Below are 133,210 nucleotides of genomic sequence, written 5' to 3' on the forward strand. Positions count from 1 at the left end.
ACAGGAAAATCTTAATACTTTTCTGGGAAACTGCAGGTGAGACGCTAGGGAGTGGTGGGCGGGAGGCGGGTGCCGGCGGAGGAGGCCACGCTAGGAGGCAGCCAAGGCGGGGAGCGGCGCCCTCCGGGGTGGGACGACCTCTTCCCAAGGACGCCCGCCTCCCAGCTCACCCTCGCCGGGGCCTCGGCCCTCGGCGGGGCAGGACGCCAGAGAGGGAAGGCGGTGGGAACGAAGGATCCGCGGCGCCGATTGGCTGCCTGTGAGCACGGGGCGGGGAGCACGGAGGCTCCCGAGGACTAGCGAGCGGAAGGCCGCAGAAGCGCACTTCCGGTCTTTGTGGCTCGCCGCTCCGAGTCGGCGGCTTGCACCCTGGCCGCTGCTGGGCTTCGCGGTGAGGGACGCGGGCCCCGAGCGGAGGGAGGGCGGGGTGGGCGCGCGGCCCGGGCGGCGGGCGCGAGGTGAAGGAGCCCTGCGCCCCGGGCCTGCCCATCCCCGGGTCACGGCCCCTTGTCCGGGCGGCGTTTCCGAGCGTCCTGGGGAGCCAGAGGAGGCCAGCTCAAGCCCGTGCTTTCCAGCGGAAAGGGCAGTTGCACCCCCACCCTGTGACTTCGCAGATGCTGTAGTTTAACCGGGCTATAAAAATAGGCTAATGCGGCCGGGCTGGCTTAATAAGCCTAAATATTAACCTAAATATTCTAATCTCTAAAGTTTACTGTTAGGATCAAATTGTATTGATCTGCCCTGCTGTTTTAAAGGGCATACCCTCCTGTCAATAACCACACATCCTAGAATCAGGTCATGTGTGAGCTATATCACAAAATTTAACACATAATTATTTGTTGCCATATTTCACTCTAAAAAATGTTTACTGGGGCGCCTGGGTGGCTCAGTCGTTAAGCGTCTGCCTTCGGCTCAGGTCATGATCCCAGGGTGCTGGGATCGAGCCCCGCATCGGGAAGCCTGCTTCTCCCTCTCCCACTCCCCCTGCTTGTGCTCCTCCTCGCGCTCTCTTTCTGTTAAATAAATAAAATCTTCAAGGAAAAAAAATACTGTTCACTTCCCTGTATTCTAAGCTTGAGAACTGAGATTAACCTTTTTCCTGTTTTTGTGTTTCTATGATAACGGACATGTTTTTGAGCACACAGTAAGCATTTAACAAACACTTCTTGGATAATTTCTCTGTAGTTTCATTTACTTACAAGCTAAAAACCTTTGTATTCTTATGCCTGGCTCACGACAGAGCCCATGGTAACTGACTCAGTGCTTGTTGAAGAAATGCATTGAAAACTAAATTTGATCAAATAGCAATTATAAGAAAGGTGTTTTTATTTAAATCAACTCATTTAACATGAAGTTTTTAAAATATTACTCCCGCAAATGAAAATCAACATTATTTGCCATAGATGGAAGGTAACTAAAAATATTTTTTTATTATTTATTTAATTTTTATTTTTTATTTAATTTTATTTATTTATTTGACAGCGAGAGAGCGAGAAAGGGAACACAAGCAGGGGGCGTGTGAGAGGGAGAAGCAGGCTTCCCGTTGCGCAGGGAGCCCAATGCGACGCTCCATCCCAGGACCCTGGGATCATGACCTGAGCCGAAGGCAGACGCTTAACGACTCAGCCACCCAGACTCCCCTATTTATTTAATTTTTAAAGATGTTATTTATTTATTTGGTAGAGAGAGCACAAGCAGAGGGAGAGGGAGAAGCAGGCTTCCTGCTGAGCAGAGAGCCCAATGCCGGGCTCAATCCCAGGACTCTGGGATCATGACCTGAGCCGAAGGCAGATGCTTAACTGACTGAGCCACCCAGGCGCCCCTAAAAATAAATTTTTAAAAGCATTACTAAATCCTAGCTAGATACTATTGCCCTTAAGAAGTCTGAGGCTTATACTTAATTAAAAAGGGAGTTCTGCAAGTTTTACAGATAAATTAAAGACAGATTTTTTTCTCCTTGATACCATCAGGATTGAAAGAATTGAAAAGGAAATTTCTCATTATGTGATTCATGGTAATACTGCATTCTTTTGCTTCTAAAATAATTTATGCATTAGTGGCGGAAATTCTAAATGGGTGATAAATGGGGTGAATGATCTTTAGTTTGTCACTTGATTATTATTTTGGTTAGAGTCTCAAACTTGTTTCCTTTCAACACATTACTGGATGACCTTTATTATAAGTTCTTATAAGATTTTTTTTTTCACTGCTATAAGTTAACAGTGCTTTTCTATCTTTCAGGAAAGAAGAGATTACTCAAAGAAACTCTGAACATACTGTACCCAGTTGTAGTGAGCTTTTTGCTCCACTGTTTAGGTCAGAATGGCTGTGGAATCCAGAGCAGTTTCAACCTTGGTACCTCAGAGTCCTCAGGATCAAGAACTAATACTAGTGAAAGTAGAAGAAAGCCTTTCCTGGGGTCAGAAATGTAAGCAGAGTGGGAGCATCAGATCCTGCCAAGAACTGTTCCGCCAGCAGTTCAGAAAGTTTTGCTACCAGGAGACACCTGGGCCCCGGGAAGCTCTGGGCCGACTCCAGGAGCTTTGCCATCAGTGGCTCATGCCAGAGTTGCACACCAAGGAGCAGATCCTGGAGCTGCTGGTGCTGGAGCAGTTTCTGAGCATCCTGCCTGAGGAGCTGCAGATTTGGGTTCAGCAACATAGTCCAAAAAGCGGCGAGGAAGCTGTGACCCTGTTGGAGGATTTGGAGAGGGAATTTGATGATCCAGGGCAGCAGCAGGTGGGAACAGGGAGATGTGATATGTTGTGGGAAAAGAAATGTACAGACTGGAGCATGTGCGTCCTCATAGGAGTGGAATGGAAAATTTTCTCTACGGAACCACACCCTGCAGTGACTACTATGGCCATACCTATTTCTGTCCTTAACTAGTTCTTTTTTTCCCTGTCGCTCATCTTGGAGATGTCTTCGTTTCCTTCTTTGAAATTTTTACTAGGCATTTTCCCTGGGGGAGTTTTTCACAAAGCTAACCATCTTTTACTGATTTCAGGGACCAGCAGTACCATGGAAGGATTTGACAGGTCTTGGAACATCCCAAGAGTTAACAAACATCCAACTCCAGCCTTTAAAGACACAGCTGAAACCCTGGGAACCTTGCCTTTCCCCCCAAAATGGTAAGAAAGTAGAAATTCATCTGGGAACTGTTAGCAGGCCTCTGGTTTTGAGGATACAGAATTAATGGCATTTTACGAACATGCCACACGTGAGCCTCTCGCTTGTCTTACTCTAGACCAGAGGTGCCCACTTGCAGCTTTGTACTCAGCAACCCTCAGGAAGTGCAGTCAGCCCTTCGTGTTTCAGTTTCCCTGTCATCTCTTCACTTACTCCTTGATTGTATAACTTAATAGGGTGCTAACACATGCCTGGTACTGCGGTAGGCACTGGGTCTCTACCTTCAAGGAACTTTGACATCTAGATGGGGTGGTGGACAAGCAAAAGGGCAATGGCAATATAGTATGATAAATTACAGAATAAAAGTAGGCCCTAGGTACTAAGGGGACACATGAACACACCTAACCCAACCTTAGAGGTTCAAGGAGTACTTCTTGGAGGAGGAGACACCCAAACTAAGACACCTAAACTTTGAACTATGAGTAAGGAGAAAACCAGGTAAATCGGTGGGAGGAAGTGTCCCATCCTAAAGGGAAAAACTATTTTTCTACTCACAGCACTTCTGACACTGGATATGTGGGATTTTCCCTCACCTTAAGTAACACAAATTCTGAGCCTAATTGCCCAGAATTAGCAAAGATCCCACAGGTTAAAGTTTTGGTCCCACAAGAGTGCCTCCCTCCCTACCCCCCACTTCAGATGCCATTCACATGTAATGAATCCCCAGGTCACCCACACTTCTGTCCGATTTGGCTGCAAAGCTGACATTCCATAACCACCTCTTTAGGTTTCATAGTTTGCTGTAAGAGCTCACAGAACTCCAGGAAACGCCTTGCTTGTTCTTACCAGTTTATAAAGGACACAAGTGAATAGCCAGATGAAGAGGTACATAGAGCAAGATCCAGAAGGGTCCCAAGCACAGGAGCTTCTGTCCCCGTGAAGTTAGAGTTCACCACTGTTGTGGCACTTGGATGCATTCACCATCTTGGAAGCTCTCTGAACTCCTTTGGGTTCTGGGATCGAGCCCCGCATCAGGCTCTCTGCTCAGCAGGAGGCCTGCTTCTCCCTCTCCCACTCCCCCTGCTTGTGTTCCCTCTCTCGCTGTGTCTCTCTCTGTCAAATAAATAAAATCTTAAAAAAAAAAAAAAGCTTTGAATGTAAGTGAGGTTGTGTGAAGGAGAAGTGGAGGCAAGGAGCTTCATTTGAAACAGATGAGAAATTTGGTCTTATTTAAATGCTGGTGAACATGAGTCAGCAGAGAAAGAGGGTGAAAATACTAGGAAAAGAATAGTAGCTAATTGATCAAGTGAAGTTTCAGAGGAAGCAGGAAAGAATAAACCTCAAACTGTAGATGTAGGCCTTCATAATAGAAAGGAGGAGGGACCAGTATGGGCAATTAAAGAAAGATGTGTGTAGACCATGACCTCTTGTGGGGTAGAAGCCTCTGTTTTCTCCCACATGGAAAGTGGGTACTGAGAGTGACTAGAGAAATAAAACCGTCTGTTTTTGCTGTTATTTCAGATTGTGAGAACGGTGAATCAGTGACCAAGAAGGACATTTCAGGAGAAAAATCACAAGGACGTCCCCAGGAACCTTCATCTGGAGGAGTTAGTGAACACAACAGCGATTTAGAGTGGCAACAAGAAAGTGCTACGGGGGAGAAATTAAGAAGATACCCTTCCCAAGAGGGCAGTTTTAGTCAAGTAATCTTCACACACAAATCTCTGGGAAAGAGAGACCATCATGAGCCTCAAAGCAGCTTGATTCTAAGTACAAACTCTATAACTTATCAGAAAGTTCCTACAGAAGAGAGACCTTATAGATGTGATGTATGTGGGCACAGCTTCAAACAGCATTCCTCTCTAACACAACATCAGAGAATCCATACTGGAGAAAAGCCCTATAAATGTAACCAGTGTGGGAAGGCTTTTAGTTTGAGGTCCTACCTTATCATTCATCAGAGAATTCACAGTGGTGAGAAAGCATATGAATGTAGTGAATGTGGGAAAGCCTTCAATCAGAGCTCAGCCCTCATTAGACATCGCAAAATTCATACTGGGGAGAAAGCTTGTAAGTGTAATGAATGTGGCAAAGCATTCAGTCAAAGTTCGTATCTCATTATACATCAAAGAATTCACACTGGTGAGAAACCCTATGAGTGTAATGAGTGTGGGAAAACCTTTAGCCAAAGCTCAAAGCTTATTAGACACCAGCGAATTCATACAGGAGAGAGACCTTATGAATGTAATGAATGTGGAAAAGCTTTCAGGCAGAGTTCAGAGCTGATAACCCATCAGAGAATACATAGTGGAGAGAAACCCTATGAATGTAATGAGTGTGGAAAAGCTTTCAGTTTGAGCTCAAACCTCATCAGACATCAGAGAATTCATAGCGGAGAGGAACCTTATCAGTGTAATGAATGTGGCAAAACCTTCAAAAGGAGCTCAGCCCTTGTTCAGCATCAGAGAATCCATTCTGGGGATGAAGCTTACATATGTAACGAATGTGGGAAGGCTTTCAGGCACAGATCAGTCCTCATGCGCCACCAGAGGGTCCACACTGTAAAATAATATGTGAATACAATGAATGTTGTAAATATTTCGGTCAGATTTTTATCTTTTGTTAGTTGAAAGGGTTTACTTTGGAATAAGATTCCAGGCTGGTAGACTACGAGGTCTGGAGTCTTTCTGACTTAACTAAGCAGCACTTCCCAATGCTAATGCAAATTGTCCCTTGAAAGCTTTTCCTAGGACTAATCAGAACAGCAGATGGAAGAATCACTGCTTCCAGCTTTTCTCTTACCATTAGGAATACTCAGGAAATAAGAAAAATGGGAATATAACATTGAAACCTCATTTTCCATGAGAATGTCATGAAGGGGGTACAGCAACCCGGGCTGTCTCTGCATCTGATTGTCCACATGCCAGGTTTGGGATATGGTGTGGACAGTATGAGGGACATTTTGTCTCAGGAATACAAAATTTTACTGGCCAATTAAGAACAGTGACAGGGCAGCAAGACAGATAGGGAAACAGTTCATCGATAATGTGTTGAGCCCAGGGCAGTCCAGAAATGAGGTAGTGGAAAGAATACAAATTAATTTATCCAACAGTTATTTTTTGAGGGCCTGTGTTGTGTCAGGCACTAGGAATACAATGGGAAATAAGAATGTCTCTGCAGTTGAATGGGCAAGGCAAACCGGCATTATGGCATATCAGGGCTCTGAGACATTAAGGAGTACCTGACCCAACCTTGGATCAGGGGAAGTTTCTGAGAAAAATGAACTAAAGGGTGAACAGGAGTTAGCCAGGTAAGTAGGCAGGCCAGGGAACAATATTCCCAGTAGAGGAACAGACAAAGGTCAGGAAGAATGTCTGAGAAAAGGCCATTTTGTGTGGAGTATTCCTGTTGAGTTGCTTTTGAAGTGGAGTCCTGTCTGTAAGAGAAGCATGGATGTGGAGAAGCTTCTGTTATTAGACAAAATCAGGAGTTCTTGGACCACAGGGTAGAGCGGAGCTTTGTCTTGGTCTGGTGTGAGCTGGGGGAAAGGGTTAATAACTAGTTCCTTGCCTAGGCTCAGCTAGACCTTGTTGGGGGGGGGGGGGGTGCGGGGGGGGTGGTTAGAAAGAGCCCAGCCTAGCAGGTTAAGCACCTGTTAGAGTTCTGAATCTTCCTTTTCCTAAACAGAAGGACTCCTTTGGTTCTTGAGACTATCAGAGCTGTTGTCTGCTTCCTGCTCACTCACAAGGCTCTGGGTCAGAAGCTGCTCTGGCTACCACATTTGTTTCTGGGGCTGTACCCCCACAGTTCTAGAGCACTCCCTTGGGCTCGGGTGCTAAAAAATAATTTGTCAGTCGCTGGGTCTGTGACTTAATTCTCCAGGCGCCTCACATGTGTTCAGTTTTGCCTTTTATCAGCAGTATTTCACAGTCTTGTGAATTTTAAAGACCATGCTAAAGGGAAGTGGCAACAAAAAGTAACAGTCCTGGTCCATCAGAGACTACCCTCTTCTGAGGGACCCAGCAGGAAAAGTATCCCTAGACTGTGCTTCTCAATGCAATGCAGGAAGGGATATAGGTTAGTCAGCAACAGAAAAACCTGTTATTCAAAAATACCTAACAGGTCAGAGTTCTAACACCTTGCCAAAAATAGAAATCTATGGGAATCTAGAATCCTGAGCTTAGGAAAAGAGTTTTCATGAGGATAAGTAGAGAATGCGCTTGTTGGGACATACACAGATAAGCAGATACTAACCTTAAGAATGGCTCGTAGGCTGAATCCCTATGCTTGGGGAGAGAATGTGAAGAAAGGGGTAGGATAACAAAGTAACATGGTAAGAGCTATTCATATTCAGCTCTTCTATTTCCCAAGATAAAGACTCAAACTAAAAAGGGTAGGACAGTTGTTAAGTAGGAATTGATAACAACATATATTACAAAAGGGGAGATTCTTTATAGAGCGTTCTTAACATAACCATAAGAAACATACTAAATACTTTGCTGAGGGCTTTGTATATGTTTGTTGTTTCTCTGACAGCGCATATTTTGCAGATGAGGAAATGAAGGCTTAGGATCATGGCTTAGTCAATATCATATAGCTAAAAAGTGGTCAGGCCAGACTTTGAACCCAGGCAGTAGGAAAACAAAACCCTTCTGTGGAGCCACTTCTCGATAGTATCTCCCCGTGAAAAAGTCCCAGTAGAAAAAATTGTACTCAAGTAAGCAAATCACAAAAGAACAAATGCCAATGGGTGACAGACGGTCAGCCTTGCTAGAATTAAAAATGTGTATTAAAGCGAGAGTTGAGACAGCACTTTTTTTCCCCCTCATAAAACGAAGATTCAGGGAAGTTGGGACTCCAATGCTGCTGGTGAGCTGTGAATAGATAGGATCTCTGGCAATCAATACCAGAAGCCTTAAGCATTGCCTTTTGACTTTAAAATTCTACCTGAAAATGTATGCTTCAGAAAACATCATGAATGTATACAAAGTCTTAAAATGCTGTTAAAAAAGTGATGTTGATAGATGTCAAAAGAAATGACAGCATATCTTAAGTAAAAATAGAACATGTACAATATGACGCCATGTAAAAATATATTTATGCATTAAAAATCCTGGAAATAATGTAATCTCAGTGCTACACTGGCTATCTCTGGGTGATAAAATTGTAGGTGATTTAATTTTTTCTTGTAATTTTTCTTTTTTTTTCCTGAGACCAATTGCAAGTTTTTTTTCTTTTTTATTGTTATGTTAATCACCATACATTACATCATTAGTTTTTGATGTAGTGTTCCATGATTCATTGTTTGTGCATAACACCCAGTGCTCCATGCAGAACGTGCCCTCTTTAATACCCATCACCAGGCTAACCCATCCCCCCAACCCCCTCCCCTCTAGAACCCTCAGTTTGTTTTTCAGAGTCCATCGTCTCATGGTTCGTCTCCTCCTCCGACTTACTCCCCTTCATTCTTCCCCTCCTGCTATCTTCCTCTTTTTTTTTTCCCTAACATATGTTGCATTATTTGTTTCAGAGGTACAGATCTGTGATTCAACAGTCCTACACAATTCACAGCGCTCACCATAGCACATACCCTACCCAATGTCTATCACCCAGCCACCCCATCCCTCCCACCCCCCACCACTCCAGCAACCCTCAGTTTGTTTCCTGAGATTAGGAATTCCTCATATCAGTGAGGTCATATGATACATGTCTTTCTCTGATTGACTTATTTCACTCAGCATAACACCCTCCAGTTCCATCCACGTCGTTGCAAATGGCAAGATCTCATTCCTTTTGATGGCTACAGACACATGAAAAAGTGCTCAACATCACTCGGCATCAGGGAAATCCAAATCAAAACCTCAATGAGATACCACCTCACACCAGTCAGAATGGCTAAAATTAAGTCAGGAAACGACAGATGTTGGAGGGGTTGCGGAGAAAGGGGAACTCTCCTACACTGTTGGTGGGAGTGCAAGCTGTGCAACCCCTCTGGAAAACAGTATGGAGGTTCCTCAAAAAGTTGGAAATAGAGCTACCATACGATCCAGCAATTGCACTACTGGGTATTTACCCCAAAGATACAAATGTAGGGACCCGAAGGGGTACGTGCACCCCAGTGTTTATAGCAGCAATGTCCACAATAGCCAAACTGTGGAAAGAGCCAAGATGTCCATCAACAGATGAATGGATAAAGAAGATGTGGTATATATACACAATGGAATATTATGCAGCCATCTTGTGATTTTTCTGTCTTCCAAACTTTCCTACAATAAATACTTGTAACAGAGGAAAAAAGGTAAAAGGAGTGAGCGCCCAGGATAGTCAAGAAATACTAAGAAAAGCACATGCTTTCCGTAGCATCTCTGTCCCTCCCAAGTCCTAGGAAGTTATCTAACTTGTTAACTCTGACCCTCTGACCCATGCTTGTTAAGTGACAGTGGCAGACACAACCATCTCACACTAGTGTACAGAAAAGTCCTGCAAATTATCTCTGTGCAAATATAAGTTATTTGCATGATTTCTGTAGTTGAGGAAAGCAATAACCTTGAAGTACAGCCCTTTGTTCATCAGTGCTTTGTTCATCATGCTTTTCCATGAATTCTGCAGCCATAAGCAAGTCACCTTACAACTCCACCCTCAGTTTAAAGGAGCTGAAGTAGATGACATTTTATAGTTAAAGCTTCAACGTTCTTTGTGTTTATGAAAGAGCAGGCACCAATATAAGGTAGATGTCAGAGGTGATTTTATTTATTTATTTTTAAGATTTTACTTATTTGACAGACACAGCAAGAGAGGGAACACAAGCAGGGGGAGTGGGAGAGGGAGAAGCAGGCTCCCCGCTGAGCAGGGAGCCCGATGCGGGGCTCGATCCCAGGACCCTGGGATCATGACCTGAGCCGAAGGCAGACGCTTAACGACTGAGCCACCCAGGCGCCCTCAAAGGTGATTTTAAATAAGATGTGCAATTTAGGCAGGGTGCTTACTATCACTTTCCTACCTCTCGCCTTCTCCCTCCTCATTTCCTGCAATTAACTGTCCAGCTGGAGATTGGAAATTTAAGCAAATCTGACCTTGGTGTCTCCAAGCTCCCTTGTGAAATCCTTTGCTTCTCTTGCCCCATTAAGTGAATCCTCCAAGTAAGAGGGATTGCCAATTAGACTATTTCCCATGCAGAAGAAACTGACCTGGAGAGCATTTCTGCAAAGAAGGGTGAGCCCTGTGGGCAGACCCTGCTTTCTGATGGGTCAGAACCAGACATTGCTACTCAGTAACTATCATCTGCAGCTGTCTTGTTAACTGGTGCAAATGATCACAAATCTAAAGGGTCTTAGGGTTTTTCTGCACATGTTTCAATGAGGACCTGCTGAGAGAGGAGGGGAAGTCCATGGCAGTCTCAGGCTCTTGCTCCTGGGGGGTGGGGGGTGGGGGAGAAACACAATGTATATGTGTTTAAAGAGGCTATTCGTTCTCCTTCCCGTGATTTCTCAGCCAGCTGCCCCTAGATTTTGGGACTTCACCTGGTGAACTGTAGCCCAAGGGACTAGCTATGTTTCCAGACACCTGAACCAGGAAATAAAAGCCAAGCACACCCACTCTCTGATTTCTTGCCACAATTCCCTCCCTCTTTCTCCCAGCACACCTCCACTTGTGTTACTAGGCTCCCTATTCCTGAACAAAGCATTTCAAAGCAAAACTTAAGATTCAAATTTTATTATAATACATCTTGTATTACATTCTAATACTAAACAGTTTAAGTATATACTCAAAGTATAAATGTTAAAATCAGTTACTAAAAATGATTTACCAAACATGACTTTTACCAAAAAATACTAGGGTTGGGGAAAGAAAGAAAAAAATAATAGAACTGCAAAATATTAACAATGTTTTTGTGGGTGGTGGGATTGAGGGTGACTTCTACTTTCTCATTTTCTATATTACCAATATTTACAATTAATTCACAACCTGGAAAAAAACCTATTAAATAAAATTAAAAACATGAAATCATCCGATTGTCACCTAGAGGAAAAGGCAACTTCATCCATTTGAAGGGTCTCTCCAGAATTCCAACTGACCTCACTCAATGAAAATCCTCCAACCTATGGATACAGAGACTGCCCCCCCCCCACCGTCACACCCAACTTCACCTCCCCTATTACCCACAACAGCTTTGATCACCAGGTCTTCAAAAGAGACAGTATTCAGAAGGGAAATCAAACCTTCTCTTACATATGAATTGCCTTCAGCAATTAATGATGGGTTAATTAAAACTGCCGAAATAAAAATTAGCAGAGAAGTAGAGTTTTGAGTAATCTAAGGGGGTAATTCAATAAGTATTCATTGCCTTTAAGTAGCTTAGTATCTTCGAGCCTGACGATAAGAGGAGACAGGAAATGAGGAATAGTGGATCCTGGGAAGGCAGACCTCCCACTCCTGTGCTCCTGTCAGCTTCCCATTTCCTGAGCCCTAGGGTTATGGGACACCAACACTGTCCCTCTAGCCTCCAATACCTTTTCTTTCCTTTGTGTACCTACATGTCTTTTTCCATACGATGCACCAAAGTCTACCATCACACTAATTGTCCTGAGTCCCTCAAGGTCTCTTAAGTAACTCTGGATCTGGGATAGGCTATCCAACTCACTGATTATAAACAGGAAGTGAGGAACCAACACATGTCCTCGCTTCTGAACCAGAGTCTACATGAACAAATTCCTGCTGGAGGAGTCCTGATGAAGAGACATCTGTAGATCCTCTCTCCATGCCTTTGTATGTGCTATAACCTCTGTCTATAATGTTCTCTTCCCTCTTGCCTTGACTTGGCTTATACCCACCCTTTATCCCCCAAGAGATTTCATCACATCCAAGAAGCCTTTAGTGTCTTGTAGACCAGGTTAGATGGCCCTGCCACATATTTTGACAGAATCCTAGATTATTCTACTTATCACACTTTACTGTAATTACCTGCTAATAAGTATATATGTATCCCATTAGCCCTTAACTCTGGGAGGGCAATGGCTATGCCTGCCCCTGATGACTGTCACATAGCAGGTGCACAATAAACAGACCTCAATTGACCTCAGGAAGCTCAGGGCTGAGAAGAGAACTGGCAAGGGGGCAGAGTGAACTATAAACTGATCCAGAGCATAATTCGACATTTCACAACCTCATAATTGAACACTTCAGAGAACCAAGTGACTCTCAGCATATGCCTCCAACAGCCAAATGCATGCTGTTCTTGCTGGACAGAGATCCTTGCCATTGGAGGCACCACTTCTCAGTCCATCTTATAAGGAGTTCTTTCAGGATCTTTGCCCCAAACCTGGCTTTACTGTGAAAGTGCCCATTCAACACATCAACAACCATCTTTGTGTGGATCTCCTTGTACAGCAAGTACTGACTTAGACTGGAAGGACAGAAACTCTGCTCCTGGGAAACTTCCCACTTCGGTGGGAATCTCACCACCAAAGTAAATCCCTGGTATTACACAATTGTACAATCCTTACCCAAGAGTTAAACTCTGGTGTGAGTTCTCTGGTGCTGCATAAGGCCTGACCTGTGCCTAAATGTTTTCCTACATTTGCTACATTCATAAGGCTTCTCCCCAGTGTGGATTCTCTGGTGCTGTGTGAGGGCTGAGCTCTGATTGAAGGATTTTCCACATTCGTTACACTCATAAGGTTTTTCTCCAGTGTGAATTCTTTGATGTTCAATAAGGACAGAGCTTCTACCAAAAGCCTTACCACATTCAGTACACTCATAGCCTTTGTCTCCAGTGTGAATTTTCTTGTGCTGAATGAGGGCTGAGCTTCGGCTGAAGGCTTTCCCACATTCACCACATTCATAGGGTTTCTCTCCGGTGTGAATTCTCCGATGTCTAATGAGCTCTGAGCTGCCCCGGAAAGCTTTTCCACATTCACAACATTCATAGGGTTTTTCACCACTATGAATCCTCTGATGTCTAACAAGGTCCGAGCTCAAACTAAAAGCTTTGCCACACTCTTTACATGCATAAGGCCTCTCTCCAGTGTGAATTCTCTGATGTCTAATCAGCTTTGAGCTCTGGCAAAAGGCTTTCCCACAGTCCAAGCACTCGTAGACCTTTCCTCCCGCATGAACTCTCTGTCGTGTCAAGACATTTGAATTCACACTGAGAGTCCTTTCACTCTTGTTACATTCAAGGACACACTCTTCAGTGGAGATTTTCTTGTTGAAGGTTGCCAGACTAAGATGTCTTTCCTGGGAAGGGAGTGGACTCATTTTGCTCCTTGCAGCAGTTCCTTCTGGCTTCTCAAAGTTGTCCAGACCTCTGAAAGCTTCTTCAACTATCTGTCCTGAAGGAGTTTCCCCAGGGAGTCTTCCTGGGGATATCATGGCTGCTGATGCTACACATTCCATAATTTCTTGCTTTGTTGTTAATACTCTGTCAGCCGCCAGCTTGCCATCTAAAAATGTGAATAGAAATACTGGTGTCATTTGATCCCCATGTTGGAAGGAAGGAATCTATTATAACAGGAATTGAGAGTAACCCAAATGAAATAGATATTCACCTATTAGGAGGAAAACTCTTAAGAACTAGCTTCCCAATCTAGAATTTAGAGAAGTGGCCTGGGGTGGTGAGAGGTGGCACCCTCAGAGAGTAAGGGAGACGCAGCACTGGAGAGGAGAGATGGTGAGCAGGAAAAGACATCAGTTAGAGGAGATGGTGATAAATAGGAGGAGCAGTGAGAGACCAGGAAGCTAAGAGACAATCCTGGGTTAGAGGAGAAGATGCATTTTTTGATAATGAGGGAAAGGGAAAGAGATGATAGGGAGTGGTCAGGAGAAAAAAAGAGGTCTAAGAAACCTGAATAAGTGGTGCTCCTAGAAAAGAAGGAGAGCAGAATATATGACTAGGAAATGCTTTCAGGATTAGAATTGAGCAGAGTTACAGAAGCAGGAACTAGAATGCATTATGGCAATTGCAGGTTCTGGTAGGTTCTAAGTAGATAAACGATTATAAGCAAATAGAATAAGACACACAGAGCATAAGAAAAGGAGTATTGTGGTTTCCTGACTCATTTTGGGATCAGGTGGGAGTCTTATATGTTTACTATTTTATGTGCAAATGGTCAAAGGCAGATGGAAACGAGGCAGATGTGACCACCTGGAGCCAAACTTTGAACTCTCACAACCAGCCCCTCTAGTTTCTAGATTTTTAGTAACTCAGAAGGAGACTACGAGATGATGGCTGGGGAAACCTGAATTATTTTGAGGGGGTAAATCTGAAAAACTGTTCATTTACTTTCATCCTCCCAGAAGTCCTCTAAACTTGAATGCATTTTACAGATCAAGAAACGAAGGCTCAGAGAGGCAACATTACCTATGTAAGGCCATAGAATTCATAATTGGAAGAGCCAGGGTTCAGAGATGCTCAACATCAAGGCCTGAAGTTTTCCCCTAGGCCCCCTACCTGTTCAGGGACCTGTGTGGTCCAAAAACCTTTTTTTTTTTTTAAGATTTTATTTATTTATTCGACAGATAGAGAGACAGCATAAGCAGGCAGAGTGGCAGGCAGAGGGAGAGGGAGAAGCAGGCTCTCCGCTGAGCAGGGAGCCGGACGGGGGGCTCGATCCCAGGACCCTGGGATCATGACCTGAGCCGAAGGCAGCCGCTTAACCGACTGAGCCACCCAGGTGCCCCTGTCTAAAAAGCCTTTTAACTAGGGATGTGACTTTAATTCCACATTAACAAACATGCTTTTAGCCTTAATGTTATGTAGATGATGCTGCACCGCCTATCCAGATCTGCTTTATGAATATGGTGCCTCCTTCCCGCAGCTGCTCTGAGTGTTGGCTCCTAAAGCCACAGCTGCCCCCTCCTCTGGAGAGTTGCCCTGGCTGATGAGAACCATCTGGCCCAGGATGTTATTTACACCCTCACTGCCTCTCCCCCCGACTGCTTTAAGAAGGGCCAACTCAGCAGTGCCCGAGGGGGCGGGCAGGGATTAAGAGATTAGGCCAAGGCTAGGTTTTACCCAAGACCACATCATGGTTTGATCTCTTCCCTTCCTAACCTTGCTTCTCTCCTTTACAGATTTCTCCTGAAGAGCACGCCCTCCTTTAAATCACATGCACCCAAATCGCCATATCTCAGGCTCTTCTTCTGGTAAGATATACTGTTAGGCTAGTGAAGAACCTATGGGAAAATTAAAACCAAGGGTATAAGGTTGTAAAAATGACATGGTGACTCTTACAATCCTCGAAGGGTGGAACCCCCCAGGGATTTAAACCTCACAACCTAGGTGACAGATGTGAAATGTTCTACATTAATTCTTCAGAGGCAGGTCTAACCAAGACCCCTAAGGCTAAAGAGAAATGTGCACAATGAGATTTATCAGTTCACAACAGTAATGTACCACTGGGAGGGAACAAAAACATATGGATGACAACACGCAAAAGTTGTGAAATGAATCTATCGTATATTTTAAATTAATCAGATCCTCATTAGAGGTGGTTTTTTTTTTTTTTGATCCCTCTACTTCAAATGAATGTGGAGAAACTGAAGATGTCCAGAGATATGTGCTAAGATGACCAGAGAGATGTGACGCAGATGGAATCAGAGGCAGTGAGATGCTTAGTCCAGGAAGATGTGGTACTCTCTTACAGATTTGTGTCTTCCTTGGGTGCTCTGCCTCAGCCCTAAAGATTCCCTGCATCTGTTATTCCTGTATTCTTTAGTGTTGTTTCTTTCTTTACCACTTTGTAATCAACTCTATTACAGTCAATAATTCTTAATATTGAACTTCCCTGTTCAAGATATTATGTAGTTTCTGTTACTGATACATTATTCATCTCCATCTTAGGCACTGCCTTGCCAGTGGACCACAATATTAAAACAACAACAGTATATTGGTCTTTGAATATTATGGGTATTAGAGAATTTTATTAAAGACCTTAATTCTTAATCCAAAGTTAGAAATTATATTGGAATTTCAGATTCTAGGCATAGCCAATAGAAGAATATTTCAAGGCAAGGAGGGGGCCTTTCCACTATGCTTAATGACAGCCACAAGTGACTGTCATTAAGAAAACGTGCTATGCCACAGCTGACAGCCCTACCATTGTACTGAACCCCGAATGGACTGCAACTCCTCACCTCTCTCGTGGGAAGTCTGGGACTCCTGAGTCTCACTCTTGCACTGATTCTCCAAGGGCTGGAGCTGTATACTCAGAGACTTCAGTGCTCCTATGGATGTCATTTCCTTCCAGATCATTCCATGAGCTGTGTCCTAGGAGTAATCAAGTACCAGCACTATGATTCTGAGGATACAGAAGAAAAAAAAACCCTAGAACAAAGGGGCAAGACAGCTAGAGCCAGAAACTCATTCAGATGATTAGATAGAAAACAACAGGCCTAAAAGCCCTAGTGCCTTGACCCCAGTGGACAAATAATAACCCAAAAGACAAAAATTTTATAACTCTCTGATAGCTGCGACGTCAAGGTCACTCACAATGGCTTCCCCATTAACTTATAATTGGTAAAACAAGCAAACACATCACCTACTTCTTACCTGTTTCCTTGGCTCATCAAGCTCTTTCTCCAGCTCTTCCAACAGAATCACGGCTTCCTCTCCGTTCTCGGGCTGGTGCTCTCGCAGCCAGGCCTGCAGCTCCTCAGGCAGGATGCTCAGAAACTGCTCCAGCACAAGCAGCTCCAGGATCTGCTCCTTGGAGTTCACCTCTGGCCTCAGCCACTGATGGCAAAGCTCTCGGAGCCGGCTCAGGGCCTCCCGGGGCCCCGTGGAATCAGAGCAGCCAAACCGCCTGAAACGCTGGCGGAAGGTCTCTGGGCTGCAGGGGTCTCCCTGAAGGCCAAGGTCCTGCCCCCAAACATAATTCTCTTCTTCAACCTTCACAATTACAAATCCTTCTTGTTCTTTTGGAGCATGGTAGGCCAGGCCTGCAGCTTTTCCTGACATTCTGGGCAGAAAATGCTGCCCAGTTGAGTCAGGGAAGGAATGAAGTCTGTGTCTAAGAGATTCCTTCTGAATTCTGATTCTTCAGGGGACTCCTGAGAGGGACAATGCTAATGTTACACAGGGGGAAAATGTGCTTAGAACAAAAAGGCAGGTTTTCAAAGACCAATTGCCAGAGACTGTAGCACTGTAAAGAAAAGTGACTAAAAGGGAGCTTCCATATAAGCAATACATTAATAGATGATTCAGGATTTTTTCAAGATAGGAAATAGAAAATTTAAGAATCACAAAAATCAACTCAACTTTTAGAAATAATATTAGGGTCAACATCAGGGATAATAAATAATGCTTCTGGATCATGGAAAGCAGGAAAGACACTGTAGTATATTATTACTTCTCAGAATAATAATCACATTTTAGTGAGTACCTACTAGATGCCAACAGTAGCTGGATATTTATAATTTCCTTAATAATTCCAAAGGACAATCATAATTATACCTATTTCCAAATGAGGCTACTGAGATGTATAAGTTGACCAAAGATACACAGCCTGTAAGCAGCAGAACCAGACTCTGCAACAAGAGTATTGAGTTCTATAATGTCACGGGGTCTCCCTCAAAGGAATTTGCACTTAATAAACACCTACTATGAATGAAACCAGAGAGGGAGACAAACCATAGAAGACTCTTAATCTCAGGAAACAAACTGAGGGTTGCTGGAGTGGAGGGGGGTGGGAGGGATGGGGTAGCTGAGTGATGGACATTGGGGAGGGTATATGCTATGGTGAGCGCTGTGAATTGTGTAAGACTGTTGAATCACAGACCTGTACCCCTGAAACAAATAATACATTATATGTTAATTTAAAAAAACACCTACTATGGGCCGGGCACTTTACAAATACTATTTTATTGGGGCTTGACAATAATACTATGAGGTAAGTATTATCATCCCCATTTTACTGATGAGGAAACTGAGATTTTTAAAAGTTAATTTACCAGGGTGCCTGGGTGGCTCAGTCCTTAAGCATCTGCCTTTGGCTCAGGTCATGATCCCAGAGTCCTGGGATCGAGCCCCACATTGGACTCCCGGCTCCGCAGGAAGCCTGCTTCTCCCTCTCCCACTCCCCATGCTTGTGTTCCCTCTCTCGCTGTGACTCTCTCTGTCAAATAAATAAATAAAATGTTTAAAAAAAATAAAATAAATAAAGTTATTTTACCCATGGCCCCAACCTGGTAAATAGCAAACTCAAGACATGAACCTAGGGTTGCCCAATTCTAATGCACCTGTTTTTTATTACAGAATGGGTTAACCCAGGACCATCTTGGTTGATACTACATATTTTAAATGATGGTGAAAATGTTAGGAAAGTGTCATGGAGAATGGCCAGAGTGAATGTACAAAGAATTCTTGACTTTAAGTCACAGGTTCTAAGACAGTACCAAGAAAAGAGGAATGAATTCCTTCACCCATTATTTCAAAAAATACTCGAGCTATATGCTAGGCAGTTTACTGAACAGGATTCTCAGGATTAAAAGCTCTGTCCTCAAAGACTCCCTAGAATGGGAAAGTAAGAGGTAAACCGGCAAAGGCAGTGTGATAAACCCAAGGATAGAGGGACGGGCAAGGTAGCACAGAAAAGGACAACTAAGACCAGGGAGAGCTGCCTGCAGGGGGAGACCCGTCAGCAGAGTCTGATAAGAATGAGCCAGGTGAAGATGCCCAGTCAGGTCATTCAGGCAAAGACAACAGTGGGTAGATGTGGCCCATTGGGGGAGCTGCAGGTGGGTTAGGGAGGCCAGACTAGTGGTCGTCACCTCTGGCTCAGAATCAGCCATGGAGCATGGACCCCACAATAGACTTCCTGAGTCAGAATCTTTGTGGGGGAGACTTCAATTAGTGCCCCAAATGCTTCTGATATGAAGCCATGTTTAAAAACAAAACAAAATAAAACAAAAACGGGCCAGAGCCTGTGGCATAGTTCAGGAATAGTGAGAAAGGAGGCACCTACAGAGGGATAGTAGGCCAAGGGTCTGAAAGATTGTATTGCAGTTTGCATTTGAGCCACGGGAATGGCTGGACGGTCCGTCTGCCCACTCAGGAAGGGGTCTGTGGCAACCATTTGGGCGAGAAGGGCCTGAGCTATGGGAGCCAAAGATAAAGATGGGAGATTTGACAGGACTTAAGGGCACACTGGGTAAGGATTTGGAAGATGAGTTAAGGACAGGTTTTCGCCTAGTGCTGGTGACTTAAAGGATGGTGGAATCATTTCCTGAGTGATTTATGATAAAATTAGATCTATCTACAAAGCAGCATTTCCTGAACTGTGTTTTTGCCATACACACCTAAACACAGAGAAACTTGGGGATATTCTTCCTCTTAATTTTTTAGTATTTGAAAAATAATGAATAAATTTCTTTAGTTCTTATTTATGACAAATTGGCATTTAAGAAATCCCATAACAAAACATCTTCAGATCTATGCATTACTGTGTATATAGCATTTACCAAGCATCACATGGATCACATATCACATGGATATATGTGTGTTTTACTTAGTGATCACTGGTCTATGTCATGGATCTTGCCCTTTAATTTCAATGTTCGTGATACTAAATTTTTATTATAATATGCCTCACCAACTTATCTTCCATGGGTATGTGGCTGAAAGGAAGTCTTTCATCATAAAGCATTGTTTCTCTTCCTTCTTCCATCTTCTTCACAGGCCCACGCTCTTCTACATCAGAGTTCCATAGGTTAGCCCTTAAGTCTGGCACTGTCTTCACTGTCTTCCAGGCATCTCTACTCTGGACCCCTCATTTGAGCACCAGCCCTATTTACCCACTGTTCCTTATTCCCATAACGCCTCTTGAATTTCTCAAAAGGACCTCAAACAGCACATCCATGACCAATTGATGATTCCTCCCACTCCAATTCTGCTCCTCTCCCAGTGGTCCCTCTCAGGAAGGAGCAACATCCATCTGGCTGCACTTCTAGAAACCTGGAAGCATCCCTAACGCTTCTTTTCTGTATTTAATGCAAATTAAGTCCTACTGATTTTATTGCCTGTCTCCAGAATCTGCCCTTCCCCATCTCCCATCTCTGCCACCACTGTCTTCATCCCAGTAACCGCCCTGTCACACTATACATTAACAGTCTGCTCATACTGTAACCAGAGACCTTTTCAAATTGCAAATCTGACCCCGTTCCTCTGACCAGTTTTTTTTTTTTTTTAAGATTTTATTTATTTATTTGACAGAGAAAGACACAGTGAGAGAGGGAACACAAGCAAGGGGGATGCGGCAAAGGGAGAGGGAGAAGCAGGCTTTCCCGCTGAGCGGGGAGCCCGATGCGGGGCTCGATCCCAGGAGCCTGGCATCATGACCTGAGCCGAAGGCAGACGCTTAACGACTGAGCTACCCTGGCGCCCCCTCTGATCAGTTTTTATAAAGCAAATGCAGGGGAAAAACATCAGTCCTTAGCTAATCTCTTTGGTCGTACTTATCTCGTTTTACAGATGCCTGAGCTGTGCCCCAGCCTGAGTCAGACCCTTGGTTTCCTATTTGTAAAACATTCTGCAAGTGATTCTGATGTGCAGGCAGGGTTGGGTCGGTCAAGGAGTCGTAAGAGAATTATGTTCCTTTCTCTCAGAGCACTGCTCTCGTCAGTTTATATACTTTAGTGGGACTATTGGTTTAATACCTATCTTCTCCATGATTCAACTGTAAGTTACATCAACATTTTTGCTCACCATTTTCTATCACCCAATCCAATGCACAGCACAGAGTAGGTGCCATATATACATGAATGAATACCACTATAGTGCGGGGGGGGGACAGAGTTTCAGAGGCAGTGGTCAACACTATCAAATGCCTAATAAGGACTGAAAGATGTTTCCATGGCACTTCTCATACAGCAGAAAGATGACTTAGCTCACAGGAGGAACACCAGCTGTGGAGTCAAGTGCCCCAACAGTTTGAAATCATAGTGCAGCTTCTATCTTAATAGCTGTGTGACAGTAGTCACCAACCAAACATTCCATTTCCTCTCCTAAAAATGGAGTTAATACTTTCATTGCACTGTTATTAAAGGAACTGGAAGTAGTAAGACATCCAGAGTAGTGCTTAGGGTGTTAAGCATATCTTTTTATCCTGGTGTTTTGACATCTGGGCCTTGCTTACACTGTAGGGACTGTCCTTCCCAGGGCTAGCAGATTCCTAGAGATAATAAACTCACCTGCAAGTGTGCTTTTCTTTTTTTTTTAATTTTATTTACTTTTTGAGAGAGAGAGAGAGAATGACAGAGAGCATGAGAGAGGGGAGGGTCAGAGGGAGAAGCAGACTCCCCGCAGAGCAGGGAGCCTGATGCGGGACTCGATCCCGGAACTCCAGGATCATGACCTAAGCAGAAGGCAGTCGCTTAACCAACTGAGCCACCCGGGCGCCCCTGCAAGTGTGCTTTTCATATGCAAACCACCCAACCCAGAGCCCACACCGCACCACCTCCTGCCCTGGGCTTTTACATCCAGGGCCACCATTCCCCTGCCCTAATCACCCAGGGCCGGATGCCAGAAAATTAGGGACAAGCCAGAGAGCTTATCTATGCCTCCCAGAGCCCACTGAAACTATTTAAATTAGCCAATCCTAAACCTGTCGACCCTGCCTTCACCCAGTCCTTCCACAGAAACCACAATAAAGACTCCTACCCACTTTCCCCTCGCCTGGCCTCCTGACTGATCCTGTGATTTTGCCATGTGACCACGTGGGGCATGGCATGCCTCCTCCTCTTGGAAACTGTAAGTAACAAACTATTTTTTGAATGATCATCTCCTGATCTGTTGGCTTCACCATACCTAATAATAAAACTCATATTTTAAAACACTTGGCCCAGAAAAGGTTCTCAATGCATGGTAGATATGGCGCAAGGGAAAGGCAAATTCCACATCACAAGGCATGGGTTATAGAATAGGCTTTATTGGGGAAACTTACCAGCTAGGGGTCAGTAACATGAGCACAGGTCCTGTGATTCTTCCATTATCCCACAAAAGGGAATTCTGGAGAGAGGTGCTGCTGTTTCAGGGAAGAGCTCCGTCTACCTTCTTATAGCACAAATGTGAGAAAGCAGCCTTGTCAGTGGGGGCCATAGGTCAACTGCTTGGGACCAGAATTGTGTTTGCAAGTGTCAGTGTTTACAGAGTTGTCTAGGGAACCCATGTGGGGGGGCTGGAAGCACTAAGCTTAGATATGGCCCTTCCCTCTGGGAGGTGAGAGCCTGGTCCCAGCTAGCTCTTAGTCCAAGCAACCCAAGAACCTCCAGGGCACTTTTGGACAAAACTGCTTCCTGCAGTATAGCTGTTATTATGTGTCTGCATTGTTTGCTTACTTAATTGTAACAGAAAACTAGTTGAGCTTTTATTGTACAATTGAGCATGGTCTACCTGTTCATTTCATCTTTGCAGCACTTGATGGTCTAGGTTCTACTGTTTTACTGAACAGAAACTGGGAAGTTACATAATTTGTCTCAGGTCTCATGGTTTGGAAGTGATGGAGTCTGGACTGTTCTCAAACAAAATGGTCTGACTCCAGAGTCCATGCTCTTAGATATGTACTCTGCTGAAATGCCTTCCCCACCAAACCAATGGCCCTTTCGAGGAGATCCCGTGTTTTTCCACACATTTCTTTAACAATATTTACAAAATGCCTACTTTATGCAGGCACTGCGCTAGGCACTGAGCAAAGAGTTAGTGTCCCTGCCATTACATAACTTAAAAATTTAGTAGGGAGGCAGAGGTTAAATAGAAAGGACACATAATTACCTAACTTAGTCTTCATAAGAACTACAAAGGGGAAAGCAGAAAGGGCTATGAGGGTCGAACCTAGACTGGGAAGTCAAGACGAACAGCGGAGACCTGACTCAAGAGCGAGCTCGGGCCGCGTAAGAAGTGGGAGGAAAGACTGCCTCAATTCATCGCCGACTCCTCAGCCTGCGGCCTGGCACACAGGAGGCGCCCGGTAAGTGCTTGCGAAGTCAAAGGACGCTAGGGCGGTGGATGAGCAGGCAAACAGACAGACGCAGGAAGAAACGGACCGACTGCCGGACGGGCGGGCGGACGTAGGCGTCGAGGAGGGGCGGCCACCTGGTACAGCCGCAGGCGCTGCCTGTGGCAGGGACAGGCTAAGGCAAAGCGGCGGGGAGGGCTGAGGCCGGACGGGGGCGGTTTGGGAAGCACCCGGGGCCGCGCTGCCGGACCGCCTCACTCACCCTTCGCTCGGCCGGCTGCCGCACGGACTCCAGGAGGGAGCAGAACGGCCTCCGGCCGCGCGCGCCGGAAGTGCGGGCGGGCGCGTCCCTCTAGGAAGCCCGGAGGACTGCAGCTCTGTGGCCGGCGTGGGGCGCAGAGGCTTGGGAGGGGTGCGAGGCGGGGGGGAGTGTGTGTCCGGGTGGGACTTGGTGGGGACAGCCCCGATTCAAAATGGTTGACAGGCGACGGAAAGAGGAAAAAAGAAATATAGAGAGAGCGCGCGTCTGGTGTAAACCCAAGGAGATAAAAATAGAACCCTCCCTCTGTAAATTTGGGGAAGAGGAGGACATTCGTACACCACAAACACGCTGTCTTCAGTGACAGTTCTAGAAGCTAACGGGAGGAGTGCGTGGAGGTTGAGGGGAAGGGCCCGGCGCAGGCTTGGCGAGGGTGCAAGGCGGAGGATCGACCCTGCCGTCGTGGGCAAGGGCATGGAGGGCCGAAACCAAGCGGGACAGACTCAGAGTAATTTTCTCTCGTAGAAGGCGCTACTCAAGCTGAGTCTTGCCCAACGACTAAAATGATGACTTAGAGGAGAGGCCTGAGGGACAGCACAGCAATGGGAAGTTCAGGGCATGCTGAGGAATTAGCCCAGCATCTTTGTTGGCTGGAACCTAGGCTGAGGGATGCGGTGGGGTCAGGTTTGGAGTTTCAAATGCCAGGCTCGGGAATTAGAAATGCCTTTAGTAATCAGTGCAGGCCATTTACATGTGACATGGCAAGAACTGTACTTCGGGGCGGTGTCCAACATACTGTGTAGAGTGGATTAAAGGGCAAAACAGATAAGGAAAAGAGGACAGACGTTTAGAAACGTGAACTTAGGAGGATTTGGTCGTATCTGAAAATATGATTGAAGATGGAGAAGGGCATGACATCACCAAGGGAGATCTTATGGAAAATAAACAGGAAATTATAAAATGCCAATGTTTAGGGGGTGGGAAGAGCAAGAACAGATAGAGAAGAGAAGCTTCTTGGAGGAGGAAAGCCCAGATGGTTCAAACATCATAAAAGTGAAGAGGGTATCAGGAGAGAGAAGAGGGGATCAGCAGACGGGGCAGAGAAACGGAGGAGGCAAGAGCTAAGGTGATGCTGGAATTAAGGGGAGGGGTAGACGAAGAGCTTGAGAGATGTTACCTGTGGAATGTACTTGCCACGGGTTAAGAAGTATAAGATAAGACACTTAAAACAGGTGATAATTCCTTCTGAGAAATGCGATCCTGCGAGAAGGAAAAAGAAAGAACACTTGGCTGGACTAGGCAACAGGATTGAAAGGTTTTTGTTTTTTTAAAGATACTAGACACCTAATTATATTTGTAGGAAAAAAAGGTAAAATGTGAGTAGGAAGAAAAACTGAAGATAGAAGGAAAGAGGAATACACAGCTGATGGGGAGAGAATGAGACCAGATAGGTAGGTGGAGTTGTCTCAGAAAATAAAATGAAGCATTATAATAAAAAATGGTGCATTTTGGTCTGTGTTTTGATGCTGTGAATGCAGAACAGCCAAATAGTATTGGTTAGCAATGCTGATTTTACAAGTAAATAAATGCACATACTATTTTTTGAATTTTCACAAACTGAACATACTCATGTTACTAGCACTCAGATGAAGAAGGAGAACATTATGCCTCTTCAGAAGTCCCCCTTGTGCTCTCTTCAAGTCACCACCCTCCTCTAGCCCTGAAAGATAGCCACTACACTGAACTTTGAACATGATAGGTTGGTCTTGCCTCTTTTTGTACTGTATATAAATGGAATTCAATATGTATTCCTTTAAGTCAGGCTGAATTCAACATTGTGAAATCTGTTCATACACTGTACATTTTCATTTCTTTTTTTTAAAGATTTTATTTATTCGACAGAGAGAGATAGTGAGAGCAGGAACACAAGCAGGGGGAGTGGGAGAGGGAGAAGCAGGCTTCCCGCGGAGCAGGGAGCCTGAGGTAGGGCTCGATCCCAGGACCCTGGGATCATGACCTGAGTTGAAGGCAGATGCTTTAACGACTGAGCCACCCAGGCGCCTCTACATTTTCATTTCTAATAATGTTACATTGTATGATTATACCAATATTCATTCATTCTATTATTGATAAACATTATTGAAAGATATTTGAATCTCTAACCACATTGATTTATTTTTGGATATTAAACCAACTTACTAGGATAAATCCTATTGAGTCGTGGTATGTAATCCTTTTTTATATATCAAGTTAATTTTTAAAAATATTTTTTGTTATTTATTGGAGATAGACGCTGTGCACAAGCAGGGGGGAGGGGCAAAGGGAGAAGGAGAAGCCGGCTTGCTCCCAGGACCCTGAGATCCTGATCTGAGCCAAAAGCAGACGCTTAACTGACTGAGCTACCCAGGAGCCCCTATATTAATGAAGTTATTTTGCTAATATTTTATTGAGGACTTTTGTGTCTATATTGTTAAGAGATACTGGTCTGTAGCTTTCTTTTCCTGTGATGTCTTTGTCTGCTTTTTTTTTTTTGTTATGATTTTATTTATTCATTTGAGACAGAGAAATACAGAGAGAGAGAGAGAGAGAGCATGAGCAGGGGAGAGGCAGAGGGAGAAGGAGAAGCAGGCTCCCAGCTGAGCCAGGAGCCAGACGTGGGGCTCTATCTCAGGACTCTGGGATCATGACCTGAGTTGAAGGCAGACGCTCAACCAATGAGCCACCCAGGTGTTCTTGTCTGCTTTGGTATCAAAGTAATTACTGGCCCTTCTATTTTCTGGGAGAGATTGTGAAAGGCTGCTATTCTTTAACTGTTCAAAAGAATTTAGTAGTGAAGCCATCTGGGCCTGTGCTTTTGTTAGAAAATTTTTCATTACTAATTCAACTTCTTTACTTTTCATACCTTTATTCACATTTTCTATTTTTTTCAGTCCCTTTTTTTTTTAAAGATTGAATGTATGTATATATGTATTTATTTATTTATTTGTCAGGGATAGAGAGAGAGCACAAACAGGGGGAGCAGCAGGCAGAGGAAGAAGCAGGCTCCCCACTGAGCAAGGAGCCCAAGGCGGGACTCGATCCCAAGACCCTGGGATCATGACCTGAGCCAGAGGCAGACAGTTAACCAACTGAGCCACCCAGGCGTCCCTCAGTCACTTTTAGTAATTTGTATGTTTCAAGTAATTTGTCTATGACACTTATGTTGTATAATACATTGCATGAAGTTATTCATAGTGTTCCTTATATTCTTTTAAATTATTATAGCGTTGGTAGTGATGTCCCCTCTTCTCTGCTTTTATTAATCACTCTCTTTTTTTCTTGGTCAGCCTATTAAAGGTTTGTCGATTTTTGTTCATATTTTCAAAGAACAAAATTTTGGTTTCATTGCTATTTCTTTAGTGTTTACCTCTTTTCTACTTCATTCATCACTACTCTAATCATTATTACTCCTTTCCTTCTGCTTTTTTGTTGTTAAGTTTGCTGCCCATTTTCAGGCTTCTTAAGGTGGAAACTTAGGTTATTGATAAGAGATTTTCTTCTTGGATAGGCATTTTGAAGCTATAAAATTTCCTCTAAGCACTGCTTTGGTTGCATCTCATAAAATTGTGTATGTTGCATTTCATTTTCATTCAGTTTAAAATATTTTCTAATTTCCTTTGTGATTTCTTCTTTGAACCATAGGTTATTTAGATATGGGCTGTTTAACTTCCAAATATTTGTAGAGTTCCCAAATTATTACTCTGTGGCTCAATATGTTCCTTGGGCCAATGGAAGGTCCATCAGCCCCTCTCAGCTAAGGTGGCCCTGGTCTCCCAGCCCTTAAGTGGACCCGCCTACTGGGCGCCCCATTTCCTGCATGCAGAACCCTAGAAATCTGGCAAGCTTCCTTCATTTTGTCCTGTCTCTGTCCAATTCAGTCCAAGTTGGTAGTGTTTCTGGTGATATAACAACCATGTTGGTTGTCTGTGGATATCAAGGGGATCCACACAATTATATGCAGGGGTTCTTCTCAGATCCTTCCTGGATCACCCATTTCTACTTCTGGTTTCTGTTGAGATAGTTGGTTGGATGCATGAATCATACACCCAATCTCTTCACCAAAAGGTTGTCCAGCTACATTCATGGCCTTGTCTCCAGAGCAAGGATAGGCTGAAAAATTTTCCAAATTATCAAGTACTGATTCCTTTTCGCTTAATAGTGCCTTCCTCAATTTATCTCTTTCCTCCCATATTTTACTATAGTCAGCAAGGAAAAACCAGGCCACATTTTTCAAACTTTGCTTGGAAAGCTCCTCAGCTAAATGTCCAACTTCATCACTTACAAATTATTTTTCCACCCAATAGCAGAACATGATTCAGCCAATTTTCTGCTACTTTACAAGTATCGCCTTTTCTCCAGCTTCCAATGTTTTCCTCATTTCTGTCTGATACCTCACCAGTATATTTAATGCTCATTATTCCTAGCAAAATTCTGTTCATGACAATATATGTATTCTTTAAGATGACAGAGAAGGTTTCTACTGTCCTTTTCACTTCCTTCCAAGCCCTTGCCAGAGTCACCTTTAACATCCATATTTCTACCAACAATCTCTTCAAGGCAACCTAGGCATTTTCTATCATGAGCCTCAAAACCCTTCCAAATTCTAGTCATTACTCAACTCCAAAGCCACATCAGCATTTTTAGGTATTTTTAAAGCAGCACCTCACTTCTGGTACCACAGAGTGGCTTAATACAACAGAAATGTATTCTCTCACAGTTTGGAGGTTACAAATCCAAAATCAAGGTGCTGGCAGAACAGTGCTCTTTCTGAAGGCTCTGAGGTTCATGCCTGTCTCCTAACTTCCAGTAACTGCTGGCAATCTTTGGTGTTCTTTGCCTTGGAGATGCATCACTTTAATGACTGCCTCCACATTCATATGGTGTCCTCTCCTCTCTGTGAGTCTCCTTTGTGTCTGAATTGACCTCTTCTTATAAAGACACCAGTTGTTGGGTTAGGACCCACCTTAATCCAGCATGGTCTCATTTTAACTCGATTACATCTGCAAAGATCCTATTTCCAAAGTCACATTCACAGGTACCACAGGTTAGAACTTGAACATATCTTTTAGGAGGAACACAATTCAACCCACAACAATGTGTTAAGTACAGACCAAGAGTTGTTTAAACTGCTATGACTTGGTTTTGAAGTTGAAGACTTTTCAAAATGATGCCAATGACCTCATTGACTGAAAATAAAAGAAATGATCTGATTTGAATTCAACTCTAGAGGTCTTGGAGAATTCTGGTGTTTGGGATACAAGCCTACTCATCTCTGTCAAAGTGAACCTTAGGAACTGATAGTATTGGCCATTATTTCACCTTCTGAGTCTCAGTTTTCAGCACTTGTTCTGTTTTGGGTTTTTTGTTTTTTTTTAAGATTTTATTTATTTATTTATTTGAGAGAGAGAAAGAATGAGCATGAGCTAGAGAGAGAGAGAGAGAACACAAGCGGGGAGGAGGGGCAGAGGGAGAGGCAGACTCCCTGCTGAGCAGATCCCAGGACTCCAGGATCATGACCTGAGCTGAAGGCAGCAGCTTAATGGACTGAGCCACCCAGGCGCCCCAGCACTTGTTCTATTTTTAAAAAGTCACAGTCAATTGGACATGCATATTAATATTTCAAAGATGTTGGGTTGTCCATAATTTAGATGTACCATTCAAAATCAAACAGCAGCGGCCTATGTGTTAATATTTCTTTGATCAAAAAGGAATGTTAAATTTTTCATTTGGCTTCACAATTTGGATTTATTTGCCTTTTTTACCTGGACCTGGCGATTGAATTTTAGATTGAAATTCATTCTTTGTGAAGACTGATTATATAGTCTAACTATCAAGGGAAATTAATTTCTAATACAATATAATACATGATAAGCAATACAGGATAAGCAGTCGGTCTTTATGTCCAACTTTCTAAGGAAGAGGTCTGTAGTTTTTATCATATTCTCAAAGTAGTTGTATTACCCAAAAAAGATTAAGAACAACTGCTGTAGAATCTATGCCTAAATCAGACATATGTTAGTTTGGCCTAGTTTCCCCCAAGAGGAAATGGAATAGGAAATGGAAATCAGGTAGAATATTGGTGGGTGACCTATCAGTTTCATTCTTGAGACTCTCATATCATTTCCCATGCCTGGATTATCACTCCTGATCTCTCTGGAAACCTTTGAATTCCTTTTACCTTACTGAGAAGAACTTCTCCAGTGTCAGCTGGTGTGGACCACAGTTGGGTCTAGGGTTGTTTTGGTCGATTGATCAAACTGTTAGATTCCAAGCTGGCTTCTCAGCCTCAGAATGTAGTATCTTTGATAAGACTCCACAAAGCAACAAATCTAGCACAATCTGAAAAAAAGTTTGATTTCCTTGGTTAAATACTCAGAAAATCTATATTCACATCATCACTTCCAGGTAAAAAGTTAACAAAACCCTCACCTTTGTACGTAAGTATTAACCTTTGAATAAATTTCTCATTCTTTTTTACTGAACACCTGTTTAAAGTAGTATATCGGGGCACCTGGGTGGCTCAGTCGGTTAAGCATCTGCCTTCGGCTCAGGTCATGATCCCAGGGTCCTGGGATCCAGCCCCGCATCAGGCTCCTTCAGCGGGGAGCCTGCTTCTCCCTCTCCCTCTGCCTGCTTGTTGTGCTCTCTCTCTATCTCTCTCTGTGTCAAATACATAAATAAAATCTTAAAAAAAAATAGAGTAGTATATGAACTATGGCATTCTCATACACTGCTGGTGGGAATGAGAAATGGTTCAGCCACTCTGACAGTGTAGCAGTTTCTCAAAATGTTAAACATACAACTACCATGAAAGAGAAAAAAGTACATGTCCGTATAAAGTCTTGGACAACAATGTTCATAGCAGCTTTATAATAGTAAAAAACTGGAAATAACCCAAATTCCCATCAACTCGTGAGTGGATAAACAAATTGTGATACATATATAGCTAATGGAATATTATTCAGCAAAAAAAGCAATGGACTACTGATATACAACAGTGATACAGATAAATCTCAAAATAATAATGCTCAGTGAAAGAAGTCTGACCAAAAAAAGAGTACATTCTGTAAAATTCTATTTAAATATCTCTAAGACATGCAAACTAATCTATAGTTACACAAAGCAGAACAGTGGTTGGGAGCTGTGGGAAGAGAGGGAGGAGATTCAAAGGGTAGAAGAAAACTTCTGAGTTTGCGGATACGTTCATTATTTTGATTGTGGTGATGGTTTCACAACCATATACATATGACAAAACTTATCAAATTGTATACTCTAAATTATTGTATGTCTCTTAAATCACAGTGAAGCTGGGTTTTTTTGTTTTTTTTTGTTTTAAAGATTTTATTTTTATTTATTCATGAGAGACAGGAAGAGAGAGAGAGAGAGAGGCAGAGGGAGAAGCAGGCTCCGAAGGAGCAGGGAGCCCGATGCGGGACTCGATCCCAGGACTCTGGGATCATGACCTGAGCCGAAGGCAGACGCTTAACCATCTGAACCACCCAGGCGCCAGAAGCTGTTTTGTTTTTGTTTTTGTTTTAAAGTATCTGCACTCCATTCTTGGGAGGCTGGACCCAAACAAGTTCTTTACAGGAACATCAGAGTCTCACTCATACGTCCCTAAGATTTCATACATCAGAAGAGGGTCTTGGGCTGGGACAGAAAGCCCTCTACTTCTACCTCAACCATCATTTCAGCCAATCACCACTTTTTTAAACCTGTACCTCTTCCCAACATCTCATATGTCTCAATCATTCTCCTAACTCCCCCTGTACTTCCTAAGAAATTTCCAAGGACACAACAATAACCTTTCCTATTCCAATGTGCGTCCTGCTCCCCCAAATTTCAGGTCCTTCTTCTCATCCTGATCTTTTAGCCACATGAGGAATGTACTGGCAAGCAAACTGTTTAGTTTCTATTTTGTTTATTTCCGATCTTGTCTTTATTAATCTCATTACTTCTACTGGTTTTGAGTTTCGTTCGTTCTTTTTCTAGCTCCTTTAGGTGTAAGTTGGTTTATTTGAGATTCTTCTTGCTTCTTGAAGTGGGCCTGTATTGCTATAAATCTCCCTCTTAGAACAGCTTTTGCTGCATCCCAAAGATTTGGGGGCTGTTGTGTTTTCATTTTCATTTGTCTCCCTGTTGGTGTTTTGTTTTTTTTTTTAATTTCCTCTTAAGCAAGCTGTTTAGAAAGACCCCCTGCGGCCTTCCTTGATGGCAAAGTACATCAAAATCCAGCTTCCCAGCAACTCAGGAATTAATTGCTGAGGATTACTTATTTGTAGGGCAATGGTTCTCGAAGTGTGGTCCCAGAACCAACAGCAGCAGTACCCGTGAACCTGAGCTCCCACCCCAGACCTACTGAGTGGTAAACTCTAGGGGTGGGGCCCGGTAAAAAGTATTTTAACAAGGAGCCCAGGTGATTTGGAGGCACACCACTGTTCTGGGGGAAAAAACAGAAAGGACAGGAAGAAAGTTAGAATGGAAGCACACCAGCGAACATGAAGAGGAGGGGGAGTGGATTTAAAGAGAGAGAGACAATAAAGAACTCATTACGTAGTCAGAAAACCTACCCTGCCCCAAAGAGCTTTCCCGAAAGATGTTTCGACATTCACGTCAAGAACCGGCAGATAGTGCAGCAAGGGACCTGTCGCTGGCTGACCAGGTCGCTCGCTACAGCTGGGATGGGTCAGCTACGCGAAGGTCCAGGGGTTAAATCGCCGCAACCCTCCCCTTAACCCGCCGCCGCCGCCGCCCCCTCGCGCCTGCGCCCGGGCGCCCCGCCCCCGCCCCCCCTCCCCCGGCGCCATAGAGCTGAGCAATCCTCCCAGCTTCCTAGAGCGGACGCGGCGATGGCCGTTCCGCAGCTTGTGAGGCTCGACAGCGACCTGGAGGACACGTCGAGGTATGGGTGCTATCGAGTCACGGGAGCCCGGGGAACTAGGATGATCTCGCCTCCTGAGCTGCCTTGCGGCGCCGCCAGGAAACCCTGTGGGCTTTCTTGAGTCCATGGAGAGTCCCGGCCACCGGGGTCGCCCCCAGGCGCTGCTCCTGGGGAAGGTGGGTCCTTGGCCTAGCGCGCTTTGGGTACCGGTCAGCGCCTGCGCGGCCTTAGTTTCAGCGAATGAACACCAAAAACTTTGTGGGCATGTGGAATCAGGCAGGGGGATGCATCCGCGCAGATCAGCAGAGCGTGCCGGCAAAGAGCAACCTGAATGTGCGAGTGCTGGAAGGAGGGAAGGAGGGAAAGAAAGATAATGATGGTGACCAGTCGTGTCGGTTTGGTGTAGGAAAAGCAGCGAATACAGCGTTAACCGCTGAAACAAAATCTTATGCCCTTCCCAGCCTTATCATCCCAGTTACGTCCTTATTTCGGTAGCATTTACCCCCAATTATGTTTGAAGGTCTCTAGCCTTGGAATGGAGAATACATGCCCAAAAGGGTTAATGTCTGATCCTCATCACGAGGGAGGAAGCTTAATAAATTCTGTGAGAAAACCACTTGGAAATTAAATGAGATTTTGTTTTCTCCTCCACTTCTTTTATTATCTAGAGGATGTTTCTGGTGGTCTAGTCTCAGAAATTATATCTCCAGTCTCCACAATGATTCCCTTCCAAGCCCAGTGGTGCCCCGTTGCCTCCAGGTTTCAGACTCCTATGTGGACAAGAAAAGCTTACTAAGGAAATGGTAATTCTGCAGTTGCTCCCCGAGGTGCCAAGTGTCCAGTTACAGCCCATGGAGATCCACTTCAATTATGAATCTCAAGAACACCACCTTCTGTCAGGTGAGAAGCAGTGTATTATATCTTTCTTAGGGGGTACAGGTGGTGGGAGGTTTGTTACTGGTGCTATGTTACTGTCTTCCAGTGCTATTGGTATCCTTCGTTGCCAACCCCTCACTGTGTTAGGCAGTACCATCTCTGCTGCAAGCAGAGTCACCTAGCTTTATTGTGAATTCTGGCAATCAAATTCTCATGGAGTTCCCTCCTCTCCTTAAGGACCCAGTTACCCATTTTTTCTCATTATAATCACCTTATCACCAGTCTGTCAGTATTTGATATTTTCCCTTTAAAATCTTTTCAAGTCGTCTTTTTTCAGGTACTATAGGGGCATAGTTAAAAGTTTTGGAGTCTGACACTGGATTCAAATACTAGTTTTGTCATGTACTAGCGTCAGTAAATTACTTGCGTTTTGTTTTTAACGATTCTGTTACCTCATTTTATAAGTATATGATAACTCGTACCTTGGAGGTTATTTTGAGGATTGTGTCTATTACTCCATAATAAAGGACCCCAAAATTTAGTGAGGTAAAACATCAGACATTTTTATTTTTTATTTTATTTTTTTAAAGATTTTATTTATTTGACAGACACAGCGAGAGGGGGAGAGAGAGAAGCAGGCTTCCTGCTGAGCAGGGAACCCGATGTGGGGCTCGATCCCAGGACCCTGGGATCATGACCTGAGCCGAAGGCAGGCACTTAATGACTGAGCCACCCAGGAGCCCAACATCAGACATTTTTAAACCACGTTATTTTCTTATGGTTCTGTAGGTCCTCAGCTTGGACTGGGTTCTGCTGGCAGTTTTTCTCTTGGTTTTGTCTGAGATCATTCATGCAGTCATCTAGTGGCTCAACTAGGGCCAGGGTGTGAGTATCAGTCATATATGTCTGGCTGTTGGTGCTGGTTATGGCTTGGGTCATCCATCTGCAACAGTCCAGCCCAGACTTTTTCACAGGACAGCCAGTTTCCCATACAGAGAGAGGGCAAGCCTTGGGAAGCATAAGCACTTTTCTAACCTATGTTTGTGTTATATTGACCAAAACAAATCAACATGACCAGTTCCAGAGTCATTGTGGAAGAGAACTACACAAGGATATAGGTATTTGGAGATAGGATTCATTGGGGTCCATTACTACTATAACAAACACTACGAGCACTAATGATATTCCAGTATATAAAACTCTACACACAGAATAGACTGTTAGTAAGTTCTTTATAAATGGTAGCCACTGTTATTTTTAGTAAGATAATTTATTTTTTTTATTTTTTTAAGATTTTATTTATTTATTTGACAGAGAGAGACAGCGAGAGAGGGAACACAAGCAGGGAGAGTGGGAGAGAGAGAAGCAGGCTTCCTGCTGAACAGGGAGCCCGATGCGGGGCTGGATCCCAGGACCCTGGGATCATGACCTTAGCTGAAGGCAGACGCTTAACGACTGAGCCACCCAGGTGCCCCTAGTAAGATAATTTTAATCCCACCCTTGTTCAGGTGTTCCGCAGGGTCTCATTTCCACATCATATTTTGCTGTTTTCTGATTTTGGTCCTCCCGTTTGCTGCTATTTTGCCTGTGAAATTCACCTTCTATTGTCATTTTCTTTTACTCTAGATCTTCTGCCTCTTTATAGCTTTGAAGTGTCTTTATTTTATTTTGTTTCTCTCTTCTGTATTTAGAACTTGTCTTTGCTTAAGAATCTATTCTAAGGCATCTAGCTCTCATTTTTCCTGAGAATTACGTAGAATTGGGTCTCCTTTTTGCAGTTTTATATAAATTAATATACATATTGCATGTGTTTGTGTCTAATTAGAGTGTGTGTAAAAGAACATTTTGTTACTATAGAGTAATCTAATTATACTAAAGTACATTTATAAAATACAGAAAGACACAAAATGGGAATTTAAATAACCTACAACTCCACCATCTAGAGATAGTCACTAACATTAATGTATCCTTCAAATAATTTAATCAACTGTTCAACACTTGTTGATACATGTTTATTAGTTAATCAGATTATAACTTATTAATTATTGCTGACCATATAGGATGGTTAGTTATTGAGGGGTTGCTCTGTGCTGGGCACTGTTCTAAGTGCTGGGCATATAGCAGTGAACTGAACAGATAAGCCTTTGCCCTTAAGGAGCTTACACTCTGGTGGGGGAAACAGGAAATAAGTGAATATATGGTAGAGTATCAGATAGCGATAATCATTACGAAGGAAATAAACCAGGATGTATCAGTCAGGATTCTAGCAGGAAACAGATGGTTCGTTCAAATTGGATAATTCAAGGTTTCATGAAGAAGATGGGCAGGATTACAGAAATTAATAAGGGATAGAGTACAGCTTTGGGACAAAAAAATGATAAGCAGTTATTACCTTTAGGCCTAATGTTACAAAGGGAGAGACTGATTACTAGATCCTGGAGAGTATGGCTGTAGGGTAGAGCTGCCCAGTTGGAGCCATGGCCTTTGCTAAAAGAAACACAATTACTTCCAACTCCTGGCCCAGCAAGAAAGGAGTCGGGATGTAGAGTGAAGAACTCATCCCGGTTTCCCTGGGATTTAGCACTGAAAGTCCCATATCCCAAGAACCCCGTCTGTTTTGGACAAACCAGGATAGTTGGTCACTCTACAGTTCTCCTCCTTCTTTGGGCCAAATCTAATTGCAAGCCAGAGGACACAGAGTCCCAAGTGCTGTAGTCCAAAAACTAGTATCAACCTCTTGGAGCACAGAGCAACATGAACAGTAGATCTAGAAGGGCAAAAGGAGAATATCCCATTACAGTCCACCCCTTTTAACCTATAATATTTACTTTTGTCCTTTGTTTTGTTTATCATGTTCCCAACACATATCTTTTTCTTAAGCTCTTAAGCTACCATATCCTTGCAGGTTGACTTGTAATTAAATTCTATTTCACCTGAAACATGAAACTTCACTGCCACTGGTGCTCTTCATATAACGTAGTGAGGTAAAGAGGGGAAAGGCATAATTAACTTAAAACCACTGCTACAGTTCTTGCTATTCACACACTATCTACTTCCATCATCCATTCCATATTGCCTCTACCCTCTGCCAGAATCTCAGTGGCAGAGTTTTTTACTTAGTTTAGTAATGTAAACCTTTTTTCCTGGATGATCTGAGTCCTTGATGACCTTGTCTCTTCCATGTTATTTCAGCATACCATTGACTGGGCCTTTAGACATGAGAGAACTAGGAAGCACCCGCATTGAATCGTCTGAGTTCTACACCTACTGTTCTTTGCCTTTATTATGTAGCAGTGGCCAATTCCCCAGTAGCAGTTGGTATCAGTCATCCTAGCCAGTAGAGCAACCCTTTCTCTGCCTGTTGGTGCAGCAGCTTGAGGAACCCAAAATGGCCAGGAGACAGTCTCAGCTTCAGATTTAACAAAATCATGACTTTGTTCCATGGTAGAAGTATTTCTTCTTTGAGAACCAGAACCCCAAACCCACTAAGCCCAAGATTATGGGGATAGGAATTAAAAATAATATAGGGGCACCTGGGTGGCTCAGTTGGTTAAGCATCCAACTCTTTTTTTTTTTAAAGATTTTTATTTATTTATTTGAGAGAGAGAGAGCACATAAGAGGGGGGAGGGTCAGAGGGAGAAGCAGACTCCCTGCTGAGCAGGGAGCCTGATGCGGGACTCAATCCTGGGAGTCCAGGATCATGACCTGAGCTGAAGGCAGTCACTCAACCAACTGAGCCACCCAGGCCCACCCTAAGCATCCAACTCTTGATTTCAGCTCAGGTTATGATCTCAGGGTCAGGGGGTCGAGCCCCGGGTCAGACTCCCTGCTCAGTGGGGAGTCTGCTTGAGATTCTTTCCCTCTCCCCTGCCCCCACCCACATGTGCACACACGCTCATGTGCTCTCACTCTCTCTCAAATAAATAAATCTTTAAGAATATAATATAACATAATCCATAATGTAAATGGACTATTAGTTATATAGTAAAAAGAGACATTATTACTACTCCTCTCCCCTTGACTCGTATACCCATGTATTCTGGCCATAGAGAAGACAACACTGTTTATTGTCCTCTGGTTTAAGGCATATATTGCATCCTGTAGGACAGCACCCCAAACTTAGGGTGTTGTTGCCTGGCTGGTACTGTAACTGGGCCTTCAGTAAATCATTCCACTATTATTGAAATCCACTTAGGGCGCCTGGGTGGCTCAGTTGGTTAAGCGACTGCTTTCGGCTCAGGTCATGATCCTGGAGTCCCAGGATTGAGTCCCGCATCGGGCTTCCTGCTCGGCAGGGAGTCTGCTTCTCCCTCTGACCCTCTTCCCTCTCATGGTTTCTATCTCTCATTCTCTCTCTCTCAAATAAATAAATAAAATGTTTAAAAAAAAATGAAATCCACTTACTTCTGGATGATAGGACATGTGATAAGACCTGTGAATTACATGTGTGTGAGCTTATTGCTGTACTTCCTTCCCTGTAAAACTACTCCTTTGGAGGCATTATTGTATAGAATTACCATCATAATAAATACAGCATTCTCTTAGGTTAATGCACATTTGTATTTGGACTATATATTTAGTCCTTTGAAAACAGATTGTTGCCCTCTTCATGATAGAAGGGGCCAGGTATAATGAATCTGCCCCCTAGTTGTGGGCTAGTTCCTCTCCAGAAAACAGTACCAAATGAGGGGCTCAGTGTTGGTCCCAGCAATTGGCTGCATGCGTACATAGCTGTGATGATAGGCATATCAGCCTTGATAAGCAGATACCTATATTGTTGACCCCACACATAGCCTCCATTCCTGTTGCCATGACCACTTTATACATGAGTCCATTGGGCAAGCATTAGTAAAAAGGCTGATTGACATTCATAACATGGATCACCATGTCCATCTGATTGAGAGGCTTCTTTACAGTGGATTCCGTTTGGTTAGTATTCACATAGGACACAAATATATTCATTCTTTGCCCATCTTAGGAGGTCTATCATAATTTTCTTCTAGAGTCCTTATTTCTAGTCTTCCAAGTTTGTTCTTTGAGGTACCTAACTAATCAGATAACCCATTAGTCATTATCCATGAATCAATATAGATGTGTATCTTAGGCTCTGTTGCCTTCCATGAAAGTGGACAGCCAGGTGTATATCTGAAATTCTGCCTACTGGGAAGATTTGCCTTTACCAGTATGTTTCAGGTCACCTCAGAGTCAGGGTATAAGTAAAAGATTCATTTTCTGCTAGTGTCCACACACTGAGCAGACCCATCTATAAATCAGTTCTGTACTTTTTATTCCTCTGTTAACTGGTAAAAGGGCATTCCCATTAGTCCATGAATATCAGCTTATGGGGAAGGGATTAGTGGAGCAATAGGAAAAGGTATTATGGCAACCCACATCACTAGCACATGGAATTTATTTGTTTTCCACACTTGCTTTTATAATGGAATGCTGGTTTGTATGTCCAGTTTTATGATTTGATGGATCAAATAGCTAGTTCACAATGGTTAGCTTATAATAGTCATTTGGTGCTCTGTGGTCAAGCATTAAGTCTCTGTTAGTGCCCAAGAGCAAGCCAGTGTCTGTTTTTCACTTAGAAAATTGTTGGCAGAAGAGAGTATGGCCTTACTCCACTGACGTTCTCTTCTGGAGGCTTGCCAGAGGCTTAATACAGCATCCCTGACTCCTGCAGACACTTCTAACCATTGGTTATCCTGGTTAATAAAGTCATGTGACAGGACAGCTTGCATTGCAACCTGGACCTCTGCAAAGCCTTTTTTAAATTTTGAGTCTCACTCAAAGATAACAGTCTTACAAGTTATTAATATTGGTCATTTCAGCACATTCGACTGTGGTATCTGTTGTCTCAAAAATTCAGGGCTTACCAAGTATTGTGCCTTTCTGAGGTAGTAACAGTTGGTTAGAGATATAAGGGAAGTGAGACAACAAACCATATGACTATCTGAGAGAAGAGTGTTTCAGGCAGAGGGAATAGCAAATGCCAGAGGCCCTTTAATGTAGCAGGAGCAGAGTCAGTCAGGGGTAGACAGGAAATAGGGCTGGTGGTGGAATGAAATGAGAGCAGAGAGAGAAGGGACCAGATGGAACCTTCTAAGCCATAGTTAGGACACGGAATTTATTCCCAGTGTAATAGGAAACCACTGGAGCATTTTATGCATGATAATAACATATAAAGATAGCTCGGGGGATGCCTGGGTGGCTCAGTCGGGTTAAGCGTCTGCCTTTGGCTCAGGTCATGATTCCAGGGTCCTGGGATTGAGTCCTGCATCGGGCTCCTTGCTCAGCAGGGAGCCTGCTTCTCCCTCTGCCTGCCACTCCCCTGCTTGTGTGTGCTCATGCTCTATCCCTTTCTCTCTCTGTCTCTGACAAATGAGTAAATAAAATATTTTTTAAAAAAAGATCACTCTGTTTTAATGGAGAATAGGAGAAAGGTAAGTTAGCAAGAAGAAAACAAATGTTTTAAGAAGAGAGTAATCAACTATGTCAGATAAATACAGAATAAGATTGAGAATTGACTACTGGATTTGTCAAGGTAGAGCTTATTAGGGATTCTGATAAGTGCAGTTTTGGTGGAGTTAAGGAAATAAAAGCCTGGTTGCAGTGGGTTAAAAAGAGAATAGACTTAATATTGGTTAGCCTATAGGGCAATGTGAACTCATACACTCAACAGTAAGACCCAACAGTTCTGGTCCTAAGTTTATGTAACCTGGAGAAACACTTGCATATGTGCATAAAGATAAATGTACTAGCAGATTATGTGCATAAAGATAAATGTACTAGCAGATTGATATCAGCATTATTTGAAATAAAATGTTATTGTCCATTGAAAGAGAATGGGTAAATAAATTGTGTTATATGTCACACTATAGTGGTGAACATGAATAGACTGCAGTTACACACATGAATATAGATGAATCTTCCAAACACAATGTTGAGCAAAAAAAAAGCAGATCATAGAATATATGTGATATAATTCCATAAATGTATATAGTTCAAAAACATGCTCTATTTGCCTGCTAGGGTTGCCATAACAAAGTATCACAGATTGGGTGGCTTAAACAACACAAATTTATATTCTCAGTTCTGTGTATTGACTTTTGTCATCTGTGCTTTGCTTTCTTCTAGAAATTTTAGAGTTTTAGTTTTTATGGTTAGGTTTATATTACATTTCTAGTTAATTTTTGTGTATAGCATAAGGAAAGAGGCTTAATTTGTGTTATTGTTATATCCAGTTCTAACACTTTGTTGAAAAAAGACTGTCCTTTCACCATTGATTGTCTTGGCAACTTTGCTGATGGTCAGTTTTATGTATATGTTTGATCTATTTATGTACTCAGTCATATTTCATTAATATATAGCCTGTCCTTATGCAATCCCACACTACCTTGATTACTGTAGCCTTATAATAAAGCTTAAAATCTGGTAGTGTAACTTCTCCCAATTTTGTTCTTCTTTTTCAAAATTGTTTAGACTCTTCTGTGCCTTTCTACATAAAGTTTAGAATCAATTTGTCAATCTCTATGAAAAGGCCTGCTGAGGTTTTGATTGGGGTTGCATTGAACCTATAGAGAAGTTTAGGAAGAATTCCATCATCTTAACAATATTAAATCATCTTCTCCACAAGTGATGGCATATATTTCTGTTTATTAGTTCTTCTTTAACTTCTTTTAGCAGTGTTTTGTAGTTTTCGTTAATAAACATATTACACATATTTTGTTGAATTTATTTTTAAATATTTCATATTTGGTGTAATTAAAAAATATTTTTAATTTTAGGCTCTAGGGACGCCTCAGTGGCTCAGTGGTTAAGCTCCTGCCTTCGGCTCAGGTCATGATCCCAGGGTCCTGGAATCGAGTCCTGTGTGTTGGGCTCCTTGCTCAGCAGGGAGCCTGCTTCTCCCCCTGCTTGTGCTCTTTCTCTGTCTTTCTCTGACAAAAAAGAAAATTAGGCTCTAATTTTTCATGGCTAGTATACTGAAATACAGTTGGGTTTTGTATATTCTAATAAACTCATGTACAAGGTCTAAGAACTTTTTTGAGATACTTTAGAATTTTCTATATACATGATTGTGTAGTCTATAAGTGAAGACAGTTTGACTTTTTTCTTATTTGTATCTCTCATTTATTTTTCATGTCTTGTTGCATTGGCTAGTAATACTGAATAGAGTTTGTATAGTGTTGAATAGAAGTAGTAAGAGAGAGCATCCTTGTTTCGCTCCCTTGTTCCTAGGAGAAAAGCATTCAATGTTTAACCATTAAGTATGATGTTAGCTTTTGCTTTTTATAGGAGTAGTTAATTTACATATAACAGGGACGCCTGAGTGGCTCAGTAGGTTTAAGTGTCTGCCTTCAGCTCAGGTCATGATCCCAAGTCCTGCATTGGGCTCCTTATTCAGCGAGGAGTCTGCTTCTCCCTCTGCCTGCCGTTCCCCTTGCTTGTGTGCTCTCTCTCTTTCTCTGACAAATAAATAAAATCTTTAAAAAAAAATGTCATATAACATAGTTGATATTTGGATTTAAATGTACTGTCTTTGTATTTCTTTTTATTAATCCCATCTTTTGTTTCTTTTCTTTCTCCTTTAATCCCTAATTTTACATTATCAGTTTCTTTTGTTTTTCTATTTTTTTCTCTATTAGCTTATTTTTTATACACCCTTTTATTATTTAATCGTTACCTCGTAGCCTTTTTCAGATGTGATTCTGTGAGAAATTAAGCCCCAATGTTCTAAGGTATTACTTATAATTAATGTATTAATTTTTCTCCTGTACATCTATTGTAGCATTAGTTGTGTACCATCTTTGGGGAGAATTAAGAAAATGGTCATTCAGATCATTTTGTTTTATTCCCTTGTGGAACCCTGGTTGAAAAAGGCTGCCTAAGAAATTACAGCATATATGTTTGATTCATTACAGTTTATCTTAATTTGTTATCTCTAGGACAATTCAAAGATCTTACAATGTTTTGGTTCTATTTACCTCCATCCTCTTGTGCTATCTTTGCCATGTACTTTAATTCTCTCTCTATTGTAAACCCCATAAGACACTGATACTGCGTAAGTCAGTCAGTACACATGTAGATTTACCCATGTACTTTACTTTTTCCAGTGCCTTTGCCTCTGGCAAAGGGAAGAAGCCTCCAGCTGGAGGCATGAGATTTTTTTTCCTTTTGCCTTTGAAATTAATGTGTCATGTTTTCAGCTCTCTAGACCATTTGCAGTCTGACCATAGTATGCCTTTTATAGTAAATACCATTTAACAGTGAGCTGATAGTCAAGAATTTCAGCGGAGCCCCCATATTCCCTACCATCACAGGCATCTGGTATTATTAAGCATTGGAATGGCCTCCTCAAAACTCAACTCAGAAGAGATTTCTGATCCTACCTCCCTAACCTTTTCCTGGTTCATACACTTTGCTAAGGAAGTCTGGTTACTGAATATGGCTCTTCCTAAAATGGGATCATATTTTCTTAACCACTTCCTTGTAATAATCAGGACAAAAGAGTTGGGGGATTATATAGACCTATTTTTGAAAATTCAGGTTTCTGTCCTTACCATTCCTGGACATTGATACTTGTTTCTTTCTTTCCCCTAAAGTAGCCTCTGATCAGCCTGGTTGGTGGTCCTCCTAGTGACAGCCAGGCTCCCACTGCTTCCTCCTTCTCCCCTGTCCCTGAAGTACTCTTTCATATTGCTTACCTTACTTACGTTAATAAGTTGCTTGTGGATCGGCTTTAATTTAGTCTCACTTTCATGATTACTATGAGTAGGTTTCAGTATTCCCAGATCTCCTGTGACAAACATATACAGAACATACCTGATAAACTGCTTCAATAAATGATTATTATGATCCATTACTTATTGATTCTTCCCAATTGCTCTTTCAGAGGATAATTTTCAGTGTTTTGGAGCATTCTGATATTGTGACAGCATTTTATAAGTAAATACTGATCTCTTTCACCTCCAGCTTTCTTATGGTATGGAGAATACATTCCATTTGGATTTTTTATTATTCTAGATGGTGAGACTAAGACCAAGATTGGAGAGGTGACTTCAGAGGAGGAAATTACAACAAAAATTGAACCATTGCCTGAAGAGTCTGGCAACCCCAGAGATGATGTTCTCCAGGATTCTGAATGCAGAGGATTCTATGAATTGGGGGATAAATTAAATGAAAAGAATCAAAATCTCCTTAAAAGAAAACAGAATAACTGTGATGAATGTGGGCAAAGCTTTGCTTGGAGTACAGGCCTTATTAGGCACCGAAGAACCCATTGGGAGAAACCCTATGAATGTGATAAGTGTGGAAAGGCCTTTAGTGTGAGCTCAGCTCTGGTTCTGCATCAGAGAATTCATACAGGGGAGAAACCCTATCCTTGTACTTGGTGCATTAAAAGTTTCAGTCGGAGCTCAGACCTTATTAAACATCAAAGAGTCCACACTGGTGAAAAACCTTATAAATGTGATGAATGTGGGAAAGCCTTCAGTCAGAGTTCTGATCTCATTATCCATCAGAGAATCCATACAGGAGAAAAACCCTATCAATGCAGTCATTGTAGTAAAAGCTTTAGCCAGCGCTCAGACCTGGTTAAGCATCAGAGAATCCATACTGGAGAGAAGCCTTATACATGTAACCAGTGTAACAAGCATTTTAGTCAGAGTTCTGATGTTATAAAACATCAAAGAATCCACACTGGGGAGAAACCATATAAATGTGATGTGTGTGGAAAAGCCTTCAGTCAGAGCTCAGATCTCATTCTGCATCAGAGAATTCACACTGGGGAGAAACCATATCCATGTAATCAGTGTAGCAAAAGTTTCAGTCAGAACTCAGACCTTATTAAACATCGAAGGATCCACACTGGAGAGAAACCCTATAAATGTAATGAATGTGGTAAAGCTTTTAATCAGAGCTCAGTCCTTATTCTGCATCAGAGAATTCACACTGGAGAGAAACCCTATCCATGTAATCAGTGTAGCAAAACCTTCAGTAGACTTTCAGATCTCATGAATCATCAAAGAATTCACACTGGAGAGAAACCTTACCCATGTAGCCAGTGCAGTAAAATGTTTAGTCGAAGATCAGACCTTGTTAAACATAATAGAATTCATACAGGTGAGAAGCCCTATGAATGTGATGAGTGTGGGAAAACCTTTAGTCAGAGCTCAAATCTTATTCTCCATCAGAGAATCCACACTGGAGAGAAACCCTATCCATGTAGTGATTGTACTAAAAGTTTTAGTCGTCGTTCAGACCTCGTTAAACATCAAAGAATACACACTGGAGAGAAGCCGTATGCATGTAACCAGTGCAATAAAAGTTTCAGTCAAAGCTCAGACCTCACTAAACATCAGAGAGTGCACTCTGGGGAAAAACCCTATCATTGTGATCATTGTGAGAAAGCTTTCAGTCAGAGTTCTGACCTTATTCTTCATCAGAGAATTCACACTGGAGAAAAACCATACCCATGTACACGGTGCAGCAAAAGTTTCAGCCAGAACTCAGACCTTATCAAACACCAGAGAATCCACACTGGGGAAAAACCATATAAATGTCCTGAGTGTGGAAAGGCTTTCAGTCAGTGCTCAGCTCTTATCCTACATCAGAGGATCCACACTGGGGAAAAACCATATTCATGTGATCGGTGTGGCAAAAGCTTTAGTCGGCGCTCAGATCTCATTAACCATCAAAGAATCCACACTGGTGAAAAGCCATATAAATGTGATGCATGTGGGAAAGCCTTCAGCATATGCACTGAACTTACTGAACACCAGAGAATCCACACTGTGGAGAGACCCCACACGTGTGTTCAGTGCAGCAGAAGTTTTAGCCAGCTCTCTGATCTTATTAATCATGAGACAGTCCATTCTGGAGAAGACAGGCTAAGTGTGATGAATGTGGGAACACCTTTAGAGTATACACCAACTTTATTTCGTACCAGGGACACTATACCAGAAAAAAGTCTTAGGAATGCTATTGATGATTATGAAAAAGGTTTTAATCAGTGCTCAACTCTTGTGCTACATTAAAAAAACCACACACACTGGACAGAAAACATTAAGTTCTACAAAGAAAGTTCAACTGAGAGTTCAGACATTACTAAACTTAAGAAAAGTTCTGAAGAGGAGTCCTGTGACATTGGGAAAACTTTCAATATGAATAAAAGTATTAACCGAATGTCAGCAACAATGGAAAGAAATTTCTGTCTGCTATAAGGGAAAACAAGCCCCTGGTCTTTTATTCAAATATAATCCACAAGGGGAGAGTTTTATCATTTTAAGAAATCAAAAATAATATTGCAGAACCTTAGCAGGTATTGTAAAGATGTGATGGAGTGTGCAATCAGCTCAGAAGAAAATGTGTTAAGTGTTACTATCTCAAACCTTTAGTGAGCCCTAATTATCTATTGCATATCAGAAGTTACTTTAGAGATTGTAGGGAAAGCTTAAATCCCATATCTTAATTGGCATTCACTCATAATTGGCATGCCACTGACCTCCTGACAATGGAAGAGTCCTACCTGATGCTCACATTAGTTACCTGTCATTAAATTCCCTGTGTGTGAACATGCTATGCTATTCTGGTATTAATACTTATTAACTACATAACTCCAGTGCCCAGTTTTCTCAGAAAAAAATTTTTTTTCTTTGGCCTAGTTTTGGTTTTCCTAATGAGCACGAGTTTTCAGGTTCTTGCAATAGTCACAGCAAATATGGACTTAATGCTTTTGGTAATGCAGCCCATAGACTAGTGGTTTGAAATCACTTCTTCAATATTACCATTTAATCACAGTTCCTAAATATGTGAAACAATTTTTTTTTAAAAATTCCATATGTCAGTGTGAAGATTTCTCTAGAACTGTTTATCTTGTCATCTATAGATTGAACAAAAATGAGAGCCAAAGTAATGCCCACATGACTAATTTGTATACCATATTCTGTCTAAAAATAAAAAACATTGAATTTTTCAAGTGGCAACATCAGACTTTGGTTTGTTGATTTCTGATATACATATGATAATAGGCTACTATATGCAAAGTTTTCAGCTGAAAAATAGAAACTTTATTTTTTTTAAGATTTTATTTATTCATTTGACAGAAACACAGAGAGGGAACACAAGCAGAGAGAGTAGGAGAGGGAGAAGCAGGCTCCCCGCTGAGCAGGGAGCCTGATGTGGGGCTCGATCCCAGGACCCCGGGATCACGACCTGAGCCGAAGGCAGACGCTTAACGACTGAGCCACCCAGGCGACCCAATAGAAACTTTTTTAAAAATAAAAAATTCAAATTGTTTTTCTAGTATTAACCATTTGGTAAGATTCCACTACTATACTTTGAATATTCCCCATAATCATCCAGTTAATATATCACTTTAACACAGTTACTGTTATTTACTATGTGCAAGGCATTTTTTTTAGGTTTTGTAGTATACACAGAATATGTGAAGCATATGTGATAAAGCCTGATGTATACAGAAAACACATGTACAATCATAGAGGTAGACAAGATGCTTATAAGAGCTCAGGGGAAGTAGGGTTCAATTCTGATTGGAAAGAAAAAGTTTGGGAAGCTCCTGAGACGAGTTTTGAAGGATGGGATTAGAGACATAAGGGCAGGAAGGGAGTAGTCAGCAAAGGTACAGAAGCAAGGAAGTACAAGAAATGATGTGGAGTATGTGCTTAGTCTTTCATTCAGTACACATTCAGTGTCAGGCACTACTGAGCACTGCTCAGGGGGAGAGAAAGGGTTCCTGCCCTTACACTCCAGTGTTTTCGCAAATAATGACTAAAATGTACTTAAGAGAGTAAGAATAAGGTGGAAATAAAAATGAAGTAGGAGAAAAGATTGTTAAGGAGTATGATGCTAAACAAGCAGCACTTCAACTTTCTGGCATTTAGTATCATGTAATACAGAAAAGTACTAGTTATGATAGGATTGAGTTTCATATTTCTGCGTTTTGTTCTCAAGGTAATGGAAGGCCATTGAGGTCTTTGAACCAAGGAATGGCGTGATCATCTTAACTGCCTTCAGAAGAATAAAATTAAGTGGGGAAGGAACAGAAAGAAAAACTATTTTGGAAGCCTGGAAATAAAAGCCTGAGGGTCACAAGTAGAAGAGCTAAAAGGCATTGACATGACAGTAAGTTGAGAAGGGAGTAGGAAAAAAGTATAATTAATTAGCATCTGTTCTTTGGGGAATTTAAAAAGTGAAGAAATAGGATGATGAAATTTATATCTGAAGTTTACCCCTCTCTCCTTAGGATAAATTTTATTATTTTTTAAGATTTTATTTATTTATTTGACAGAGACACAGCGAGAGAGGGAACACAAGCAGGGGGAGTGGGAGAGGGAGAAGCAGGCTTCCCGCGGGGCAGGGAGCCCGATGTGGGGCTCAATCCCAGGACCCTGGGATCATGACCCGAGCCGAAGGCAGATGCTTAGCGACTCAGCCACCCAGGCGCCCCCGAGGATAAATTTTAAGAGCCAACTGCTTACTACACACTTCTACCTAGTGTCTTGAACTTAACACGCACCGCCATGATATCCTCCTGAATTCCCTATCCTGGTGAATTGCGCTGCTAAACACCTTGCCATACAGATGAAATCACTGGTAGCCATCCTGCACTCTCCACTTTCCCCAGTTTTCTAAATCCACTTGCTCATTACGTTTTAGAAATGAGTTACAAAAGTAACACTACTTATATAATTTTTAAAAGTCTGACAATAACAAGTGTTGAGAAGGAACATGGTAGATCAGTAATTGTATTACATCAGTAATTATATTACATGTAAATGGACTATAAGACAAAAATTCTTGCATTTCTTAAAGTTTATATGGTACTTACTCGAGCAAGACACACTGTAACGGCAGGGATCCAGGGAATTTGAAATTAAAGTATGGAAAAACTCCACTAAAACACACCAAAAGAAAGCTGTTAATAGCTGTACTGATATTAGACAAGAAGTAGACTTTAAAGCCAAAGCCTTACTAGAGATGAAAGGGGACACTTCTATTGATAAAAGAGTCAATTTACCAAGAAAATATCTCCTGAAGTGTATACATCTAATAATTTTGCTTCAAAGTATATAGAGCTGAAATCGACAAAACTAAAATGAGAAAGATAAATCTACAATCCTAGTGGAAGACTTTCACACAGCTCTCTCAGTAAACAAGCAGGAAAAAAAATGTTTAAGAATATAGTACATGTGGACTTACAGGATATGTTAACAAAATGACCTAATTGACATATAGGTAACAGTACAACCAACACTGGCACAAAACTCCTTTTGGGTGTACAAAGAACATTTACCAAAGCTGACTGTGTGCTGGTTTGTAAAGCAAGCCTCAACAAATTTCATCAGATTGAAATAATTTAGCGTAGTGCTGTCCAACAGAACTTAGTATGTTCTTGTCAGTATTGTTCAATACAGTAATCACACAGCTAATACAGTAGTCACTAGCCACATGTGGCTACTGAGCCCTTAAAATGTGGCTAATGTGACTGATGAACAATATTTTATTTAAATAGCCACATCTGGTTAGTGGCTACCACATTGGACAGCAAGATTTAGCATGTTTTCAGACAACCGTAAAATTAGCTAGAAATCAGTAACACACACACACTAGAAAAAAAAAATCCCAAATGTTTAGAAATTAAAACAATTTAAATCACCTGTAGGTAAAAGAAGCAAGCATGGTGGAAATTTGAAAGGTATTTTTGTTTGGATAACAGTGAAAATTATGGGAACGAACTAAAGCCCTGTTTAAAGAGAAACTTATAGCATTCAGTGCATAGATTAGGAAAGAAAGGGCTACAATTCACTGATTTAAATACCCACTGCAAGAAGTTAGAAAAAGAATAGTAAGTAAATGTAAAGAAAGAATGTAGAGAGAGGTTCATACAGCGGTGTTCTGGGTTCCTGTTGTAGCTTAAAGGGCAATTTTCACAATGTCCAGAATATTTGATGTCCTGCAAATGAAGGAAGAGGGTGTTGTCAAATTCCTTGCAGCAGGAACCCACGCAGGTGGTACCAAGTACATCTACAAAAGGAAAAGTGATGGCATCTTTATCATAAATTTGGAGAGAACCTAGGAGAAGCCTCTGTTGGCAGCTCATGCCATTGTTGCTGTTGAAACCCAACTGACGTCAGTATCATGACCTCCAGGAATACTGGCCAGTGAGTTGTGCCGTACTTTGCTGCTGACACTGGAGTCACCCCTTATTGCTGGCCACTTCACTCCCGGAGACTTCACTAACCAGATCCAGGCAGCCTTCCAGGAGCCGAGACTTCTGGCAGTTACTGATGCCGGGGCTGATCACCAGCCTCTTACAGAGGTGTCTCATGTTGACCTGCCTACCACAGCGATGGTAGAGCAACTCACCTGCTGTGTGTGGCCACAGCCATAGCGTGCAGCAAGGGAGCTCACTCACTGGGTCTGATGTGGTGGATGCTGGCCCAAGGAGGTCTGCACATGCGTGGCACCATGTCCCATGAACAGCTAGAGGAGGTCATGCCTGATCTCTGCTTCTACAGAGATCCTGAAGAGATGGCCGGAGAAGAGCAGGCCACTGCTGAAAAGGCTGTGACCAAGGAGGAATTTCGGGGTGAATGGACGGCTCCAGCTCCTGAGTTCACTGCTACTCAGCCTGGGGTTGCAGACTGTTCTGAAGGCGTGCAGGTGCCCTCTGTCCCTATTCAGCAGATTCCCTCCTGAAAACTGGTCTGCAGTTCCCACTGCTCAGGCCACTGAATGGGTAGGAATGACTACTGAGTGGTTTTAAGCTGTTCTTCCACAGACACTTAAACAGAAAATGGAAATACAGTCAACAGACAATAAACGGTTTCTTTAAAAAAAATGAAAGGAAAAAGAATGAAAGGAAGGAAATTGTAGAGCATGAATTAATGAAATAGAAAACAAACGTTTCAGTTCATCTTTTGAAAAGAATAAAATTGATAATGCCCTTAGCAAAACTGATCAAGGAAAAAAAGAGAGAAGGACCGTCTCTCAGTGTAAGGAGTACAAAAGTGGCCATCAATACAGATCTACAGCCATTACAGATATAATATGAAGGATATGATTAATAATTTTATCAAAAATTTTGAACTTGTATCCCAAATTAACACAAGAAGAAATATAAAATCTAAATAATTTGGGGTCTATTAAGGAAATCTATCTGTAGTTTAAAATTTTTCCTATAAAGAATATTCCAGTCCAGATATCACAGTGGGGAATACTTCCAGATGTTAAAGGAAGAAATAAACCAATCTTACACAATCTCTTCAGGGTAATAGGAAAAGATGGTACATTACCCAACTAATTTTATGGAAACTGTAGATTATGCTCCTTACAGGGGACGATTTCATTCCTGGAACAAGACCAGGAGAAGCCCGGCTTTCTCCAGGACTTTGGCACACCCATCTCGCCACATCTCCCTAGGATATCCTTTAGGCCTTCAATCACTCCAGCTGTCAGCTGAGCCTCCAGGGCATATTAAAAGGAATCTTTTTTTGGACAGACCAAATCCATCTACAATATCTACAATGCGTATTTATCACATTACACTTCTCTAGACAAAGTGTTTGTTATTTGTTTATAACCGTGGTCTGGGTTAGATATTTTCATTGAATTTTAGCCTACTTACTCAATGATATAGCTAATTGCACAGAGCCAGTGGAATTCTCAGACCATCAGTTGGTCCAGGGGGCCCATACGAAGTTCTATAGGAATGGAAACATTTTTGCCTTTAAAAAAAAAAAGATTTTATTTATCTACTTGAGAGAGAGAAAGAGCTAGAGAGCACAAACGGGGGGGAGGGGAGAGGGAGAAGCAGGTTCCTGCAGAGCAGGGAGCCTGACACGATGCTCAATCCAAGGACCCTGGGATCATGACCTGAGCCACCCAGGCGCCCCGCCTGTAAACCATTCTTTAGGGAAAAAGTGTATCTATCTAAATTATGGGTCAGCAAAATACCAGGAAGCCCAGGCTGCCACTTGTTTTTGTAAATAATGTTTTAATGGAACCCAGCCATGCCCATTTGTTCGTGTGTTTCTGTGGCTGCTTTCTGCAACAATGGCAGAGTTTCAGAGTTGCAACAGAAACTGTAGGGCCTGCAAAGCTGAAGATAGTTATTATCTGGCTCTTTACAGAAAACATTTGCTGACTCCTGACCTAAATGAGAATTTTCTTTATAACTTTTATTGATTTTTTTTGCTGATTATAAATGTGCTGCTAGCTTATTGTAAAAAGAAAATAAATCTGTAATATGTAAAAGAATAAATATAAAAATCACTGTCTCCAGAAGCCTATTTTGCGAACCTAGAATTTTGGTGTGTGCCATTCTACATATATATGTGTACTATTTTTCCAAAAAGAATGGTAATGGTAAACTAAATTTTCCCCATTGTTATGAACATTTTACATGTCCAGAAGCACAGCTCTACATCATCACGTTAAATTATGGCTATAGTGGATATTTATAATTGCTTTCTCAGTATTCCCTCCCACCCCAACCCCCACCCCAAGCTTTCTCAATAATAGCATCTACCCTGATTTTCCTTTAGTAATTCACCCTTACTGGGCCATTATGTTTTCTTTAACTTTGACATTTGACATAATTTCAAACGTATAGAAAATTGCAAGAATAGTACAAAGAATTCCCAGACACCCTTCACCCAGATTCCCCAAGTGTTGGCATTTTATTACAATTTCTTTATAATTTTCTATCTACCTGCTTGTTTAACCAGATGGATCTGTATCTAACTATCATCTATCTATCTATCTATCTATCTATCTATCTATCTATCTATCTATCTATCATCTATTCTATCTATATGTAGGGGTTTTTTCTGAATAGTTTAAGAGTAAATGGCAGATGCAGTGCCCCTTTGACATTTAAATGGAGCAAAAAGGAACAGGATTTTAAGCCAAAGTGAAGTGGTCTGACTTCCATGAGCTAGCTGCTGTGTTGAGAACTGAGCAGAGTACAGCAAGCAGGGAAGCAGGGAAGCTACTGGCCTGAGCAACTGGAAGGACAAAATTGCCACTTTCCAAGATAAAGGAGACTATGAAAAGAACAGGTGTGGGGAGAAATTAAAGGTTTGACGTTGGCGCATGTTCGTTTTAAGGTGCCTAATTAGTCACTGTTCCAAACCCAGTTTACAAGCCTCTTCCTATTTGCAGGGTGGGTGTTCCCTCTAACGCTGTAAGACGATTGTCGGCACCATCCACCCCTGAGGTTGCAGGCTCACGGGACTCCGGATCCAGGGAGCTACTGACTCCCACTTGACCTCTGGCCTGCCGCTCCTCCTGTGTGAGGCTGAATGGTGCCACCTGGGAGTGTGGAGGGGTTCCTGCTCCGTGGTAGAAACTGACCAGGGCGGGAGAGTCTGCAGAAACGTCGCCTTCCTCCTCCTCCGCGGGGGTGAGCCGAGCCGAAGGGGCCCGCAGCGCCGATGCTCCGAACGCAGTGAGACGAGGCGAACAGCATTTCCGAAGCGGTGAGACAGCTCAGCAACGCCCGCTTGTATGTGCTCTCCTCCCTTCTTCCCCTCCCATTTACCCTCCTCAACCTTTCCTGGGATTGCGTCACCCCCCAAAAAGTCTTAGCAATAAGGCTGTTTTTTTTGTTTTGTTTTGTTTTGTTTTTTTAATCTTAGGCTCTGTTTCCTTAGGAACTCAGACTAAAGCAGGCATCAGAGTGGCTATTGCTGGCATATATGAGTCTGTGGTTCAGAGAAGAGGTCAAGGCTGAGATAACAGATTTTGCAGTCACAGATCGTATTTAAGGAGATGAGACCAGAGGAGATTACCCAGGAAGAGAATATACGTAGAAAAGGAAGGAGATATGAACGCTGAGCCCTCAGGCACCGCAGCATAAGAAGTCCAGAGAGATGAAGAGATAGCGTCGAGACCGAGGAGAAATGCCCCGTGAGTTAGAGGAAAACCAAGCAGGTTGTTTCGAAGGCAAATGTAAATAACATCAGTTATTACAAAATACTGCTGATAGCTCAAGCAATAGACGTCTAATAAATGAGTATTGGAATCAGCAATATGGAGATGAGCAAACTTTACTACAACTCTTTGTGTGGATAAGAATTTGTATAACATAGAGTAATGTCACATCTCATTTCTGACATAATATCTATTTTCTCTTTCTTTTCCCGCATTCCCCCCCCCTCCTCCTCCCGCCGCCCCGCAACAGTCTGGCTAGAAGTTTATTAATTTATAAACCTTTTTAAAAAGTTAAGTTTTTGGTTTAAAAAGAATATAGAAATTTTTTCTAGTTTTTGTTTTTTATTTTGTTGACTTCCAATCTAATCTTTGCTATTTCATTTTTTCTCTTTACCTTGGGTTTAATTTGTTCTTATTTTGGTTTCTTAATATGGAAGCTGAGGTAACTTAATGAAGACTTCTTTTTTTAGAGAGAGTGAGTGCGCAGGAGTGCCGGTGGGGGGCAGAAGGAGACGCAGAATGCCAAGCAGGCTCCACGCCAAGGGCAGAGGCTGCCGCAGGACTGGATTCAGGACCCTGAGATTATGAGCTGAGCTGAAATCAAGAGCCTGTCACTTAACCAGCTGAGTCACCCAGGTGCCCCAAAACTTTTTTTTCTAATGTGTTTTATTGCTATAAATTTCCCCATAAGTACTGCATCCCATAGATTATTTTTTCAAGTATTTCTCTCTACTTCCTGTCTCACCTTTGAGGACTCAGATTACAATTACACGTATCAGGGCACTTGAAATTGTACCACAGCCTGTTGATGCTCTACTCATTTTTTCTCAGTGTTTTCTTTTCCTCTGCTTTTCATTTTGCAGAGTTTCTATTACTATGTCTTATATACTATAATTTTTTTCTTCCATTACACTTTAACTACAATTAATCCCATGTGTGCATTTTTTGTTGTTTTTGTTTTTAAATCTTAGACATTGTAGTTTTTGTCTCTACAAGTTTAGTTTGGTTGCTTTTTTATAACTTTCATGTCTCTACCAAACATACTGTGTTTCCCCTAGCTTCTTGATCATATGGAATGTAGGTATAATTATCTTAATGTGCTTGTCTATTAATTCTTTGTCATTTCTGGGCCAATTTAGTTGAGTGGTTTTTCTTACTATGGGCTGTATTTTCCTGCTTCCTTGCATGATTTATAATTTCTTTTTAAAGATTTTATTTATTTGACAGAGATAGATACAGCGAGAGAGGGAACACAAGCAGGGGGAGTGGGAGAGGGAGAAGCAGGCTTCCCGCTGAGCAGGGAGCCCGATGCAGGGCTCGATCCCAGGACCCTGGGATCATGACCTGAGCTGAAGGCAGACGCTTAACGACTGAGCCACCCAGGCGCCCCACATGATTTATAATTTTTGATTGGATGTCAGACATTATGCGTTGTGCCTTAGCGGGTGCTAGATATTTTTTATATATTCTTGAGTTTTGTTCTGGGATATATTTAAATTTGGATACAGTTTTATCCTCTCAGGTCTTGCTCTTAAGTATCTTTTAGGGAATATGAGTCTAGGGTTCATTTTTCTCCACTAAGGAGACGGGACCCTTCCTATTATCCAAACCCAGAGTTTCTCAGCCTCAGCAAGGTTAATATTTAGGGCTGGGTAATTTGTTATGGATTGTAGGATGTTTAGCAGCATCTCTGGCCTCTACCCACTAGATGCCAGTAGAACCGCTCTTCTCTGGTGTAACAACCCAAAAAAAGGTCTCCGGATGTTGCCAAATGTCAGGGAGGGGGGAGGGCAGTAGTGGCGGGCAAAATTGCACTTGAGAACCAATGTTCTGATGCCCTGTGAATTGAGGTTTTCTACTCAGGTACCCTTGGTGAGCTCCAGTGATCTCTCTCTAGTCCTTTTGTTTTGATTTTTAAAGATTTTATTTATTTGATGGAGAGAGAGACAGCGAGAGAGGGAACACAAGCAGGGGGAATGGGAGAGGGAGAAGCAGGCTTCCCGCGGAGCAGGGAGCCCGATGCGGGGCTCGACCCCAAGACCCTGGGATCATGACCTGAGCCAAAGGCAGTCGCTTAACCAACTGAGCCACCCGGCGCCCCTCTGTAGTCCTTTTGGATCATTCTTTTCCCGCCGCAGGTAGTTTCCCTATACACAGGTGCTCATCAGCACTGGACTCAAGGGGGGCCCTTTGCAGATCTCCAGTGTTCTCTCCTATCTGGTACATTGCCCTGCAAAAGCTAGCCACCGTGGCCTCGGAGGACCCCTTGCTCCATCTTCGCAACTCAGGGAGCCTGCCAGGCTCTGCTCGAGTTCTCTTTCCTGTGCAGTGTGCTAGAAACTCTCTCCAGGTGGTAAACTTGACACTACCCAAACTTGCTTCACTTGTTTCCCATCTCTCAGGGATCCCATGTCTCTGATCCTTTGCTGTGTGTATTTTGCAACATTTGTTCAGGCAGGTTAGATCTGGTTATCTTGGCCCAATGGATTTTGTGTGTTCATGACTTAAAAACAAAACAAATTTCCATCATAATCAGAAAAATACAGGAGAGGAATATTGATAATGCAAGATGGAGTGTTGGGAACATGCCTTTGAGTAAGTGTGAGAGGACAGGTTAGAGCCAGTGGAGGATTCAGGCAGAAGCACAGATGATCCAAAGTTAAGAGGGAAGAAGGCAGCATACCAAGATATGGACACTTTACTCTTTTCTTTTTTTTCCCTGTTGTAAATATCAGTGTAATAGGTATACACGGGGATAGGGAAAGAGAGAACATTTATATAGGTGTATAGAGAAAATTAAAGTGTTAATGGGATGTTACTAGGATTGTGAACTTATGGGTCACTTTTTGGGTGTTTATTTCTAAACTCTATTATTACCTTCATAAAGAAAATATGCAAAGGAACATTAAGAATTTACATAGGGAGCTGGACACTTTGTTCTATTCTCAGCACCTGGTCATGCTACTTCTTTGCCCAAAAATGGGTTTCCCATCTCATTCAAAGTGTAAGTCATAGTCTTAACAATGGCTAACCAGGTCTTCCACGATCTGGCCCCACCCTCCCCCCATACCCCATTTATTCCCTGGCTTCACCCACTACTTTACCTCATGTTTATTCTGCTTCAGTGACTCTGCCTTCTTGCTTTCTTGAACAAATCAGGCATTGCTCCCACATCAAGCTATTTGCACTTGCTATTCCCATGCATGGAACATCTTTTCCTCCAGTCTCATGGCTTGCTTTCTTATACTTATTCCCCTTTCCTCAAATTTCACTTTTTTTCCATTTTCTCCTTACCACTCATCATACAACATACAATATGCTTTTCCTTTCTCTGCTGCCGTGTGTAGTTTCCACACACAAAAGCCATAGACGTAAACTCTTAATAAAGTTTTGGATGTTAGCAACTTCAAACCCATGGGTCTGATAATAAAATTAGGGCCCCAGAGAACTATGGGGAGGGGCTTCAAGGGTCACATACAGGGGGTGCGTGAGGGGAATGCTCCAAGAGCAATGTTTGGAGGTGGGTACAGCATAGACTTGGCAGCGTAATCCCCAGTCTTGAGTGCTAGATTAATGAATCTGTACGAAGGATGGAAGAGAAATGCTAGGCACAATTGTGCAAAAAGCTTTTCATCCACAGATGTTCCCAACACCAATGTTTATTGTCGGAATGTAAAATGTTATGTGTGTGGTGCAGACAGAGTAGAGTAACAAATGGCAGAAGTTGACAGAGGCCAAGTTATGGAAGGCCATGCTAATTTTATTAACCTATAGTGCATAAAGTGTTAATTCTAGAGTTTAGAATTACAAAGCTTTTCTACAAATCATTAAGAAAATACAAAGAACCTATATTAATCAGGACAGAAACCCAATTCAGTTATTTTAACAAGAAAGGGACTTTATTGGCTCACAAAACTTTAAAGTTCGGAGGTAGGGCAGGCTTTAGGCACAGCTGGATCTAGGGCCTCCAGAAAAATGACATCAGAACTGAGTTCTCACTCCTTTCTGCTAGCCTCTGAGTTTCTCCTCAGACTCTCTCCACATGATGTAAATTCAGGCTTACACAGTCCTTAGTTTGTGGGATCTCTGTACAGCCTTCTTTCCAATAGTTCCAGCAGAAGTTCTGTCGAGAGCTCTCTTTAGCCTGGCTCGAGTCACATGCCCATTCTTTGATCACTGTGGCTAAGAAACTGCAGGACTCAGGAAGGCCAGACCTGGTCACCTACTCATTTAAGCCACAGGGAATGGGTTCCCCACAATAAATAAGAATTCTGTTACCAGAGGATGGGGAAAGAGATGCTAAACAACAAAAAAACACCCAACAACATAGATTCACACATAACCCAACAGAAAGCTATTATAGGTAAAGGACATGAACAAACAATCCATGATAAAAGTGGCCAATAAACATATGAAAATAACCTCAACCTCACCATCAATCAGGGAAATACAAGATGATTTTTTTTCTTTATTGCCCATCAGATAAAAATTAACAAGCCTAGGTAAGGCTATGTGGGGAAATGAGCACTTTCCATACATAGGGTAAAAACAGAGTTATGAAGACCTTTGGGAAGGCTAAGATGGGTCTATCAGAAAGCACATCCTTGGACCCAACCATCCACCTCATACAACTCCATCTTAAAGAAATTCACACATTTACAGAAATACATGAAAAAGATGTTTACTTTGGCAGTGTAATAGCAAGAGAAAAAATAAAGGAAAAGTTGAATAATGGGATTTTCATAGCAGTGCATCCTAATCAACCATTAAAGAAATTTAAAGACCTCAGGATTTTTGAGACTAAAGGAAAAAAAAAAGCTGAATACAGATCTATGATCTTATTTATGTAAAAATAGCATTTATTAAGTGTATGTATATTCATATGGAAATGTATGGAAAGGCAACTTGATGGATGGATGTCAAACTGTGGACAGTGGAATGTGACAAGTGCTGGAGAAAAGGGTCTCTTGCTCATACTTGTGTATCATTTAAGTTTTGTATAACGAGATGGTAGTATTTATACTTTCATAATTAAATGCAAATGGCCAATAAACATAAAAAAGGTGCTCCTTCTTATTAATAAAAAGAAAGACACATTTTGCCTGCCATACTGGTAAAAATATTTCAGGATTCAGGGTTGGTGGGGGTGGAGGCAAACAGGCACTCTATTGACGGAGTTGTAAATCGGTACCATCTTTTTGGTGATAGTTCTCAAAATGTTAAATGTGCACATTCTCTGACCCAATAAATCTATTTCTTGCTATTTATCCTACAGAAATATCCACACAGGCAGCAAAATAGATGGGTAAGAATGGTAACAATACCTTTATCTATAATAAAAAATTGGAAAGAACTTTTCCATCAATAAGGGGTTAAATAAATTACAGTATATTCATGCAATGGAGTAGTGTGCAGCTATAAAAAACAGTGTCTTCCTCAAGGCGAGGGGGAGAGGAGGCAAGTTTCAGCGCAGTACACGGGAAATGGGGATATGTACCTACCTCATATGGTTGCTGTGAGGATTGAGAGTTAATCCATGGTAAAGCACTTCCAACACTGCCCGTGTGCAACAACCACAGTGTCAACTATTAACACATTTTGCTTAAATATGTATATGCCTAAGTCTGGAAGAATAGCAAACCAAGTAATTATTACTTCTAAGTAACAGTGTGAAAAGGAATGTCCTTTTTCCATTTAACATTTCTGTATTGTAGAAAATTCAAATGAACGGGTAAGTTTTTAAATTTGTTAACCAGAAAAAGCATAAAATTTATCAATCAAGGTTTAACAGCCATCACTCACTGCACTGTGAAAAAATAGATATCCCTGTTAAGTTCACAGAACTAGATTTGAGTTTTACCTCTAATTGGCCTCATGCAAGTCACACAATCTCAGAATCTTTCTTTCCTTGTCTACAAATCTAAGTGAGATAGGTATAGTGACTAATCCAATGCCTGGCGTGCAGATTATTTCAATACATACACCCCTCCCTTCAATTTACGTAAATGTGATCCACATATTGCTAAATTAAATTTTGGGAGTTTAACCTCCAAGAAAACCAGAAGAAAATTCAGCAGTAATGAGCAAATGCTCAGTAGCTATTGGGCAGTTATCAGCAGTCTGCATGCCATTAACAATGACTGCTCTTTTACTAACCAAAGAGATGGCACTGCTTGGCAACTGACAGATCAGCACTTTATCAGAGGCCGGGCAGCCCCCAGAATTGCTAACTACGATTATCTGTGTGGGTATCAATGAACATCTGGATGAAATAATAAATCACTGAAGTTATTTTAAATCAATTTGTCTAATGGGGACTTAGCCTACCCGGAGATGGCAAGTACACAGACTGCCATTTCTTTTCCCATATACCCTAATCCAGTCTTTTTGGGTCCAACCCATTTTCCCCACAGAGCCTTGCCTTGGCCTTAGAATCCTTTCTAAACAACGCACAGGTATCAGAGCTGACAAGACAAACTCATATTTGCCAAGTCTACCATCACTTTCTCTAAGCTCTGACATTATACCAAACATCTTTGGCATTTGTGACAATTGTACCACAGGAAAGCTTCTTTGTATACAGGAAAGATGTAAGATCTAAAAAACAAAAGGTGAAATTCTAGCAACTGAGAGGTGCCTCCCTTCTTACCTACTCTGATACAAGAACTCTGTCATCTCAGCAGAAGAATTAAAAATATGCCACCTCAAAACCTACTTGGAAAGAAGCCAGTTATAAATAAATAAATCAACTCAAGATCGTTTTATCTTAGAGCGGAGGAGTTTATAGCTTTATTGGACATTGACTTGTTTCCTCTCAGCCACAAAGAGAAAAAGACCCAAACAAAAGTCCCTACATTTTCTTGTATAACTTAAAATACATTATATCATTACTACATATTTATACTTCAATAAATCTTAATCTATAAAGCACATTTCTTATAATTAATTATCAGAAAAATCTATAAACAAGCTCCATTCTGCCTCACTTTTCCACCAGCTGGCCTTGCATTTATTACTATGCTTTTTAACAGGCTCATGCAAATCTCACCTTCCATTTTAAATTTGATCCAAGCACCAGATGTAACCAAAATCTCTGGAACTATGAAATCTTTTTATTCACATGGGTCATTTTTCACACAATTAATGCCCACTATAAAAAAGCCTTTTCTCGTATTCTCTATTTTAACTTCCAGAGTTTTCCACTAAACAGTAAAACCACAGTACTTGGGATTCTCAGCCAAGGAGTATATAATCCTACTACTACAATGTATTACTTTTATACATTTTTAAAAATGTGTTAAGACTTAAAATTTAAAAAAAAAAATAGTTCAATCAATTCTGATAGTTAATAAACTAGTTGTTAATAGCCTATTGTTTATTTTTAAATAGAACAATCCATTCAACTTAACATGTAAGTACAACCTCGATGCTACTAGAGATTGATTAGTTTTTTTAAAAGACCCACAAACCTCCAAACTGTGATTAGAGTATCTTGGACTCACCTCTGAAGATTGCTGGAGAGCTGGCTAGCTCTTTGAGCTGAGTCTTCCTTTCCCCCAAACACAACACCCTGGTAAGAGAACTATGGCTCTGGGAATCTCAGAGGTGACCTCCCCCAGGACTGCTCAAACAGAGGGAAGAAGCTAACTCACATGAAACAGCTTTAGACCAAACCCCCAATGATTTACAGTGGAAGAAATAGCTACCTACCTATGGTAGGGTTACAGTACCTAGCACAGTGCCTTGTCGGTAGAAAATGTTTAATAATAAATGCATGGCTGTTTTGTTAGCCTGGTGTGCAACCCTTTTGTACCAAAATAAAACAGCAAACCTGATACTTGTTGCCCACCTGTCATGGATTTTTATGTCCTTAACAAAAAGAAAGGCAAAATAATAAATTAGATCTTCGAGTCTTTTTGTTTTCTAAAAGCCAAGACAGACCATTACCCTCATGTTAACATTTGCCCTTCAACACTGCCATTCACTACAAATTCTTCCCTAGTGTTAGAATGTCTACTCTTAACAGTTTTAGAAATGTTTATTGTTCACAATGTCCCATTTTCTACTGGTAACACAGGAGAACATTAATTTCATTAGCGGGATGCCTTCAAATTAGACAGGTTATGCGGTGTTTTAAGTTTCCCTGCAGGCAAATAATTACACTGAGATAAATTCTTGATATACTTCAATTCTTGGATCAAAGTATTTGTTTATCTTGCCCAATCTAGGTGTCCCATTCACTTTTTGATGTTTTGTCACCATCACTTCTTATCTGAGTTATTTTAAGGCTCATTTTACTTTGAGGCTTTTGGTCATCCTTTATCTTCTATTTTCTGAAATGCATATTCAAATTAGGTAAAAGGAAGCAGAAGGGTAAATTTTTTAAAAAATGGTTTCAGTTTTTAGATTTTATAATTCCTATGTAGCCTTTTAATGTAGAAGGGAATGTATTCTTGCAAAGAACATTTTAATGATCAACACAGAAATAATGTCTGTCTAAAAAGGAAACTTTTAAGGGACAAAGAATCAGGTAGTTCATTATTTGGAAAAATAATAAGAATATAAACATCACATGGAAGATTTAGGAATTAACACCTGAATTAAGTTTAAAATTTCAGTTTCTAGGCAGGTATGACATTGTTTCTTTCAAGATAAAATAATAGTGGGTGAAAAATTTCTACATTTCCCAGTGGATTTTCTAACAGTCTATATAGGGAAATAAAACTATTATGTATTATTTCATGTTTTTAATTTTGTCTTCATTTCTGAAGAAAAAGACCTGAGTGCTGATTTTTTTTTGTAATTTCTTAAACTTTCACAACATTCAGAAGTTTCTCTGCATTGTGTCTTCGCTGATGTCTAAAAAGATTTGAGCTTTGACTATAAGATTTCCCACACTGAACGCATTCGTAAGGTTTCTCCCCAGTATGGATTCTCTGATGATTAATGAGCCCAGAATTCTGGCTAAAGGCTTTTCCACATTCAAGACATTTGTAAGGTTTTTCTCCAGTATGGACTCTCTGATGTTGCACAAGGATAGAACTTCTGCTGAATGCTTTCCCACATTCAACACATCCATAGGGTTTCTCCCCACTGTGGATTCTTTGATGAAGAATGAGGGCTGAGCCCTGACTGAAGTGTTTTCCACATTCATCACATATATGTTGTTTCTTTCGAGAGGGATTTCTCTTTCTTTCAAATCTGCCCTTGGGGAAACAGGCTTCTCCATACTTAAAAATTTGAGGAACACCTATATTGAGAGTGCCAGGAACTTCATGAGATTCTACTGCTGAAGGAATCTCCTGCTTTGGAGCTAGTGCTCCATTTTCAGTCCTACCATCATCGTCTGAAATAAAGAAAAAATGTAAATATCACTTGTTTCCTATTCTGGAAGGAAAGAGACCTGAAGAAAAATTTAGTAAAAGTGAACTTAAACAGCTTGAGTATGTGTACAAACAGCACTCTGAAAAACAGTGTTAAGGTTGCCTACTCCAAAAAAGAAAAAACTGAAATGAATGATTATGAGGCTAAGGGAGGTAATGGCATGCTAACATAATGAGGAATTAAAAGGTTATATCTGAATAAAAGTGGTAACATAAGCAAGTGGGCTATACAAGACTAGTCAGAAAACAAAAGGCAGAATGATGGCAGAGTCTAAGACTGTTAGACAAAGTGATGCAAGCTAAGTCTGGCTGAAACTTCTTAAGAAATATAAAAGTGGCCATTAGGAAATCCTTATAATATTCTTCTGCTCTGAGAAAGAAAGAAATCACATCAAAATATAATGGTGTCAATAACAAGCAATCTGTCAGAAAAATGACTATTTCTGAAATGAGCAAGAGCAGGCAGATCACGGCCAACACTACATTAAAAGCAGAACCTGGAAGATGTCCTAATAAGAAACTGAAGAGAGACATCTGGGTGGCTCAGTCGGTTAAGTGCCTGCCTTCAGCTCAGGTCATGATCCCAGGGTCCTGGGATCGAATCCCACATCAGGCTCCTTCCTCTGCGGGGAGCCTGCTTCTCCTCTACCTGCTCTGCCTGCCACTCCCCCCTGCTTGTGCTCTCTGACAACAAAATAAAATCTTTAAAAAAAAAAAAAGAAAGAAAGAAACTGAAGACAGGGGCGCCAGGTGGCTCAGTCGTTAAGTGTCTGCCTTCAGCTCAGGTCATGGTCCCAGGGTCCTGGGATCGAGCCCTGCATCGGGCTCCCTGCTCAGCAGGAAGTCTGCTTCTCCCTCCCCCATTCTCCCTGCTTGTGTTCCTTCTCTCGCTGTGTCTGTCGAATAAATAAAATCTTAAAAGAAAAAAGAAGAAACTGAAGATAAACTGGAGATATTCTCTGTTAACTTAGGACATAACACATATATTCAATAGGCTCTTGGTAAATGAAAGTTTTCCTGTATATGAAGGTTGCACTACTAGGTATTTGCCATGTTACTTAGAGGAGTTATTATTTCTAAGGCTCAGTTAAATGAGTCGAGTGAAACAAAAGCCTGAATTAATTACCAACATGAGGTACCATTACCCACCTACAGGAAGCAGTATGAACAAGTCTCACTAAGACTTTCCTGAAACTTCAAGCCTTGAAGAGCACTTACTAGAGGGTGAGCAGCAGCAATTAGAAAAGTGGTAAACAGTGGGCAAGTCTATAATGATTACCAAAGGGATAAAGTCGAGAAAAGACTAATAACAAGAGACTGAAAGGTGCAGGGGATCAGTGAGGCCTGGAGACATGAACAACAGAGAAGCAAGTGTTAAAGTTATGTGGGGACAAATGGCACAGAAAGAAAGAAGTTCCCCAGTGTGGTAAAGACTAGACCCCTGAAATAAGGCTATTTACAAATAAGGGAAAGTTATTCTAAAATTCAGGTGGGGGAGAAATCTTCTACCCAAGAAAATGTCACCTCCAATGGCCAAGGATAGTGGTTCTCGAACTTCATTTCAGAGAAGAATGTCCCATGAAACATGTAAAACTACAGGCTTTCAGAAGACCTCAGCCCCACCCCACCAGTTCTGGTTCCCTACACTGTCCCCTCAGATGGGAAGAAAACCTGATGAGACCCCATCTGTGGCACATACCAGCAATATCTACAACTACCTCAAGGAAGATTCCCGAAGCAGTCTCAAACAAATATGAACAAGAACCCAGCAGGTTTAGGAATATACTGGGTTGTATCAAAGTATACTAAATATATGGTGTCAACTGCCAATATACTGGGAAAGACTAGTTTAAACGACTTACAATCACGAGCTTTTTATTTTTCTGTACTTAAAGCATATTTTTATCCAAATATCATTTCTACAAAAGATGCTTCTTAGAAAAAAAAGACTTTGGGGCGCCTGGGTGGCTCAGTCATTAAGCGTCTGCCTTCAGCTCAGGTCATGATCCCAGGGTCCTGGGATCAAGCCCCGCATTGGGCTCCCTGCTCGGCGGGAAGCCTGCTTCTCCCTCTCCCACTCCCCCTGCTTGTGTTCCCTCTCTCACTGTGTCTCTGTCAAATAAATAAATAAAATCTTAAAAAAAAAAAAAACTTAGGTTATAAAAAAAAAAAGAAAAAAAGAAAAAAAAGACTTTATGTTGCAGAAAAAAACAAAAATAACCAGACTTCAGTGGTCAGCAACAAGAAGAATGAATTTGAAGAGGCTTCAGGTAAGCTTATTGTGCCAAGAGGATTAGGCAGGAGACTGAAAGGATATGAAACAGATGACAGAGAATACTGCATGCAAAATAAGGGACTTAGGGACAACTGGGTGGCTCAGTTGGTTAAGTGTCTGCCTTGGGTTCATGTCATGATCCCAGAGTCCTGGGATCAAGCCCTGCATCTGACTCACTGCTCAGCAGGGAGCCTCCTTCTCCCTCTCCACCCCGCTGTCATGCTCTAATAAATAAATAAAATCTTAAATAAAAAAAATAAGGGACCTAATCGACAAGCAGGTGCTGGCTCAAAATAAGGCAAATGCCAGTCTGAAATGGGCAGGTCTTCAAGAGGTAAAGGGAAGAAAAGGCTGATGATGTTAATATCTAAGAATAAAAGACCTGAGGTCTGCAAACCAACTGTTAAAAGAATCAAGATCCTACAGTGTGTCTAGGTCTACAAAATCAGGTTAAGGTGATTATTCCCTACTCCCTAGTGGGAACAAGCAAAGAGTTCTAGACAAATGGCCCACACTCTCTTTCACCCTCTAGCCCACTTGGGAGTTTTGGTCCTCACCACAGTGCCTTAGGGAATGGAGCTCCCAGGATGCCCACTTGAGCTGGTTCTCCACAGCATCAAGCTCAGAATTTGGTAATCCCTGAGCTTCTTCTTGAGAAACTATCTCCTCTACCAGAACTTCCCGTTTTCGTCGACGGAGAGACACCTGGAAAAAAATGAAGTCTGATTCAGGTAAGAAGAAATATGATTAAGATTCAGAACTAAAAACACACAAAAGAAACCATAACAACACACATACTGCAAGGGCCTGTATGACAAAGCATAGCTGGAGGGGAACAGTGTGTGTGGGGGGGGCGGGGATAAATATAATTCTAATTTAGTTGAGCAGAATTAACTCAGCAGCTTTGCCTACTGCTATGCCAGTGCTTCTGACCCAGGAGAGTGACACGACCAGACTCACCGGCTGTCCAGGGTCATCGAGCTCACTCTCTAAATCCTCCAGCACTGTCACTGCCTCCTCTCCATTCTCTGGATGATGCTCTCGAACCCAAGTCTGCAATTCCTTGGGTAGGATGGCAACAAACTGCTCCAGCACTACCAGCTCCAAAATTTGTTCTTTTGTGTGTGTCTCTGGCCTGAGCCATAGACGGCAAAGTTCTCGAAGCTGACTCACAGCTTCACGGGGCCCAGGTGAATCCTGGTATCCAAACTGCCTGAATCGCTGTCGGAAAACCTCTGGATCAGGAAGATGGTTCCAAGGGATGCTTGATCCCTCTTCACCATCAGGATCTTCCTCCAACTTCACTCTCAGAATTTTTTCCTCTTCATCTGGAGTTGGAATTATAAGTATTGAATCTTCTTCCACGGACTGTGCAGACATCCTGATTTATAATACTTCCAAGAAAAGTCAATCAAGGCAGGATACAGGCCTCAGGGAAATACTCTGTTTTCTTCACAGGCACTCCTGAGGGACAAGAAATTAAAACAAACAAACCTAAGTAACCAAATATCCTAAGAATTTGAACATATACTGATAAAGGAAGTAAAAGATACTTGTTTTTTTACCGGATTAAAAATTCCAATCAATAACCTACAGCAGAAGTTGGCAAACTACAGCTCACAGCCAAATCTGGCTTGCTGCCCATTTCTGTACAATGCTTGTACTAAGAATAGTTTTCACTTTTACATGGTTGCAAAAAATCACAAGAATACTTCATGACATGTGAAAATGGTAAGAAATTAAAAATGTCTGAGTCCATAAATAATTTTATTCGTTCACAGTTCATGCTACAATGGCAGAGTTGAGTCGTTTCAACAGACACAATATGGTCTGAAAAACCTAGTATTTCCAATCTGGCCCTTTAGAAAAAAAAGCTGGCCAATATATGACCTACTAGGTCAACAAATCTTATTTCAGTAATTAAAATTTAGAGTCCAAATAAGAACCTGTCCAACTCAGTGTTTTCTAAATGCATTTGACCCTGGAACACATTATTTGAAACTTAGGACTGCTGGTCCTTGACCCACATAGGTCTTAAAAGTAGGGACTGCTTTTCTGTTATCTGTTTAAAAATTTTTAACAAAAGCCTTTTTAGGAGTTATGTTTTTTAGGAGTTAAGAACGATCTTTTAAATGCTTAAGAACTCCCTGGACTTCGGGCACTTGGGTGGCTCAGTCATTAAGCCTCTGCCTTCAGCTCAGGTCATGATCCCAGGGTCCTGGGATCCAACCCCACGTCCGGCTCTCAGCTCAGCATGAAGCCTGCTTCTCCCTCTCCCACTCCCCCTGCTTGTGTTCCCTCTCTCGCGCGGGGTCTCTCTGTGAAATAAATAAATAAAATCTTAAAAAAAAAAAAAAACCAACTCCCTGGACTTAAAATATATATGAAAAAATATCCACTTGCTCAGTAACAGATTAATACTGAAAAAAACCTAACCACTAGGTGCTATGCAATGCAAACACTATCCAGTCACCCACTACACAATAACTACATTTAAATCTATAATGACCGGCATTAATCACGGCAAATTCAACGAAGAAAGGCACTAGCATAACACCTTAACTTCTTGCAGAGGCCGAGTCATCATCTCACACTGGATGACTCAGTTTTCCCAGCTTCTACCTTCAGAGAAACTTTGTGCTATTTCTGATCCTTTCCTTGTATTTGCACAGTCATGCCCATGCCATTGTTTACAACACATACTAGGAATGAGCCATGCAGTTATTCAGTGTTCTATTAGGGCCCAGAATCTGAAAACCAAAGATTTCACAAAACTTCCTGTAACCCTAACAAGACTAATTATCTTATCAGACAAGTAACGCAGACAGGTTTAATTACTCTGGAGTGTGGCGGCCTTTTAAATAGGGTTTAGCCAATAGGAGCCAACAGATTCATTGGTTCCTATTCCAGGATCCTACCTTATCAAAGGCTCACTCATTCTACAGAAAAGAAATTTCTCTTCCTTTCACGTTCTCTTACAGCAGCCTGCTCGTGGGCCGTCAAGCAGGTGCAAGGAGGGCAGGCCCGCGGTCGCTACAGCGTTTGGGCGGGGAGCCGCGTCCCAGGTGATCTCGCCTCACTCCCGCGGAGTTCCGCTGCAAACCCCGCCCCGCCCCGGCGTCCTCCAGTCCCCCTTCCCTGCACTCCCGCCGGCTGATTTCAGACGACCGAAGGCCACACTGCCCCAACAGCGCCCGGGCTACGGCACTTCCGCCCGCGTCCGGCGCAACTACAAGCCCCGGCAGCCTCCGCGCAAGGCCCGCCCCCTTCCACCTCCGCCCAAAACGAGTCCCAGAACCCTCCGCGAGACGCCAGGCCTCGAAATAGAACAAAACCGGCCGATGGGGGATGGGGAAGGGCGAGGGTCGCGGAGGACACAGGAGATGGAGGACTCCCCGGTAGTGCGGCAAGCCCGATCTGGCCTTCCTTCTACACCTATCCGCCCCGCAACTACTGGACGCGGAGACCGCGGTCTCTCCTCCGCGCCTCCCGGGAAGCCAAGGTCCCCGCCAAGCTTCTTCGCTGATTCCTGCCAAGAGGTCCGCAGCCTCTTAGCCCAGCGTCCCCCTCACGCCCTTCCCCCCATTCTCGCGCAAACCTCCACCTCAGGATCCGCAGCAGCTTCGCTGTCCAAAGCAGACGCAGAAACGCCGCTCACAAGCCGTTTCCCAGAAGCCCCCGGCGCGGACTGCTTCCGGTCTGCGGGTCCCAGGAGGCGGGGAGAGGAGAAGCCCCGCGTTGCCGTGGAGATGCACTCCGGGAGGGGGAGGGGCGGCGCGACGACAATGACCGCTTTGAGGCTGCGCTTGGCCTCGCGCCTCCCTGGATAGCCCAGAGTTCTGTGTTCCGCTTAAGAGACAGGGAAAAGAAAGAGAATTCTGCCATTAAGATAGTCTTTGCGGTTTCACAAGCCATCTGACAGGCATTATCTCATACGAAGCTCACAGTAACCCTCTGAAAGAAATAATAAAAGCGAGTATTTATAAGTGCTTACTACATTGTACCAGCCACCCATATTGTCATTTTCACAACAGATCTATGATGGTAAGAACTTTTATTATTATCCCCATTTCTCAGCCAAGATAGATAACTGAGGCACAAGTAAATAACTTGCCTAGAGCTCATAACTAGTAAGGGGGAGAAAAGATTTGAAACCAAAGCATGACTCCAACCTTTGGCTCCCACACATGTTACACAGCTTTATTTTGACCAAATTATCTGTCAGGGAAACAAGATGAGACTCTTAAGAGCTTTGGCAGTGATCTCAGTGAATTCGCAAAGTGCATGGTCATCTTCTGACTTCAGACTTGACGTTTTATACCACAAAACAGCCGCTGAAGTTATCATTGGAAAAGTAAATCAGCCCACTTCATTCCCCTATTTAAAGGCCTTCAAAGGATCCCCACTGCCTTAAGTATGATGTAAAAACTCCTTACACTGGCCTGCAAAGCCCCCTGTGGTCTGCTCCCTGCCTCCCCACTCTGAGCTCAGCTCTTAGGCTCACTGTGACTCTGGATTCTTAGCCTCTCTGGAAGTCTCTGCACCCTTCATAGCAGAGGAGAGTGATCTCATTTATTCATTTCCCTCTTCTGTGCTTTTTTTTTTTTTCTTTTGTCTCTAAGTCCCATAAGGTCAAGGACCTTGTTTGTCTTGTACACCACAGTATCCCCACCTAGTCCTAGGATGCTGACTGCCTGGTACATAGAGAACTCAATAAATATTTGTTGAATAAATGAATGAATGGTGGGCTTGTCACACTGCCCCTTTTGCTAGGTCACATGTCGGGCATCAGAAACCACACAAAAGAGCCCTGTTGTTTAAGGTCTATGTTAGAAGTGCAGGTCCAGCCTTCCAGAAGCTTTTCAAGATCCTCAGGCTTCAGCTTTCTGCTTCATTCAGGGCTTCATAAAGTGCTCCCAGCCTCTGCTGGATTTGTGAATGAGAGAGCTAGTGAGCAAGCTGCTGATGATATAGAACTAATTTACCATCTGACCAGAACTTTGGCTCCCCAGAACTCCTGCTAACTCTGGTGCCTCTTCTCTCTTTCCTCATTTAGGAGGCTACAAAATCCAGCCATTTCACTCTCCTACTTGGCTACTGCCACCAAACTGCTTGGCTGCTCTTCCGAACTTTTCCCTCTTTTGTGACCCTAAAGGCTAGCTCAAGGCATTTTTGTTTTGTTTTGTTTTGTTTTGCTTTGAGTTTTTACATCTGTTAGAAAACAAAAAAAAATAATATCAAACAAATACTTGGGGACTTTGAAAGTTGCAAAATTTTACAAAACTCTCTGGGATTCGTTTTCTTATTCTTAATTCTAAGAGAGTAAATGGAAACCACAATGAGGTTTCCCTCTCTATTCTTTTGAGGGCGGGGACCCACAGCACCCACTTTGAAATACCATCTTTCTGAGCCCCATTACGTGGGCTCTTTCTTGGATGGTGGCCCCTGTTGCCATCTTAAAATTACAGTCAAGAAAGAGCATCGTGTTCCTCTGAGCAACCTGAGGGTGAGGAATAGCTAGTTCCACACCAGTGCCGGACAACATTGCACAACCTACACAGGTCATGTAGGAGAGGCTTGAACTGCAGCTGCTTTGGGTCTTGGCAGAACACCTTGTGATCCTCCCAGAATGTGAGAGCATGAGAGGCTTGTGAGGAGCTGCAATAAGGCCATTTACCACTCCTGTCCCTGTCTTCCGAGGAGGCTGCGGTTCTTCATTTCTTCCTGGGTTGTGATGAGGCTGTCTGCTTCACCTGACACAGCACAGCATTAGCCCCTTAGCAACAAGCCATTCCACATCTCAAGTTGAAGTCATCTGACTCCTTTTGTTTTGGTGTTATCATTTTAGTGTGAGACAATAGCTGGCACCTTTTGGCTACTCTTGGTTTCACTGTCTATGTAGGTACTGATCTGTCTAAATCTAAAAAAGGCTCATTGTTTCTTTACCAGCTAAATCTTTTGACCTTGCTTTGAAAGCATCTCATTCATTACATAATGGAAAAAAACAAAAACAAAAACCAGGTAGATACTACCTGGGTTCCAGAGACCTAGACATGACTACAGTGAAGTCATGATTCCTTCTTTTAACATTACTGTCTTGTTTAGGAGATGAACAAACAAACAAACAAACAAAACAAGTATTTATAAGGCAGTGGAGAAGTACTCCAGTAAAAGAAAAACAGAATGCCATGAGGAAGTGTGCTGAAGGGGAAGAGAGGCACCCAAAGATGGAGGAAGAAAAGTAAGAAAACTTTTCACATTGCAAGGAAAGCACAGCTCTCAGACCTGGTTTTAATCAGATTTCATCCAAGAATAATCATAATCTTTTCTAGGCTTTTCTGTAACAATTATTTTGAAGTTCTCAGGCATTCCCCTCGGTTCAGAAGTATTTCTGTCTGGGCATTTAAAATACATTGGTTAAAGATTCTGTTTTAGCCAATAAGTGCACTGAACTAGGAGCCTTTTGACTGCAAGTAGCTAAAAGCCTGTGGCAGGCATTGTTAACTCCCTACATAAAACACTCTCCAGGCACCTGGGTGGCTCAGTCAGCTAAGCATTCACCCTTGATTTCAGCTCAGGTCTTGATCTCAGGGTCCTGGGATGGAGCCCTTCTCTTGGCTGCCCGCTCAGCAGGAAGTCGGCTTGTCTCCCTCTCCCTCCACCCCTCCCCCTGCTCGCTGGTGTGCACGTTCATTCATTCTCTCTCAAATACATCTTTTAAAAAAAAAGTACTCGCCATTACTTCTAATATATTCCCGATTTTTTTGATTGGAGGGGGCAACCCTGTGCCCAGCCACAGAGAGTAAGCTGTGATTGAACCTAAGCCCTCCATGACCATTTTGTTTCTCTTTGCCAGATACTCACTTTGCCTCCCTGACCGCTAGGAATGGCCATGTGATTCAGTTCTAGTCAATGAGATGTAAGAGGAAGTTGTTTGTGTCCCTCAAGAAATTTCTCTAATTCATGTAGGTTGTCAAATTTATTGGCATAAAGTTGTTCATACTACTTCTTTAATATCCTTTTAATGTCTATTGGATTAGTAGTGATGTCCCCTCTTTCATTCCTAAAATTGGTAATTTTTGGTTTGCTTTTCTTTATCAGTTTGCTTCTAATTCATCAATTTTACTAATTTTTCAAAGAATCAACTTTTGGCTTTGTTTATTTGCTCAATTATTTGTTGTCTATTTCATGGAGTTCTTTTTTAAAAACAATATACAGTAAAATTGACTCTTGTTTTGGCATATAGCTTTATGAATTTTAATACATGTATAGATTTGTGAAACTAACACCAAAATCACAATGCAGAATAGTTCCATCATTCCATAAAACTTCCTCAGGCTGTACTCACAACTTGTCTACATCCCTAACCTGTAGCAACAACTAATTTATTATCCATCAAAATAGTTTTGACTTTTACAGAGTGTAATATAAATGGAATCATAAAGTATATAAACTTTTACATACCTTTCATTCAGTGTAATGCCTTTGAGATTCATCCGTGTTATTGCATGTCTCCATTGTTCATTTCATTTTATTGCTGAGTAGTATTTTTCTGCAGCTATCATAGTTTGTTTCCATTAAATTGCCTTTTCATCTTTTTTTTTAAGATTTTGTGTATTTATTTGAGAGAGAGAGTGAATGAGAGAGAGAGAGCATGAGCAGAGGGAGAGGGAGAACCAGACTCCCCACTGAGCAGGGAGCCCAATGTGGTGCTCGATCCCAGGACTCAATCCTGGGACTCCGGGATCATGACCTGAGCCAAAGGCAGACGCTTAACTGACTGAGCCACCCAGGCCCCCTGCCTTTTCATCTTTAAAAAAAAATGAATTGGCCATATTTCTGTGGGTCTATTTCCAAACTCTCTAGCCTATTATTCTGATCTATGTGTCTATCTCTTTGATAATACCATACCCTTGATTACTATAGCTTTATAATAATTAAAAATCTGGTAGCGTGAATCCTCCAACTTTGTTTTTCTTTTTCAAAATTATTTCAAAGATTTAGTTCATTTTGCACTCCATACAACTTTTAGAATTAGTTGCCTATATCTACAAAAATATTGTACTGGAATTTCTATCAGAATTGCATTAAATCTATTGATCAATTTATGGATGATTGGCATGTTAATTATATTGAATCCATCAATCCCTAATACACTATATCTTGCCATTCATTTTGATCTTCTTTGATTTTTTAAAATTTTTAAAAATTTTTAATTGCAGCACAGTACTGCAAATGTATTTTCTCTTCCCTATGATTTTCTTAAAACCATTTTTTTCTCTAGCTTCTTTATTGTAAGAATATAGTATATAATATATATACAAAATACGTGTTAATTGACTATATTATAGGTAATGCTTCTGGTCAAAAAGTAGGCTATTAGTAGTTAAGTTTTGGGGGAGTCAAAAATTATATATGGATTTTTGACTATGCAGAAGGTTTGGTGCCCCAAACCCCACATTGTTCAAGGGTCAACTGCAATAGACTTTTGTGTATTGACTTTTATCCTACAACCTTGACAAACTCCTGTATTAATCAGGGTTCTCCAGAGAAACAGAAGCAAAGGGTATATAACATATATATAAAGAGATTTATTAGAGGAATGGGCTCGTGCACTTATGGAGGCTGAGAAGTCCCACAGTCGGCTGTCTGCAAACTAGAGAACCAGAAAACCTGGTGATATAATTCAGTCTGGTTACTGACCCAGAGGCAGGAGAATATGGATGTCTCAGGTAAAGCAAAGAGAGCAAAATTGCCCTTCCTTTGCCTTTTAGTTCTGTTTAGGCTCTTAAGGGATTGGATAATACCCACCTGTATTGGTGAGGATGAACTTCTTTCTTCAGTTTACTGATTTAAATGCTAATCTCTTCTGGAGATACCTTTACAGACATACCCAGAAATAATGTTTTATCAGCTCTATGGGCATCCCTTAACCCAGTCAAGTTGACACATAAATGAACCATCACAACTCCATTAGAAGCTTTTTTATAGATTCAGTGGAATTTTCTATGTGGATAATCATGTTATCTACAAAAAGGGAAAGTTTATTTCTTAATTTCCAAACTATATTTCCTTTCCTTTTCTTGCTTTATTGCACTGGTTAGGACTTCCAATACAATGTTGAGTAGGAATGGAAAGACCGGACATAATTTCTTTGTTCCCAGTCATAGAGGGGGAAGGGATTCAGTCTTTCATAACTGAGTATGATATTGACTCTAGGGTTTTTGTTTTGTTTTGTATAAGACTTTATTTTTTTTAGAGCAGTTTTAGGTTTACAACATTGAGAGGGAGGTGGAGAGATTTCCCATATACCTTCAGCCCCCATACATGCATAGCCTTCCCCATTATCAACATCACTCATCAGAACGGTACATATTTTACCAAGGATGAACCTATATTGACACATCATAATCACCCAAAGTCCATGTTCTACCTTAGAGTTCACTCTTTGTATTATACATTCTATGGGTTTGGACAAATGATTAATGACATACATCCATTATTATGATTTCATACAGAGTTTTTAAAAAATATTTTATTTATTTATTTCAGAGAGAGGGAGAGCACAGAAGGAGAGTGAAAGGGAGAAGCAGACTCTCCGCTGAGCAGAGAGCCAGATGTTGGACTCAATACCAGAACCCTGAGATCATGACCTGAACTGAAGGCAGACACTTAACTGACTAAGCCACCCAGGCGCCCTCATACAGAGTATTTTAACTGCTCTAAAAATCCTCTGTGCTTTCCCTATTTCATCTCCCCCATCCCCAGGCAACGACTGATCTTTTTGTCTTCATAGTTTTGCCTTTTCCAGGAAGTTCACTATATAGCAGAATCATAGAGTATGCAGTCTTTACAGATTGACTTCTTTCACTTAGTAACATGCACTTAAGGTTTCTCCATGTCTCTTCATGGCTTGATAGCTCACTTCTTTTTAGCACTGAATAATATTCCATTGTCTGTATGTACCACAGTTGATGCATCCTTTCAAAACCTCCTGAAGGACATCTTGGTTGCTTGCAAGTTTTGGCAATTATGAATAAAGCTGCTATAAATATCTGTGTACAAGTTTTTGTGTGAATGTACATTTTCAGCTCCTTTGGGTAAATACTAAGGGCATGATTGCCGAATCATAAGGTGAGTGTGTGTTTGGTTTTGTAAGAAACTGCCAAAATGTCTCCCAAAGTGCCCATACCATTTTGCATTCCTACCAGCAATGAATGAGTTCCTGTTGCTCCGTATCTTTGGCAACATTCGGTGTTGTTAGTGTTTCACATTTTGGCCTTTCTAATTGGTGTGTGGTGAACTCTAGGTTTTTAACAGATGCACTTTATCAGTCCAGGGACGTTACCTTCTATTTGTAACATAAATGGATGATGAATTTTGTCAAGTACTTTTTCTGCATCAGTTGATATGACCACGTGGTTTTTCCTTTGAAACTGGCTCATCTGGTAGATTACTTTGATTTTTGAATACTGGGCCAACCTTATAGTCCTGGGATAAACCCCACTTGGTCCAGGTGTTTTATTCTTTTTATACATTGCTGAATTCAATTTGGCAGTATTTGTTGGGGACTTTTGTGCCTACGTTCATTAAGAATTTTGTTTTTCAATCTGTTAGTCCCAGTGTTGTTTAAATTGGGTAATTTCTGTTGATCTATATAAGTGAGTATTTCCTCTGTCATTTGATTTCTTCTACTGAGCTCATCCAGGGAATATTTTACTTTGGTTGTTTTCTTTTTCAGCTATAAAATTTCTATTTGTGTCTTCTTTATATTTTTTATTTCTTTCCTAATGTTTCCTCTTTCCATTCACTCATCCTTACTTAAGCATGGTTATAATACCTGATTTAGTCTTTTTCTGACAATTTTAACATGTGTGTCATTTAGGCAGTGACATAATTTGACTTTCTTTTTCCTTGCAAATTGAGATGTTCCTGGTTCTTCCTATGCCTAATAATTTTGCATTGTATCTCACACATTTTGATACTATGTTATCAGATTCTGGGTATCCTTTTAAACCCTAAACAGAAAGTTGATTTGTTTTAGCAGGCAGTTGCCCCAGGTAGGGTCAGGCCACAAGGGTCAGGCCACAGGTTCTGGGTGGGCTGTTGTTCCAAAGTCAGTTCAGTTTTCTAACATTTCCAGTCCTTTGTGCATGCCACCTGGTGGCCAGTCTGGATCTGGGGAAGTAGTCTACCCTGGAGCTCAGTTCTCAATACCTGTGCCCTGCTCTTTAGGGTCAGATCCACGCATGTGCCCTTTAGAGGTGAGCAGAGGTGTTCAGACATTACTTTTAGGGATTACACTTGATCTCTCTACTCTTTGCAATAAACTCAACATTTTCTGGCTCCCCGAGGCCCCCGCTAGTAGTCTTCCAGCTAGAAAGCTTGGGCTTTCGTTTCCTTGCTCTGCTGTTGACTTCTCTCAACTACATCTGCACCCTGGTCAGTCAGTGATAGGACACAGAATAAAAGCCACGGGGATTGGCACCTTGCTCTTGGAACCACAACTCCTCTTGTCAGAGCTAAGGGTTCTCCTCCCTCTGAGTTTAAGGTGACTTCCCTGAGACCCCTTGCCATTGCTGTGTTGCTGCTGCTACCAGAGCCGTAGTATTGCCTGGAGGCTGTGGTAGGAGAGAAGTCTAATGAAGAAAAAAAGATATGGGATTGGGGTGCCTGGGTGGCTCAGTCAGTTAAGCATCTGACTCTTGATTTCATCTTGGGTGGTGATCTCAGGGTTGTGAGATCGAGTCCTGGGGGGCTCAGTCAGTTAAATGTCTGACTCTTGATTTTGGCTTGGGTGGTGATCTCAGGGTTGTGAGATCAAGCCCCGTGTCGGACTCCACACTGCGCATGGAACCTGCTTAAGATTCTCTAGCTCCCTCTCCCTCTTCCCCTCTCCCACCTCACTCTCTCTTAAAAAAAAAAAAAAGATATGGGATTTCCCCCATTCTTTCTGACCCTTAGGAGCCCTTTTCCTACAGCTTAAGCCAGACACAGAATATTTCTCTTGGAATTCTTCCTGTTCTCTCTCTGTGTGCACGTCTGGGTTTCCCACTAGGAGGTGGAGTCTAGGCTAGGAGATACCAAGAAGGAAAAAAGGATAAATTCAAAGCAGTTCAGTGGAACTTCAAAATTCTAGTTGTCTTACCCAATCTGCTGGTTATTATTTACTTTGAGGAGCCCTCAGGGAGCTGCTTCATTCACTCTGTCCAGCATTCTGTGGGAATCTCTCTGTGGAGAGAGACAGAGTGGAATGTGCTTACTCTACCTTCCTGGAACCAGAGTTTCTGTTTTATTTTTATCATTGTGTCCCTTCTACTTACTTTGGTTTTAAACTCCTCTTTAACTTTTTCCCCCAGATTCTTTTTTTTCCCCCGGATTCTTTTTTTTAAATTTTATTTATTTATTTGACAGAGAGAGAGAGAGACAGTGAGAGAGAGGGAACACAAGCAGGGGGAGTGGGAGAGGGAGAAGCAGGCTTCCCGCTGAGCAGGGAGCCCAACCTGGGGCTCGATCTCAGGACGCTGGGATCATGACCTGAGCTGAAGGCAGACGCTTAATGACTGAGCCACCCAGGTGCCCCAAGATTTCATTTTTTGATGGCTGAACAATATTCCATTGTATATATATATATACCAAATCTTCTTTATCCATTCTTCTGTTGATAGACATCTGGGCTCTTTCCATACTTTGGCTATTGTGGACTTCCCCCAGATTCTTAAGGTGGATAATTAGGTCACTGATTTTAAACCTTTCTTCTTTTCTAATGTAAGTATTTCAAGGAACGGGGCATCAGGACTTGAGTCCCGCTTCTCTGTAGGTTTCTTAGCTCCTTCCTCCATGGGTCAGCTTCGTCTGTCAGCTGTTGCAGCATTCCCTGACACCATAGCCATTCACAGCAACATCTGGACATAGAAATGTATCATCTCTTCTATGTCTCTTTTTTAGAGGAAGCAGACTTTTCCTGGAAACCATAAAACAGGTTTCCCCTCATGTCTCATTGACCCAGATTAGATGGTATGCTCATTCCTTTTTTTTTTTAAAGAATTTATTTATTTGAGAGACAGAGAGAGCATGAGCACAGAGAGAGGCAGATAAAGAGAGAGAAGCTGACTCCCATTGAGCAGGGATTCCGATGCGGGGCTCGATCCCAGGACCCTGGGATCATGACCTAAGCCAAAGGCAGACGCTGAACCGACTAAGCCAAGCGCCCCGATATGCTCATTCCTAAATCAAAATCACTTGCAGGTGGAAGAGGATTACCATAACTGGCTTAGATTAATCATTTGGAGTTGAATGGATATTGAGAGGTCAAACTGTAAAACCACTTAGGTGACAAGACTGCTAATAGTCAATGAATAAAAGCGAAGTCTAATGGAGTAATCCAGTTCTGATGCAGCCCCACTGACCCGTCCAAATGGTGATATTCCACCTAGCATCCTGACAACTCCTGCAGTATACTGGAGACAGCCAAGAGACATAGGAAAAGATAACAGATGTCTACCCAGCTGATCATTAGCTTGGACACTAAAGTTCCCACGTATTGCCAACCAATGTCATTCTAGCCTCTGAATAAAAATAATCCTTCAGCTGAAGACAAGCTAGTTAATCGGAGCTAAATTCAAATTCAAGTAAGATTAAGAGACCCAAATAAGAAGATACATCCTTTAGGTAAAATTTCAGTAATCAATAATTGATTTAGCATATAGTGTTATACAAGGAAATACCTTTTTTTTTTTTTAAAGTAGACTCCACAAACAGTGTGGAGACCAACACAGGGCTTGAATTCACAATCCTGAGATCAAGACCTGAGCTGAGATCAGTAGTCGGTCACTTAGCCGACTGAGCCACCCAGGGGCCCCACAAGGAAATACTTTGTATTCAAGATGGAAATTAAAACTAATTTTAATATTATTTACTAGCTGTCCGGATCTGTTATGCATATAGTCCATCCAAATCTAGGGCTGCTGGTATAGTCTCATCATTGCCCACCCTCAATATTAGTAGCAAAGAGGACATATTTGGGCTTACATTCAGTCGGTGCTTTCACCGAACACTTGTCTGGATTTTATCTTTCAGACCCTCTGCCTTTCTACAACATTCATTCCATAGGGTTTTTGCTTCTACTTTTGCTAGAATATAAACCTTATTAGGGCAGGGATTATATAAAAGTAATTTCCTTCTTGTTTCCTTCAGTGCTTTTGTTTTTAATTGTGGCAAAATATACATAAAATTTACCATTTTAACCATTTTCAAAAATATTTATTCATTTAGAGAGCATGAGTGGGGGGAGGGGCAGAAGGAGAGGGGAGCATCTCAAGCAGACCCCATGCTGAGTGCAGAGCCCAATGCAGGGCTTGATCTCACGACCCCGAGATCACTACCCAAGCCAAAATCTAAAGTCTGATGCTTAACCGACTGAGCCACCGGGCGCCCCATACCATTTTAACCATTTTTAAATGTATAATTCAGTATTATTAAATACATTCATAATGTTGTGCAACCATCACACTACACATTCCCAGAACTGTTTCTGTAACAAAGAAACTCTGTACTCATTAACTCCTCATTCCTCTCTTCCCTCAGCCCTGGTAACCACTAGTCTATTTTGTCTCTATAATTTGCCATTCTAGGTACTTTATATAAATGGAATCATACAATATTTCTCTTTTTGTGTTTCACTTATTTTATTTATATTTTATATTATGTTTTCAACTTTCATCCATGTTGTAGTATTATCAAAATTTTATTGCTTTTTAAGACCAAATGACATCCATTGTATGTATATATCTCATTTTGCTTATCTGTTGATCTATTGATGAAAACTTGGTTATTTCCACCTTTTGGCTATTGTGAATAATACTGCTATGAACAGGGGTGTACAAGTATCTGTCTGAGTCCCTGATTTCAGTTCTTTTGGATAATATGCCTAGAAGTGGAGTTGCTGGATCATTTGGTAGTTCTATGTTCAGCTTTTTGAGGAGCCATCAAACTGGTTTCCACAGTGGCTACACCATTTTACATTCCTATCAACAATGCACAAGGGTTTCGATTTCTCCACATCTTTACCCACATTTGTTATTTTTGTATTTTTTTTTTTTTGAGAAAGAGAGAGAGCATGAGCATGGAGAGAGGCAGATGAAGAGGGAGAAGCTGACTCCCAGTGAGTAGGGATCCTGATGCGGGGCTCAATCCTAGGACCCTGGCATCATGATCTGAACTGAAGGCAGATGCTTAACTGACTGAGCCACCCAGGCACCCCTTATTCCACAAGTATTTAAGTGCCTATTATGGGTCAGGTACTGGGCCAGATGCTTCAGAAACACCAGTAAATGGGTCAGTCATGCTTTCAAGAAACATAAAATAGCGGCATCAACACAGAAGCAGATATAAGTGCCCGTTTGGTGGGGTAAAAAGTTATCACAATTCTTCTCAAACATGCAAAGGAAAATGGTGCTAATTTCTTATAACTGATATTTTTGCTTCTTGAATTCCCACCCCGTTGGGTGGGTGGTGAAAGAATGTAATTATTCAGTCCATTTTCAGTTCAACTCCCTAACATGGCTATTTCTTGCTCTGCCCTTTTTCTGCCATCTGGATATCTGGGGAGGGGGCTTACATTCGCCTAGGTGAGGTGGTGCTATGGATTGGGTCTCAGATGTGCTTGCTGTCCTTCTGTTCTGGTCTCTAGTCTTCACAGGTGGTCTGCCGTGGTGCTTGCTCACCACACCTATGACAATCAGTGATTTGTTTTTTTGGCTAGGCTGGAGGCCAGTATCTTTTCCTTCATTTGTCATCTCTACATCGGTTCTAGCCACCCTCTAAGGTGTGACTGAGACTCCTAGCTGATCCTGGGCCTGCTGGGTCCTGCAGCTGTTAGCTATAAGATCCACAAAGTTACTTTGTGCAATGGTCCCAACTCTCCAGCTGGTGCAATCAGTTCTTTTCCAGGGTCCCCACTGAGCATGGAGAACTGCTATAGATCTTCTAAGTCATATGTTAGCTGGTAGAGGCCCTTTGCCTAGCACTGCATCGCCATTTTTAGAATAGTCCAGTGTTGGAAAACAGGAAGTCTGTTGAGCAATTGCTCTCCCAATGCACTCAAGAGAAAGTGGGCCTAGCACTTTCCCCTTTCAAGTTCTCTCCCAATCCCCTCTGGCATTTCTGCGGGGGTTGGGTGCAGAGGTAAAGGGACTCCTGTGTCTGACCTTCTCTGCCTCACCATTATGCCCAGGGGGCAGGAGGTCTTTTTCACTTTTTTCTTTTGCTATCTCATGACTTCCCAAAGTATCCCGAAGTATCATTCATCCTCCTCTTCCTTGGAGCCATATTTACAGCTTGATAATTTGTGTAATAAATGTAGTACCAGTAAGAACAGACTGCTTTGTAATGAATAGAAGGGTGTGGTAGTGGTCCCCAACCTACTCTTGGTGTGTTAGGGTAGAGGGCTTCCTGGAAGAAGTGGCATCTAAGCTAAAATACACAGGAGTTAAGTGCAGAAGCTGGTAAGAGTTCCAAAGGAACCCATGCAAAGGCCTGGGGGCAGGAGAACTTCTGATAATCCAGAATGGCTTTGGCATAGAGTATGAACGATGCAATGGCAAGAGATAAAGCTGAAGTGGTAAGCTGTGGTCAGATCACAAAAAGCCTCAAAACTTTGTGTAAGCATTAACTTTATATTAAAAGCAGTGGGAAGCCTGTATTTTGAGCAAGGAAGGGACATGATCACATGTATGTTTTTGAAAGATCATTCTGGTTGAAAGAAATGGAGGCATATGAAGAAGTCAAAGCTAAGGGCCATTTTGTTCCCCCTCACTTGGGGGATCAGCTATCAGCTCAAATTTTCTAAAGATACACTAGAAAACTATAGAGTCGGAGGGCCAGTAACATCACCATATTTAAATGTTGAGAGATGCATCCTCAAGGAGGGCAAAGGATGAAGGAATAGGAGAGGGATAATGGCAGCCAAGGTCCTTCAGAGGTGGGAAGGAATGGTGAGGGACCAGAGAGACACCTCTTCCATTCAGAGGAGAAATGATGGGTGAGGTGTAGATAGGTTGGCAGATTTGATGACAGGAGGTTGTAAGTTATCTCTTGTTTCTTTCCCGTAATTCAGGAGGCAAAATCAGCCATCTGCCCATGAAAAGGAAGGTGGCCAAGGAGTGTGGCAAACACTGTTGGTTGACCCAATGTCATTGCCAAAACCCACCTGCCCTGCCGCTTTCCCTCTAGAGGTTGAAAATTCATGCTTTACCAAACACATTTGCAACAAGGAAACATAAGCAGAATTTGTTGGAGTTTCGTGGAAAGCTTTTACTTTTCCTAGCAAAGGAGATGGCCATGGCTGGAGCTCCAATTCCTCTTTCTTCCTGACTTGGCCCTGGATGTCATTCCTGGAGCTGGGAAGTTCTCTTGCCTGAGGTATATATAATATATATATATAAATATATATATATATATAAAATAAGCATGAGGGAAAGGCCAAAAGAAGGGCAGAGACCACATCCAGATCAGTCATTGTCCACCTGCTGACTGAAAGTCAGCAGCAACTCACCTCCAGATTTCTGGTTACAAAGCCTTATTTGTTTAAACTATCACAGGTGGATTTTGCATCCAGAAGCATTCCCAATACAGGAAGGTTTAAGGGCAGTGACCAACATGTGATCTGGTCTCTGAAGAGAATGAGACAGAGGTAAAGAGGGAACATAGGATTACAGCTAATACTAAAGGTCAAGATGAAGTGAAATTCATAAAAATATCAATTTCACTTGGGAGTATTTACTATCTATGGAAATTAATCTAATGGGGGTGCTAACATCCTACTAATTTTTAAAATCAAGTTTAGCCCAAGTCATGGTAAATCTCCATTTGAATGAACTAGCATTAGGAGACCTATGTAAGTTCATGATTAACTCCCAGGACACAGCAATACCCTTCAAAGATTTTGTCATGTACTTAGATGATATGACTCACACCACCTTCTGCGGGAGAAATTCAGATTATTCACAATGCAAAGAATACAATCTCTTAAGGTTTATGGCAGCATCAAGTGAAGACAACTTCCCTCAGAACGCCTGATTTGAGATTCTGTCATTTTATTCATAGTAACAAGAAACTCTGTCTTTCCATAATTAAGCAATAATTCACAATACACATATCTGAGGCATTTGCTGCTTTCATAGATGGCTTGTTCCTTTAATTACAAAGAGAATGAGCCCAAAGACACCTATACTTTTAATAACTGAAAATATACAAAACCCTCTGTATATTAATATTCACTAGAGCTACGAAGTATAATCACTATCAGAAAACTCTATAATTACAATTTACATTCACTTCTCCCCTTACCATTCTTACATTATCAATATTCTAAGTAGAGCACAGTAATCCCACTCTAAGCACTAGATGTGGTTAGATTTTCTGATAATACAATGTTTATACTTCACAAGGATCCCAAAGTTCACTATAAGCCCCCTCTTCCCTTCTCCTAAGGACTTTCATTTCTAATGTTTGCTTTCATATTGGTAACTGTGGCACCACAGAACACATTTTAATGCATGTATTCTTGTAACACAGTTTTATCAAGAATCCCTAGAAAAGGGAACATGATGTCGTATACCGTCAGAATAATTGTAATAACATATAAGTCAGTCATTTTATTTTTTTTAAAGATTTTATTTATTTGTTTGACAGAGAGACACACAGCAATAGAGGGAACACAAGCAGGGGGAATGGAAGAGGAAGAAGCAGGCTTCCGGCAGAGCAAGGAGCCCGATGCGGGGCTTAATCCCAGAACCCTGGGATCATGACCTGAGCCAAAGGCAGACGCTTAACGACTGAGCCACCCAGGCGCCCCTAAGTCAGTCATTTTAAACAGGAAATCTGACTGACTTAAATATGGGCAAAACTCAGCGGACTCTTCAAACTAAACTTTAGAAATTTTGTACCAGAGGTACAAAACACAGGGGCTGGTGTCTTGACAGCTTGTCTAGAAACAAACCTTACTGAGAATGCATAAGACCCTGAAAATGGTTGTCTTGAGATGCCTGAAATATGCTCACAGCTGATTTATGCCAGAAAAGGGGCCTTGAAGAACACTGAAGGAGAGCTGTCAGCTGGTTAAGGGTTTCCTTCTCCACGTGAGCTGTGGCACACTTCTCCATTATAGATCACACTTGCTCATATTCGTGTTCTATCAGTCTTATTTGGACAGTCTTTCTTCACCTCCCTTTTTTCATTTTTTTTTTTAAGATTTTATTTCTTTGACAGAGAGACACAAAGCGATAGAGGGGACACAAGCAGGGGGAGTGGCAGAGGGAGAACCAGACTCCCTGCTGAGCAAGGAGCCCGATGCAGGGCTCGATCCCTGAGCCAAAGGCAGATGCTTAACGACTGAGCCACCCAGGCGCCCCTCCTTTTTTCATTTTAACATGATCATGAACTTTATATAAGCACAAATAGATAGCCCTGTTTATTATAACATTGCTTATGTTTATGCCCTTACCTAAGACATGTAGAGCCATCTTGCTGTTTTCACTGAATTATTTCCAAATTACATTGTAAAGGAGATTTTTTTCCTACATAGAAAACTACTTAGCGGGCACCTGGGTGGCTCATCTGGTTAGGCATCTGACTCTTGATTTTGGCTCAGGTCATGATCTCAGGGTTGTGGGCTCCTCGCTCAGCAGGGGAGTCAGTTTGAGATTCTCTCTCCCTCTGCCCCTTTCCCCACTCACATACTCTCTCTCTCTCAAAATAAATAAGTCTTAAAAAAAAAAAAAGCCTACTTAGTAACATCAATGGTGTAGGCTTTTGTGAATTTTCATAAGAGAATAAATGCCTTTACTCATCTACCCCCTAACAATTGACTCTGGACATTTCAGCCTTGGTCTGAAGGTACACATTCTTTTGGGCCTCCTCAATCCTATTCTCATATTTTGAGTCTGGTAACAAAAAACAAATGGTAAAAATTTTTTAAATGCTCTAGTCTTTGGTCTGGGAACTCCAGTGCCCAAGTTATGGAATGGGGGAAAATACTTATTTTTATCCTGAGTAGCTCACACATTCCTTCTCAACAGGGAAAATTTGTCTAAAAAGAAATGTACTAGTTCATTATTTGTGTTAGTGATGGAAATAGAACACGTTTGAGAATGTCTGTTCAAGAGCTGCCCTAGGGATGGAAATCCAAATTAAGTTTTCACAAAAACCTCAAACATCTGAATTGACACTGTATTGATAAGCAGAAGCGCAAACAACGTTGACAGAAGATATTTTACATTCTCTCCTGTAGCTTTTATGACTTTTCAAAGCAACCTAGTGCCCACTGAAATACGAAAGGAGTGTTTTGTGCTTTGTGTCTTTTCCTGCTGAAAAAGCTCTGAGCAAATGCTTTGATTCTCTTACAACACTGATGGGACTTTTTCTTTCGTGTGTCTTTTCCTATGTCTGAGAAGATTCGAGCTCTGACTAAAGGCTTTGCCACATTCATGACACTTGTAGGGTTTTTCCCCAGTATGCGTTCTTCGATGCTGAATCAGGACGGCACTCCGGCTGAAAGCCTTTGCGCACACATCACATGCGTAAGGTTTCTCCCCACTGTGGATTCTCTGATGGAGGATAAGGGCTGAGCTCTGACTGAAGACTTTGCCACATTCGTCACACTTGTGTTGTTTTTTGCCAAAAGGGTTTCTCTGTCTTCTTTCAAACTTGCCATCTTGTTCACTGCCTCTTCTATACGTGCAACTTTGGGAAGCATCCACAGGAAGGGTGTTAGAAACGGTGTAATGCAGCTCCATGCCTGGAGAAGTCTTTTGTGTCAAAGCTGAATTCACATTTATAGTTTTCGTGTCTTTAGCTGAAATAATACACAGAAAAGCAATGTCACCAGTTCTCTGTTCAGAAAGAAAGAAAGGCAAATAGAATGATCCAAAGGAAATATATATGGATTATTTATTGGCTAGCATGTTTATAAGATAGCATCACAATGTGGAAGATGGAGATGGGAAGTCACAAAACATTGAGAAGATCATAAGGCAAAAAGGAAAGATTTATATATTGAGGAGACAGTCAACTATAAAGACGAAAAGCTCCATGCAAAAGGTAGAATGATGAGTAGAGGTAAAAGGATATATCAGAGACTGAAAAAATATCTGGAAGAAAAGGGACTAGAAGATGAGAAATTATGGGAGAAGCAGAGAAGCAACCGATGGAGAGGAGCCAGACGTGGCAATGGGTAGTAATAAACAAGACTCAGTATGAAGGTCAATAAATAAAAGTTTAATAATGATAAATGAAATGAAGAAAGCCAAGGGGTCAAGAATGAATATGGAAATATGGTCAGAAATACAAATTAGGGGGGAAAGGGGGAGGATTATAGATTAGGATAACTGACATCTCAAATAAATCAAGGGTAGCAGAGTACCCATTTACAAAAAACCTCTACTCTTACAGGTATTTTATAGTACTAGCTGAATGGCATTATTACTGGTGTAAACAGAAATCATTTTGTAAATGGTAAGGATTCTGTTTCAAATTCATTTTTGATAGCTCAAATTCCAAAGCGACTTCAATGTCTGGTCCCTATCATCCATCAAAGTCCAAGGATGTCAACTCTCGCCACTTTTATTCAACAAAGTACTGAAGTCTTAGCCAGAGCAATCAGACAACATAAAGAAATAAAAGGTCCAAACTGGTAAGGAAGAAGTAAAACTCTCACTATTTGCCTATGACTGATACTTTATCTAGAAAACTCTAAAGACTCCACCAAAAAACTATTAGAACTGATACATGAATTCAGTAAGTCGCAGGATACAAATCAACGTACAGAAATCTGATGCATTCCTATACACTAATAATGAAGCAGCAGAAAGTGAAATTAAGAAAACAATCTCATTTACAACTGAGCCAAAAACAATAAAAGATCTAGGAATAAATTTAACCAAAGACGTGGAAGACCTGTACTCTGAAAACTATAAAACACTGATGAAAGAAATGCAAGACAATGCAAAGAAATGGAAAGACAGTCCATGCCCATGGGTTGGAAGAACAAACATTGTTAAAATGTCTATACTACCCAAAGCAATTTACAGACTTAATGCAATCCCTATCAAAATACCAACAGCATTTTTCACAGAACTAGAACAATCCTAAAATTTGTATGGAACCGTGAAAGACCTTAAATAGCCAAAGCAATCTTGAAAAAGAAAAACAAAACTTGAGGTATCACAATTCCAGATTTCAAGTTATATTACAAAGTGACAGTAATTAAAACACTATAGTACTGGCACAAAAATAAACACATATATCAATGAGAGAGGACAGAAAACCCAGAAATAAACCTATAATTTTATGGTCAATTAATCTTCAACGAAGGAGGAATGAATATACAATGGGAAAATGACAGCCTCTTCAACAAAGTGTTGGGAAAACTGGACAGCTACATGCAAAAGAATGATACAGGACCAGTTTCTTACATCATACACAAAAATAAACTAAAAAATGTATTAAAGACCTACATGTGAGACCTGAAAACATAAAAATCCTTGAAGAGAACAAAGGCAGTAATCTGACATCAGCCATAGCAACATTTTTCTAGATATGTCTCCTGAGGCAAGGGAAACAAAAACAAAAATAAACTATTGGAAGTACATCAAATAAAAAGTTTCTGCACAGCAAAGGAAACAATCCACAAAACTAAAAGGCAACCTACTGAATGGCAGAAGATATTTGCAAATGACATATCTGATAAAGAGTTAGTATCCAAAATATATTAAGAACTTACACAACTCAACACCCAAAAAACAAATAATCCAATTTAAAAATGAGCAGAAGAATAGACATTTCTCCAAAGAAGACATATAGATGGCCAACACACATGAAAAGATGCTTAACATTACCCATCATCAGGGAAATACAAATCAAAACTACAGTGAGATACAACCTCATACCTGTGAGAATGGCTAAAATCAAAAACACAAGAAAAAGTGTTAGTGAAGATGTGGAGACAAAGAAACTCTCTTGCACTGTTGGTGGGAATGCAAACTGCTGCAGCCACTGTGGAAAACAGTATGAGGGTTCCTCAAAAAATTAAAAATAGAATTACTCTATAATCCAGGAATTGCATTCCTGGGTATCTACCCAACAAATACAAAAACGCTAATTCAAAGGGATACACACACCCCCTATTTTATAGCAGCATTATTTACAGTAGCCAAACTACGGAAGCAGCCCAAGTGTCCATCTATAGATGAATGGAGAAGGAAGATGTGATGTGTGTACACACACACACACACACACACACACACACACACACACACACACACACACACAGGAATATTACTCAGCCATAAAAAAGAATGGAATCTTGCCATTTGCAACGACATGGATGAAGCTAGAGAGTATTATGGGAAGTGAAATAAGTCAGTCCGAGAAAGACAAATACCATATGATTTCACCCATATGTGGAATTTAAGAAACAAAACAAATGAATAAAGGGAAAAAAAAAAGAGAGAGACAAACGAAGAAACAGACTCTTAACTACAGAGGATGAACTGATGGTTACCAGACCATCAGTTACCAGGTAGGGAAGTGGAGGGTTAGGAGAAATAGGGGATGGGGATTAAAGAGTACAGTTATCATGGTGAAAAAAATAAAATGTAAAAAATAAAACAAAAAAATGTAAGAAAGGCCTCTGTGAGGATGTTCAGAGGTAGAATGTAGTTCTTGTCAACCCTGGGGTCCCAAGCCCTGGCTTTGAGGCTGATTACTTTTGTTGTCACTATCAGAAAAAGCTGCTGAGGTAGGGGTGGTTCCCTCCTGATCCTGATGGAGTGGGAATAGACTTTCATTTCTCTCTCAGTTAAGCCAAGACAACTGCTAGACTGGAGCTGTTAAGTGCCTGGTACAAGCCTCTTGGGAGCAGGTACTTGTTGATTAAGAGAAATACTTGCTAAGTCTCTAAATTTTTGTATTTTGTTTTTCCTATATTTTCTTATCAAAAGTACCTTACATCAAAAACTAATGATGTAATGTATGGTGACCAACATAACATAATAAAATAAAATTAATAAAAAAAAAGTACCTTGGAAAAACTCTAACCTTGCCCTGTGGAATTTGGAAGCCGTGCTGGGGGGAGAAGGGGAGATCCTCCCAAGCGGGGTTTCCCTCTTCATTTCTTTTTTTTTTTTTTAAGATTTTATTTGTTTATTTGACAGAGAGAGACACAGCAAGAGCAGGAACACAAGCAGGGGTAGTGGGAGAGGGAGAAGCAGGCTTCCCATGGAGCGGGGAGCCTGATGCAGGGGCCAATCCCAGGACCCTGGGATCACGACCTGAGCCAAAGGCAGACACTTAACGACTGAGCCACCCAGGCGCCCCTCCCTCTTCACTTCTGACTCCCATTTTATCCATCATGATCATCTAGAAGGAAGGTCTCTGCTCAAATGTCACTCATCAAACAGGCTTTCTCCACCACTTTGTTAAATAAGACTCTGTCCCTACTTTGTTCAGTAAAACCTAGTCCCCTTATTCTGCTTTGCTTTTCTCCCACAGCACTTATCTTTTGAGAAGAACAGGCTGCTGTGCAGCCATTTTGGAGCACTTTTGTAAAAAGTGATGGCAGGCAGCAAAAGAGATCAGTTTAGGGTGTGCGGGTAAAGTCATCTTAGCAGCAATATGGTGATTTTAACACTGGATGCCACCAGTAACCGAGCAAGAAGCTGGACAGAAAATGAGGTAGACTAGTGGTTTTTAAACTGACTGGGGTTGCTCGGTGGGGGGAGCCAAGTTGGAGCCCTTGTGGATAGACGCTGCTTGCTCCGGCATCACTGAGGGTGGCTGTGCTTTCATCTGTTTTATATACTGGGATTCCAGGCAGAATTTCATTTCAGAAAAGGGCCATACTTTCTTATTTTTTTTTTTTAAGATTTTATTTACTTATTGGGCGCCTGGGTGGCTCAGTCGGTTAAGCAACTGCCTTTGGCTCAGTCATGATCCCAGAGTCCTGGGATCGAGCCCCGCATCAGGCTCCAGGCTCAGTGGGGAGCCTGCTTCTCCCTCTGACCCTCTCCCCTCTCATGCTATTTCTCTCTCTCTAATAAATTTTAAAAAATTAAAAAAATATTTTATTTATTTGAGAGAGAAAGAGCATGAGCACATACAGAAGGAGGGGGAGAGGAAGTGGGAGAAGCAGACTCCCCACTGAGCAGGGAGCCCGATGCGGGGCTCGGTCCCAGAACACAGGGAGCGGGACCTGAGCCGAAGGCAGACATTTAACTGACTGAGCCACCCGAGCCGCCCCAAGGGTCATGCTTCTTCAAAAAAGGTTTGAAAATCCCCATGGAGATAATGTCAAGGATTTAAAAATCTGAAAGATATCATAAGACTCTCTGGGAAAGAAACAAGAACAAAACACTGAGAATTATCATTAGCACAACATCTAATGGTGGAAGTCCCCACTGTGAGGAGGATGCAGGAGGGGAAATTTGAGACCGCTTGCCGAAAGCAGCCGAGACATGTGTGGTGGGCTGAGAGGCCACCTTTGCCCCCACCATGAACTGAATCCCGCCCCTCACCTTTTTGCCTTGAGCGAAACTCCGGGGACACCCATGGCAGCGGCTGCTTTCCGGGCTTGATCTGGGTACGTGGGGGCTCCTGAGTGATTTTCCCGGCTGTCAGCTTCTCTGCAGGCATGTCCTTATTTTGTCCAAAACAGACCTGGAAGCAGTTAGGTATAACTGAGGCTGAAGAAGGGAATCTGGTTGGGACCTTGGGATAAAATAATAAGAAGGGGCGCCTGGGTGGCTCTGGCTTAAGCGTCTGCCTTCGGCTCAGGTCATGAGCCCGGGGTCCTGGGAACGAGCCCCATGTCGGGCTCCTTGCTCTGCGGAGAGTCTGCTTCTCCCTCTCCCTCGGTCACTCCCCCTGCTTGGGCTCTCTCTCTCTCAAATAAATAAATAAAATCTTAAAAAAATATAAAATAAAAAAAATAATAGAGAAGAAACTACACAGAAAAATATCCTGGGATTCAGGAAAGGGAGGAAGAAAGCAGAGCCACACTGTTTTCCGGCACAGGCGGGAGGACATTCACCACCCTACGTGTTCAGTGTGCTGAGTAGGAGTACAGTTTGAGAGCTCTACCCCAGTGATGCCCCAGAGTTCCGAACTCAACCTGGTCACTCACCCCCACCAGATGCCTTTTTACCTGCTCAGCTGGCTCATCAAGTTCTTTCTCCAGCTCCTCCAACAGGGTCACAGCTTCCTCGCCGCTTTTTGGACTATGTTGCTGAACCCAAATCTGCAGCTCCTCAGGCAGGATGCTCAGAAACTGCTCCAGCACCAGCAGCTCCAGGATCTGCTCCTTGGAGTTCACCTCCGGCCTCAGCCACTGATAGCAAAGCTCCCGGAGCCGGCTCAGGGCCTCCCGGGGCCCCGCGGAATCAGAGCAGCTAAACCGCCTGAAACCCTGGCGGAAGGTCTCTGGGCTGCAGGAGGTGCTCCAGGGGAGGCTGGAGTCCAGATCACAGGCCTGCTCTTCCTCTTCCATCTTCACTATCAGAATGCTGTCAGACTCCTCTGCAGTTTGTGGAAGGAGTGATGCCTTGCTCAGCTTTGCAGACATTTGGACTGGGAACAGAGAAGTAGGCTTTAATCTTCAAAAAGGTGAAGTTTTCCTTAAGGACACTCCTTAAATATGATTAAAGAAACAAGTGGGGGGGGCGCCTGGGTGGCTCAGTCCTTAAGCATCTGCCTTTGGCTCAGGTCATGATCCCAGGGTCCTGGGATTGAGCCCCACATCGGGCTCCCCGCTCCGCAGTAAGCCTGCTTCTCCCTCTCCTCCTCCCCCTGCTTGTGTTCCCTCTCTCACTGTATCTATCTCTGTCAAATGAATACATAAAACCTTTAAAACAAAACAAAACAAAAAATAAATACACCACGCTTTCAAAGAATACTTCCTTAAGAGAATCTAAGAGCTAAGATGCATTAATTCATATGCATGAGTAATTCCCAATTTATTCTGCAAATCATGCACACTATTCTGCAAATCATGCACACAAGGCTAAATATCACAATAAGGGATCAGCCAGGATTGTGCAGGAACTCCTGGAGAGCAGAAATAAGGGAAGCTTGAGAAAAATTATGACTCTGGGGCAGGCTCAAAGAGCCAATTAATTTTTTTTCTAGCCTGCTGCAAAGAGTGCTAAGAAATAGTCTCCTGAGAGAAGTAGTTTCGTGCGGATTTTTTCAACGTTTACTATTAAACAGTATTAAATATAACATTACCTTTAATACTATCAAGTAGTATTAAAACAATACTATTTTGACAGTAAAGGAACCATTCAAAAGAAAAAGTAATTGCATATTCCTCCATCTTAATGTGCTTCCATTTATTTATATTCACTTCCGCTTCCGATCCATAACATCTTTATTATTTACCTTTATCATAGAATATTTAGGTTGTTCCTAATTTTTACTATCATAAATAATGCTGGGAGCCACATTTTCAGGAATATATTCTTTTTCCCCAAGTTGTTCAAGGATATCCCAAGGACTTGGCTTAATTGGGCTCAAAGGAGAGTGGCAAATGGATTGCTATGGATTATCAAATGAATTACAGAAAAGATTGTTTATCAATCCACAATGTCAACAGCAACAGAGTGATGTATGAGGGCAGCAATTTCCCCAAGTGTCATTAGTTTGTTAGCAGAAAGAGCGTAGAAAGACACTTTTAGCACCATTTTAGTATATGCATCACTGGTAACGGCTATTTAAAAAATCTTAAATGTGCCCCTGTGTTTCCTCTTTAGGCAATCTACCATTTCCCCCCCCACTTCATCAAGCGCTTTTAGGCACCAAAGATAAAGCAGTGACCTGAACAAAGCCTGTGGCTCCTTAAAGCTTATATTAAGAGAGAGACAACAATGTTACCAAATAAATGATACAAAAGTGATTGCAATGTAGCAAGTGATAACATGACACACAGATAATTTACTACGCACTGTTCTCAGCACCTTAAATGTAAACTTTTTTAAATCCTCTCAAAAGCCCTGTATGGTTATTTTCATGCCTGCGTTGTAGATGAGGAACCTAACAAGGCAAGCTCAGGTAGCGTGACCACGGGCAAAGGGGCAGGGCTGGGGTCTGAATCCAGGCCATCCACTTACCCACGGTGCTGCTTGGTCAAGAGGCCGGAGGCCGGGGTCCCAGGGCAGAGAAGGAGCAGCAGACCGGATGATATTGGGCCGGGACAGACTCTAGGGTCGAGACCTGAGCGGCGGGAAGGATTGAGGCCATGAGTTTGGAAACCGTTTGGGGGCGTTACATTGAGGGACCCTAAACTAAGCCTCTGGAAGTCACGGAGAGGGAGGGACGGCCGGGGCGCACTCTGCCTCTTCAGCACCAGCCGCCGACACGTGCCGCCTGCACCACAGCTCTCGGCGCTACACAGGAAACTAGGAGACCGAACCCCCAACACCGCACGCGGGTCGGTAACGAACCGGCTCCCTGGAGCGGAGGCTTCGCTGAGAGCCCCGAATCCGGGTCCTTCCACAGAGGACCGATTCTCACTCCAAAATCCCTCTTCCAGCGGGCCGGCTCGCGGAGGGCTGGCGCCCGAGGGCCCTCGGACGCGTCGCCCCCCTGCCCCGCCCCGCCCCGCCCCGCCAGCGCCCCTCCCGCGCGGGTCCCCGCTCCGCGAGACTGCGGGCGGCGCGCGGGCTCTGGGACGCTGCGCCGAGCGCAGGTGAGGGCGCGCCGGCTGGGAGCCGAGCTGGTTTGGCCGCGGCGGCAGGCGCTGCGGGGCTGCGCCGGGAGAACGAAGGGAGGGGCGTGCGGCCGCGCGGTGAGGGGCAACCAGGTAGGAGCCGCGGGAAGCGCCCGGGGGCGATGGGAGTCGGGGCGGGTATAAAGAGGGCGTGCGGGGAGGGAGGAGCCGGGAGGGCTGGTCGGCGGCTGTGCCGGGGTGCGCGGCCGCCTCCGCCCACCCCCGGGTGAGGACGCCTCTCCCCGCGGCCTAGGGGCTCAGAAGAGGCCTCGATTCTCACCTCCCGACCGAGAAGAGCGACCCCGCGTTATCCGGAAGACGCCGGGGAAGCGCCGGATTGGAAGCTGCTTCCGGTCCCCGTGGCCGGGTTGGGGGCCGGCCCGGGATGGAGCAGCGGTTGCCATGGAGACGAGCCGCCGCCACCGCCGCCGCCGCGGCTGGCTTTCAGTGTGACGCGGCCCCTGACTTAGGGGAAGGGGTTAACCCCGACGGGTGGGAAGTCGGCTGCTCGGCGTCCCTTGTTCACATAAACCGGCGTTGTTATTTCTCCAAGTCCTTCTACTTAGGTTATTCCATTTACTCTCTCAATAACCCGGTAAGGTTATTCCCAGTTTACAGGAAATAAGCCCCAAAGTTTCGTGACTTGCCCACGATCACAGAGAGGGAAGACTGCACTTTCTACCTTTAAGTACAACTTGCCTCTAATATCCGCGCCACTGGGGTTTCTCCTCCGAATAGTGCTGTTTTAAGGAACAGGTTTGACCCCCTCACCCCTGCCCCACGCTTTCACAGGAGAACCTAATGGCCCTTAAAAAGGTGAAAACCCACCTGCACACGTATTTTGGCATATATATATTTTTTCCTCAGATAATCTTAAGTAAATTTAAAAGTAAATTTGGAGTTAAATGAGCTACAAGGCCACGACCCCACATATTGGCTTCCTCTTCCATCCACTTTCCATAGGGACTCTTGGAAAATGTACTTGTGGAGGGAAGTAGGGAATTAGGAAGGGAACGGAGGATGCTTGAAAACCACTTGCTAATTAATAAACAACAATAACAGGAAAAAAAACCCTGGGCATGACCTCTCCCCGCAAAAAGTATGCCAATACTGGAGTCTGAAATAAAGGGAGAAGAGGCTGCTTTAGTCTGTCTATACCAGACCTAGAGGTTTGTTTGTTTGTTTTTAAGATTTTATTTATTTATTTGACAGAGAGAGAGAGAGGGAACACAAGTAGGGGGAGTAGGAGAGGGAGAAGCAGGCTTCCTGCGGAGCAGGGAGCCCGATAACCGGCTGGATCCCAGGACCCTGGGATCATGACCTGAGCCAAAGACAGATGCTTAACGACTGAGCCACCCAGGTGCCCCCAGACCTAGAGGGTTAGGGGAGAAACTTGTATTGTTTTTTTAAGATTTTATTTATTTATTTGACAGAGAGAGACACAGCGAGAGAGGGAACACAAGCAGGGGGAGTGGGAGAGGGAGAAGCAGGCTTCCCGCTGAGCAGGGAGCCTGATGCGGGGCTCGATCCCAGGACCCTGGGATCATGACCTGAGCGGAAGGCAGACACTTAACACCTGAGCCACCCAGGCGCCCCGAGAAACTTGTATCTTAACCTACCAGGACATTAAATTTGAAGAAATTCTTGCATCAATAGGGGACTTTCACAGGATAAGATTTTTTGTTGAGGCAGCTGCTAACACAAATAGCAAGATAGTCCAAAAGTGCAGACGAGAATGTGTTTACTCTGATGGTAGGTAGGTTAATTTAGTCAAGGCAATGAGGCATCTGAAACAAGAGCAGTCAATGCCTGACAATGGTGTGAAGTCATAGAAGGTAGTTTAAGGAGGAAAATGGACAATAGTTGTCCATTTTCCTCCTTTTCAAATAGTCTCTTTGAAAGCTGCAAAGAGAGTAAGGAACTGTGAAAAGCCATAGGATTTGGCAAGAGGTCAGGAGTGAATTGATGGGTTTGGATCCCACTAGATATGCAGATCATTCCCAACGCTGAAGTTTAAAAAACACGTAAAAGACTACTTATGAAAGTTTCACAGTATGTTTGATAAAGCACAGGTTTTGTTTGCCTTTTATTTTTTTAATTTTGGGAGCAGAGTGAAAAATTAGCTGGAACAAGGTCCTAGTAGAGAGCACATCTACTATATACCAGATGCATGGTACTCACTGAGAATTCAAATGTAATATACAGATTCTTGCTCTTTTTTTTTAAATTTTTTAATTTATTCATATGAGACAGAGAGATACAGAGCATGAGCAAGGGGAGGTGCAGAGGGAGAGGAAGAAGCAGGCTCTCCGCTGAGCAAGTAGTCCGATGTGGGACTTGATCCCAGGACCCTGGGATCATGACCTGAGCTGAAGGCAGAGTCTTAACCATCTGAGCCACCAGGCGCCCTGAGATTCTTGCTCTTTAGGAACTGATAGACTAATTAAGAAGAAGGGTGTATAAACTGACGGTTGTAAACAACGTGGCAGATGTTCTGATGGAGCTATCTACAGGATGCTATAAAAGCACAAAGAAAGAAGGTGCTGGGGCAGGGGGGAGAGGTGGAGAGAGTGAGACTGGGATTGATGGGGGAAAGCTGAGTGCCATGTAGTCCAAACTGAGCAGCCAGTGCAGAAATTTTATATTTGCTGAGATCGAAGGATGGCAAGCCGTGAGAGGCTCAGGGTGAGGATGAAGAAAGAAGTAGCTTTAAAAGATGTGGCAGGCCAGATAAAAGGCTATGCACTAAAATTTGAAGTAGGATCTTGAGTAAGTGGCACAAGCCTATCTGAAGTTCAGATAGAACTCTGTGATAGCAATGTGAAGGTTGGATTTGGGAGGAGACAAAACTCAAGGCAGGGTGACCAGCTCTGAAACTACTGTGAAGATCTGGACTGCAGCTGTTGGAGATCTGAACTAGTACAGAGGGAGTGAGGATGGAGGCAGATCAGGAAACATTAGGATACCAATGCTTGCTTGGTGGGCAGACTGACAGATGATTGGATAGTGTATCATTTAGGTAAATTTTTTAAAAGACGGTATGAGCAGGTTTGACCGTGGGTTATGTGGACATTTGAGAATTTTCAGTAGATTGAATCTGAGGCTGAATAATAGGTGATAATCAATACCCTCTACATAATTGGATATTTTATGAGATTATGTAAAAATAAATATTAAACATGCCATATACCTGAATGCTTCCCTTATATAAGCATATTAAACTCCTTATGAATTTCATAAACCACTTATTAGTGCAATGAAGAGGGCAGTCACTCTATAATATTATATTCACTCTTCTACTTTTCTTCTTCATCACTGTATTTCTTTCTTTTTTTTTTTTAAGATTTTATTTTTAAGTAATCTCTACACCCAACATGGGGCTCAAACTCAGAACCCCAAGATCAAGGGTTGCATGCTCCATGGACTGAGCCAACCAGGCACCCCAATCACTGTATTTCTTTACCCCAACATATTTACTCTCTATCTGGTTAGAAACTTTTACAGGTGTGGATCTGTATCCATCTGTACACACACTCATTTTTTCCTTGCCTAAAGATGCATGAAGAGGTATGTTAGAGACAAGCTGCCATGTTTCTACAAGGATACTGAGTTAGAGAGTTAGGTTTAGAAATAAAAGGCAATTTGGAACTATGGTTTCCAAGAGGGTGGTGGAGAGTGTGTGTAGGAAGTCCAAGTGTGCGTACATACTGGATAGCTGTGAGAGTTTGGTTGAGTGAGCCATGTGTCCCTTTGTGGAAGACAAGAATGAAGTATCAGGTTAGGAAAACAACTAAGGAAGCATCCTAGACTGAGTTTATCTTCCCATACTTACACCCTCAACTGTCATTCTTCTCAGATTCCTTCTTTGATAGTGAAACTCCTGTTGGCTCCATGTTCCAGGCAGAAGTCTTAGAAGTCATCTTGGATATTTCCCTCTTCCTTGTTCACTGTTTCCAGAAGTGAGCAGACAGACTTGGGTTCACTCCTCAACTCTGCCACAAGCTAGCTGTGGGTAAGTTCCTAAAATTTGCTAATCCTTGTCTCATTATAAAATAGGGATCACAATAGTCATCTCATTGGAAGAAGATTAAATGAACTAATGTAGGTAGGTAAAGCTCCCCAGGCAATTCCAGTGGGCAGCTATATTAGTTTCTTAGGGCTGCTATAACAACCACAAAATTGGTGCCTTAATACAACAGTTCTGGAAGCCCAAAGTCTGAAATCAATTGCACTGGCCAAAGTCAGGATGTCAGCTGAGCCGCACTCCCTCTGGAGGCTCTAGGGAAGAATCCAGTCCTTTCCTCTTACAGCTTCTGGTGGCTGCCAGCAGTCTGTGGCTTATGGCTGCCTCACTCCAGTCTTTAAGGCCAGCATCCTCAAGTTTTTCCTTTTCTCCCTCTGGTAAGACTACATGTAATTGCTTTTAAGGCCTACCCAAAAAATCAAGGATAATCCCCGTGCCGCCCCCTTCTCAGGATCCCTATTTTATTCACTCCTGCAGAAACCTTTTCTCCAAATAAGGTAACATTTACAGGTTCCAGGAATAAGGACCTACTGTCTTTGGGGCCATTCTTTGGTCTCCCACAGTAGCTGAGGTTGAGAACCTACATATTAACTAAATAAAGAACTGCCTCAAAAGGAAAGCTTGTTTGGAAAAACAAGCATTTGATAGGCATTTAGGTTTTTTGGTTTGTTTGTTTTTTATTGAAGTATAGTTAACATACAGTGTTACGTTACTTTCAGGTATACAATATAGTGATTTAACAATTGTGTACATTACTCAGTGCGCATCATGATAAGTGCACTTTTAATCCCCTTTATTTCACCCCTCCTGCCACCCTGAGAAGAGTTTTAACCCATGGTCTGTGGGTTCTGTATCTGTGTGCCTGATGTGGTAACCACTAAATACATCTGGCTACTTAAGTATAAACTTATTAAAATTAAATAAAATTAGGAATTCAATTCCTCAGTCACTTTTGCCAATTTCAAGTCCTCAGTAGCCTCATATGGCCAACGGCTATCATACTGATGCACAAGCATCACGGTACAGAGCTCTAATGGACACCACTGACCTATGTGTTTCTAGGTGCGTATGTGTACTTCTCTGGCGACAGGGTCTAACAGAAGATGCAAGTTATCAACCTTGACAAAGACTAGCCTGTTGATGTGATTTATTTGCTCCATAATTTTGAAATTGAATTGGTTTCCAAAATGTAAATTTTGATTCAATACATTAAAGAAAGTCCACACTACTCACTTCTTTTGGAAAACTGAAAAATCTAAGAATACTGATCCTGCATTCCCTCTGGACAAATGTTCCTTGTAGCGAAGTAGCTGCTACCTGCGGACACTTACAGCCTGCTTTCCCCAGTTGCTAAAAGTCCCCACCTGCCCCTTTCCAGTTCCATCACCTGCCTAGCTTCTAGTCTGAGATTTCTGGTCTTCATCTTCTGTCTGATTCTCAAAGATGTCCCCGACCCATATCACCGCTTCTCCAAGTTGAATGTGCATAGGAATCACTTGAGGATCTTGTTAAAATGCAAATCCTGATTCAGCAAGGTTGAGGTGGGGCCCAAGTTTCTACATTTCTGACACATTCCTAGGTAATAATAATACTCTGAGTAGCAAGGCTCTGACTGAATCTGGGAGCTGGTTCATGATATCTAGCAACAAAGAAAGGCAGTGTCTATTTCCTAGACTAACTTAATGAAGAGCCAATTCAAGCTGCTAGAAAGCTGGTCCAAATATCAGACAGGTTACAGCACTAGGAGCAGTACTGTACAATTGGCAAGTGAAATTTCCTTCCCCATCTTTAAAGTGGCTTCTTTGGTATTTGATAGTGAATTTGTACCAATTAAAACTTAATTTATTTTTTGGAAGGTTTTATTTTTACTCCACTTATCATACAGTACTATTAGTTTCATTTGTATAATACAGTAATTCAGCACTTCCATACAACATCCAGTGCTCATCACATAAGTACATTCCTTAATCCCCATCCCCTATTTCCCCCACCCCCCCACCCACCTACCTCCCCTCTGGTAACCATCCATTTGTTTTCTGTAGTTAAGAGTCTGTTTTATGGTTTGCCTCTCTCTCTTTTTTTATCCCTTTGCTCATTTGTATGGCTTCTTAAATTCCACATATAAGTGAAATCATATGGTATTTGTGTTTCTCTGAATGGCTTATTTCACTTAGCATCATACTGTCTCACCTCATCCAGGTCATTGCAAATGGCAAGATTTCATACTTTTTTATGGCTGAGTAATATTCCATTGTATATATATGCCACTTCTCCCTTTTTCTTTTCTGCTTCACATCTAGGGTTAGGGTTCAGGATAGGACTGGGGAAAGGGTGAGGGTTAGGATTAGGGCCAGGGTGAGGGTATGGGCCTTGTATACTGATGTTCGGAGACCTCTCCATAGGATTTTGGTTAGGGTTAGGGGTTAGGGGTAGTGTTAGGGTTCGGGTTAGGGTTTTGGTATGAGCCTGGTATACTACAGTTCAGAGACCTCTCCAGACTTCTGCTTGGGTGTGATTAGACATGGCATCCATCCACCAAGCTGAGGCAAGGAAGGGACTTAGAGCTCTAAATACTCTTTTTAAAAAAAAAAGATTTATTTATTTAGGGGCGCCTCAGTGGCTCAGTTAAGCATCTTCCTTCGGCTTAGGTCATGATCCCAGAGTCCTGGGATCGGGTCCCACAGTGGGCTCTCCACTCAGCGGGGAGTCTGCTTCTCCCTCTCACTCTCCCCCTGCTTGTGCTCTCTCTCTCTCTCTCTCTCTGTCAAATAAATAAATAAATAAATAAATAAATAAATAAATAAATAAATAAAATAAAATTATTTAAAAAAGATTTATTTATTTTAGAGAGAGAGAGTATGTGCGTATGTGCACTAGCGGGGGGAAGCAGCAGAGGGAGAGAGAGAGAAAGAGGGGAAGCAGACTCCCTGCTGAGTGGGGGAGCCCAATGCAGGCCTCCACCTCACAACCCTGAGATCATGACCTGAGCTGAAACCGGGAGTTGAATGTTTAACCCACTGAGTCACCCAAGTGCCCCTAAATACTCTAATTAGATGTTCAGTTGTTACTTCTGTTTTTATCTACCTTCACACCCATTTTCAGAAATATTAACAATTCTTAAAGTTTTGGGATCTTCCCCAGAATAACTCGGCTGCTCTCAGCTTTTCTTATTTTGTGTTCAGGAACACACTTTCTCAATTCTAGTGTTAGGGTTAGAGTTACAGTAAGGGTTAAGTTTAGGGGAAGGTTATGTGCCTGGTATCCTATAGTTCAGAGACCTTGCCAGAGGGTTAGGTTTATGGTTAGGGTTAGGGAAAGGGTTACGCTTAGGTGTTCCAGTTATGGGTTAGTGGTAGGACTAGGGTTTGTGTTAGGGTGATGGTTAGGGTGAGGGTGAGGGCTACTGTATGTGCAAGGTGACAGTTCAGAGACCTTTCCAGAGAAGAAAATCCTAGACTTCTGCATAGGTGAGAATAGACGTGGTAACCATCCACTGAGCTGAGGCATGGAAGGGATTGGGTACTTTAACTAATCTTTAAATAAATACTCAATTGTTCCTTCTATTTTTATCTCTGTTGTCACACTCATTTTCAGAGCATTATTATTTAAATACCCATTAGTTAAATAGTAATATTAGTTCCAAGTACAATGTTAGTTCCAGGTGTATAACATAGTGAGTCAGCATTTCCATATGGCGCCTGTTGCTCATCACAAGTGCTCTCCTTCATACCCATCACCTATTTCACCCATTCCCTCTCCCACTAAAACTAGTTTAATTATTGCACAGATATGGGTGGACATGTTTTTAATTGCCCACTCAGCAAACGTCTCTGAGTTGAAGTTTGCCTCAGATTCTTAGCAGAAACCATTTTACCAAACATTCTGAAGATGATCAAACAACCTAAAGATGGTACATATCTTCCTAGTGTGGATTCCGTGAATGACCAATAAGGGCTGAGTTCTGACTCCCCATTACCCAGTGTGGATGATGCGATGCTGAATAAGGGTTGAGTTTTAAGTAAAGGTTTTTCAAGAGAATGTCCCAAAACTGAAATATGGGAATTCACAGATTAAAAGGGCCAACCCTTTGCATGCACAACATGAGGGATGAAGACCTATACCATTCTGGAATTTCTCAAAATATAGGACAAATTTGAGATCCTAAGAGCTTCTGGAATCTAACTAGCTGCAAACTAAAAATTGAAAAACGGGATGATATTAGACTTCTCAGTCTAGAAGATGATGAAGAGTGCCTTCAAAATCTTGAGGAAAATTAATTTCCCACTTAAACTCTGATGAGTGCTGTTCAAAGTAGGAATAAGGACATTTTCAGATATGTGAAGCATTAGGAAAAAAGTTACCTCCCATGCACCCTTTCTCAGGAGGTTACTGGAGGTCTACCTAAAAGAGTAATCCAAGTAACATGCATAGGGGATTCAACATAGTAGGTAATGGAAGAAATTCTCAAGAGGGTGATAAAGGAGATCGAAGTTGAAAGTTTTAGAGCTAAGAAAATGGAGAGCTCAAGGCACATGCCTCCAAGGGGAAAAGTACTGCAGACAGAGTACTCGGTGTGTTTGTTATGTTCCATTGCTGAGAGGAGATGTATACTTTGGGCTGAAAGTTTGCAATTCTGGCAAGATTAGTGATGGGTACATAGAAGACTAAGCAAAGGGGGGAAACCACACTCATTTATCATTAAGTCCAGGCAAACCAAATGGTGTGCAAGAAATTTAATTATAGTACATTAGAAGGCTTAGCTATGAATAATACATACATAGTTATTATAATGTGAACACTGAAATATGATCTAACCAAAATAAGTTAGAAGTGTATTGGGAGGTTTGAGGGGAGGGGGGAATGACAATTCTGTGTATGAAGGTAATGTGGCTGTGTAAGAGAGCTAAATCCTTATATTCTATAATATGAACTTAATAACATGTAAAAGTCAAATATCAAAAGAGATGGCTGTCTTAAGTTATTTAGAATGTGTAAATAAATCCCCATAGAAATAGCTATACGAAGAGGAATTCGGATGCAGTTCTGCAGAGCAGGACTTAGTGGTGGGATGGGGGGAAGGGACTGCCCTTGTCCATTCCAGGTCTTATAGACCAATTTGACTTTTCCATTATGAGTATTATAACATCAGTTATAGAGAATAAACTACAATCGCACCTCCCTTTCAGCTTTCTGTAAGGAGCTTCCACCCTTAGCCCTTCCCTTGTCTTCCCTATTGTCAAATATAATTCACTTATTTTAGTCCTTATCTTCTCAGCATTTCACATCATTACCTACAGTACTTCTTCCACTTTGAATTCTGTCCTCCCTTACCCCTCTGTCTTCAGGTTCTCTTCCTTCTGAACACTGCTTATAGTGGTTCCTCTTGTTCAGCAATCCCACATACTATTCGTGTTCTTCATTGTTCTGCCTTTGGTTCCTGCACTTTTCGTGCTGTAGGCTCTCTTTGGGCTAGCTCATCTATTTCTACATATAAGCCTTCAACTACCATCTCTAAACCGTTCCAGTTTATATCCTGAGCCTGAGCCTTTTCTTGAGCCTCCTCAGCATAGAGGTGACTTGAAGAAACGTCACTACTTGTTTGTTTCACAGGCACCATAAACCAGGCCTGCATTCTTCCTCACTTCCTCTCCACTCGCCTCTTCTTCTTCCTTATCTCCTGGAGGAGCACCACCATCCCTCCAGTAGAAATCTGGGATCTTCCAAGATGTGTCTCTGTCGCTCGTGTGCATGTCAGACAGGGTCTGTGTCCTGTTCACCCTTGTGTTCTCTGTGTCATTTGTTCCCTCGAAGGTAGCTGGCACAATGATCTCTAGTTAATTCTTGCTCCATAAATATGTGAATAAAAAGAGGATCAAACTGATAAAAGGGACAGTTTCTGAAATTGAACAGACTGTTCAGACAGATTTCAAGGCACAGAAGACAGACAACCTGCAAGAAGGAGAGTCCAGTGGTCAGAGAGGTGCTGCAGGAAGATATGTTGGAATAAAGCATAATGGCTTCATGACAATTTCACGTGAAGAGACGGATTTTGGAAATTTCCCACAGTACTGAAAATCCACGTCTGATAAGAGAGGAGAGGTGTATGGTAGAATTTCAGAGTCTGCTATAATCTTGGGTGTTCAGCACATTGTCCATATAGAATCTTGCTTCTCGCCTTTCTCCCAAAGCATAGGGCTTCAGCTATTCATTAATGAGTTGGTTCTCCCCATACTGGAACTGAGCATTTGGTGATAACTGGGTTTGGTGCTGTATTAGCTTCCTAGGACTGCCATAACAAATTGCCACGAACTTGGTGGCTTAGAGCAACAAGAATTTATTATCTCATTGTTCTGGAGGCTAGAAGTCTGAAATCAAGGTGTTGGCAGGCCCATGCTCCCTCAGAAAGCTCTAGAGGAGAGTCCTTCTTTGCCTCTTTCCAACTTCTCATGGTTGCTGGCAATCTCTGCCTCTGTCATCACATGGCTTTCTTCTCTCTGGTCTGAGTGCGGCTCCATGTCTCATCTCCCTTTAAAAGGACACCAGTCATTGGATTTAGGGCCCACCCTCATCCTGTATGCCCTCATCTTAACTAATTACATCTGCAAAAATAAAGGTACATTTCTAAATAAGATCACGTTCCAAGTTTCCAGGTGGACATGAATTTTGGAAGGATACTGTCAACCCATTACAGTGCCTTTGCCAGCTAGCAGTTTATTGAAATTCACCCTTTACCTGGTCTGTAAACATGAAATGGGCCTCTTAAATATTTTCCTTTACCAACAAGTATGATGTTATGATTTGTCAATAGGAGGCTCTGGAACAACATTACAAGAGAAAGGGGCTTCCCTTCCTGGTTCTGGTGTGTGTTGGCTCGACAAGCTCAGCACACGGCTCTCTAGGATCCAGCAGCAGATTTCCCTGGCAGCAGTCTCTTTCTGCACCCTCTTGGGCTGGTTCAGAGCAGAGTGCCACTAGTAAGATACTTTGCAGTGAATGACTTTCCCTTGCACTCTGGAGAAAAGACTTCCAGCCAGTTCCATCACCATGGCACAACAGAGACTTCTGTGCTGTACAGTGAGCCCTGGCTGTGCACTGTAAAGGAGGCTGCTATTAATCAGGTGGACACTCCATGGATATAATTCAGTCTCTTACCCTAGTCACCCCAGTGCTTGCTCAGTGAGCCATAAACAAAGTGGCCACAGTGGTAGGGATGGAGGCTATGCATGGGGTTCAGAAACATGGACTTCCCCTACTCAGTGTTGATTTGTCTAACATTACTGCTGAGTAGCAAATCCGTCAACAGAAGAGGTCAACACTAGGCCCCTTTTTTGGCACCACTCTCCATGGGGACCAACCAGCCACCTGGTGGCAGATTGATTACACTGGACCTATTTCTTCACAGAGGAGGCAGAGATTCATCCTCACTGGAATATACATGTTTTCTGCATGTGGAGTTGCCTTCTCTCAACATAATACTTCAGCCACCTGTACCATCTGTGTACTTATGGAATACTTTACCCATCATCATGGTCTTCTGCACAGCATTACTTCTCATCCAGGAGCCCATTTCACCCCTAAGGAAATACAGCATGGAGCTTATGCTTATGGAATCAACTGGTCTTAACCCACATATTCCATCACCTAGGAGCAGATGGCTAATTGAGAGTTGGAATGGCTTCTTGAAGACTCATTTGTGCCAGTTGGGAGACAATACCCCAAAACAATGTGATTCTGTCTTACAGGATAAGTATAAGCTTCGAATCAGCAACTGTTACAGGGTGTTCTCGCTCCCATAGCCAGAACACATGGATCTGGACATCAAGGGGTAGAAGTGGGAGTGGCCCTTCTCACTCTTAAACTCAGTAACCCATTTGCAGTATTATTTTTCCTGCCCCAGAAACTTTGAGCAATGCTGTTATGAAAGTCATAGTCTCCCAAGGGAGGAATGCTTCCATTAGCAGACACAGTGGTTCAATTGAATTGGAAAGTGAGAATGCCTCCTGGACATTCTGAACTTCTTATACCATTGAACCAACTGGCCAAAAAAAAAAAAAAAGTCACTCTAGGTGAGGCGAACTCAAGTTGCTGCTATAAATGCAGACAAGAAGGACTATGAAACCCAGGGAGTTACTTGGAGGTGCCTAGGAGTGAAGGTTTTGGTCACTCCAGGTGAATTTCGGGCTGAGGATGGGGGAAATGTGGACTGGGGAGTGGAAGAAGGAAGATGTAGATTATCATTGACAGCCTCACAGCAAATCGCAGAAACCATGACAGCACGAGCTTTGTATATGCTCTGTTATAGATATGTGTTTATTTTATATGCTAACCAGTTTCTTCTATCTCCTTCGCATTGTTATTTTATGTACCTAGAGTTGAAAGTTAACTTCACAATGTATTAGTTAGGTAAGAGAATATTCAGTGGGACTCTGCCTGAATTTGAGGAGTAGTTAAGATTACCAGTGATGGATACAATGACTTTTGGCACTGTGTCTCTCCGTATTTTGAGGAAAAGGTGAGAACTTTACCTTAAAGACAGATAGTTGTATTTTGTTACAAGAAAAACTGGAGTTGTTTTATTGATGTACAGAAGTTCAAAAATGTATAGAAGAGTGCACGTGGAAGCTGAATAGCCACAGAGCTACGCTCCTTTGTATTGCTGTGCTTTTGCTTAAGCTATTCTTTGAGTCTTAAATGGCTCTTCTTATTCTCTCAAATTTGAGGCCCAGCTTGTTTCACCATGAAGTTTCTTTCAATTACTTTACCCTATAGTGATTTCCTCCCCTCATGTCCCTGAAGAACTTGACTACATCACACATTTAGCACCTAATTATACTCTGAATGTAATTTTCCTCTAATTATTTGATGTGTTATACTGCCTTTCCACCAGCCCCAGCCCACCAGATCCAAAGCTCTTTAGGACTATGTCTCTTTTTCTTTCTTTTCGTTATCCATCAAAAACACACATATGAATACACACTCAACGAATATGTCTTAATTAAATAGCTGTCCTTACTCACTTGCTGCACTGGTTAATCTGCTTCTTGCTCCAAATTCACTTTCAGCTAATACAGTGTTTCCCAACCTAATTTGACTAGAGAGTCCTTTGACATCAATATACAATGTCTCAAAACCACTTGGGAATTTAAAAAAATTTTGTCAGTTTTTTGCTTTGTATATAGTAGTGATTTATGTAAAATATTTTATTTTGGATTAACATATAAAATTCTTTTTTTTAAAGATTTTATTTATTTATTTGAGAGAGAGAATGAGAGATAGAGAGCATGAGAGGGAAGAGGATCAGAGGGAGAAGCAGACTCCCTGCTGAGCAGGGAGCCCGATGCGGGACTTGATCCCGGGACTCCAGGATCATGACCTGAGCCGAAGGCAGTCGCTTAACCAACTGAGCCACCCAGGCGCCCCATATCATAAAATTCTTTTAAAAATATACTCTATAATGTTGGTTAATACGACTTTTCCCATTTCTTAAAAATAATTATGTAAGAAGAATTAAAAGGACATACTGTAATTCCTCAAAATATTAAAAATATGATCCAGTAATTCCACTTCTGGGTACAAACTTAGAAGAACTGAAAACAGTCTTGAAGAGGTATTGTTCATAGCAGCCATGTTCATAGCAGCATTATCTGCAATAGCCAGAAGATGAAAGTCAAACAAGTGTTCATTGAGAGATGAATAAATAAACAAAATGTGGTACTATACAAGCGATGTAATATTATTCAGCCTTAGAAAGGAAGGAAATTCTGACACATGCTACAACATGAATGAATATTGAGGATATTATGCTAAGTGAAATAGGCCAGTCACAAAAAGACAAATACTATGTAATTCCACTTACATGAATAGAATCAATAGAGCAGTGAAATTCATAGAGAAAGAAAATAGAATGGAGGTTGCCAAGAACTGGGGGAGAGAGAGAGGGGAGTTCATGTTTAATGGGTACAGTTTCAGTTTTGCAAGGTGTAAAGAATTCTGGAGATTGGTTGCACAACATGAATATGCTTAACACTACTGAACTGTACCCTGAATGATTAAGATGGTAAATTTTGTTATGTATATTCCATCACAATTTTAAGAAATCCAACAGAGTTTATAAAATGAAATTTATAGAGATTATTCAGGAACCAGTAAAAAAAAATTGAGAAAAATTAAAAAGGACCAAAATAAGTGGAGTGATTAGAAGACCTGATATTGTGAAATGCCAATTTATTCTAAAATTATTTGTAGATTTATCTGTAGATTTATTGCAATCCCAATAAAAATTTTAGTACTTTTTCTGGAAATTAAAAAAGCCTGATACTAACATTTATATAGAAATGCAGAGTTTAGAAGAGCCAAGACACTCCTTTTTTTTTTAACGATTATTTATTTATGTATTTGAGAGAGAGAGAGCACGAGAGGGAAGAGGGTCAGAGGGAGAAGGAGACTCCCTGCTCAGCAGGAAGCCTGATATGGGACCCGATCCCCGGACTCCAGGATCATGACCTGAGCCGAAGGCAGTCGCTCAACCAACTGAGCCACCCAGGCGCCCCTGAGCCAAGACACTCTTAAAGGAGAAGAATGAGGTGGGAGGGTTTGCCCTATTGCCTGTCAAGATGTATTAAAAGTCTGCAGTGGGTCTCCTGGGTGGCTCAGTTGGTTAAGCATCTGCCTTCGGCTCAGGTCATGGTCCCGGGGCCCTGGGATCCAGCCCCGCATCGGGCTCCCTGCTCTGCGGGAAGCTTTCTTCTCCCTCTCCCACTCCCCCTGCTTGTGTTCCCTCTCTTGCTGTGTCTCACTCTGTCAAATAAATAAAATCTTTAAAAAAACCAAAAGTCTGCAATAACTAGAACAGTGTAGTATTAATGTAAGGATGATAAACATATCAGTGGAAGAGATTAAAGATTCCAGTAACAGATGCACACATACGTGGTTATTTGATGATTGACATGAATAGCACTGCACAATAGTAGGTGAAAGATGGTCTTTTCACTAAATAATGTGGCTCAATTAAATATCTATATTAAAAAAAGTAAAATAAAATTTTATTCTTACACCATACACAAAAATCATTTCCAAGTCAGTGGTAGACCTAAATGTGAAAATCAAAACAATAAAGATTTTGGAATATAACGTAGGAAAATGTCTTCAAGGTATTGGGATAGGGAGTGATTTTAAAAAACAGGATACTAGAGGCGCCTGGGTGGCTTAGTTGGTTGTGCTTCTGACTCTTGATTTTGGCTCAGGTGATGATCTCAGGCTCAGTGGAGAATCTGTGTGAAATTCTGCCCCTCTCCCTCTGCCCCTCCCCTCACTTGTGTGTCCTCTCTCTCTCTCAAATAAATAAATCTTAAAACAATAAAATAAAAATAGGACACTAAAAGCACTAGTCACAAAGGGAAAAATTATGAATTTGACTTATTAAAATTCTGAACTTCTATTCCTCAAAAGACTGAAAAGGCAAGCAAGTGTAGAATCCCAGGATGATTATTGCTGTGCAACAATGAGAGGGTAAGTAATTAGTCTTATTTGAGTGGCAGCACTGAAGAGAGCTCCAATAACTTTTTTTTTAAAGATTTTATGTATTTATTTGACAGAGAGAGAGACAGCGAGAGCAGGAACACAAGCAGGGGGGAGTGGGAGAGGGAGAAGCAGGCTTCCCGCGGAGCAGGGAGCCCGATGCAGGGCTCGATCCCAGGACCCTGAGATCATGACCTGAGCCGAAGGCAGACGCTTAACGACTGAGCCACCCAGGTGCCCCTAAAATATTTATATTTAAATATATTTTTATTCATTAACACTATTATAACTACATTTAGAGAAGAAGGAGATGATAGGGAAAGAAGTAAATCCCTAGTTTCCCAGGCGGTGATATAGTGTTCTTTACCCTCTTCTCCACAAGAGGGCACAAGATGAATAAGATTTTCAATTCCATTGTTTCATTGCTGGCCTTCGGTTGTTGCCAGCCAACCACCCGTACTTCCATTTTGGTATTGTTGACAAACTGCTATTGTTAACATCTAAACAACCATCTTTGAGTTCAGGGCACTGTTAAAGGGATGTCCAGACAAAGAAGGCATGATTCAAAGCACTCAGAATCTAATGGGGTCACAGAGGGGAAGAGAACAATCCATTTGGAGGACATGCTAAGGGCCCAAGGAGTCCCACAGGTCATGAGTTGGTGTTCCTTTGGAGAGGTTGGAATGGTGGGGTGGGGGGAGGGTGGGGCACAGCCGGCAGCAATGACAGGGATGCATTTGGACGAGGCAGTGGGGATGCGATAGACTACACATGGTGATAGCAACTGTGAGAGCACTGAGGGCCCAGGATGGCCCTGGGAATGCAGGAGATTGTACTCTAGAAGACTTGGGGGTGGGGAGGAAAGGTTTCACCACCAAGACTCTGCCTGCAAACACTCGGCAGAGCCAGGTCTGTTCTCCCTTCTTTGCTCCTTGCAGCTTGCTATGTTCCATGTTCACTCAAGGCTCTGTGACCTCCACACACACCCACCCTGACCTGCCCACCACACCCCCATGGCTGTCTTCTGGTGTACTTCACCCTCTCCTCACAGAGGCCATTTCCTTGTCCAGGGCTCTTTCCTCTTAGAGACTGGTGTTTTCCTTCAGGCCTCTCCCCACTTATCTGAAGGTTTGCTCTCACATATCAAGCCTAGGCTACCTTCTTGTGCAGGACCTCTAAGCTCCTCTGACCAACTATTCCCCTTCTTTTAGCCTGTTTCCTTTCTTGAGCTTCCCTGGTCTCTAGGCTCTCTCTTCTCCTCTCCCACCACTGACATTGTCATCCTTCTTTCCCCATGGTGTCATATCTCTCACCCAGTCAGCTAACCTCTCTGAAGGCCCGGAAACAGACTGACTCCCAGGACCCACGGGGTTCGCATGAATATGGCTGGCACTGTTTACACACTTCTTTTCCTCCTTTTATGGCCTCTTCAAGCTCTACTCTTGGCATTTCACCTGAATACAAGTATTTTCAAAGGCATGGTTCTACTTTGGACTGAACTTGAGAAGTAGAAAGGTATGCACTACCTTTCAAAGGTTACTAGGAGAAGATTTTTTTTTTTTAAGATTTTATTTATTTGACAGAGAGAGACACAGCAAGAGAGGGAACACAAGCAGGCGGAGTGAGAGAGGGAGAAGCAGGCTTCCCACAGAGCAGGGAGCCTGATGCAGGGCTTGATCCCAGGGCACTGGGATCATGACCTGAGCGGAAGGCGGCCACTTAACAACTGAGCCACCCAGGCGCCCCTAGGAGAGGATTTTTTTTTTTAATGTTTTATTTATTTATTCATGAGAGTCAGAGAGAGAGAGGCAGAGGAAGAGGGAGAAGCAGGCTCCCGCCTAGCAGGGAGCCCGATGCGGGACTCGATCCCAGGACCCTGGGATCATGACCTGAGCCAAAGGCAGACGCTTAACCATCTGAGCCACCCAGGCACCCGCTAGGAGAGGATTTTTAATTGAACTTGTCTGCTGTGCCATATAATGGTGTCATGGAAATCACACCAAACCAGGGGTCCTAATGCACAGGCTGTTCTCCTGTTGCTGCCCTTCCTGGCCAGGGCACCTGGGGCAAGTGAATTTACCTCTTGGAGTTTCAGTTTCCTTGTCTGTAAAATGAAGGCAATGGTAGTAATTACCTCATAGGAATGTCTTGAAAAATAAATGAGGTAATAAATGAAGTAGTATTTGCTAAGTGTCTACACTAAAAAATGTAGCTGTTATTATTACTATTATTTCTTAATCTGTAAAATTCAAGTAAGATTGCCAAGGGAAGACTGAATGATCTCCAAGAGGCTCCTTCAGGCTCTGTCTTCTGAGTTTGTCAAATACAATTTGCCATATTTGCTGGTCGTGCTCTCTCCTTTTCTTCTCTGGCAACTTCCACCTCACCCCAGCCCTCGGAACACCTCCATAAACAGCTCTTTGCACTAAATTCCTCTCTGCTTGAAAGAGTGAGTTGTTTCAGTTTCTGGGTGCTGAGTGGCTTTACCATCTGGGGAGTCAGCCCCAGACACCTGGGGCACATATACCAAACCAGAGGAGTCACTGCCACTTCTGCTCACATTTGGGTTTCTAGGTATGAAAATGGGCCAAAAGATGCCATATTGGTTGCCATGACAAACCACCGGTTGTATATACATGTTTTTATTTCTATTCTGGAATGAAATCTCATACAGCCTGCAATGGGGCAGTTTTTCTGGGCCTGAGGAAAGGCTGAACCTTCACTGATGTGCTGAACTGATCAGGTTGCCCAGCCCCCCTTAGGACATTTCTGTTTTTTGGCTTTTTGCTGCCTTCCTCCTTTAGAACAGTAGCCGTGAGTCAACCTGTTGTTCGTTGCATGTGTAGTCTAGCATGGCAGAATTTGAAAATGGAGCTAGAGTTGCCCCAGTTTGGGCTGAATGATAGGTGCTCCTTTCCTGGGTATGGTCAAGACTACTTACAAAGGACGTTTCCAAAAACTGGTTCTGTGATCCCAGCTAACTTCCTATCTCTGACCTAGAAAAGAGGTTTAAAAGACTAGAAAAGGCTGGATATGAGAAGGGATTTTGGAAAGAGCTGCTGGTGGTGCTGGTCCTAGCCTGTGCAGTGGAGGCAGAAACCAGAGGGGCTTTGTGGGAAGGGTCTGTGCTCCCACAGTTTGTAGGGGCAGAGGGAATGTGTGAGTGTTTTCCAAGGACCAGACTCGGGCCCTCTAGTGAGGAAGCTGGCATGGGGTTGTTTTCTGTCCCAACCTAGAAGGCTGCCTGATGAGCAGAACCCCACAGCAGGTGGGGTTTGGTCTGAGTAAGGTCTGAGTAAGGTCTGAGGCTCCATCAGACACATAAAGGTTGAGGAAGGGGTCTTGAGTGACTGTCCAGAAAAAGATCCACACACTCCATGGAATCTCTGAAAACCCCACTAAATTACCTCAGGAAGGAAAGTGCTTGCTTCATGGGAAGGGCTGATGCCAGATCATCATAGAATTCCAAGTTGTGAGAACTTTCCTGCCCTACTTTCACCTCCACCCTGGGTGGGGTCAGAAACCATGGCAAAGGGTGGAGTGAAAATCATGAAACAGGTCAGAGAGAAGAGAAATCTATCAGGACTTTTCCCCCTGCCATCTGGCAGAGGATGAAAAACCCAGCCCAAACATGAACTTTAAAGTTAATTATTATTATTTGCAACCATGTGGACAGAACTAGAGGGTATTATACTAAGCGAAATTAAGTCAGAGAAAGACAAATGTATGATTTCACTCATATGTGGAATATAAGAAACACAACATGAACATAGGGGAAGAGAAAGGAAAAATAAAATAAGATGAAAACAGAGAGGGAGGCAAACCATAAGACTCTTTTTTTAAAAAAAGATTTTATTTATTTATTTAACAGAGAGACACAGTGAGAGAGGGAACACAAGCAGGGGGAGTGGGAGAGGGAGAAGCAGGCTTCCCGCTGAGCAGGGAGCCTGATGTGGGGCTCGATCCCAGGACCCTGGGATCATGACCTGAGCCGAAGGCAGATGCTTAACAACTGAGCCACCCAGGTGCCCCAAACCATAAGACTCTTAACTCTAGGAAACAGATAGGGTTGCTAGAGGGGAGGTGAATGGGGGGATGGGGTAATAGGGTGATGGGCATTAAGGAGGGCACTTGATGTAATGAGCACTGGGTGTTACATGCAACTGATGAATCACTAAATTCTACCCCTGAAACTAATAAAAAAATAAAGTTAATTATTATTATTATTCTGGACACCACACCTGAATTACTGGATTTACAGTGACTAGAGGTCCTTTTGTTACTCGTAAGGAACTAAAAAGTCTTAGGAGCTGCCCAAGTGTTTCTCCACAGGGCAGGGAAGAACTAACTCCACCACAGGGGAAAAGAGTGATGCTCTCTCATCCCCATCTCCATGAAGCTTGTTTGCTCCATAGAAAGGCCAGGCTGGTATTCTGTGGCAGAGTTACGAGTCCATGGAGTGGCCATAAGGAGTGGCAGTGGCTCTGGGCTTTATTCTGGTGCAGGATTCTGAGCCCAAGAGTGTTCTTGCCCCACTCCTAGGAGCAGAGGACTTTCATTTTTCCCAGAAACAGTGGGTCTCAGCAAAGTTTGAGATGGGTTGGGGGGAGTAGAGAGAAAGGGGAAGGTGTGAAATAGATTGTTCAGAGGAAGGGGATGTGAACTTGTCTAAGGAGTGTGGTGAGCCTGGCTGGCAGGGCTGGTGCTCATCTGAGATTTGTGAAAGAATCTTCCTGGCTATGGCATCCCTGTCTCTGGTACCTGCTCCTTGGGTCTGATGGCTGAATGGTTCTGGTTAACCGGCACTGGGGTAGAGAACAGTTGCGAGGTGATTAAGGGTATCAGAAGGCAAGGGGTGATGTGCTGGACCACAGATTGTCTAAGCTAGATGAGGAAGAAAATGAAACATTGGCCCTGCAGACCATGCCCTATGGGTCCAAGTGCTGGAGCTGGGATTCTGCAGAGAGTGGGAACCACAGGAAATGGTGGTACCAGGACAGCAGTCTTCCAAGCAGCCTTCTGAAAGCAGTACATTCACCTGTGAGAATAAAGATCTGGGGTTAGAATGTGAGCATCGATAGCTGAGCTATTATGGAGGGAGAGGGAGAGATGGTTGTGGAGATAATGAAGGACTGAGAAGCCAGAGTCTGGTGGCTCATCCCTGGTATAGAATTGACAGCAGAAGGGCGGAGAGGACTGGTTCAGTCAGTCAGGTGCTAAAGTCGCTGCAGAATGAGGAGGTGAGTAGAAATCAGCCAGAAGAAGAGTCACGTGTGATAAAGTCTTCTGGGCATGAACTTCCAGGGAGCTCCACTTCAAGAGAGGAGAAATAGATTGGAAATGGATCTGGATGGTTGCCGTGACTGGAACGCTGTAGTACAATATTCAATTATTAAGCTCTAGACTCCCCCCCGCCCCCCCCCCCCCCCCCCGCCACGGCCTGAGCTGACCAGGCCTGGACCGTTATGCAGTCTCAATCTAGGACAAACGGACCTTACCTCTCTCACCATCACCGACACCCTCAAAAGGGCCCTTAGGCCAGGATGTGCTGCAGGAGGAGTGAGGCTGGGAAGGCCTGGCATGTTTTCCTTTAGCCCTTCTGCCTTCACGCCTTCATTTGGGGCAGAGAATTATTTGTCTGGTGCAGGGGCTAGCAAGGTGCCACGTTAGTGTTCTCCAAGTGGCTCTTCATGGCTGAAGGGTGGCTGAGGCTGGCAATTAGAGACAATCATGTTTAATAGGTCCTGGCGTTTGAACCAGCAGCTATAGAAGGGTAGTGTCCTCTGTCATTTCTCTGTACCACATATACATGTACAAAGTAAACTGGAACAACACATCTGAATGGTTCTTTTTCCCCAAGGAGGGGAATTTCAACATATAAATCATACTTCTCTTAGCACTTTGAGACAATGAAGGCTTATTCAGTGTCCTAGGTTGATATACTGCTCTGTGCTTGCATGAAGTATCAGATGTTACAATCACTTGTCTGTGGGAACGCCCTGTTCTGGATCCTCGGTGATACTGACTTGTCAGTGTTTAGGTGCCACACCTGAAACAGCAGCTGTGTCATCAGCATCCCACTCTCCTCCAGGTGACTTAAGTCTGTTCCCCAGCAATCTGCTCAGGATCTAGTCCAAGGCCTGACACACGCCCCTGGTCTACAGAGTCTTCATTCTTCACCCCCAACCTTCCATCACGGTTGAGGTCCTCAAAGCCACAGGAGCCTATAGGTTTTCCTGGAAGAAGTGAAGGGGCTTCAGCAAAACAGGGAGGAAACACAAGGAGGGGCAGAAGGAGAGTGGAGGGGTGAAGGAGAAGCAGGGGAAGAGAAGGGTGTGGGTCTGCAAAGTTAGACACTACCCATGCAAGCAGGACAAGACATAAAGGGCAATTGCAAGAGCCGTTGAGAGATGCTCGTGAAGCCTGGGGGTGAGGTATGGAAGCCAGATTGCAATCGGGCTAGGTGTGAGGAAATGGGAGAGACAAGTGCAGACAGTTCTTTGAACAAGTCTGGCTGAGAAAGGGCAGGGGAGAAATGGGGCAATAACTACAGGGAAGGTGTTTTTATGATGGGTGAGGTTTGAGCATCAGCAAAAAGCCCACTTTATGTTTAAATGCTCCTTGGTTCTAGCATGTTAAGGCCAAGGCGGTATGTAGTCTGTCATAGGTAGGGACAGCATGACGAGCTTTGACACCTCTGATAAGACTGTGATGGCACCTGATCACATGTATATCACAGCACCAGTGGTTCTTAGCCAAAGTTCCACTCTAGGACAGTCTGGGCTGGGGAGTGCAGTGCACAGTGCCTGGATTATTTGGAAACACTACAGGTGGTTGGCAAAAAATAAATAAATAATAAAAATAGATTATTTATTGAAGAACAAGAAAAGAGGAGAAAATAATTCAGAAAAGTCTTCATGTAATTGAAAATTACTTCTAAAAATCTACCAACACCTAAAAGCTATGTTGGATTTAAAAATAAATATCACACCCCCTCCCCCCCACCACCGCCAGAGCTCTGAAGAGGCTTGCCTAGAGCCCAAGTGTTCTATGGATATTCTAGGGAAATGATCCCAATTTTAGGAGACAGTCAAGCTATAGTCAGAGAGTATCTGATGACTAGAGACACCTTGTCATAAACACATGCAGTTTGCACCAGCTCCCGGGGACAAAGAGAGTGTGGAGTCTGGCAATTGCTGGTTATAGGCAAAGGAGGTTAACTTGGGAGAAATGGGCATATTTTATTACAATATAAGTTAACAGAATGATTTCAGAATGGTGAATGTCTTGGTAAAAACATGATCAAATGACATCATACCTCAATAAAACTAAAATTAAAATGGAATTAAATTTTAAATTGAATAGGATGAGTTTAACTGATAAACTAAAGCACATAAATTCTTTATTTTTATTTTTTATTTTTTTGAATATTTTATTTATTTATTTGACAGAGAGAGACACAGCAAGAGAGGGAACACAAGCAGGGGGAGTGGGAGAGGGAGAAGCAGGCTTCCTGTGGAGCAGGGAGCCCGATGTGGGGCTTGATCCCAGGACTCTGGGATCATGACCTGAGCCGAGGCAGACACTTAATGACTGAGCCACCCAGGCACCCCATAAATTGTCTTTTAAAAGGGCAGAATTCAGGGCACCTGGGTGGCTCAGTCGGCTAAGCATCTGTCTTGGGCTCAGGTCATGACCCATGGTCCTGGGATTGAGACCTGTATCGGCCTTCCTGCTCAGAGGGGAGTCTGCTTCTCCCTCTGCCTCTGCCCCCACTCATGCTCTCTCTCTCTCTCTCAAATAAATAAGTAAAATCTTTAATAAAATAAAAGGGCAGAATTCTGCTCCTTGCCAAGGTAGAGTAGCAAGAGACTGCATTTGCCCTCCTACCTGAAATAACCAAAGAAAGAAAAATGAACAAAATATATGAAACAATGGTTTTGAAGAGACTGAACCTCAGGGAAAAAAGACCGTGATCCCTGAGATCAGGGAAACAAATGAGTGTCCCAGCTTATTTGAGAGCTTTCAGGTAACAGTACAGGGAAGGGGACCCAAGCAAAGTAAGACCCAACTACATGTTCTCTACATGAAACCCACTTAATATAAAGACATAAATAGAGGCAGAAAGCAAATTGGTAGTTTCCAGAAGTGGAAAGAGGGAAAACAGGAAGTGACTGCTTAATGGGTATAGGGTTTTCTTTTGGGGTGATGAAAATATTTGGGAACTAAATAGAGGTAGTGTTAACACAACAATGTGAAGGTACTAAATGCCATTAAATGGTTATTTTGATGTTATGTGGATTTTACCTGGAAAAAAAAAACTGACCAGGCACACAATGTAAATGACAACCAGCAGAAACAGAGACCCACAGGAGATCTAGAGAATGCAGTTATAAAACTCAGACTTTAAAATAATTGTGCTTGCTGCATTCATTGAGAGATGAAAGATATGACAGTATTTTGACAGAGAAATATAAACTATAAAAAAAAGAAACCAAAGGGAAATTCTAGAACTGTATGTAGAACAATCAATATTAGTAACTCAGTGGATGGGTTTAATAGAATAGCAGAATAGATAGGTGAAGAGAAAATTAATAAATTTTTGATGGAATTAGAAGACAATATCCAGAATATAGTATTGAGAGATGAAAAGATTAAAAACAAAGGTAAAGATTAGAGACAAAGAAGTTACAGAAAGGAATCCTGTAAGGAGAGGAGAGGAGAGGTGGGACAGAGCAGTATGTAAAGTGTTAATAGTTAGGAATTTTAAAAAATGGATTAAAGATATTAAGCCATATATTTATAGCCGACTTCCAAGCAGAAACAATGGAATCTGGAAGACAATAGAATGGTATCTTCAAAATGCTTAAAGGAAATCTCAGCCAATAAATTGTGTAGCCCGCAAGTGCTCTAGCCATTCATAAGTGGGACGTTAACTTAGGACAAGAAAGAATCACGAGATGGGTAAAGACTGTACAGTCCACTAAAGAGGCATGAGCAAGGGATGTTTTCCAGGCAGGTGGTTAGGAAATCTCAAGGACTACAAGTAGAATCGTGAGTTGGTCTGTTTGGGTGAAGCTGAGCCCCCATTACTAGGGGTGGGATGAAAATTGAGTCTGGGGAAGGTCAGTAGGAGCAGGATGTGAATGATCTCATTCTACAAGTGATGGGAGAGGGAAGGTGTTCTTGCGGCATCCTGCTTGTTTCTTGGTAGGATACTGCTACTAAAAGTCTTTCTAACATTTTCCTGCCACTACCCAATATGTATAAATCATACTGTCTCTTGGTACTTTACTATGCGTGAAGTTAAATTTAGATAAGTACCAGCTTCAGTCTGCACTGTACTTTCATTCCCTTGAGAGGAAATATTACTGATTACCACTTTTAAAGAACCCAATTGCAAAGAATCTTATTTCCTCTTTGACTTGTTCCTCTGGAGATAGAGTGAGACAGTAAATTAGGGAATGAAGGGAAAATAAAGAAGTTCCCCTTCAGAGTTGTTTCCATATGGCTGACCTTTTAAATGACTCTCTCTCTTTCTAAGCACCATACTTTCAGTCCTAACCTTTGCCTTTCTTGTAGGAAAGTTCCGTTTCCTATGAGTTTGCAAATGTTTGATATTATCCAACTTCAAATTTTAGCCCATCAAATGAGTATAGGTTGGAGGGTGGAGGAAGTGGGGAGATACTGGATAAAAGGTACAAACTTCCAGTTACAAGATTAACAGATTTGGGGATCTCATGAACTGTGTGGTGATTATAGCTATTGATACTGTATATCATATACTTGCATGTTGCTAAGAGAGTGGATCTTCCATGTGTTCACACCAAAAAAATGCTAACTATGTGACGGATGAAGGTGGTAGCTAATACTTATGGTGGTAATCACTTTGTGATATGTAAATGTATCAAATCAACACTTTGTACACCTTAAACTTACACAATATTAAGTGTCAGTTGACCTCAAGAAAGCTGGAGGGAAAAAAAGATTTCTCAAGTTTAATTTATAGCCTTTTGCTGATTTTAAATTTCCACCATACATTTGGTATAGTGCTCTACTTCTAACTGCTGTGTGCAATGTATAACTTTCCAAGCAGGGTGTACACGAGGGGCTTTCAGGGTCACAGATATATGTACACATTTAATTGCATTAGATGGTGTCAGGTTGCTCTTGAGAATAGTTGCACAACAAGTCTTTCCTCTCACCACCAAAGTATGAAAGTTCCGTTTCCTACAAGTTTGCAAACGTTTGATATTATCCAACTTTCAAATTTTAGCCCATCAAATGAGTATAAAGTGATGCTTCATTCTTTCATTACTGAGGTTGAGCTTTTCTTCACATACTTATTAGCCATTTGGGTTTGCCTTATTTATATCCTTTGCCAATTTTCTAATTAGGTGCCCTATCTTTTCTTGTGTTCTGCAAGATTTCCATATATATTTTAGAGCAATACTGTCCAGTAGCACTTTATGAGATGATGGAAATGTGTTCTTTTTTTTAAAAAAAAGATTTTATTTATTTACCTGAGAGAGAGAGAGAGTGTGTATGTGCAGGGGGAGGGCAGAGGGAGAGGGAGAGAGGAAGCAGATTCCCTGCTTAGTGGGGAACCTTATGTGGGCCTTGATCCCAGACCCTGAAATCATAACCTGAGCTGAAGTCAAATGCTTAATGATTGAGCCACAGGGCGCCCCTGGAAATGTGTTCTATTTGTGCCCTCCATTATGGTAGGCACTCACCATGAGTGGCTGTTGAGTACTTGAAATGTGACTAGTGCAACCAAGGAACTGGATTTTAAATTTTATTTAATTTTAATTAATTTTAACTTAAATGTAACTAGCCAAGTGTGACTAGCGACTACTACATTGGACAACGCGGGATCTAGGTATTAATACCTTGTCAGTTTTTGGCATTGCAAATATCTTCTCCTGATTTGTCAACTGTTTAATAGCTTAGCAGAAGTTCTTAGTTTTTATGTGTTTAAATCCATACATCCTTTTGCTTTATGGTTTGGCTTTTTTAAGTGGTCTTTTTTAGGGAAGAATTCTCTATAAACTTCAGTATCACAAATATAATCTCTGGAATTTTCTACTCTTACCTTTAAGCTTTCCCTTTGACATTTAGTTCTTTAATCCAACAGAGGCTCTTATTTGTAAATGGTGTAAAGAACGTGCTTTGTTTTTCTGCACATAATGAATCAGTTTTCCCAACTCAATTCATTAAATGGTGCTTTCTTTTTCTGGCAGAGTGTGGAAGCATTTTTTAAAAGATTATATACCAGGTCCAATAATACCTAGATCTGTTAGCCCTTTGTTCTGTACAATGGTCCATTTGCCTGTTCCCATGTGAGTATCCACTGTTTTAAAACTTTACCTTTATAGTATGTCTTCATAATTAATTGGTAGGACAATTTGTTTTTCTTTGCTTTTCAAGATCAAATTGAGTATTTGAGAAGCCTTGTTCTTCTGTTAAATTTTAGAATAAGTTTATCATTTTTTTCAAAACTCTTGGTGAATTTTAGTAGGGATTGCATTTAATTTATAGTTTAATTTTGGAAGAAGCAAATTCTTAACGTGTTGTTGTTATATCCATGTACATTTATGTAAATCAGTCAGGTTTTTTTTTCATGTTTAACAGCTTTTTTTCCCCCACACCTTTTTTTTAAGGCTTTATTTTTGAGTAATCTCTATACCCGATATGGGCCTTGAACTCACAACCCTGAGATCAAGAGCCGCACAGTGACAGAGCCAGCCAGGTGCCCCATCATGTTTAATAGCTTTATAAAAATAAAATCATCATACAAAATCCTGCACATATTTGAAATTGCAAATTGGCAGGCTTTGACATGCCATGAATGAGGCCATGAAACCATCACCAATATCAAGATAGTGATAGTGAACAAATTTCACCCACCCCAAACTCCTTGTGCCCCTCTGTAATCCTTTTCTCCTATCCCTCCCCACACCCCACATCATGCAACCAGTGATTGCTTTCTGTCACTATAGATAGAAAGAGTCCTTTGCATTTTTGAAAGTTTTTAATACATGGAATCACACATTGTCTGGCTTCTTTCACTCAGTATAAAAGTTTTGAGATTCATTGATACTGTAGCATGAATCAGTAGTTCGTTCCTTTTTATTGCTGAGGAGTATTCTACTGTATGGATATGCCACAAATTTGTTTATCCATTCACCCATTGGTAGGCATTTGGGTGGTTTCGTCTTCATAACACCACTATTTTCAAGAGCAGGAGAAATAGCTGATTTTCCTAACACATAGAAACAGACACAAAGAGTTAGACAAAATGAGGAGAAGGATGAATATGTTCCAAATGAAAGAACAGGACAAAAGCACAAGAGATCTAAAAATATCACAGCAAGAGACCTAAATGAAACAGAGATAAGTAATATGCTTGATGGAAAATTTAAAGTATTGGTCATAAAGATACTCACTGGACTTGAGAAAAGAGTGGAGGACCTCAGTGAGACTTTTAACAAAGAAACAGAAAACAAAAAAGAACCAATAGAGATAAAAAAAAAAAAACCTCTATACCTGAAATTAAAAATACAGTAGACTAGAGGAAGCCGAAGGAAAAAAAAATCAGTGATCTAGAGGACAGAGTAATGGAAAGCAATCGAGTTGAATGGGAGATAAAAAATAATAAATGAGTGTTAAGGGAAACTCAGTGACACCATCAAGCATAACATTTGCATTTCAGGGATCCCAGGAGAAGAGAGGGAAAGGGGGCAGAAAAATTATTTGAAGAAATAATAGCTTCTGAATCTGGGGAAGGAAACAGAAATCTTCCTGAATCTGGGGACAACTTCCTGAATCTGGGGAAGGAAACAGAAATCCAGATCCAGGAGGCATAGAGGTCAACCCAAGGAGGTCCAGACCAAGACACATAGTAATTTAAATGGCAAAAAACAGTGATAGAGAATTTTAAAAGCAGCAAGAGAAATCAGTTACATACAAGGGAAACCCCAAAAGGCTATCAGCTGATGTTTCAGCAGAAACTTTGCAGACCAGATGAAAGTGATATGATATATTCAAAATCCTGAAAGAAAACAACAACAACAACAACAACAACAACAAACCTGCAACCAAGAATACTCTATCTAGCATGGATATCATTCAGAATAGAAGGAGAGATAAAGGGTTACCCAGACAAACAAAAGTTAAAGGAATTCATGGCCACTAAACCATCCCGACAGGAAATGTTGAAGGGGATCCTGAGTGAAAAGGAAAGATCATAAGTAGGAGTAAGAAAAGTAAAAAGCAGAAAAGAAGTAAAATTAAGTATTTCTATAAAAATCAGTCAAGGGATTCACAAAAGGATGTTAAGTATGACACCAAATACCCAAAACATGGAGGGGAGAGGAGTGAAGAATGGGTTCAAATGTGAGCAACCATCAACTTAATATGGATTGCTATGTGCATAAGATGTTATATACAAACCTAAGGGCAACCACAAATCAAAAACCAGTCATAGACTGATGATTACCAGAGAAAGGTGGGGGTGGGGAATGGGTTAAATAGGTGAAGGGGATTAATTTAAATTCCAGTTAACTAAATGCCAGTCTTACCTGGAATTTAAATTAAAACTTAAAAAAATAAAAAATAGTGCTCACTTTGGCAGCACATCTACTAAAATTAGAATGATACAGAGATTAGCATGACCCCTGCTCAAGGATGACATGCAAATTCGTTAAGCGTTCCATATTTTAAAAATAAAAATAAATGAATAAAAGTATAATTTATTTAGATATTTTCAAATATTAAACTAGTCAGATATGCAAAGAATAAAGAGAAAGGAATCCAAGTATATCACTAAAGAAAGCCAGCAAACCGTAAGAGAAGAAAGCAAGAGAAGAAAGGAACAGAGAAAAACTACAAAACAATCATAAAACAAGTCACAAAATGGCAATAGGTATGCTCCTATAAATAATTACTTTGAATGTGAATGGACTAAATGCTCCAATCAAAAGACAGGGTGGCAGAATGGATAAAAAGCATGACTCATCTATGTGCTATCTACGAGAGACTCATTTCAGACCTAAAGACACATGCAGGTTGAAAGTGAAGGGATGGGAAAACATTTATCATGCAAATGGAATGAAAAGAAAGCCAGGGTAGCAATACTTAATATTGGACAAAATAGACTTTAAAACAGGCTGTAACAAGAGACAAAGAAGGACACTCCATAACCATAATGGGAAAAATTCAACAAGAGGATATAACAATTGTAAATGTTTATGCTTCCAACATGGGAACACCCAAATACATAAAGAGCAGCTATTAACAAACAAAGGAAGAAATCAGTAGTAATACAGTAATAATAGAGGACTTTAACACCCCACTTACACCAATGGATAGATCATCCGAACAGAAAATAAACAAGGGAATAGTGGCCTTGAGTGACACATTGGACCAGATGGATCTAACAGATATAGTCAGAACATTCCATCCAAAAACAGCAGAATACACATTCTTCTCAAGTGCACATGGAACATTTTCCAGAACAGATCACTATTAGGCCACAAACAAGTATCTTCAATTTCATAAATCTTTTTCTTCTCTAGTATCTGGTAGTTAACTTCAGGGTTTATATTATACATCTTTAACTTACTACAATCTACCTTCAAGTGATGTGTCACTTCACTTATAGTATTAGAAACTTATAATACTTTACTTACATTTCTCCCTTCCTAGAATTTATCATCCATTTTATACATTTGTTAAAAACTCTACAATGAAATATTATTACTTTTGTTAAGCTGTCAATTATTTTTAAAGGGACTTAATAAGAAAAATATATATATTTACCCATGTAGTTAGTTACCATTTCTGGTGCCTTTCATTTCTTTGTTTAGATCCAGGTTTATTGCTGACATCATTTCCCTTTTGCTGGAAGGATATCCTCTAATATTTTTTTGTAGTGCAGTTCTGATGATGATGAATTCTTTCAGCTTTTGTATGTCTGAAAACATCTTTATTTTGCCTACGTTTTTTAAAAAGATATTTTCAGTGGCTATAGGATTTAAAGTACAGTTTCTTCTTTCAGTACTCTAAGGATATTGCTCCCTATCTTCTTGCTTACATTGTTTCCAGTGAGAAGTCTGTTGTTCTTACCTTTGTCTCTCTGTACTTAACTCCCCTGACTCCTTCTCCAGCTGCCTTTAAGAGTTTCTCATCACCGTTTTTAAAAATTGTTTTGGGGGTGCCTGGGTGGCTCAGTCGTTAAGCATCTGCCCTTGGCTCAGGTCATGGTCCCAGGGTCCTGGGATCAAGCCCCGCATCAGGCTCCCTGCTCAACGGGAAGCCTGCTTCTCCCTCTCCCACTCCCCCTGCTTGTGCTTTCTCTCTCTGTGTGTGTGTGTGTCTCTCTCTGCCACATAAATAAATAAAATCTTTAAAAAAACTGTTTTGTGACTTGGTGTAGTTTTCTTCATGTTTCTTAGGCTTGGGATTCATTGAATTCCTTGGGTCTTTGGAGTTTGTTTGCAAAAAACTAGGGAAAATTTCAGCCATGAAATAAAATATTTTTGACCTCCCATTCTCTTCTCTCCTATGAAGACTACATTTATATATCTGTTAGGCTGATTGAAATTGTCCTGCAGTTTACAAAGGTTCCCTTCTACCTTCTTCTTCCTCCTCCCCCTCTTCCTCCTCCTTCTTCTTCTCTGCCATTAATACCATCCAGCGCATTTTCATTTCAGACACTGTAGTTTTCTTTTTTTAGAAAAAAAAGATTTTATTTATTTATTCATGAGACACAGAGAGAGAGAGAGAGAGAGAGAGGCATGCTCCCTTGGGATCATGACCTGAGCTGAAGGCAGACACTTAACTGAATGAGCCACCCAGGTGCCCTGGACATTGTAGTTTTCATTTCTAGAAATTTAATTTAGGTACTTTTTAAAAATATATATCTTACATTTCTATTTAAAATTTTGAACATAGAGAAGACAGTTATAATTGTTTGAATAGCTTTGCTTATTCTAACATCTGTGACAGCTGTTGGTTGGTTGGTTTCAATTTATTGATTATTTTTCTTATTGTGAATTGTACTTTCCTACTTCATTGCCTGGCAACCTTTGTTTTAATACCAGACATTTAATTTTACCTTGTTGAGTGCCAGGTATTTTTTTGTTGTTGTACTGTTGTACTGTTAATATTTTTAAGGTTTATTCTGGGATGTAGTTAAATTTCTTAGAAAAAGTCTGATCCTTTCAAGTCTTATTTTTTTTAAAGATTTTTTATTTATTCATTTGAGAGAGCGAGAATGAGAGAGAGAGAGAGAGCACATGAGAGGGGGCAGGGTCAGAGGGAGAAGCAGACTCCCTGCTGAGCGGGGAGCCCGATGCGGGACTCGATCCCGGGACTCCAGGATCATGACCTGAGCCGAAGGCAGTCGCCCAACCGACTGAGCCACCCAGGCGCCCTCAAGTCTTATTTTTATGATTCTAGTGGGTCCAGAGTAGTGCTTAGTCTGGGTCTAATTATTTCCCATTACTGAGGCAAGGCTTTTCTGAGTATTATACTCAGTGCTCTGTGAATTATGAGTTTTTCCAGTCTGGCTGGTGGGAATAGGCACTGTTCCCAGCTCGGTGTTAGTACCAGCCACTGTTCTCCAATCCTGTCAGATAGTTCTGTTCCCTTAGTCTTAGGCAGTTCCTCTCCTCCTGTGCTGGTAAATACTTCCTGCTAAATACTCAAGGGTGACCCTCTCAGATCTCTGGGATTCTCTCCCTGTCCTAAGCACTTTAGCTACCTTGCTCTCCCTGTGACTCTCAGCTGTGACCCTTCAACTCAGGGAGACTGCTAGTCTCTGCCTGGGTACCTTCTCCCTAAGCTCTTAAGGCAGTAAGCTGGACAAAAGAGCTCACATTATTTTGTTCTTGTCTATCAGGTTAATGTTTATTATTGCCCAATGTCCAATATCTTTAAACCTGTTGTTTCATATATTGTGTCTTGGTTTGTTTGTTTATTTGAGGCAGGAGTATAAAATTCTGTTTTATACTCTTGTTAATCCATCTTGAGTGGAAGCAAATGTCCTTTCCTTGATTTTCTCATTTTGAGATTTTAAGAAGTTTCCATAAATATTATGTGCTTGCTTGCTTTCTTTTCTTTCTTTCTTTTCTTTTCTTTTCTTTCTTTCTTTCCTTTTTTAAAGTAGGCTCCACGCCCAGCATGGAGCCCAACTCAGGGCTTGAACCCACGACCCTGAGATAAAGACCTGAGCTGTAATCAAGAGTCAGACACTTAACCCACTGAGCCATGCAGGCGCCCCTTGGATTATTTCTCTGACAGTTTTCTTCCTTCTGTTTACTCTGTTCTCTCTGAAATTTGTCATTTGGTTGTTAAATCTTCTGGACTAACCCCTAATTTCTATGCTTTTTTTTTAAATTGGAAGTGTAGCTAACATACAATATTGTTTTAGTTTCAGGTATGCAACATAGGGATTTGACAGTTATATACATTACAAAATGCTCACCATGATCAGTGTAGTTACCATCTGTCACCGTACAAAGTTATTATAGTATTACTGACTTTATTCCCTATGCTATTTTTGTTCCCATGACTTATTTATCTTATAACTTTATTTGATTTTGTACCTTTTAACCCCCTTCACGTATTTTACCCACTCTCCACCCCTGCCAGTTTGTTCTCTATTTATGAGTCTGTTTCTGTTTCTGTTCGTTTGTTTTGCTTTTTAGATTCCACATATAAGTGAAATCATGTTAATTGTCTTTCTCTGACTTATTTCACTTAGCATATAGGTTGCTTCCATATCGCCATTGTAGATAATGCTGCAATGAGCATAGGGGTGCATTATATCTCTTTGAACTGATGTTTTTGTTTCCTTTGGATAAATACCCATAAGTGAGAATGCTTGGCTGGCTCAGTTGGTAGAGTATGTGACTCTTTTTTTGTGTGTGTATGCGATTCTTGATCTCGGGATCTTGAGTTCAAGCCCCACGTTGGGTGTAGAATAGATTACTTAAATAAATAAATAAATCTTTAAAAAAATACATGTAAGTGGAATTGCTTGATTATGTTTCTATTTTTTATTTTTTAAGGAACCTCCATACTGTTTTCCATAGTGGCCGTACCAATTTACATTTCCATCCACAGTGCACAAGGGTGCTCTCCACATTATTGTCGTTAATTTCTTATCTTTTTGATACTAGCTGTTATAACTGATGTAAGATGATACCTCATTGTAGTTTTTATTTTTATAGTTGATATACAATGTTACATTAGTTTCAGGTGTGCAATATAGTGATTTGATAAGTCTGTGTTATGCTACACCCACCACCAGTGTAACTACGATCTGTCACCATACATATACTATTACGATACCATTGATTATGTTCTCTATGCTGTACGTTTTCTCCCTGTGACTTATTCATTCCATAACTGGAAGCCTGTATCTCCCATTCCCCTTCACTCATTTTGCCTATCCTCTACCCACTGGCAACCATCAGTTCTCTATATTTATGGGTCTGTTTCTGCTGTTTGTTCCTTTGTTTTGTTTTTTAGATTCCACATATAAGTGAAATAATGTAGTATTTGTCCTTGTATGACTTACTTCACTTAGCATAATACCCTCTAGGTCCATCCATGTTGTCTCAGATAGTAAGATTTCTTCCTTTTTTTATGGCTGGGTAATATTCCTCTGTGTGTGTGTGTGTGTGTGTGTGTGTGTGTGTGTGTGTGTGTGTGTATCACATCTTCTTTATCCATTCATCTATCGAAAGAACTTGGGTTGCCTCCATATCTTGGCTATTGTAAATAATGCTACAATAAACAGAGGAGTGCATATGTCTTTTCAAATTAGTGTTTTCATTTTCTTTGAATAAATACCCAGGAAGTGGAATTACTGAATTGTATGGTAATTCTATTTTTAACTTTTTGAGGACCCACCATACTGTTTTCCACAGTGGCTACACCAGTTTGCATTTCCACCAACAGTGTAGGAGGGTTCCCTTTCTCCACATCCTTGCCAACACTTGTTTCTTGTGTTTTTATTTTAGCCATTACACCAGGTGAAGGTGATATCTCATTGTGGTCTTGATTTGCATTTCCTTGATGATTAGTTGTGTTGAACATTGTCTGTTGGCCATTTATATATCTTTTTTTGGAAAAATGTCTATTCAGTTCCCCTTCCCATTTTTTAATCATATTGTTTGTTTTTTTTTAGTGTTGAGTTGTATTAGTAATTTATATATTCCAGATATTAACCCCTTATTGGATATATCATTTGCAAATACCTTCTTCTATTCAGTAGGTTGCCTTTTTGTTTGCTGGTTTCCTTTGCTGTGCAGAAGCCCTTTAGTTTGATGTAGTCACAATTATTTTACTTGCATATATGCATAAAGGAGCCAACTAGGCAAATAAACAAAGAAATATTGTTCTACTTCCACACTAACATAACTTATTAAGACTTGTTGAATTATAGTGAATTGGAGTAAAACATTTGAGTGCAGGGCAGATTGGAGCACACTCGTATCTCCTTTATCTGAATTTTAGTTTAAAACAAGACTATGGCTACAACATGGGTCATGCTTCTTATATTTATTTGCTTCAAAAGAAAGACTGGTCTTGCCTTTGTCCCATGCAGGCCATGTGCAATAAGCCACCAACCATCTGTGGGGCCAATGTCAGAGGACAGACATTGAGCCTCAGATAGTTGCCAGGCTCCTCTCTCGTGGACTTGGGAGCAGGGATCCTCTTGGTGGCTGCATGGGCACCTCAGCACTGCCCTCAGCACTTATCCTTGGGCTTAGATCGTGCCAGGGTTCTCTTCCAACTCTGCCAAGAATGTCTTTGAGACAGAGACTGATGGAAAGAAAGTGAGTAGGAAAGAGCTAAAATGAGGTTTAACTCTGGAGTTTCACAGTGCTGGTTATACTGTTTGACTTTATAATGAGCCTGCCCTCCAAGTTTCAAGCATGTCTCAGGACTTGTGACTACTCCTAAATCTGAAATCTAGAGAGGTTGGAGAACCCCTCTGGCCGGCTAGAGGGGAAACAAAAGGAAGCCTTATGTGTCTGCACTCTGCTGTCATTCATTACAAAAGGCTTCTTTCTCTCTCCTGTTTTTTGCAGGGGAAAGGGTTGGCAAAATTTAGAAGCTCTCTCTCTCTTGAATGAGGGAGGGAAAGAGGAAAGAAGAGAAGAAGTTCATCTTTGGGGAAAACTTTAGGTCCGTAACAACAACAAACATCAGTTGTGGTGGGTAGCCTCAGCCTTGCCGAAGGAAATCCAGGCCACATTAAAATCCAGGGAATTTGAAATGGCGGCGTTTGTGGTGGCTTACAAATTTCCATTGGTGATTTCTTTAAAGCCAAAGAATTATAATTAAAATAGAAATGGATCCAATTATATCTGCCTTCTGTCTGAAAGGATGTAGCTGGTAATGAGAATCACATGTCTAAACTTCATCTCCTTCTATTTCCAAGCAAGTTGTCCCCTGAGAGAAATTCCTTCTTTTCAGCAAAGCTCAGTAAACCACATTTCTCCCTCCTCCTTGGCTACTGTGGGTTTGCACCAGTTTCTTAAGATCCCAGCAAATGGAGCTCAGTCATAGTAAATGCTCTCATTTCTGTCTCCTTTGTTCTCTTTATAAGACAGATCAGGGTGATATGACATATCTTTTTGTTTCAAACAGACAATGATAAGGAGAGTAGGATCTATCTTAACCAGCCAAGATGCACCCTATTGTGAATAACAGACTGGGTGGCTTAGGCCATTGCTACCTGGGATATTGTGAGGCTGTGAGGAAATGGCTAGGTGACCTGGGGATAGTGAGGAGCTTACTAGGTGGCCAAGGGAGGTCTTAGGGAGAATTTTACCCACTGGATAAGTGAGGCTTAGATACCATGATGTTCATCACTGTGCCTTGAAACTGGCAGAGCCTGTACTGGAGCAGAATGCCATGGTTGCCAGGAATAAACAGATTATATAATAGTATTGTTCTTATCGTTACTACAACTCATGATCAATTTGGTTTGTGTACTGCAGATCCATTCAAGCATAGCAGGGCAGCCCAACACTCTCCTCCTTCCAGGAAGCCCTAGAAGCAACAACAGGGGCAGAGTCAGCCCCAAGTGCCCAGCTGTTGTAAACGTTCACACATAAGTCTTTGTATAGACATATGTTTTTTGCGTGCTTATTAATCATTTGAATATCTTCTTTGGTGAAATAACTATTAAAATCTCTGTCCATTTTTAAATTCTGTTGTTTGACTTCTTATTCGTATATTCAAGATACAGATCTTTTCTCAGATATGGATTAGCAAATATTTTCTTATAGACTGTGGTTTGTCTTTTTATTTTCTTAATGGTATCTTTTCAAGAGCAAAAGTCTTTAATTTTGATGAAGTCCAGTGTATTACTTCATTGGTATTATACAGTGCTTTTTTTTGTATAATATTTTAGGACTCTTTACCTAACCCAGGGTCATAAAGATTTTCTGTAATGTTTTCTAGAAGTCACTTTTATTTTTAAGCCTATAATTCATTTTGGGTTAAATTTTATATGTTTTGTGAGGTGAGGTTCTTAGTTCATGTTTCTGCATATGGATATCCAACTGTTCCAGTAACATTCATGGAAGACCATTTTTTACTCAACTGAACTACCATGGCACCCTTGATGAAAATCAGTTGACTAAAATATAAAGGTTTATTTCTGAACTCTTAATTCTGTTCCATTGATCTACATGTCTGTCTTTGTGCCAATACCACATTGTCTTGATTACTGTGATTTTGTAGTAAGTTTTGAAATCAGGTAGTATGAGTCCTCCAACTTCGTTGTTCTTTTAAAAAAATTGTTTTGGCTACTGTATGTCTTCTGCATTTTCATATACATTTTAGGATTGGCTTGTCAATTTCTACAAGCAATTTTACCAGGATTTTGATGGGGATTCTATCGGTCAGTTTGGGGAAAACTGCCATCTTAATAATATTGTTTCTTTCCATCCATTTTGAAGATGGAATATATCTCAATTTATATAGATCTTTAATTTCTCTTGTAATGTTTGGTACTTTTTAGCATACAAGTCTTGAACTTCTTAAGTTAAATTTACTCCTCTATTCCTTTGAATGCTATTGTGAACAAGATTCTCTTAATTTTGTTTTTGGACCGTTCATTGTGAGTACATCAGAAAAATTGGTATTTTGTATATTGATCTTTTATCCTGAGATTTTCTACATACAGGATTATGCTGTGGAATAAAACCAGTTTTTCTTTTTCTTTTCCAGTTTGCATGTATTACATCTGGTTAATCTTTCTTGTTCATTGTACAGGCTAGAACCTCCAGTATTGAGCTGAATAAGAGTGGTGAGAGCAGATACCATTTTGCTTTCAACCTATTTGTGTCTTTGAATTGAAAGTGTGTGTCTTATAGGCAACATATAGCTGGATTTGCTTTTTTATCTACTCTGACAATATGTGTCTTTTGACTGGATATTTACTCTATTCACATTTAATCTAGTTACTAATATGATTGGATTTATGTGTCATTTTGCTATTTTCTATATGCCTCATATCTTTTTTGTTTCTCTATTTCTCCTTTACTTCTTTTTTTTGTGTATGTGTTAAACAAAAGAACTTTAATTCCTTGGTTGATTTTTAAAAATTTTTTAAATTTTATTTTTTTAGAGATTTTTTTCCTATTATTTGACAGAGAGAGAGAGAGAGAGCACACAAGCAGGGGGAGTGGCAGGCAAGAAAGAGAGGGAGAAGCAAGCTCCCCACTGAACAGGGAGCCTGATGTGGGGCTTGATCCCAGGACCCTGGGATCATGACCTGAGCCGAAGGCAGATGCTTAACCAACTGAGCCACCCAGGCACCCCCTCCTTGGTTGATTTTTAAATTATATTTTTCAGTTATTGTCTTAGTATTTGCTCTAGGAATTACAATATACATTTTAACATATTACAACCTGCCTCAGGTTAATACTAACTGAATCCAGTAAATTATAGCAGCCTTGTTCCAATATAGCTCCACCTTCACTTTTGTGCTGTTAGTGTCATATATATTAACACATCTATATATGTTGTAAACCCCAAAATATACTTGCTCTATATAATTTTATGCCACCTAAAGAAATAGTAGAAGATGTATATTCTTTTTTTTTTCTTTTTTAAGATTTATTTATTTATTTTGAGAGAGTGAGAATGAGAGAGAGAGAGAGTACATGAGAAGGGGGAGGGTTAGAGGGAGAAGCAGGCCCCTCGCCAAGCAGGGAGCCCGATGCGGGACTCGATCCCAGGACTCCAGGATCATGACCTGAGCCGAAGGCAGTCGCTTAACTGACTGAGCCACCCAGGTGCCCAAAGATGTATATTCTTTAAGTCTTTTATAATTACTTACATTTTTTTACCATTTCTGGCATTAATTTCTTCATTTCTTTTTGTGGATTCAAGTTACCAAGTGAAGTAATCCTGAAGGACTTGCTTTAGTATTTTTTGTAAGGCATGTATCTTAGTCTCACATTATCTCAGGCTTTGTTTATCTAAGACTATCTTTATTTCACTTTCGCTTTTGAAGAATAGTTTTGCTGGATATAGAATTCTTGGCTGACAATTGTTTCTTTTAGCACTTTGAATTTGTCATTTTAATGCTTTCTGGCCTCCATTTTTTCTGATGAGGTTTAGTCATCCTTTGTAGTTTTGATCCCCTACATATGATTAGTTTTTCTCTTGCTACTTTCAAGATTTCCTCTTTGTTTTTTGCTTTCAAGAGTTGGATATGACTGAGTGAAGATCTCTTTGTTTTTCCTAATTGGTGTTCATTAGGTTTCTTGGATCTATAGATTAAAGCTTTCATAAAATTTGAGAGGTTTTCAACCATTATTTCTTTTAAGTTTTTTTCCTGCCCTTTTTCTCTCTCCTCTTATTCCAGGATTCCCGTTATGCAGTTGGCATGCTTGATGTTGTTCCACGGGTCTCTGAGAATTTGATCATTTTTTTTTTCCAATTGTTTTTCTCTTTGTTCTTCAGACTGGAGAATTTCTATTGGCCCATCTTCAAATTCACTGATTCCTTCTTCTAATATCTCAAATTTGCTGATCTCATATAATAAAATTTTCATTTTGTTGCTGTATTTTTCAACCCTAGGATTTCCATTTGGTCCTTTAAAAAATTATTTTATTT

General features: G+C 41.7%; 4 protein-coding genes, 1 long non-coding RNA gene and 1 other non-coding gene across 17 annotated transcripts; 4 read left to right on the top strand and 2 right to left on the bottom strand.

The window, feature by feature from the left end:
• Positions 1-308: 308 nt before the first annotated feature.
• Positions 309-46,242, top strand: ZNF397 (zinc finger protein 397). 4 transcript variants are annotated; one of them, XM_035723863.1, is made up of 6 exons: positions 309-391; positions 2,242-2,739; positions 3,008-3,131; positions 4,651-5,690; positions 13,938-13,943; positions 43,427-46,242. In XM_035723863.1, exons 2-6 carry the CDS (start codon positions 2,323-2,325, stop codon positions 45,173-45,175), a joined length of 3,336 nt encoding a protein of 1,111 aa, XP_035579756.1. In that variant the 5' UTR covers positions 309-391; positions 2,242-2,322; the 3' UTR covers positions 45,176-46,242. The 4 variants fall into 4 exon arrangements, with proteins under 4 accessions (XP_035579756.1, XP_027432960.1, XP_035579755.1 ...); XM_027577159.2 differs by lacking the exons at positions 309-391; positions 13,938-13,943; positions 43,427-46,242 and adding an exon at positions 1,971-2,014 and having other exon boundaries at positions 4,651-8,296; XM_035723862.1 differs by lacking the exons at positions 309-391; positions 2,242-2,739; positions 3,008-3,131; positions 4,651-5,690; positions 13,938-13,943 and adding exons at positions 32,129-32,278; positions 32,926-33,157 and having other exon boundaries at positions 43,164-46,227.
• ZNF24 (zinc finger protein 24) lies at positions 10,022-68,693 on the bottom strand. 6 transcript variants are annotated; one of them, XM_027577161.2, is made up of 5 exons: positions 31,947-32,118; positions 29,555-29,715; positions 16,679-17,178; positions 16,264-16,396; positions 10,022-13,571 (listed from the first exon to the last, which is right to left on the bottom strand). In XM_027577161.2, exons 3-5 carry the CDS (start codon positions 17,084-17,086, stop codon positions 12,640-12,642), a joined length of 1,473 nt encoding a protein of 490 aa, XP_027432962.1. In that variant the 5' UTR covers positions 17,087-17,178; positions 29,555-29,715; positions 31,947-32,118; the 3' UTR covers positions 10,022-12,639. The 6 variants fall into 6 exon arrangements, with proteins under 6 accessions (XP_027432962.1, XP_027432963.1, XP_035579757.1 ...); XM_027577162.2 differs by lacking the exons at positions 29,555-29,715; positions 31,947-32,118 and adding exons at positions 22,068-22,177; positions 23,341-23,449; XM_035723864.1 differs by lacking the exons at positions 29,555-29,715; positions 31,947-32,118 and adding an exon at positions 22,068-23,415.
• Positions 46,354-54,308, top strand: LOC113913148. The gene is made up of 3 exons (XR_003517106.1): positions 46,354-47,282; positions 52,326-52,642; positions 53,567-54,308. It is a non-coding gene; the product is annotated as an uncharacterized LOC113913148 (long non-coding RNA).
• Positions 68,694-84,426: 15,733 nt separating the features above from the next.
• ZNF396 (zinc finger protein 396) lies at positions 84,427-95,257 on the bottom strand. 4 transcript variants are annotated; one of them, XM_027577170.2, is made up of 5 exons: positions 95,133-95,225; positions 92,915-93,017; positions 90,955-91,376; positions 90,326-90,467; positions 84,428-85,608 (listed from the first exon to the last, which is right to left on the bottom strand). In XM_027577170.2, the coding sequence occupies exons 3-5, from the start codon at positions 91,369-91,371 to the stop codon at positions 85,154-85,156; spliced, it is 1,014 nt and encodes a 337-aa protein (XP_027432971.1). In that variant the 5' UTR covers positions 91,372-91,376; positions 92,915-93,017; positions 95,133-95,225; the 3' UTR covers positions 84,428-85,153. The 4 variants fall into 4 exon arrangements, with proteins under 4 accessions (XP_027432972.1, XP_027432971.1, XP_027432969.1 ...); XM_027577168.2 differs by lacking the exon at positions 95,133-95,225 and adding an exon at positions 93,794-93,898; XM_027577169.2 differs by lacking the exon at positions 95,133-95,225 and adding an exon at positions 93,248-93,267.
• LOC113912371 lies at positions 92,829-98,750 on the top strand. Its single transcript, XM_035723871.1, has 5 exons — positions 92,829-92,855; positions 93,337-93,606; positions 93,767-94,108; positions 97,414-97,525; positions 98,600-98,750. Exons 1-4 carry the CDS (start codon positions 92,829-92,831, stop codon positions 97,474-97,476), a joined length of 702 nt encoding a protein of 233 aa, XP_035579764.1. The 3' UTR covers positions 97,477-97,525; positions 98,600-98,750.
• Positions 98,751-122,674: 23,924 nt separating this feature from the next.
• On the top strand, positions 122,675-122,778 carry LOC113913379. The gene has a single exon (XR_003517172.1). It is a non-coding gene; the product is annotated as a U6 spliceosomal RNA (small nuclear RNA).
• The last annotated feature ends 10,432 nt before the right edge of the window (positions 122,779-133,210 follow it).

This window comes from Zalophus californianus, chromosome 14 (assembly GCF_009762305.2).
Source record: "Zalophus californianus isolate mZalCal1 chromosome 14, mZalCal1.pri.v2, whole genome shotgun sequence".
Classification (NCBI taxonomy): domain Eukaryota; kingdom Metazoa; phylum Chordata; class Mammalia; order Carnivora; family Otariidae; genus Zalophus; species Zalophus californianus.

Bases quoted from the DNA above. Each gene is read 5' to 3' on its own strand.
- ZNF397 (XM_035723863.1), top strand. From the start codon at position 2,323: ATGGCTGTGGAATCCAGAGCAGTTTCAACCTTGGTACCTCAGAGTCCT. The intron at 2,740-3,007 runs GTGGGAACAGGG...TACTGATTTCAG, and splicing joins ATGATCCAGGGCAGCAGCAG to GGACCAGCAGTACCATGGAA. The intron at 3,132-4,650 runs GTAAGAAAGTAG...CTGTTATTTCAG, and splicing joins TTGCCTTTCCCCCCAAAATG to ATTGTGAGAACGGTGAATCA.
- ZNF396 (XM_027577171.2), bottom strand. From the start codon at position 91,371: ATGTCTGCAAAGCTGAGCAAGGCATCACTCCTTCCACAAACTGCAGAG. The intron at 90,468-90,954 runs GTAAAAAGGCAT...AACTGCTTCCAG, and splicing joins TTGATGAGCCAGCTGAGCAG to GTCTGTTTTGGACAAAATAA. The intron at 85,609-90,325 runs GTGAGGGGCGGG...GTATTATTTCAG, and splicing joins GTTTCGCTCAAGGCAAAAAG to CTAAAGACACGAAAACTATA.
- LOC113912371 (XM_035723871.1), top strand. From the start codon at position 92,829: ATGAGGAACCTAACAAGGCAAGCTCAG. The intron at 93,607-93,766 runs GTAGGAGCCGCG...CCCGCGGCCTAG, and splicing joins GCGCGGTGAGGGGCAACCAG to GGGCTCAGAAGAGGCCTCGA. The intron at 94,109-97,413 runs GTAAGGTTATTC...TCCATGTTCCAG, and splicing joins TTTACTCTCTCAATAACCCG to GCAGAAGTCTTAGAAGTCAT.
- ZNF24 (XM_027577161.2), bottom strand. From the start codon at position 17,086: ATGTCAGGAAAAGCTGCAGGCCTGGCCTACCATGCTCCAAAAGAACAA. The intron at 16,397-16,678 runs GTAAGAAGTAGG...GATTACTCCTAG, and splicing joins TTGATGAGCCAAGGAAACAG to GACACAGCTCATGGAATGAT. The intron at 13,572-16,263 runs GTGAGGAGTTGC...TCACATTTTTAG, and splicing joins CCAGACTTCCCACGAGAGAG to ATGGCAAGCTGGCGGCTGAC.